Source organism: Parasteatoda tepidariorum, chromosome 8, assembly GCF_982258835.1.
Source record: "Parasteatoda tepidariorum strain Cologne lab strain chromosome 8, Ptep-v5.0, whole genome shotgun sequence".
NCBI lineage: Eukaryota > Metazoa > Arthropoda > Arachnida > Araneae > Theridiidae > Parasteatoda > Parasteatoda tepidariorum.
Genome location: NC_141762.1, coordinates 90,462,799 through 90,606,977, shown reverse-complemented (window position 1 = coordinate 90,606,977; position 144,179 = coordinate 90,462,799). Strand labels below are relative to the sequence as shown.

General features: G+C 29.4%; 3 protein-coding genes across 3 annotated transcripts; 1 reads left to right on the top strand and 2 right to left on the bottom strand.

Annotated features, from left to right (window-relative positions):
- Positions 1-29,027: 29,027 nt before the first annotated feature.
- On the bottom strand, positions 29,028-30,548 carry LOC147806530 (SCAN domain-containing protein 3-like). Its single transcript, XM_087149663.1, has one exon. The coding sequence runs from the start codon at positions 30,546-30,548 to the stop codon at positions 29,028-29,030; it is 1,521 nt and encodes a 506-aa protein (XP_087005789.1).
- A 3,889-nt stretch (positions 30,549-34,437) lies between these two features.
- Positions 34,438-73,822, bottom strand: l(2)34Fd (nucleolar protein 10 lethal (2) 34Fd). The gene is made up of 17 exons (XM_043047635.3): positions 73,156-73,822; positions 65,552-65,688; positions 65,386-65,451; positions 63,371-63,431; positions 62,008-62,093; positions 60,225-60,303; positions 51,806-51,955; positions 48,424-48,490; positions 48,283-48,335; positions 47,419-47,497; positions 46,483-46,610; positions 46,301-46,399; positions 44,012-44,077; positions 43,742-43,915; positions 38,788-38,978; positions 35,918-36,014; positions 34,438-34,585 (listed from the first exon to the last, which is right to left on the bottom strand). The coding sequence occupies exons 1-17, from the start codon at positions 73,480-73,482 to the stop codon at positions 34,490-34,492; spliced, it is 1,956 nt and encodes a 651-aa protein (XP_042903569.1). The 5' UTR covers positions 73,483-73,822; the 3' UTR covers positions 34,438-34,489.
- On the top strand, positions 73,762-100,862 carry LOC107436685 (AFG1-like ATPase). The gene is made up of 13 exons (XM_087169334.1): positions 73,762-74,268; positions 77,792-77,937; positions 80,132-80,192; positions 86,737-86,838; positions 88,858-88,991; positions 93,258-93,357; positions 93,527-93,585; positions 93,681-93,760; positions 95,578-95,648; positions 95,737-95,837; positions 97,864-98,004; positions 98,366-98,491; positions 100,481-100,862. The coding sequence occupies exons 1-13, from the start codon at positions 74,187-74,189 to the stop codon at positions 100,598-100,600; spliced, it is 1,323 nt and encodes a 440-aa protein (XP_087025460.1). The 5' UTR covers positions 73,762-74,186; the 3' UTR covers positions 100,601-100,862.
- The last annotated feature ends 43,317 nt before the right edge of the window (positions 100,863-144,179 follow it).

The following is a 144,179-nucleotide window of genomic DNA, read 5'->3' as shown; positions in this document are numbered from 1 at the left end:
GCTAATATTTGTTTAATATCATAATGCATATTAACATTTTTGTCAAAAATAAAGCCAAATGTTTAAGATCGAAAAAAAGCAAAACGTCATCGAAATTTATCAAATGTACACTGCAGAATGTGAGACTAAAAACATAAAAAACTCGTGTATTCGTAAGAAAGAACGCAGTAAATAATTTTAAGGATAGAAACACATCCAAGTTTCATCAGGAAATCCAATAGTTTTTCATTCCGCCTTCTTGACTAGTGATTTGATTCATTTCAATAACGTTTTGTTTTAAATACAATTATACGGGAGACTTCTTATCCTATCTTCTTTTTAATGTTGCTCTAGAGAAAGTTATAACAGATGCTGAAATCAATATCAGAGGCAACATATTTTCAAAATCTATTCAAATATTGGCGTATGCGGATGATTTAGACATCATTGCAAGAACTGGTCCTGCATTAAAAGAAGCTTTCCTTTCTTTGGAGTTTGCTGCTAGGGATATGGGACTAATCATCAATACCGATAAGACCAAATACATGCCTGTACCTGCTAAATTAAATTCTAGTGAATCCTATCTGGAGATTGGTTCCCACAGGTTTCAGACTGTTCAAAATTTTACTTACCTTGGTTCAATAGTTACTGCCGACAATAACATAGACAATAGATAGATTCGGAGTCGTCTAATTTGTTCAAATAAAGCTTTTTATGGTTTAAAACGTTTTTTCAAATCCTCTCTTTTATCAAAAAATACAAAACTTTTACTCTATAAAACATTAGTTAGGCCAATACTTACCTATGGCTCTGAGATCTGGAACCTAACTCAAGCTGGTAAAAATAAAATTGCCATTTTTGAGAGAAACGTTTTAAGGGCCATCCCTGGTGGGATGAAAATAAATAATTCCTGGAGAAGACGATATAATACTGAACTGTATAAAATCTACAGAGAGCCAGATATTGTGAAATTCATTAAAATAAATCGAATGAACTGGGCAGCTCACATTTTCAGAAGGAATGATGACTCAAATTTAAAGAAAATCCTATTACACAAACCCCTAACGAACAGGAAAAGAGGTAGACCCGGGCTGAGATGGCTGGATTTAGTTGAGACTGATTTCCTTACTCTAAAGGAGAAAAACTGGCGAACAAGTGTCAAAAGTAGAGAGAAGTGGATTCGAATTCAAAGGAAGGCACTGGCCCACCCTGGGCTGTCTAGCCAGATATGATGATGATGACAATTATACGACCCCTTCTGGACGCACACTTTTCTCACTTAAGTTTTGCTGATGATTTCAAGTTATTCATTAATGAGAATATTAATACTAAATATATGCACTCAGTATATATGTAGATTTCATTCTTACTTTCGAAATTAGGCAAGCATAAAAAAATGCTAATTTCTGGAAGTCAATGGCAATTAGAGAAGCAGTAAGTCGTGTCACATTAGAAAAAAGAATACAAATAAGTTAGATAATCACCAAGCACGTTTTTGAATCGAGATGGATATATAAGCAGGTACAGTAGTATAAGAAACTGACGTTATTAGTTTACAGGAGATGCATTTAAGTGCAGCAGAAAGGTTTTTGGAACATTCTTGCAATTTATTCTCAGCCTAGACGTGCTTCTTATGGCTTCCAAAAGATCACCTTCTGAAAAATTGCGAGTGTGTCTTGTAGTCAGGCGTATTGAAGCAGGACAGTCTATGTTGCTCGTTTCTTCGACGCCCATATCATTCTATCATTTTCCGATTATCGAAACATTTCAAAACGAGACAAACGGTTGTCCGAAGACAAATGGCTAAGGAATCTTCCACATATATATTAATATAGCTTCCCATTGATAAGACGATACTTGAAAGCATTGTACAACGAAGGCTACACATGAAAGAATTGTAAGCCTAGTATGCCCAGACGGATTACTGCGTGACCACTTTTTTAGCTGGTCACCCTAGGGTACCCAGCATACGGAGAACTCTTACTTCATTTCTGCAACATCATGTAGACTCATCTGCTCCAGTCAGTACCATCTATCTGCTGTACCATCTTTCCAGTACGGAGGTGGCCTTATAGGCCAGGTACTCCTTTGAAAATATTCCCTAGTTTCCGCAGATTGAAGTTATACCACCAGCAAAGTTTGGTGGGTACTTTATTTACGTCACCCTAGAGTTGCACTTTTTTTTCTTCTTTTCTCCAAGGGTTGAATATGTTCCTAGGTCGTCATGGACCCTTTACCATATAGCCTAAAGCTTGGCTACTGGTCCGGCTCCAACCCAGCCTAGGGACGAGTCCGGTCGGCATGTTTTTATTGAAAATTTTGATATATACATAAAAAAAAGTGGTTCATAAAATATAAAGTACAATATAAAATAAGTAGTTTACAGTAAATTGTACAAAAAGGTGAAAAACATAATACAATAACATGACAGCAATTGCAATAAGCAAAAATAGAAAGAGCTCTCTCTAAGAGGAAATGTACAAAAATTTTGTTAAACATAAATTGAGCTCTAAAGGAGAAAAAAGCAAATAGAAAAGGAGTTTTTTTTTTTAAAACTGAGAAGTCATAAACTTTCAATAGTTTTTGAAACGTTGATTAATAGAAAGTCGAGTCGCTAGTTGTCGTATGAGTGCATTCTAAACGAATGTAACATTTGATGGTAAGTAGGATAGATGGTAGGTAGGCAAAAAAAGCTGAATGGTCAGGATTATGGTCGGTTCCCGTGTACGTGTTTGAATGCCAGCAGTTGATACAGTATCTCTCATCACTATTGCATTCGTGACTCTGATGATATCCGCCACAGTGTGCGCAAGCTGCAAAATCAGCTTTACACTGATATGTCTGATGGTCTAAGCCTTGGCACCATTGGCAGCGTCTGAGAACAATGCGTTTCCTTATGATGCATTTGTTGAGGCCTATGTAAATGTTTTTCATTTTGAGCAGGTATGTAGCCAGTCTATGTGATACATTAACAACGATATGTTTTTTATTTATGCATTTCTTATGTGGTATTGATTTGAGGTACTTGATTATGCCATTGTTGGATGGATAACTGCTGCTTTGTATGATGGGAATCAAATCATCCTCTTCGATTTGAGCTGGAGCATTTAGAATGATAAGCGATGTTAATCTTTGCTCTTTGTCCTAAAAGACAACTTTGTTTTTCATAGAGGATGTTAATTTTTCTTTGTCTGTTTGGCTATGAAATTTAATGTCAATCAGATTTTTATTGGTAAACACTTTTTTGACAATTGGTTTGACTGTGGCCTTGTTGATTAACTCAAAGATATTGGCTGGATTATTGTCGTCATCTGTTCTGATTATTATAGGGCATGGTGGACTAAGAGAACTGACAGCCTCGGTATAAGTTCGTTGTTTTTCAGAATGTTTCATATCGTGAATCTGAGTTGTAAGCTCGATGATCTGATCCTCAATTCTTTGTAGCTGATTGGAGTGAACTTCAATTTTAGGGTCTGTATGGCAGGATAATGTTTTTATATTTTCGATTGCCTCCTTGCATTCTCTAAGATCTTCTGTGTTGCTCTGACCCCTGCCATTCGGGTGTCTATCAAGGTACCTCACCAGAGTAAGTAGGCGTTTCTCTAACTCCGTTGAAGGATCAAGGGATGGCCAGTCGGGGAAAGTGCAGTACGTCATTTGCCTATTAGATGGTGCAGAAGTGTGATGGATATCGGCATGATAAACTTCTATGCATTCACTTTCATGGCAGGATGTTGAACCGATCAACTCGGTGTGCGAGTTGGGACATGGATTGAACGGTCCAGTGGAAGAATTGCTTGTAGCATGATTGATCTGTGCTGAGTGATCAGCAGGGAAATTCATTCCGTGAAATGTAGTTGAATTGAAAAATTCAGTGTTAGAAAGTGTACTACAACTTGGCGTTCTGTCCAGTGTGGGATATTGCAATAGATGTGAAGACTCTCTTGAGGCTGCATTAATCCGTGCAGAGCGTCTGATAAGTGTTTCGGAGGCATTTTGAGATAGTGAAGAGTGTTGATTCACCATTGATTTTTGACGCTTGCGTGTACAAGCAAGATTAAGCAAGATGTCGCCAGATAGGTGTGGTGAAGAATTTCTGCAACCTGAAATTTTTCCAATACTGGAGTTCACTGTGTGCGACTGGATTCGTTAAAATGTCAAAAGAAAGGGTATAATGGGAATACTAAACAGGTACAATATTAAGACTGGCAATGGCGAATCAATCCCGAACCCCCTGATGCCTCCCTACTAACCGAAAAAAAAAGAAGTTAGAGAGAGGTAGAAATCCGATGCAATCCATATTACAATCCCTAGAGTTGCACTATGGGCCATTGGCGACGGTCTGGGAAACATTCCTGAGAATGAACCGACATGCCATCGCAATTTTTGATCCTCTGCAGAGGGGATGGCTCCCCTGTTTTGGCAGCCCGACAAACAGCGTGCGAAGTCAAGCACTTTACGGTAGAACAGTTTAAAGAGGACCAATACCTCGCATCCCTACGTAGGCTGATCAAAGTGGTCACCCACCCTCTTACTGACAGCGGCCAGTAATGCTTGACTTCGGTGTTCTACTGGGAACCGTGTTTTAATGATCAGTACACTGTGGGACGTAACGAAGTTTGAAAATTATAGTTTAATAATGCTTATATCCGAAATATTATTATGTAGAAAATGTTTCTGTCTGAAAACTTCTGAGTTTCAAATTTTTTAAATCGCTTCCTAAAATATGTACATTCTTTAAACAATTAAAGTTTAGTCACAATTTCATTTTAAAAAAAAGGAAAGGGGAAAAAAAGAACGAAAGAAAAACGCTGTGTCAAGAACAACATATTCATAGAAAATAACAGCTCTCACCCCAAAGTATATAGCTCTGTTTTATAGAATTTATCTCGTAGTAAAAATATAGGTCTAAAAATTTGATGTTTAACGGTACGAATTTCAGAAAGTATTAGCCAAAAATTCCTTATATAGTTAAATATGAAATAAAAAATATGAAGATTTGATTGCCTGGTTAAAATCAAAGATACAATCAACTGCGTGCAAGTATGATAATCGCAGAAATTATTAATGTACATAAAATATAAGTTTTGTGTAGCATATTTACAAAAATTCTGTTTTAAATGCTTCTCGTAACTATTTTAGTCACTTTATTTTTGAAAAAATAAGTAATGTATACTGCAGGCTTTTCTAGATAATAAAAAAAGGGATGGGATGATACGGAGCCTCTGACCTGTTTCATTTTCAATATAAATATTTGCCTATTCTTCCGGCGATCTCCTATACCTAGAGAGAGGTTAAACCGGTACCTTGGCAAACAAAGTATCCTTTGACCAAGGCCTTCCTCTGGTATCCTTTGGCCAAGACCGGTACTATTACAAAACTAGCTCTGCTTTATGTAAAAGTTTGAGGAAGGGAAAAACCAAGTTTTTTGTGTTTATTCTCTGCATATACATGAAGGCCTCTATTTAGCTTCTTTATTGACCTATAATTTTCAAACTTATCTTCAATTTTTATCTCAGTATTATTCATTGCGAGGAAAAGCCGCCAATTTACAAGTGAATTAGTTGAGGGATCTAAAGATAACGCAAATATTCCTTTTCTAGTGGAAAAATATAGTTCATCTTCTGAGTATGAATTATGGTCTATATCTATGGCCTATACCTTTAATTTTGAAAGTTTGTCAGATATTTTGTTATAACGTATTAAACTACTACACCAAGCTGCAAAATTATAAACCAGTGAGGGGCCGTGCAATGATACATGATAAGGTACCATTTTGCGTCCAATGCAAAACCGTGAAAATGGTTTATAAGCTTGACTCTCGTTAAGCAGCCAAATGCTCCGTGGTATTTTAATAAGCGCCTAACTGACAATCATTGAAGTACCGAACCGGGTACCGCCAGTCGCATCATTTGTAAATAAAAAGGCTGATTATAAGCTGATTTTTTTTTTCTCAATTTTTTGAAAAGAATTTTAATAAAATTTTTCTTTTTACTTTTTTTACGGTATAGTAATTTTGTTAAAACGTTTTAAATCATTGCTTTTAATATTCCCCTTTATAAAGAATGCGTCGGGACACTGAGTAAGATCTTAGTGTTCTCCGCTTTTACGTAAAGGCCTATACTTTACTTTTATATTAACCTATGATTTTCAAACTTTGCCCTAATTACAATTTCAATGTAATTGAACATAAGGCCAAGTCACGAAATTATTAACAAGGCTCGATTGTATCGTCAGTATTGCCTTTATAATATATAGCACAAACCACATATTGCACATCACGAGGAAAAGCCACAAATTTACAGGCGAATTAGTTCAGGCACAAGGGGCTCTAATTATAATGTCAATATTCCTTTTCTAATGGAAAAATAATTCATGTTCTAATATACATCTTCTCTTAATGTTAACCTATAATTTTGAAACTATGTCAGATATATTGCTATAACTTATTACACTACCACACCAAGCTGAAAAATTATAAAAGAATTGAGGGTCGCACAATGAGGCATAATTTTGTCCTATTGTGCGAATGTGGGGAAATGACTTAGCTTGAATTCTGCCTATTCGTGGGATGCCCATGGCATGGTATGGAGCGTCCTACTGCTAATTTGAAGAGTTCAGGTTAGAAACAATAAGTAGCCTATGTGAATAGCAAGATTCATTAGCAGCAAAATTATTTTGTCTTTTTTTTTATAGAATTATCTAATCCCATTAAAAATCTTTCCTTTTTTTTGCAGTATAATAATTTTAATAAAACATTTTAAATTATCGTTCTTTCTTCTTTCTATCGTTTTTTTTTTTAATTACAGAATTATTTTTTTCTAGTGAAAAACTTTATTTGTGGTTCCTCCGCATATACATGAAGGCCTACATCTTCCCTATATGTTAACCTATAATTTCCTAATTTCGACCCAATTATTATTACATTATACCTCTACACATGGGGTCAACCCCCAAATTGATAGAAGATTTAATTGGGAGCAAGGGGACCTAATTTTATTTTATAACCGTCGTTGAACAGCCGACCCAATTTTTGGGTTTACGACTACTAATGCTCAACTCCGGAGCCTTGTCATTTTGAACCCAATACAGAAGACAAGGGAACTCCTGGATCGAGAATTGGGAGAAATTTGCCTTCGTGGAGAACTTTTTGATGGAACTAATCCGCATTTGCGTTACACGGAGAGGAAGACCACGTGAACCTCCCACGGTTAACCTGACGGCAAGGGGACTCTAACCCACGATCCGTCTACCACTGAGAATATTTCACGTCAGCACTGTGGTCGGTGCAAGCCGGATGCGGAATTCGTATCGACCAGCCATCGTCGGGATCGAACCCTGGTTCACCTCATTGGAAGGCGAATGCTCATGGCTCAGGGGACCTAATTGTAATGTTAATTATTTTGTTCATTCTCTGCTTATACTTTTAAGGCCCTATGTTTTCCCTATATTAACCTATAATTTTGAAGCATGGCTCTATTTATTATTACAATATACCTAAACACGAGGCCAAGCCGCATTATTATAAACAAGGTCCATTAGGTCCTAAGGCAACCAAGGCACATTAGGTCCTAACTGTAATGTCAATCTTTATTTTATGTGTGTGTTCTCTGCCTGTACATAAAACCTATTTTTCCAATAAATTGACCTATAATTTGGTCCCATTTATTATTACAATATACCTAAATGCAATAGCTTAGTCAAAGTAAGTTTATTTGGTTTGAACTAGTTACTTAAAATCTGGAAATGATTTTATTTCTCTTTGGATATCAGAATAATATGAGTCTGCGACGGTTTTTAATGTGAACTAAACTTTTGAGAGAACAAAAAACTGTTAAATTTATAGGAAGTTTTTATATTTTTTCCTCATAACATCTAAAAAGTCCTTCATATGAAAAATTTTGTTCAAATCAAAATTAAGACCAGTAAATTCCATATCTAATGATCTACTGAAGCATTAATTTTAGCTTACGCAGTTTGATCAGAATCAGTAATCAAAACCGATTCACATTTAGAAAAATTCACATTTAGAAAATAGAGAGTTCACATTTAGAAATTAGAGAATTCACATTTAGAAAAATCCCCATGAACTGTAAATGCCATCTACCAATAAAAATGTCAGAAATGAAATGTTTAGAGCATCAAAGTCTGCTTTCCGAGAACACCACATTTTATACATTTGCTAAAAACAAGCAAAAATTAGTTATCGTTCTATATTTCGTATATTGAAGGAGAAATCTATCGGGTTTCTAAAAAGGGGAGGATGTCCTCTGTAAATCGTGGATGGCGTAAGTGTAGGACCTCCCTGTTTAGTGCGCTGCTATTTTCCCATTGAGCTCCCATGGTTCTAGTTTTTACATGGATTAGATGAAGTGTATCATTTCATAGCCAATTTATGTTTTACATATTACTGTTTTATTTTCCGATTTCACTCACAAAGCAGAGGGAGGTTATGAAAAAGAACTAGCTTTTCAGGCAGTTTAAAATATATATTCCTAATTAGAAATAGTAAGTGTTAAAAAGAAAGTCACAATAATGCTCAATGAATTAAGGATGAAAACAAATTTTTAATAGCAATCTGAGTACCAAAATAAAATAAGAATAAAATGTAACTAATAATATATAAATAAGACTAATAATATATAAATACAACTAGTAATTTATAAATAACCCCATACATAAAAGGTTGTAGCAAAATTGTTTCAGTTTTCAGTAAAATGTTTTCTTCGTGGCGTAATACAATCCAGAAATATTCTTTCGTCTGTTTCCAGAATGTCCTATCCAGATCTCCACGCTCGAAGGAATTTTGAAGTGAGACATCTTCTTTGTCATACGAATATGTTTCCAGCAATAAAGTATGATCCTCATGTAGACAATCATTAAAAGTATGATCCTTACAGTTCGCTCATATCAATGAACATTGCAACAAGAGCAAACGACATGACGTCCTTCTTTACGGGAACATGAAATAACGTTCAGCAGTTCTGGAGGCTATTTGATATGAGAATTTACTTATGGTCCGTCCTCCTGTCCTAGTCCTGGGGAACAAGGAAGATTTCACAGTTGCTATTGAAGGTATGCCCCCAAGACAGCTTCGTCGTGATTGTAGGTTACGAAAAGCTCTGCTGTCTCTATCTAGATGGATTATAAATTTGGCAACTGCATAAGAAACCTGATCAGTTGCATCTTTAGGATAATGAACAACAGAAACATGCCTTTTAAAACTGTAAATCTGCTGGAAATCGTTACAGCATTTTGTTTTTCCATGCATGAAAAAAGTCGAAGTACCATCACAGCCCCTGAAGGCGTGTGGGAATAATAATAATCTTATCCACGTTCTTTTTTATTCTCTTTTCAAACATTCTTTCCTTAAACAAGCGAAAGTACTATCGCGGCCAATGAAATATTGTAAGAATATCAAAAACTGTTCTCTTTATCCTTTCCGCGTTCATTACATATGAAGCAAATAATGTACTCCGTAACAAAGAAATAACCTCTCTGAAACAGCTGGTGCTCAAATCTTTAAGGGTCCTCAAAATGGAAGCTCAAAAATTCATGAAAAAATAATTGCTTTTTACAATTTTTTTAAAAAAAGTATTAGATATTTCCAAGAGTAAAATTTGATTATTTTCATTTAGATTCATTCAAAAAGTTTGAATCAAATTTTGTATCATTTAAAAATTGGAGAAATTGAAAGAAAATTATATTTGATCTTGTTATTTCCTTCTGCCCCTCAGTCAAATTCCTAATTCTATCTAAAATCTTCCTCTCCTAAACTCCCAAACGCTTGCTTTCTCTAATTAGTTTGCTGCCACAAAAATAGGCATAGGTTAAGGTTTATTTTTGCAACGTATTAGATTAGGGCAGTAATATAAAGATTAACCTGAAACGACAGTGTGTTATGTGTTATCAAATTAGTGCATATGTTATTGCCATGAAAAAATATTTTTTCAAAATAGTCTGCATGTAGTTAATCCTTACCTCTAGTTAATCCTTAGTCCAAAATAGTCTGCAATAGTTTGCATAGATGCAAAATAGTCTGCATCTTGCTACCATTTATTTACTGTAACTGAATAAAAAGTACTTTAAAAAATCCTTAAAAAAAAGTTCCTTTTGAACATTTTTTCCCCTGGATCGAGGAGAAAATAAATTGTTCTTTTCGCTTGAAAACAGTATTCGCCAATAGTTTCCTAAAAATAAAAAATTTTTGCCAAATTTACAGTTTGATCGTATTTGGTTAGATGACAAATGCTTAGCACAGGCTATGTAAAAATAAAAAATCATATAAATAAGTATATCATTTGTGTGTAACATAGTTTAAAGTCTACGGTATACTTTAAGATTGTTCTGTCATTTTTTTTTCTTAAGTATTGAAACTTCTTATTACCAGAATTCTATACTAAACACAATGGGGTCTTGAAACGACAATAAGTTTTGGAGTGATTAAGTTGGTTGCTAAGGCGTCAAATAAACAGTTCTTATCGATAATATATAACTATGCTTCCGTTCAGACACTCGGTGGCATAAATAACACCCCTGAGGGGCTCACGAGGTGTGAGGGCACCAGAATAATAATATAAGAATGCACCAAAGTAATATAAGATTTAAAGAGATACTTTTTCGAACTTTGCAAGTTGTTTAATGAAGGATAATAAGTAAGTTTATCAAAAATGCATGAATAACCTTCAATTTACTTTGTTGATTGATGTATCTATTGCTTACAGTAAGTAATACCTGATTATTTTTTTATATTTTTAGATGGCTTTTGTATTTATTTATTTTTTAATCAGAAAATTTTTTTATTTAACTAGCTTTCTTAACATGATGTCTTAAAATGCAAATAATTCCTCTTATTATAATTAGATATTAAATTAATTAGCAGGTAAGATTATACTGACCAACGAAGATAAATAATTGTTTTGAAAATATTTTATGGGAAGAACGAAAGATTTGTCGTTTAATAAACAATAGTCTTAAAATTGGGTTCAGGCAATAGAAGCTTAAAACTTGTGGTTTTTGAGTTTCTGTTTTAAATACATGCAATAAACATGCGTATTCTGCCATTTGTATTTTGACAAAACAGTTTTCATAATTGTAATATTTATTCTTAGAAGTATATTTTATCCCGATAGTAAAATTTAAATTTTCTAATAACTGATCATCCATGCAATATCCAAACTGCAATATGAAAGATTCTAAATTACAATGAAGAGCACATGAGTATGAAGAAAAGACTGTTAATTTGAATACTAACACTTATTTAAATGAATCAGTTAAAGTATTTTATTCATTGTTAATGTATGTTTATCTGGAATAATATAAAAACCTATTGTTGACTTAAAAATTATTTCGGGCAATAGATCTTAAATAAATGAATGTTCATTAAATAAAAGGAGCTTTTAAAGAATATAATAAATTTGACTATTATTCATAAATTCATCTGACTTATAAGTTAAAGCTCAGAAAAATGTCCGTAAAAACTTTTTATAATTTCTTAAGCAATTTTGCTCACATTTTGAAAAAAACTTTTTTTAAAACAATTTAATATTTAAAATATGATTACGATTTATTCTCTAGAAAATCTAAAAATAAAATGAAAAATATGTTGAATATCTTAAGTTATTTAGTCCACATGAGCCTGTATTTTAAAGATATCTTCAGATTATACTTTGAAGATTTTCTCCAAATTCTATTTTGAAGATTTTTTTCAGATTCTATTCTGAAGATTTTATTCCGATTCTATTCTTAAGAATATCTTAAGTTATAGAATATCTTAAGAATATCTTAAGTTAAGTTAAGTAGCCCACATAAGCCTAAATCTTAAGTTTATATTTGATTATTTTCTTAAAATTTTCTTCAAACAACATTCTTAAGAAATTCTTAGGAATAAGTGGGGTAAATAACTTAAGATATTCTTAAGAATTTTTTTAAAGAAATTCTTAAGATTCTTTTTAGTGTGGTTGAACTTTAACAAGCCATCTTGATTTTAAGCTATCGGCTGGCAGTGACGTCATAGGTCACGATTCTGTGTATTAGTGATCGTATTCTTCTCGAGTTGCAAGTACTAATTATTGTACTCATTTAAATCTAATTGATAGAGAAAATGTTGTTCTAAAGCATTCAACTTTAGATAAAATATAAAAAACAAAGTTTTTTAATAGTAGCATAGAGAAGTTTTAGCACGAAAGCTTTAAAAAACAAAATGCTTCATTTCGGAGGGAAATGCACAATGAAAACTAGTGCTTTAAACAAAAAGATATTTCTTTTACATGGCATTGTTTTAAGACAGATATAAATTTCTTTTATGAGCAGCGAATATTCCTCAAACTTAACGAACTGACACGAATGAAGTTGTTCACTTAATCTTATTAAAAATACTTTTTAATGAAATTCGACATTGATTTTGTTCTTAAAGATAGCATCGATAATTTTCTTTATCAATCATCTAAATATTAATTTTGTTATTGTGTATTAGAAAGAAAACGTTGAAATCCATAACAACACAAAATCGATTAACTTCTTATGAGAATAATCTCAACTAAGCTATTGTACCCGGCTCAGATAGTGAGAAAATAACAAATTAAAGTTATTTTCTGGAGTTTTTTGAAGTATTGTTCGAGTTTCTTTGACATAACAATGATGACAAATATAATGTAAAGTCCAATAAAAATTTTATGCAAAAAATCCTTTTATCCTTTATAAAGAATCAATTTTCTATGCTTTTTCTACATGTTCTTATTTGTTACTTTTTCAAGTACAATGCGACACAATATCAATAACTTCTAATATGTATTGGTATTAAATTTAATATTAAAATAATTATTTTTAATATTTGTTTTTAATAGATGTATATTCAATAGATAGAATGAATAGATTGAATGAGTTTAACTATTATTTGAACAGCCGTATTTTGATTTCTCTTAATATTTCGTGAACTCTTTTGCTTGTTTTTTTTTTAAACAAGGCGGTAGTGTAACGTTAATTTAAAAACAAATGTACTCATAAAGTTATAAATTTTACAAGTTCTAATTATTAAACTGACAGTAAAAGAATTGATAAATCGAGTTGAGTAATAACGATTCGGATAAATAATAGTAATTTTAATAAAACAATAAAAGCAAATAAGAAAAACTTGGAAAATAATGTAATTTTCTTTCTTCATATGAAAAATCTACTTAAAATTTTTATTTTCAAAACCAAAACAGACAATCAGATTTACATCTACAAGACCAGAATTTGAATTTCTTTCTAGTTTTGTTTTGGTGTATTTTCTTGATACAGAATTTTTTTAAACAATTTGAAATTACTTTTTTGAACTAACATTAAAAAAAACTGATAAATAGAGCTGAGTAATATAATAATTCGGATAAATTGTAGTAATTTTAATAAAACAATAAAAGCAAATAAAAAAAACTTGGAAAAGAGTTTAATTTTTTTTATAGAAAAAAAAATCTACTTGAAAACGTTTATTTTCAAAATCAACATAGACAATCAGGTTTACATCTATAAGACCAGAATTTGAATTTCTTTTTAGTTTTGTTTTGGTTCTGCTTTCTTGATACATAATTTTTTTCAAACTACTTAAAATTACTTTTTTAAGCTGACATTAAATAAAATAAAGCTGAGTAATAATAATTCTGATAAATAATGGTATTTTTATATAAAATAATATACTCAAATAATGAAAACTTGGAGAGAAAAAATACAATTATGGGTAGATGAATAGTAATAAGAACAGGTCATTAGAGGAGATGGTGAGACAAATTAAAGAGGATTGTTGGTGTTTAAGAGTGAAAATAAAGAATAAGTCAAATGGGTAGATTACATACAATTATGGGTAGATGAATAGTAATAAGAACAGGTCATTAAAGGAGATGGTGAGACAAATCAAAGAGGATTGTTGGTGTTTAAGAGTGAAAATAAAGAATAAGTCAAATGGGTAGATTACATACAATTATGGGTAGATGAATAGTAATAAGAACAGGTCATTAAAGGAGATGGTGAGACAAATTAAAAAGGATTGTTGGTGTTTAATATTGAAAATAAAGAATCAGTCAAATGGGTAGATTACATACAATTATGGGTAGATGAATAGTATTAAGAACAGGTCAATAAAGGAGATGGTGAGACGAATTAAAGAGAATGTTTAATAGTGAAAATAAAGAATAAGTCATGCTATGACTTATTTTTTATTATACATTTGATGCTATTTAAAATATGATTTTGTCAAGTTTTCTTATCCTTCTTATTTTCCTTACATTGCGTTTTTTAATACAGCTGATCGAAAAATAAAAAATTGACGCTTTATATCTTTTTTTAAAACAGATCAATGATAGCAAACTTCCATCCATCATCTGGGGGTTGAATTGGGGGCAAATTTTGAATATGAACCCCTATTTTTTGTAACAGATTCGAATTCTCCAGAAAAAAAAAGTAACCCTATTTAATTGTAGTTAGATGCATTTTGCTTCACCGATGATGTTAGAACCGAAAATAAATTAAAATAGCGTAAATTAAAATAGTGTAAAACTGTTCAAAATCGTGATACTTAGGGACCTAACAAATGATGAAAAAAATAAAATGATAAAAATTAAAATGTTTAAGTGTGTTTTTTTATTTTATTTTTTTAAGTTCTTCTTTTAAAAAATCGATAAAAAAAATAGAAACATTCTATTTTGTTGTGAATCAGATAGGTCTTGAAACTTACCATATTAAACAGTTTATGTTTTATTTTAGTTCTCTTTTTGACAGCGCCATTTGTGCATTAACCTACAAGTTAAGCAGGGTTACTTTTTTTGGAGAATCTAAATCTGCAATAAAAAATAGGGATTCATATTTAGGATTTGAAAGCTGTCCCCAAGGTGTGGAGGTGAAAGATTGAGTTAGGTATTGTTGGATAGTTTTTTTTCTTCTCTAAAAACAATATTGAATGCGCCTATGTACAAGTTTTCGATCGATGTATATGTCTTGAGATATTTAATCTCTTCTAAACTTTTTTACGCCCTGAATAAATGTTTTAAAAACGAATACAGGCACTTGTGTGCATTTAAGGACTATTTCTAAAACTTTGGACTATTTAAACTTTGGAAATAAATAAGTTTGACTGAAAAATAGTAAAGTTATTGGAGTGCATATTGAAACGATGACTTCACTTGAAGGACAATGACTTCACTTCAATTTTGACTAGTAATAATTAAAATAAAGAGAGAGTAATAATAACAGATAATAATATTAAGAATGGATTAGAAATAAATATTTCTGCTAAGTACGATTATATAACGATGTTATTACTGATAAGATGTTTTATATTTATTTTATGTTTTATACTATTCGAAAGTCGAGTTGAAAACATTATTCAGTTAAGTGAAAACTATGAAACACAATTTTATTATGACATTAAAAATTCAAGTGAAATATAAGTACATATTTGAAATTTAAAAAGGCTGATTTGATTTGTTGGTTGACCGGTTTCGATCCATACAGTGGGATAATTCCTAAAAGAAATACAACGGAGATGTGTTTTTCTCTGTTTCTAGATTAATCATTAACTTTTCAATTCTTGATTCCATGTTTTAATTCTGCAATAAAATTTCTCTCCGTAATTTTTCAATTTTTAGTACTAAATTTTTCATTTGTTAATGAAATCAATATTTTTAAGTCATTTTTTGTATCATAAAATTTTGTAGTTACTATAGTAATTAGTATGTGAGAACTAAAACTGTATGTCTTTTGAACTGTTCATCCATTTTTCATGAATTTTTGCTCCTACTTTTTAATGAAAATTAGTTAAAATAAGTTATCAGCAATGAAAAATAACACAAATGTTTAATTTTTACATTTTTACAACACTTAAAAAATTTGAAAAGCATGCATTATTCACTGAGAAAAAAGGTATGCTCTCAACTACCTGTGATTTTTAACCGAAAGGTATGCTGTGCTTTTTTACCGGAGGCCTTTGGTAATGACTTTTTGGTAAATATTAACAATAAAATGTGATTTTTGCTACCATATTGTAGTAAAAATCACATTTTATTGTTAATTCAGCAAAATGTGATTTCACATCACTGTTAGTGAATGTGATTAAATTTGGTAATTTTAACCTGAAGTCAGTAGTTTTCACAGTGTCAGTATATTTTGAAAAGAAGCAAAAATGCTCAGTTTGATTATCTTGTTTTATATTTGGTAAATTCTTTGCTTCTCAGAATTAATTTTGCTTCTCAGTTAATTGTTTTTCCTATGTAAGCAATTAGTTAAGATTTGGCAATACTTAAAATTATTAAAAATGCACATTTGTAAATGCATAATACTTGATGTTGCTGTTGTTTTTGTAGTTCATTTACGTCGCACTAGAGCTGCACAATAGGCTATCGGCGACTGTCTGGGAAACATCCCTCAGGATGATCCGAAGACATACCATCACAATTTTGATCCTCTGAAGAGGGAATCGCATCCCCGCTTCGGTAGCCCACCGACCTGCACGCGAAGTCGAGCACTTTACGGTAGAACAATTTAACGAGGACCGACCCCGAGACCACACACCATCTGTCCCTACGCAGACTGATCCAAGTGGTCACCCACCTGCACACTGACCGCAGCCAGTGATGCTTGACTTCGGTGATCTGCTGGGAACAGCGTCTAAACCAGAGGTCGCTAAAGTGGTCTATATAGACCCCCAGTGATCTATTTAACAAATGGGGGGGTCGATCTGAGACAGGGGGACGAATGGGGGTCGATGCGAATCGGATGGGTCGATGGTGGGTCGAAAAAACAAAACAGTTCTCAATACGCAAATCACACATACCTAATTAAGTATGTAAAATTTGTGATTTTTTTTTTATAATTGACTCAATATCAGTTTCTTTATAAAACATAAATTAATAGCGTATATTTATTGGGGTGAAACAAGTATTTACGTACCACCACGCAGTGGCACGAACTCAGCGCAGTTTATAAGTCATATGCATATGTGCGCTTGTCCAAATGTCACGTGTGACGAGCATTGACGTTACAAATGCAAATATCATACGCAGTTTCAGCTATCTTTGCAAACTGTGTTGGATATTTGCAGTGTCATTATTAAAACTTTTATAGTTTTGGATAATTAGTTATTGTTTCGATAAAACCATTCGTTTGGTTTAGATATCAATTTTAATTATCAATGCACAAAACAGAAGGCAAGCATTAATAATATGGATTAGTACAGCCCACGACAAAACTATAGCACACTTTGTATTTTTGTAAGAAAATTACAAAATTGACCAATTTCGACGAAAATTAAAATTGTCCAATTTTGAACCCAATATAGCGAACTTTGCAAAAAAACACCAGGCACACCCATCTCATTGATCAAGAAGCAGTAAATCTTTAGTTACTTTACTTATTATATCTTCTTATGCATTACTTATTATTTAAAAATAAGGTATTTAAATTTCAACATTAATATACTTTTCATAAAACTATTGTTACACAATGTACTATTACTTTAATAAATGTTTAAAATCATAAAATAAATCTCCAAACACAGTATCTAATAGAGTTTTATTTTAATTAACAGAAAATTACTTTTGTGGGGGTCGATGGAGATTTCGAAAAATTATATAGGGGTCGATGATCAAAAAAGTTTGGCGACCCCTGGTCTAAACGATCAGCCCACTGCGGGACCCATAATACCTGACAACGTTAAACTAAATCAGTTGCTTAACTGTTACGCATCAGAGTTGTCAGAACATCATAAAATGGAAACGCAGAGTAGTGATTCTGATCCCAACCGTAACCCTGAATGCATCGATTTATGTATTTGTATTTATTGTTACGCACACATACTCAGGCTTGTGTGCTTATTACGAAGCTTGCCCTAGTCAAGTACAAGATGGAGAAAGACAGCACATGGTCTGGGACAAGGTGGGATTCGAACCCACTTCTTCCGCGTTACAATAAATACTGCTTTGTTATAGACCTTGTTCTAATTTGAGCAATTTAGTCTTTAAATTACAAAACTTTATAATAAACTGTATTTTGAAATGAGCACACAAGCCTGCATGTCTATGTGCATTAATGAATAAATTTTTCTTTTTTTATGCAATTTTTTGCAGCAGTCTTTTCTTTCAGCCAAACGCTATTTAAAATGAAAGTAGCGGGTTCGAATCAAAGCGTAACAATGGCAGTGTAACAGTAAATAAATAAATTTGGTTTAGATACAGGCTCGTGTATATACAGGCTCGTGTGCTTACCGCTGCAAATGTGGTTTAGATACACTATATTTAGGCTCGCGTGCTTAATGCAAAAAAATGCTTGTCTCTTGTCAAACTACAGCTACAGTTTGGTTTAAATACACTATATTTAGGCTCGTGTGCTGACAGCTGCAAATGTAGTTTAGATACACTATATTTAGGCTCGTGCGCTTAATGCAAGAAATAGGTAGTCTCTTATCAAATTACATCTGCACAAAAATAAGAAAAACAGGACAAATGTAAACCCGCCACCTTAACGCTTCAGAGCGTTTTGCAAAAGTACAACACCCCGCGGCAATGGAGGCCACCAATAATATATGGTTATTTTAATTGCTCCTGGTCATGCAGCATTGCTGGTCCATTATACTGCAGGGCAAAGTATCCACTACACTACATGCAACCATTCTGAAGCTTAGATGCAGTGGGTTCAACTCCTTTTGTAACACTAAACGCATATTCTTGCTCTCTTTCGTAAAATTGTGCAATCAGTCTTTCTAACAGAAAAGGCCGAAGTCAAGCATCACTGGCTACGGTCAGTGTGCGGGTGGGTGACCACTTCGAATAGCCTGCGTAGGGACCGATGGTTTGCGGTATGGGTCCTCGTTAAATTGTTGTACCGTAAAGTACTCGACTTCGCATGCAGGTCGTCGGGCTGCCGAAGCGGGGTGCCATTCCCTCTGCAGAGGATCAAAATTGTGATGGCATGTCTTCGGGTCATCCTCAGGGATGTTTCCCAGACCGTCGCCAATAGCCCATTGCGCAGCTGTAGTGCGACGTAAATTAACTACAACAACAAACGGAAAAGGATTTTCAAGCCGTTCTTTGTATTTAAAAAGAAATCTGCAAATGTAAGTAAATACATATATAAATATTTCCCACTATCCATATAAAAGATGTATAAAACAGTCAATATAGTTTGATACATCTTAGTTTATCGTTAAATCACTTTGATTAAATATCTGAATTCATCCCCTTGTTTTAACTGAGATATTTACGAAATTATTACCTCTAACTTAAACTAATCACCATTTTAATTAAACAACAGACTAGCAAGTAAATTATTATTTGGTAAGAGGTATGGACATCAAAAGGTTAAAATTACTAAGCAAATGGTGAAATGAGTGAAAGTTCTGAAGAACATTTCGGTATTTTTATAGTGATACTTTCTTCAGAGCTTGGTTAACAAAAAACTAATTGTTTACGTGCGTGTATCAATTGGATAAATTAGACGATACATAATATAAACTTGATGATTGGATAAATTAGATGATATATTACATAAATATAGAATATTTATTTTATTTGGTATTATATTAGTATATTATAATAGTTAGATCAAATTATTAGACACGTTGTAGCGTTTTAATAGTTGCATGTTTCGCGCGAGTTTACATGCAATACTTTTATAATTAAACATACATATAATGGGTTTTTATTCAGGAGATTTTTTATAGACTTCCTATTTGTATTTATTCTTATTCTATTGCATTACAATGTTAACTAACTGATACTCGAACGTAACCAAGTGTAAACTGGTTTCAGCCGCCTAAAAACAATAAAGCTGTATAGTATCACCTGATAATTAAGATTTTGCATAAAATCTTATAGTGCGTCTAATAATTTGGCCAGGGACTGTACTTTAAAGTTGTGCTAAAATAATTAATAATTACATCAGAAATGGATTGAATTTTTCTCAATTAATAAAATTTATGACTAGTTTTTTTCCAATTAATGACAGAAAAGAGATCTTGATGAAATTAAAAGCTCACCCGAATATTTCAAAATATTCCGCCATTTTAAGTGGAAAAATCTTGTCAGAAATTTTCTTTAATTGAATGCCTCGAGTACAAAGTGAATTGTACTTAAGCATAAAAAGGTCTATATGAAAATATCATTATAATCTTACTATTTATACAATAAAGTAAAATGTTAAACAGAAATGTGGAATTGAAATGAATGGGAAATGAATTGGTGAAAATTCAATTAAATTGCAGGATAAGTAGATTATACGAGACAATGATTCCAACTGATGTAAGAAGGAAGCTTTTGTTAAATTTGAAAGCTCCCCAAGCACTTAAAATAATTTTTGTTTTTGAAAGTAAAAATCTTGAAAGGATATTTCCTTGATGGAATGTTTCAGCTTTTGATATCAAATAGAAAGCAAAGTCGTTTGCTTTTTGTCTTATCTCCTTGTCATGTTCTTCCACGCTTGCGGCAAAGTAGACGATTGCAAGAAAGAGGACAGATTGCAAGGCAGTTACTGAAACACTCTCTACGGCGTAAATTAAGTCTTCATACAAAGCATAACCAAACATCTCAGCGAAAAAGTGAAAAAGTATTAAAAAATACGATCCAACGATCCAGAATATAGGAAACGCCATAGCCGATTCCATATCAAAAAATATTTGATGTGCGTGACAATATTGATGAATAAATAAAACTACACGTCTTGAATTGCAGTTAAAAGGGAGATTAACTGTTTTTCCACAATCCTTAATAACTTGACATAATACAAAAGACCATGAAGCATAAAATATACTTAGCAGCATTGGTAAAAGGGTGCAAGCTATTCTTGATGACAAAAAATACCATGTAGAATATATTGCCTTGGTTGTGCTATCGAAGGTCGTATTAAAGCGAAACGTTACGCCTAAAAACCACGAATCTCTTAAATTTTGATCAATAAAAAATAAGCTGGAATTAATGGTGCATAAAATCAAGAAAATTATCAGAATCGTTATTGTTGCACAATTACTCATCAGAACACATTTTTTCACAAGATCTTCGTGTGATCGTTTTAATGATGCAATTCTTTGCAAGAGTCGAGTAATATTTGTTCTTTTCGAGTAAAGAATAATCCAGTTTACAGCAGAAAACATTCTATGCAATATGAAGGACACTACTGCTTTTCGTGATTGAAAATTTGTATGGTAATATTGTAATTCAGTGATATTTAATATAATTGAATAAATCAGCACATAAGGTATCAAGAAAAAGAATGTCCAATGCAGAGAAGTTTCTAATTTCGATTTGAAGTTTATATCAGCACATTTAATTCCCAAAAGAAATAACACATTTAGAAGAATATTATGTTCGTAAAAGTAAGAAACAAAGTTTGCTTTTGCTTTCGAGATTCTAAACTTCATTTTGGTTTCAACATACACAACACAAAAAAAAAATCATTTGATATGAGAATTTTTCAATAATTAAATATTCAGATGTAAGTGGATATCTGTAAGCGCGTGCGTGTCGAACTGATTGGCTTCTGAATCGATAATTGCCTTCGATGAACTATATCACTTCGATGATGTCACTTTTTTTTGTACTAAATGCAATTTCCAAATGTTAAAAAGAATAGGAAGAAGTGAAACAACGTTGCGACAGATTTAGCGTTACCCAGGGTGCACCACGAGGAGGCCTGTCGCATTACACCCCATTTTCTTTTTTTTTTTTTTTTTTTTTTTACCAAATATAACACGATTTTTTTTCCTTTCATACGTATAATTTATGAAGAGAATTGCCAAAAAATTTTCTTTAGTAGTTTTTTTTTTTTTTTTTTTGCAAAATATAACAATAATCTTTTTCTATTTTGTTCATAATTTATTATACGTATTAACAACAAATTTTCCTTAAGTAGTCTTTTTTTTTTTTTTTTTTGTTTGCAAAATATATCAGGAATTTTTTTCTATTTTTTTTCATAACTCATTACAAATCTACAAATTTTTCTTAAATAGTCTCTTTTTTATTTATTTATTTTTTTTTTGCAAAATATAACAAGAATTTTTTTTTCATTTCTATGTATTGCCGACAAATTTTCTTGGAAGTCTTTTTCTTTTAAAGATATTTTTCATTTATTGGATTGCTTATGAAAATGTTCAAATATGGTATGGTCAAAGCATTTTTCAATATTTCCCAGCAACATAAATTTCCTGAGAACTTTCGGAATTCCTTGTACCTTTTTTTGCTTTTCTTTATATTGTGCATTCAGCCAATCTTTCCTAAACACATCAACAAAGGCTTTTCTGTAAAAATAATTAACTCACATAAATTTTAATTACCTCGCAATAAGTTGCTTTGTCATCAAAAATTCAATCACATTACAAAATAAACTATTGTTATAAATAATATAATATTGTTATAAATAATATAATAATGCGAGCTGTCAACCTGGAACAAAAATTTAAAAGAGGAGATGAAGTCGCGGAATCAGGACAATTAGGTACTGTTTCTTATTATAATAAGTCTTAATGATTTGCAATTTACAGGAGAAAGTGTAAAGCCATGTATGTAATATCTCTTATAATTTTGCCGCTATTATTATGTGTCTCAACGAATTTGACAATCAAGAAAACAATCACTTAAAATAACTTAATAAAATGAGTTCCCTCATAGTTAAATTAATTGTGTATTCATAATTTAATTAAATTATGTATTGCATTAATATTGTATTTATGATTCAGCGCAACAAAAAACAAACGTTTCTCAACAAAAACGTGACCTATTTTCTAAAAAGCAAGTTTTCTAAAATGTGTTTATGGATTGTATAAACAATGATCAATAGTGTATTACTTCTCTTTATATGAAAACTGCAGTGTAGGCCAGTTCCTAAGTTATTGAATAATAAATAATTAGAAAAATTTAAATTGTTTTCAAAGTTGAGGTTTTGGGCCTAATATGAATGTCTGAAGTTTGTCCCTCCTCCCAGAGGAAATTTTGCCTTCATCTTGAATTTATTTGTGACAAGGAGTCAAAAGGGATAAAACTTTATCATTATAAACAGAAAACGCTTTTTTTTTTTTTTTTTTTAAATTTTTCTTCCATAATCAAATGAATTCCAAACTAACTCAATAGGATTAATATATCTGAAGTTTTTAGAAATTTAGTAAGTATTAAGATAAGTGAGTACAATTTTCGATCTTACCTGTATGTGCACAATTTTAGAAGAAGAACTTTTTAAACCAACCATACAAATTACTGATGGATTCAAAGAATCCTTTTTTCTCTCTGATTCTTTCTCTCGCCGTGATTTCAACCACGGTCTCCACAATCACCTCAACACGAGATTCTCTGTAAAAATCATTAATATCTCATAAATTAGGATTTCTTCTTATTAAGTAGTTTTTATATAAAATTAAATCACATTAGATAAAATAAAATTTTGTTCATAATCCACTCTAATACTATTAACTAACTTGAAATAAAAGCAATGAGGAAATTAAACAGATTAACTGCTAATGTGTAAAGTTTCTTATTATTAAAAGTCTTATTGATCTTTAATTTACAGGAAAAGAAGTAAAATTATGATTGTTATATGCTTTAAAAAATTTGTCCCAATTATTATTTATCTCAGCATTTATCAATCAGATAAACAATTATTTAAATTGACTTGACAAAATACGTTCCTTCATAATATAATAAAATTAAAATAGCGTTCAAAATTTAATTGCGCTTCAAAAATGGAAGAAAATAAACGTAGTAAAAATACGTTCTTTAAAAAAAAAACGAGACAAAAAAATTCATAGAAGTTATACTTCAATAGTTAGTTACTGATAGATCAATATTGTATAACTTCTCTCTGTATGAAAACTACTGAATAATTTAATTAAAAGTTTAAAAGCTTGTATGTTATTAGTGTAAATCAAATTATTAGCAAATATTATTTAATGAAATTTTTTCAGCATTCTGAAAAATACCCAATTAGTCAAGGTTCAATATTTATTTAATCAAAAAAAAAGTTAAAGAATTCCGAAAGTAAAAGCATTTTTTAAGTAAAAACATTATTAATTTGATATCTAACATTAAAGTACGCTGTCATGTAACTGCACGTGTAACAGAAACATAATTTTCGCAATCTGACAAAATTTATAGAAATATTTTAAATGATCAATCACAGAAATAATTCATTTGTCTATACTACCACTATCACCTATGCAATAATAAATTAATGAAAAGAAAAGTTTAAGCCCTAGTAATAAAATAAACATGAAACTTGTTAAAATTTGAATTATGACTAAAATTGAAACCTACTTGTATTTTTTGAAAGAAGAATTGCATGCAATCTCTTTTCATGGATTTATTTATTATATATAACTATTAATAGTTTATTGTTTCCCAATTGTATCGTTTTTTTCAAGGCATTCATGCCTTGAAAAAAATTAAATTTCCTTTCTTAAAAAAAACTTCAGGTGTGAAGACAAATAAGGATTGATTTCAATTTGATAATAAATTGCACCGAAATATTTTTAAATCATTAGCACAATATTGATCATTGAATTGCATAAAGAGTTAATTACCTATCCAATACACCATAACTGGTTCGCTCATACAGTCCTTTTTCAAGAAGATCAAAATCTTCATCGACCCAATTCATAGAACTGAAATTATAAATAAAATAATGAAATATACATTTATTCATTTAAAAAAGGAATGTAAGCAATCTCAATTCTAGGATAAATTAAATATCCATAAATATTTAGAGTTTGCTATTTCAATTGCCATGGAAAGAGAATAGTTTATTACATTAATTATGTCAGGAAGAAAATAATAATGCTTGATTACAATTTGATATGAAATTCTTCTTAAATCATTTCTTTTTCCAATTCATTAGTACAATACTGATATAAATCAGCAGTCATTTATTTAAAGAGTAAATTACCTATTATTAACTAAAACATTTATATTGATACAATCCTATTTTAAAAAGAGTAAAATCTCCATTATTTCACTGCACGATATGAGAACTCAAATTATAAATAAATAAAAAAAATTAAATATCTGAGTATTTAATGAAAGAAAAATTATTGACAATCCCCTTTTTCAGATAAATTAAATATATATTAACTAGAACGGGTGTATTACTTTAAATGCCTCAAAGTAAAATATATTTTGACGAACTATATTAGACATGTCAAGTTTAAAAAAAGGTGGATTGATTTCAATTTGGTGATAAATTAGGCAAAAATATTTTTTATATCATTAGCACAATGCTGGTAGAAATCTTTATTAGTTTATATATAGAGTAAATTACGTATCATTAACCAAAACTCCATACCTGGTCTGTTCATACAATCCTTTTTCAAGAAGATCAAAATCTTCATCGTCCCTCTGGACTGACAATTCATCTCCAGACATATCAGTCTGTTCATCTCCACTGCCATCGCAGCGTTCATCAACATTTACTACAACCTCAGCTACAGGTAAAAATAAGAAGAAAAAAAACATTGCAATACTTACTAGTATAACACAATTTAAAGAAATATAATGCCAAGAGAATTAAAACGCAGAAAAAAAATTTATGATTTTTTTTTATATTTTCAATTCAGTAAAATTTAATGAGACAATGTAAGGTTCTGCAAAGAATAAACACAATTTGTAACTATCATATTATTTATTTTAGAAAGTTTGTATGAAACATAATGTCTTTAACTTGCCATATTTATTAACTTACTATGTATTAGGAAAGACTGACGTTTTTCTCTGTAAAAAAATACTTGCCAAGCCTTATAGTTCTTCAACAGATGTTTTATTTCATTTCTTGTTAATTGACAAAATGAATAAATAAATGAATAAATTCAAGATAAATGATGTCTATACTTTTCTTACTTTTAGAGAAAATTAAATTGTGAGATTAGTGCACATGAAATTTTGTCAATGATGATGAAATATAATTTTTTATCTTGAATGAACTACACATTATAGAACTGGTTTTATAAATTCAGCTGCAATATATTTTTAAATCTTTTTACTTATAACTTTTTTCAAGAATATTATATAGTTCTCATGTAATTCGTTCTTCCATATGAAGCCTTTATATAGTTTTTTTTTTACTTACATCGCGTTTATTATTTGATTAACCTCAACGTTTTTTTGAAGAAAGTGATATAATGGCATTAGTGCCAGGAATATTCCTATTTGTTATGCAGTTAATATCCATATTAACGGCAAATATTTATTGCCTTGTTATTTATATTGATATTTTTTTATGAAAAAGTGCAAATTTCTACAGGAAGTTGCCGACCAAAAATTTATTTTCAAATTGCCAAATCTAAGAGGTGCCCCGAATTAAAAGCCATTACCTACTGTACAACAAATTTGAATTTCCTTTCTTCTGTAATTTCGAAATTAAACTATTAACTCTTTATAAAAAATAAAAAAAACGTGTTTGATTTATAAAAATTTAAACGAGCCATCACGCTCTTTTTTTGTGAAGGAAAACTTACCAATCTTCAAGTGGATTGTCGGATATTTCACTTCCTAATGCATCAAGAGCATTGAAACTTCAAGGAGGTAGATAAAGTCTTTTATTGCAAAAAACTTAGCCAAGATTGCAATAGCCAAATTAAAAAAAATTTTCCTTCTTGAAAATGGTGAGTTGTGAACAAAAATAATTACGAATTCATTATTGTCAGCCAAACATATACAAGAAATACTTATTGTCTTCTAAAGGGTTTTTTTTTTCATATTTTATCATGCTATTGACAGCATACATTTTAATTAGCTCACTCGAATTTCAGCTATGTGAATCAAGATATAGAAAAATGTATGTTTTGTACTTACATAGAGGTCGAGGATGTTCTTTCAACTGGTTTAACCAGTGATTAATAATGGCTCTTTTATAGAGAGGAAACCTCATCCTCTTCTGAAGCCAGTAAGAAATCATTCTTTGGTGATACAAATCACTCATAATTAAACACTTTTTTAAAGCTTTTGAAAATCGCAGTCAAAATTGACAACCTTTTCTGAATATAGCTCAAAAAAGAATGAACATCAAATTGTTTTCCATCATTGTTACAGTTCTCAACAATTAGTATATTTTCGGTAACAATGTGTAACAATATAATTTTATGCACAGTTCTCTGATATTTCATTAAATTTAAGTATTGTTGCAGTTCTGAAGCAACTTTTTTTCAATTGTTTTAAATTAAATACGAAAGCAAACATAGTCATTGTTGAAAAAATTCCGAATCTAAGTTTAAAAAACGATTTCTCAATGTGAGAAACTAATATTCATTAAAGATATATAAATTTTGCTCAAAACACGTATAAAAGAGTTTAAAACACATATAGAACCTATAAAAGTTATGCTGACATTAGGTTTTTTTAATATTTTTCTTATTAGATTGTTCTGTACAAAAATTAGCGATATCTGGTAGGGATGCATAGGCTTTCTGGCTAACACTCTGTTTATCACACAACTATGTAGGTTAATAATCTCTTGAATCAATTCGATTCTACAGCCAAATACACTAGTGTAAGGAATTAAGAGAATTTGCAGACTTGGCCGATTATCCCTAGAACTACAGGACCGATTTTAATGAAATTTGATATGTACATGCATTGATACAATACAAAATAAATAATCATTCAATAATTGTAATACACACGTATGATCGTGTGTATTACAATTGTACACGTGTACGTAGTGTTACGTGCACCTTCCGACTCGTTGGAGTCGGAAGGTATGATACAGTGGTTGCAGAATAAACAAAAAAATGGGTTAATAGGGGGTTTGGTCCCTTCCTATAGGAATAATATGAATCGTAAATAATGCATGGAATGACATAAAACTATTGTTCTATGTTTTATTGCTTCACAACAATACAAAAAATTAAGTAAAATTATATCACCGAATTATTCTACTACTATCCATATCTTCCTCTTGCTTACTCCAAAAAAAATAAAAAGCAAAGCAAAATAATATCAGAAAATACAAAATCCAATATTCTATAGCATCAAAACTAATGCAAAATAATATTATGGCGAACGCTAGATAATATTAGTTTGCATAGAATCTAATATTATATAAGGCTGAGCAAACAGCGACCTCTTGTATCTTTCTAATATTAGAAGTTGTGCAAGATAACGTTAGATTTTGCCGATTTTCTGATATTATCTAATATTAGGTGGTACTTGGGTACAGATATGCAGGCCTTGCAGCGTGATTTCATACTTGAAATAAGGCAGTTTATCAATTCCTGTGGCTATTGTTCTGTGGTAATTCATGCCTTCCGACTCCAACGAGTGTCACGCACGATCACGCGTGTGCATTACAATTGTTGAATGATTATTTGTATCAATGCATGTACATATCAAATTTCATTAAAATAGGTCCAGTAGTTCTAAAAATAATCAACCAAGTCAGCAAATTCTCCTAATTTCTTACACCAGTGTATGTTGGCATTAAGTCCCGTTCCACGAAGCCCTTTTTCCTTATTTAAAACATTTTAAAACATGTCATATACAGTTATAAATTATAAAGCACTTTTTATTATTTAAATTGAAGCCTTTAAATACTAATAAAAACTCTACAGAAAGTATGAAGTACAAACAAATTTAAATTTTGATTTCTTCACTGCTTTGCTAATACTTATTTGTTTAATATCATGATGCATATTAATATTTTTGTCAAAAATAAAGCTGTGTGTTTGAGACAGAAAAAACCGAAACGCCATTGAAATTTATCAAATCTACACTGCGGAATGTAGGACTAAAAGCATTAAAAAAAACTAGCGTATTCGTAAGAAAAAAGGCAGAAAATAAAACGCTAGTGCAGTGCTTTCCAAACTTTTTGTACCTGCGCTCCCCTCATTGGAAAAAAAAAATTTGTGCCCCCCTTAATTTTTCTAACAATCCAATTTCATAAACACTCATCTGATATTGTAATTTATTTAATGGGCTACAAAATAATATACAATATTATGTATAAAAATACATAAAAAATAATTATCTATTTTAAGAAATAATAATATAATGTAATAAAAACAAATCTTACAAAAGTACAAAAAATAGAATTCAACATTAATACAACATTATAAAAATTTAATGCGAAGGGTGAGCTTGTTTTTCAGCACAAATTTTGTCACACCGTGGTATCATTAAAGATATCGCGGTTCTCAGTTCCTTTTCAATCTTTAAGCAAGATCGATACTTTGTCTTTAAGACAGCTACTGCAGAAAACCCAGTTTCACATAAGTAAGATGTTACAAAGAGCAATAAAATTTCTAAAGCTTTATTTGTTAAATTAGGAAACTCGTCCTTTACTCGTAACCAAAACGTGACAATATTATTTTCGTGTTGAAACATCTGCTTTAATGTGCTGTCACTAGATAAGTCAATTATCATTTCCTGCTCTGCTGTCGTAAGGCCAAAATTATCATATTTTTCAATCACAAACGGGTTTCTAATCCATTCATATTTGGACATGTCAAGATCTTTAAAGTAAAACGAGAATTGCTCCCTTAAACTGGTCAAGTGTTTATTAATAAGAACTTTACTTTCTTCTATTTCATCTGCAAGACAGGTAATTTTAAAAGTAGGAAACATGTCAAAGTTATTATTTTTCAAACTTATTATCCACAGTTCCAATTTTCTCATAAATGCAGTAACCTTGTCTTTCTGGACAAAAGCATGAATTTGAGGCCCTTGCATTGATTTATTTAAAGTACTGAGTCTTTGAAAAATATTCACTAAATACGCAAGTTTTACAAGGAATTTCGTGTCATAAAACAAGTTTGCTTCATCTCTATTATTATCAGTAAGGAATATGGCGATCTCTTCTTTTAGCTCAAACACCCTTGGAAGTACTTTGGAACGAGAAAGCCAACGTGCCTTACAATAATATAGAAGTGATGTATATTCTGAACCCATGTCATTACACAATTTTGCGAAAAGCCTTCCCCTTAATGGGCTATTTTTGATAAAATTTACAACTCTTATAATAACTTGAAATACTGTTAGTAAATCTTCACCCATATCTCTTGAAACAAGTGATTGTCTATGAATCATGCAATGCGTCCAACTTGCCCGAGGAGCCACCTTTCGAACTAGTGCCTGTAGACCAGCGTTTTTTCCTGCCATTGATGGAGCTCCATCTGTGCATAGTCCAACACAGTTCTCCAACAGAATGTTATATTCATTGAAAAATTTATCAATCATGTTAAAAACTTCACTTGCTGTAGTATTGCCTTCAATAGGTTTACAGAATAACATGTCTTCTCTAACATCAGTTTCCACAACATATCTTACATATGTAATCAAGTGTGCATCCTTAAGAACATCTGCAGCCTCATCTACTTGCAACGCGAAAGAAGATAGCTTTACTTTTTCTATTAATTGATCGCAAAGATCTTCAGATATATCGGATATTCGTCTTCCCACCGTATTATCTGCAAGTGGAATGATTTTAAGTTGATCAGCATATGATTCACCTAGCATCGTAGCTACCATGTCAATAGCTGCAGGTAGCACTAAAGTTTCTCCAATTACATGGGGTTTTTTGCATTTAGCAATTCTATAAGAAACCTTATAAGACGCAAGCAATGCTTTTTGTGTAACAGACATGGTCTTTGAAAACATTTCTTTTTGTTTATTTAAATTCTCCAATTTTCTTTGGAAAAATTCTATTGTCTTGCCCACGTGATCTGCATGTACGTTTTCGAGATGCCGTTTTAATTTATTTGGTTTCATGCTGTCTGAGGTCAAAGTATTCAGACACAGCAAACACATTGGTCGTTCTTGGCCATTAATGACTTTACATGTAAATCCAATTGATAAGTACATTGGATCATATTTTCTACATTTAGGTTTACTATTTTGCGAAGATGTTCCGCTATTTTCGTTACCTCTTCTTTTGCCGTCTGCATCTGCTTCATTCAATTTTCTTTTCAACCCAGTTAAGTATTTATCCATCTAAAAGGGTTATTATTTTAAATCAAATAAAAATACTTTATAACAGTTTTGAAATTTACCTCAATATTAATTTAGAAGTGTACCAAAGCGAGTTTGTAGACAATCTGCGTGGAAACGGTCGAGTTTAACCAACGTTTCTTAACGAAATGCCGCGTGTCTGCTCTCGTCTGGGCGCACTCATCCAGGTGTAGTCGCGTCGTCCGAGTTTGAAAAACCCCGCAGTCGCGCGCAATTGATGATAGTTCCACACCAGATGTAATGAGCTCTAACGTCGTCGAATTAACGACGGCCTTGGCTCATAAGCCTTGTCGGGGCCTGCTGCCTGCTTCTGTTTACTGAAGTTTGGCGGGAGTAACCCCGAGAATACCCGGGATGATCCGAGTGCTTGTCTAGTGTTTCCTCGTGCTCGGCTCCAAACGGGAAAGCAAGATGTTTTCGTTCCAACAAGAGTATGGATGGATTTTTTAGCATTTATACCCGAGAAATTCGCGGCGACGATTGTGGATTACGTATAACCGTTTTTCTGATTAATTTTTTTGACACCTATTCGACTTTTTTGGTTTGTATTCGAAAATGATATTTTGGAATCAGCTGCGTGCCCCCCCTGCAACAGTCTCGCGCCCCCCTAGGGGGGCGCGCCCCACAGTTTGGAACACACTGCGCTAGTGTTAGAAAATCTCCAAGTTTCATCAGGTAATCCAATTGGTTCTTTTGTTTTTCATTCCGCCTTCTTGGCTTTTGATTTAATTTCTTTTTGATAGAGTTTTTGCTTTTTCCGAACATAAATTTAATTGTACGATCCTTACTGCGCACACTTTTCTGACTTAATTTTTGCTGATGATACTTTCTAAGTTAAGCACTAAAGAAAAATACTAATTTCTGTAATACTAATTTTAACACGTTTTTGTGCACATAAAAGAAACTGACTTCCTGTAAGTTTACAGGAGGTGCATTTAAGATTCAAGTGCAGATAAAAGGTGTTTAGAACATTCTTACAATTTGTTCTCATTCTTAGTCTAGACCTGTTTCTATGGTTTTCAAAATATCGCCTTCTGAAAAATCGTGAGTGTGGCTTGTTGTCAAACTTATTGAAGCAAGACAGTCTATCATATATGTTGCTCTCTTTTCTTCAACGCCCATCATTCCGTCATTTTACGATTATAGAAACATTTCCAAGCGAGACTGTAGTGTGTCGATCACAACAAAAATACAATTCCAATTCACTAGTATATAAGGCATGTTAACTCGTTTCTATGTAGGGGTATATTTTCCTAGATGAATGTTGATATTGTCGATAGCTACTATCCCCACATTGGTGACGTGATGTGGACACATCTACTTAGACAGAAACTCCCACTTTGATTCGAACACGCCTACTTCAATGGATAGTCCACATTGAAAAGTTAACTTGCTAATTGTCACAGTGACATTATCCACCTCCTCGTGCATTTGCTACTCAGTGTCGAGCACACACAATTTTGGCCTGTATACACTCGTCTGCTGATGGCAACACAGGAGCGACCGTGAATTTTATACAACTCTCACGATAAGCATTTAAAAAGTACGGTGATCTTAATACAGCTCTCCCGGCTTCTCACAAAAAAGCAATGAATCAATTAGTGGCATCCGTTTATCGAATTCTATCACAGATATAATTCTGGTTCGGGGAGTACTGTAAAAATACAATTCCAATTCACTAGTGTATAAGACATGTTAACTCGATTCTATGTTGAGGTACCTTTTTATAGATGAAGGTTAACATTGTCTATATCTACTATCCCTACAAACGGTTGTCCAAAGACATAAGGATTCAAATCTATAGTTTAGGCGGTCATTGGTAGGACGATATTAGCCATCATTGTACAATGAAGACCACACATGAAAGAATTGGAAGCCTAGATACCACGATTTTGTTTTATTTCTTCTATTCTCTAAATTTACTTTTATCTCTAATCACATTTATTAATCTACCAGAAAAAATACTTATAAATGAAAGAGAAGTATAAATTCTAGTTCTAATATCTTTAAATAAAATATACAAAAATTTTTATATATAAATGTGATCGATGATTTCTTGAAACTTCTGGACTTAGGATTTCCGGAAACTTTCGGATCGCGGTTAGCGAAAAATCCGAATTTTTTCCGGAGCACAATCACTCTGCCTACTACTTTCATATTTGCATTCGTTAAACACAACAATATTTTAACAAGGAAAAAAAAAATTTTAAAATAATTTTTTTGTTAAAATTTCCAAAAAAAAGTGTCTATTTTTGACCCAAATTCCCAATAATAATAAAAAATAATCTAACATCTGCCTTTCACTTAAGTAGATAAAGGATTCCAAATTTATTCTATGTGATTATATTGCTCTATATACATTTATTTTTTATTTATATTTGGCTATTTGTTTTTCGATTCAGACTACTGCATGCCTTTTCCCATAACGACGTTTACTAACACAAACGAAATTTAGAGTCAAACACATGCAGAATTTTTTTTTTCATTCCATAAATTTCTTTACAAGACGGGGACAGTTTTGATATGCACATAAAATTTTTGATGTTTCTGAAAATCAGAAATTGCAAAAGTAAAATGAAATTTTTATTTATTCTACTTACACATTTGTAAAACAAAAAATTTTAATAAGGTAAAAAAAAAATTTCATGTCATTTGTTATGAAAATTTCCAAAAATATTAGCTTCTGCTTTTTTCCCCTTCATCCCAGATAATAAAAAGTAAAAATTAAGAAAATTCAGTAAGTAGTAAAAACCAAACACAAAAGTTTTTCTAGGTAAGGAATAAAATATTTCTTTTTCATCTTGAACTACGTAATGTCAAATGGCGAGATGTAAACATTAAACACAATCGATTACATATTTTAAAAGTAATGAAATTTCAAAGAAGTCTTAAATTTAAATTTTTATTCCATCGATTTTGTTTAAATTTTTAATTTGCTCAGATTTTTTTAAGTTTCTTAATAATTTCTAAACAGTTATATACCTTACAGTTCTAGAATTTTAGACAATTATTAATTTGAAAAATAAAAAATTTATAAATAATTAAGGAAAATTTTTTTTTTTTTTGTATGGAATTTTCTTTGAATAATGAGTTTTACAATTGAGAAGATTTTTTTTTTTAAATTCGCTTAGATATTTTTAAAAAACATGCAAAAATTAAAATTAACGTAAAAGCGATCAAACTTTTGATCGATCACCTTTTTAAATTACTTTTATTATTCCAGAAAATTAGATTTTTCCAGATTGCATATTTTAAAGATTATGCATATAAATTTGGTTTTGACTTCATGTATTCAAACTTTGCCTTGCACAAATTAGCCTGTTTAAACTTTAGACCTTCGATCAATTAAATTTGCATACCTGTACATGATAATTTGTACTTTAGATCAAAAGTTACAGATTATGGTTGCTAATGACTATGGTTGTGGAAAATAAATATACTAAAAAAGCCAATGATTATGGTTGCGGAAACTCTTTATTAGTTATAATCTATGCCTAGCCTATAAATTAAAGAGTAAACAGACTCATAAATAAAAACTTTTATTTACAATTACATTAAAATGATTTTTAAGCGGATTATTTCCGTCTGTATTTCGCTGGCCTGCGAAATTGTGCACGCTCTTTCAGATGAGTTTTTCTTTCTTCTTCCCTTTTACTCTGTTTCTCAGAATGCTGCAAAAAAATTATAAATAATTAATAAATATAGATAGGGAGAATTTTAATTGAAATCTACAAATTAAAATTCTATCAAGAAAAAATTTTTAACATTAGGAGCAAAACTCAATCAATATTTCGTCTCTAAAAATACCCAAAAACTTATTTTATGAGAGTTTAAAAAAAAACGTTTTGTGAAATTAAGGAAAATATTTCAATAAGCCGGGAAGAGTTTTGTAGCTTGGACTGCAGGGAACTCAATATGGTCCATATATTTAAGCCACCTACTGGTAGGATTCATTCATTTAAAACAGATTGATTTAAATTAACCAATATTTTTTGAGAACCAAAAAGTCATTGATTTAAATTATGTAAGTGTTTTTATTTTATTTTTTTAATAAATGGTACATCAGCTCATTCTATATTGAAATATTTGTCAAACTGTAGTAAAGGTAAGGTATAAGGGAACGCAATTTATTTTGCCCCTTCAAATCTTTCAAAAAAAGCAAAAACAAAAATTGAAACACTAATTCTGTAATTTGGTTCATTTTAGAATGTTTTCAGTAATTGATGATACATTTCTATAACATTCTCAACAACTTTGAATCATACATTAACAGGCTTTATGTATTGCTGTAAGCTTTTAATACAGTAATATTTCAGTTATAATCATATATATTTATAATTAATTAAATTATAAAATGAAGTTCTTAAAGTATCCTCAATAAAATTAATAAAATCCAATTTATAATTTTAAAAAAGCTGATTTAAATCGAATTAATCAGACTTTTCTTTTTAAAAAAATTCATTAACTCTGCTTGGTAGAAAAGTAGTACTTTTCCTTTTTTTGTTAATATATATATATATATATATATATATATATTTATATATATATATATATATATATATATATATATATATATATATATATATATATATATATATATATATATATATATATATATATATATATATATATATATATATATATATATATATATATATATGAATACAAATCTTTGTAGCGAAAGTCACTGAATATTTTCACATTTTGAGTTTCATTTTTTCAGAAATTCACTTTCTACAGAAATATTAGGCAGATTGTTCTGCAATTTCAGAGATGCTATGAGCAATCACATATGGCTCTAATGGATGGTTTTGCTCACACATAATACAACAAAGAAAATTTTAAAAGAAATAAATTACATTACGGAATATAAATTTTAAATATTATTTAAAACATTCATACAAAAAAACTTTAGCAAGCCATAACAATTTTTTTATAAATACAATAACAAAAACATTTATATTAAAATAAGTTACATTAATATAGAGTCATTTATAACAAACCTTTTTTAGCGTAAAGGTTAACTCTTTGTTGCCACCTTTAGATTCGGTTGCTTTTGCTGATGAAGTAAAATTTCTCAACCTTTCTTCAATAGGTACCCTATATTAAAACATTCAATAATTATAAACTTTTAATTTTACTTAAACGAATAAATTAAAATAGAGTGAAACATTGATGTGGAACAATATGAGACTAAATTTATAATAAACAACCTTAAATACATGATCCACTTCAGTTTTGTCAAGAAATAAATTATTAATGTTGCTGAATAAATTATTTTATGCATTGATGTAAAGAGGACGAAAGGTCTTCTAATAAAAATATGAATATATTTTGTTAACAAAAAAATTCTAAATCTTATTTGACAAACATGTAATTATATACGCAGTCTGCGATCTTCATTAGGACCATTGTAGTGACATTTACATTATAACGACTGATACATTTAAGTATTATTTGTTTTTTTTATAGACACAATGCTATTCTTTCGACCATTACTGAGTCCACATTGAAATGATCATTTCAACATAGCAACCAAAATTTAGTAATTTAATTCAGGAAAAGACTTATGGAAATTTTTTAAACCATTATAAAATCCTTTTCTTCTGATATCTTTTGATTAAAATTAAAGTCAAACATATAATATCATTTTTTTTAAAGAGTAATACAACTCTCTAGTTTAAAGAGGTCAAAATATGTGCGTCATTGGCGAAGGGAATGGTGGTCATATGTCCCCCCTCAATTAAAAAGAATCTCAAAAAGTTCCCCTTAATATTTTAGTCAAATAAGGAAAATTTTCATGAATTATCATCAATTTAAATTATTCAAAGTTACAAACAAACAAAATATTAATCAATCTTTTTCGCCATTATTTAACAGATATAAGACATTGTTTTTTTGTTTTTTTCTGTGTAAAATTTAGAAAAATATTACGACTGTGTATTTTAATTTTATTCCGCAGAAAAATTTAAACCCTGAGACACTCATGCGACAAACATTTTTAATTAGCGTGCCAGTTAAATTATAGCTTATTATTTTCTGGTGTTTAAAGTGCCACTTGTAATTTTTTACTATTAAACTACTAGTAATTTTTACCACTAAATTGACACTTGTAATTTCAAACTACAGTATGCAGTTTAAAAATTAACTTGCTTCAAATGAAAATGGAATAAAGAGTATTTTAAAATATTTGCATCAAGGCAAAATATACTAAGGCAAAAAATCCCTTTTCAGTAATTGATAGAAGAAAATACAAGACAAATTATTTTAGATGTTTTCTTTCCTTTTTTTGTCTAAAGATGTTAAATATGCATTAACTAAACAATATTTTTACATTTTAAAATACATCCATTGAGTACTGTAAACATATACATTAAAAACCTTCCTGCATTTAATTGCATTTAGTACAACAAAAGTTATCAGACATACAAGTTATCACACATTTATATTTGGGTCATAACTAGTTTTCTTTAATAATTCTAACAAGAATCATCTAAATCTGAAACAAAGCGAGTTTTTATGGTTGACTACAGAGAATTCATAGCTAAAACATCTGTTCCTAACCTTATGCAAAGTTACAATTGTAATTCAGCTTGGGTTATTTCTTTACCTTTTATAAAATTCATGCAAGTACTTTTTACAAGAACTTTTTTTCATATACTTTATACCTTATTGCACTTCTTACAATGAACGTTCATAGTAGAGGAGTATTACAGATAAGTTTACATCCAGGAAAGTGTCAGAAAATTGTATTTATTTTTATCTATAATGCAGATATGTATTATAGCATGTTTTTTTTTCTTCAATGTTGGCGAATATAAGTTATTTAATGTACACTTCCTTAATATAACTGAAATACTTGCCACAAGTCACCTAGTGGATCATATGACCCACAGGGTGTGTAACCAAATCTTTCAACAAAAAATAAGCACCTTTTAAATACTTTCTAAGCACTAAAAAATATTTTTAGACTCTACATACATTAACAAAATGCAAAATAATTTTCAAAAAATTTGCATGATCATGATAAAATACCTAGTTTCTGACAAAGACCTCCTTTCTTTATTATATTAGCCACCATAAAAGATTGAGAGATTTTTCTGTTTGATTTTAGAAAAAGGAAAATGAAGCCTGAAATTAAGAATATGGTGCAAAATGCAGCAGATTTGCACATAAGAGTGCAAGAACCTTACTGAACCCAGCTCAGTATACGCACATGCGAACCCGCAAGTATTTCGTCAAACATGTAAATAAAATGATTGACACTTTCGCCAAAACTCATCGTATTGAATAGAAAACGTTGAATTGAACAATGTGAAAACCACATTTTTGAATAATATGTGGCGAAAATCGCCATGCTATAGAAAAAATCACAATTTCAAAAAGAGAAAATTTATTACTTTTTAAAAACACGCAATAAAAAAGCACCTTTAAGGGCTTTTTTAAAAACGTTACGCACCATGGTCACAGATTTGCCGTCTCTGAACTAAATTTTTATATTAGGTGGTCAAGATTTATAGCCAAAAAAAGGTAGTGAAATTTAAAATACTTCACATAGACAATCAAAAGAGCACACATTGTATCACCATGTGAAAATTCATTCACATTTTAACCTAACAGAAACATATATGTAACATGAGTGATAAATATTTTAACCTGATAGCTATACATGAAGCTTATAAATACAACACAAATAAATAAAACTGGATATATCCATATTTAATTACAGCAATGTGAATAATATGTCCATTTTATGGATTTCCAAATTTGTTTATCTTTGTATATGATGTGGGTTTTCCAATTTAACTAATTTAGATTTCAATAATACAGTATATGAAATAAATTCATAAAATTTATAGTCAAATGAACTTACATTTTATCTTCTTCTTCATTATCCTTGTTTAGTAAGCTAAACCTATCTGAATCAACAGCCTTGAAAGACGGTTTCTGTTTAGCTTCAGATTCTTCTTCAGATTCATCCTCCAAATCTTCTTCAGGCTCATCCTCTTCTTCAGATTCTTCTTCTTCTGAAGAGGTATAATCTTCCTTCTTTTTATCTTCATCCTAATAGAATTATATTTCATTAACAGGGGTCTGTTTAGAAGAAATTTGGGTCCGTTAACGGACCCTTTACAAAATATCTTTTCATAAAAACGGACCCTTTACAAAATATTTTAACTTAAAAACGGACCCTTCACAAAATGACTTTTCTTTTAATCGTACCCTTCACAAATCTGTTTATCTTCATTATTGTTTTGTTAATCGAATAAATCCCTCCCAGGGCAGAAAACAAAAAAGATGGATAAAAACGAATTAAGTTTTGTCTTCGGTAGACGATTCTTCTATTATTCATCCGAAATTAATATTCTGCATTCAGCAGTACCAAATATTTGTATGTTGCATCTCTAATTTAGAAACAGCAATTGCTGTTTATTTTTGAAAATTTAATTTTTTTTATTATAATTTCACAGTGCTAAGCATAATCTATTTACAATTTAAAAACTCCTTGAAAGATTTTTTTGCAATAACCGGACCCTATTTACACAAATTCATAAAAGCAGGACCCTGGTTGAAAGAATGTGAGTAATTTTTTCACAATTTCACAAAAACCGGACCTTTCACAAAATGTCTGGAAAGACCCCTGATTAAATAATTTTACATTAATTAATTAAATATAACCTCCTAAAAATTAAGTTATGACTTAACCAAAAGTCATGACTTGTGCCTATTTGAAAAGGACTAGGACTGCAATTAAAACTTTTATAAAATTGTGTAGATGAAGTAATTATACAGAATCATACAAGATACATTATTTACTTAGCTCCAATATACATTGCTATTAAAAAACTTATATATAAAATAATAAACATAGCTGCTAATATACATAGGGAAAAACCCAATGGATTTTACGAAACAATCTAAATTTCTTAATAACTGTTGCATAATATACTAAATATTTTACATATAGGAAATTTTAGGAATCTTTGTTGTCATCAAAATTCAAAACTTTATTATCCTAATAACTATAAATGGTCTGCAATGTTTTCCATTTAGGATGGACATTAAATGAACTTGAAATGTTTTTTATTAAAAGATTTTTTAATTAATTTAAAAACTGAGTTCTAAATAAAAATAAACTGAAAATTTTAGGACAAAAAAAAGAAAAACTTTAAAATGATTATCATAAATGAGGCTTGGTCAGTATGCAATCGTAATACTTATTTAAATATCCAAGCAAGCAATAAATTGTGCAAAAATTCTATTTAAATAGGGATTTTAAATAGGGTACAAAACCAGGTACATATACGAAAACCAGGAGAATTTTTAATAAACCAAGAGAAACTGGCAAAATTCAGTATAGTTAGCAGCTTAAGGCTTTTAAATACAGTAGAGCGCCGATTATTTGAACCGCTCAGAACGGTACGTGGTTCGGATAATTGGAAAGTTGTTTAAAATCTAGTTAAAATGATTATTATTTATGCACTAACTTCCTTTAACACTTTTTTTCAGACTTAGGACTGGTAGTACTATCTAAAATAGCTTAATAGCTAAAATAGCTTATTGTTAGAGTTTAAATGGTTTTTTTTTTCAATTTTAAAATATTTTTATTTATTTATTTCATTTTGAATTTTTTTTAAATCACATTTCAGCTTTTTATAATTTTTTGTCAATTACTTATTTTACCACATTTTTCTTTATTTTCCATTGCAAAAGAAATTCAGCAAATACTTTTGTTTCAAAGAAGATTCTCTTTTTTGACATCCATATCCTTTATTCTTTTTAAAATAAATCAACTGAATTGGATCAACATCATTTTGACGTTCTAGCCAATTCATTGCAATATCTAATGAATTGCACGCTTCTATATGAGAAGGTCCACTATCTTGAACTTGATCACCTACTTCTTCCTCTTCGTCTGTGGAGTACAGATTTTCTTTCAAAATTTCAGCAACAATTTCATCATCATTTAAAATTTGAAATCCTGGGTCGTTTTCAGTGTCTCGACACCAGTCTTCTATTTCTTCTGCTGTATCAGAAACTTCCAATTTCTTTTGTTTTTCTGTTAAGAATTTTATTTCAAGATTTTCTAAGCGTCGATGTTTTTACAACATTCCAGGCATCCTTTATCATCATGCATCATCAAAAACGGTTGTAAAATAAAAATGGTCTTCAGATGTAATGGATATTATTTATTCTTCTAAATTTAGAAAAATTGTCGATGAGTTAAAAAATATTCTTAACTTTTAAAAATAAAAATAAAGAATTCGGACATAGTTCGGATAATCGGCGCTTTACTGTATATAATCTAAACATTATCATAAGAGAAGAAATGCTAGTTTAAAAAAAAGGAATATAAAAATAGAACTCTAACAATACAATATTGTCCTTTATCATTTAATGCAATAAAATATTTTAAAGTGTTAAATTAGAATGCAAAGAAGATTACATATCTCCTTTTACCTTCTTCCCAAACTCTAACAATTAGCAATAGAATATTTTTTTACTTGCAACATAGGCCCAATAGATTTAAAGAACAAAGTTTTTTATTCCATAAAAATTATTTAGAAAAACATTTATAAATATAAGAACAAATATATTACTCATGTGATATTTGAGTCAATTGCAACTTAGGGGATGAACAAATATTACGTATGCAAATTTTTGGCCTCCCCTTTTGTCAGCAAAAATAAGCAAACTCCTCTCCTGGTTTTTGCTTTAACTTAGACTTTTACTGTAGTAATCTAATTTTAGGATAAAATTCAAATAAACAATGTACCTCTGCAGTGAAATAAAATTTATTTTTTAATTAACTTTATAAATGTCTTTATTAGAATAAAATATAAAATCATAAAATTTTTATTAGAATTTTAAAAAAATGAATTTTTGTATTTTTTTTTAGTGTTCAAATCTCTGTAACAAAAAAAACTTTTTGAAGAATTTTTTCCCCAATTTTTTATAATTCCCCGAATTTAACTTTTATTCCATATTTGAAATTTTTCCCATGTGTAATATTTATTTTCTTTTTTCTTTGCATTTTAAGAAAATTTAAGAAAATAAGGAGAAGATTTTAATGCCTCACGTAAGCATCGCTTATATACCCCCCTTGTCAAGCAAATCACAAACTCCTTCCCCTTTTAGGTCCTTGTGTAGTATTTGAATGATCTTTCATCATAAAGTTACTTTTGAAAAATTTAACCCTATGATGGAACGATTAAATTTGAGCACAGAAAGTTATTCAAAGTGATGAAAAATTTAGTTTTTGAAATATTGCAAAGGGCAAAGTGTATTGATAAAATAATATCCCAATGGAAATTTCTGTTCATGTCATTGAATTAAAAAGTAAAAATAAACTGAAAATATAATGCTGAAAAAAAAAATTTTAGAGGAACCATCAGCAACCATGTGGCAGAATTTTTTCAGGCTTTCTGCGACATGCTTCTCTAATACTAAAATATCTTTCTGCAAGATATTTAAAAATAGAAAATATAGATTAACCTAAGATACAGTTAAATCTTGATTTAACGAATTGATTGAGACCGACAAATCAGTTTGTTAAATCGAATATCAATTTTTGTACATAGTATGGTATAAAAACATCAATGCAATGTTTTTTTACCAATGCCCTTAGATATACAGATACGAAAAAAATTTCTTGTTGTTTACTATGAGCTTAAAAATCTTAAGTTTTACATTAAGAAATCAACTTTAAAATGATCTTAGTTCTTTAAAGCTACTTGCTTTTAAAATTTAATACATAATACATACATATAATTACACACTTGGATTAGGGTGTGAAATATTCAAAACTCTAAGAGGGAAAAATTAAAAGTTTTGCTTTTATATGTGAATTTTTTTGCAGCGATTGTTGTTTGTTAAATCAAAGCTAAAAATTCCTTAAGTTAGAGCATTCTAGCACCCTTTTTGTCACAAGAAAGGCATCTTTTGAATATATTTCTGAAGAAAAGATAAAATCTTTCGAACATTTCTTCAGAAAAGAAAACCAATTTTTTTACTTCATTTATTCTTTATTTCTCATTTTTCTCAAATGAGAATAGAAAAATCACAAGCATTTATTTTTTCACTCTGCTGCACGAGAAAGGCATCTTTTGAAAAGATAAAATCTTTAGAAAATTTCTTCAGAAAAGAAAAGCAACATTTTTTACTTAATTGATTAAATCTTTCTGCAAGAACTCAGATGATTAAATCTTCCTGAATTGTTAAATCTTTCTGCAAGAACTCAGATGATTAAATCTTCTTGAATTGTTAAATCTTTCTGCAAGAACTCAGATGATTAAATCTTCTTGAATTGTTAAATCTTTCTGCAAGAACTCAGATGATTAAATCTTCTTGAATTGTTAAATCTTTCTGCAAGAACTCAGATGATTAAATCTTCTTGAATTGTTAAATCTTTCTGCAAGAACTCAGATGAATAAATCTTCTTGAATTGTTAAATCTTTCTGCAAGAACTCAGAGGATTAAATCTTCTTGAATTGTTAAATCTTTCTGCAAGAACTCAGATGATTAAATCTTCTTGAATTGTTAAATCTTTCTGCAAGAACTCAGATGATTAAATCTTCTTGAATTGTTAAATCTTTCTGCAAGAAATCGGTAACATTCCACGACAATGTCACCGCGTCGCCACAATTCTGCCACGGGTATCAACAACAACATTTATTTTAAGTCAAAGATGATCTAATTCATAGAATAAAAATGAAGTTATCCATACTCAATAAATTTTTTTTCATCTCTTTGATGAAGAAGTTGCAATATAAGTAAATGCGAAAAAAAAGTTTAAAATTTAAACTTGGTTCATAAAGTTAACATACCTTTAGAGCTTCCATTTGATCCATATTGGCAAACACAGTAAAACCTTTCTTCTTCTTGGCTGCTCTCTCTATGACTGCTTTCATGCGATTATATTCCTCATCGGTTTCTTTGATTTCATAATCAGGATTTTCAAACATGGCTTTAAAACGATCATCATCCAATGGTGTCACACCCTGAGAGTACATTTATTAGTTATTAAAAGTTTCAGTTTTTTTTTTAAATCAGTAAATAAAGTCATAAATTAATTATAAATAATTAAAATATTCTACCTTCTTATCACTGGCTTTCATTTCTAGAAGTCTTTGGGCATATTCTCTATTGACATTAGGAAGTTGCTGGAAAAAAAATTATTTCTTAAATAAATACTAAATTAATTAAAATTGCTTTCTTTTTAATAAATTGTAATATTTGTATCGAATATTTAGAACAGATAAATGATATGATTAGTATTATTCTAATCTATTATCAGAATATTAAAATTAGAATATTAAAAAAAAATATTAATATTCTGATAATAGATTCTGATTTATGAATGATTTCTCAGACTTTAATTATTTTGTTAACAATTCATTAAGAAAAATAAATTCTGATAAATAGGGAATTAGTTAGTAATGATGATAAGTTAAAAAACAATTTTATATAAGTAAAAAAATGGTAAGTGAGGTAGAAAATGATAATTTTTTTGTCTTGACTGGCAATTATAAAATAGTAAAAATTTTCTGAACTCAAATTATAATTAGCTCATAAAATATTTCTAATAATGCATAAAATTTAAACGAAAAATATTTCTTATAAGAAAACTATGATACAAGGGGAAAAAATTTACTTTGGATCGTTTTTTTACCATAATTAATTTTGAAAGATTTTTTTAAGAGGCAATCTCAAGAAAATCATTAAATTAGGATTCAAGCAAAATTGGTGAAAGTTAAAAAAAAAAAAATTACATATTAATAATTTTTTAACAAATTTCTAAAAACTACACAGACAAGAAAAAGCAACTTTTAACAGACAAAAGAAGTGCTAAAAAAACAAACTTTTTATAATTACTAAAATTTCTTACAGTTTTCTTGATAACAATTATAAAATACAAGACCTACTGGTTTGTAATGGTAAGCTCACTAGATAATGCAATCAATCCATTATTGAACTAAAATCTCTAAGAACAGAATCATTTATATGTGATACCCTTGAAATTTATTCGACTATTAGGCACAAAAAATTGCTTCAAACACTTGTTCAGAAATTGAACAGAAATTTAGGAAAAACGGGATAAATTTGAGAGTTGAACGCCCTCAATGGCAATGTTTTGTATCAGCTTTCCAAGAAACCGTATTCCAATAGAGCCGTATTCCACTTTACACCTCATTTAAAGAACAAATAATTTCTTTTAGGCTTAGGATTACTTAGGTATTTCTTAGAAAACTGATGGTTTAAATTCATGAAAGGTTGATGGATCAATAAAATGTGGAATTTTTACTACAAATAATTATAATAGATTTAAATCAAATATGTAATCAAATGTCAAAAACTAATTACTGCTATTGACAATTCTAAGACTGGTTATTTTCCAGGTATGATTCAGAATTTTTTCATGGTTTTGTAAAAAAATGCATCTTTCCCTGACTATTCCTACTTTTTAGAGTCAAAATAAAATTCCATGACAATTTAAGGTTTTTCCCATTTTCTCTGACCCGTGGGAGCCCTGCAACAAAATCGCTTATTGTATAATCAAACCCTTCAGGTATCAAAGTGAATACATTAAATGGTAGGCACCCTAGTGATCATTGTTAAAAAAAAATTGATAAGATTTCTAGGGAAAAAATAGCATTAAATAACCATACAAAAAAAAAATTAAGTACAGTGAAAATTTAGCAATTTAATATACATGAATCCTATTTTTAAAAAAATACAAAATTGAAGCAAATCAATTTATAAAGATATTTAGTTTTAAATTGGCTGTAAAAGTTATAAAAGCAAACAAATATGCCAACAAATGTTGAAATATTTAGGAGTGAATAATGGTAATATTAAATTAATTAAAAGCCCTTCCCAATAAGTAAGACAGTTAAAAAAAATCACTTAACTATGCAAAATAATAAAAAATAATTATAAATCTTAAACATCATTTGAAGCAATTTTTTAATATTAAACATGATTTCCCCTCAATAAACACTTAAAACAGATATTTAAAGGTTTTTCATAAATTCAATTCATCTAAGGCAACTTAACAAAAAGTACCGTATTTCTAAGAAAATATCAAACAATTGAACAAGTTTTACATCTAAAATCACTCAATATGGATAACGAAATAAAAGTGTAATAGTTCTAACTAAAATACAGTGTTAGCCATTGAAGAGAATTTTGAGTACAATATAACTATCATTCGATAACATCAGAAAAAGTGTAGCAGTTTTAAGTTAAGTACAATATTACTCATTTAAAAAAGAATTGAAAACAGCTAATGATGGATCATATAAAAGAGTGCATAATAATTATAAATAAAATATTAGACAATTAAAAAAGTTTGCATTAAAAAATATCCAAAATTTAAGAAATACCTTGACAATGACTTGATTCCTTCGTTCACTTTCAATTTTATTTCTAACCATCTTCTTCTTTACATCTTTATAAGCTTCTGGTTGGACAATAGATCTTGCCTAAAAAATAGAAAGATTAAAACAGTTAAAAATATGCTCATCTATTTTTTAAAAATAAAAATTTATGTGAAATTAATAATTACTTTATTATACAATCTGATGTCCATAAAATACCCATGCATATATGCACGAAGCAAATTTGTTCCTTGCAAATGATCTAAATGAAGTTCTTCCAACTCTTTTTTAGTGACAAATTTATAATCATCATAAACTGCAATAGAAAAACATACAATAACATCCTGAATAACATACATCCCGAATAACAAATTTGATAAAAATCAAATATGGTCCCAATTATTAAGCTTAGGTCCAAATTTAATAAGTGAAAACACAAAATATTTTAAAAAATGCACACTTTCGTGGTTACACAATAAATATCTGACAGTTTTTTAAATTTTATTTTTAGTAAAAGTTATTAAAAACTTCACATAGTCATATAAATTTTAAAATACATAAATCCTAAGAAATCTAAATTACTGAGAATTGTTGTTGAATATATTGACCTAAATAATTATTCACCTTCTTTGATTCAACTTAAAACACAGAATGGAGATGTGTTAACATTATTTATTGCCATCATGAATTTAGTAAATTAGCTTAATTTACTTTTCTTCAAATCACATCAATCTCATACAAAAAGTTATGCAATTCGAAAACAAAAGTTAATACATACAAATTACTTCTGAATAAAATTAACTTTAATATTATAATAAAAATAATAATTGTAGTAATTTTCATAATTTTTTCTCAGAAAAAATATTTAACCTTCACATTGTTTTAGGGATTTATACAAAACATTTGGAAATATAACAAAAATTAACAATTGGTTAAGTAGTTTTGAAAAAGTCCTATGAACCTCAATAGAGAATACATATTTTTGTGACAGTTGAACAAACTTTATATATTACTGCAACCATTTTATTTCAAATCAGTTCATAAAAAATTAATTCAATCCCTCCCACCTGGTAAATTAATCCCTTAAAAGTTTTAATTAAGGATTGAATAAAAAAAAACAGTACCAGTATCTTGCTTGGATTCTTCCAATTCTTCAGTTATGTTATCCAAGAAACAACACCACTTAGGAGCTGGGCCAATATTCTAAAAGATGTGTAAAAAGGATTTAGAAAATATTTCATCTACACCTCCAATCTTGTTATAAAATAAGTAAATATGAAACTTTAAAAATGTAAAACTAACTGAAATTAAAAAGTAATTAAGAAATATAGTTCATAATACTACATAAATTTAATTTTTTTTTTAAATTTAAAACTAAGAGAGAACTTTTGATGTTGATATTACAAAGCACAATGAAACCAATGATTGAAACTGAAGAAACAGATGCAAAACACAAAGAACATGTGAACCAATTAGAATAGGAAACATTAAAATAGCATAGTTATATCAATTTGGTAGCACATAGAGAGATTAGCACACAAAAATATACTGAAAACACTAAAAAAGTTCAGTAAAAATACTGAAAAATTTCATTCATTTGAACTTAAACTAAATGCTATGCCAAAATTTTATTCATTAATATTAAAATAAATTATTGTTGAATATTCAATACATTTAAAATATTATTTTCCATTTACTTTTAAATATTCCTAATAAAGAAATGTTTAAGGCGCAGGCACATAAAAAAGATTTTTTTTAAAAAATCGATGATATGGCATAGTTTTTGTGTAAAATAGCCACTCAAGTAAGTTTTATGTTCTAATTGGCATTATCAGAACAATAACTTCTAATTAAAATATGTAATTTAATGCTTACAATATTTTTCACTGTTAAGGAAAACATTGTATGTTCAGTTACAAAAACAAAGAAAATGAATAACATATTCTATTAATAACCAAACAAAATTAAAATTGACTTTCAGAGCTTACTGGTATAAAATAACTTAGAATTTTCTTCTCTTCATTAGCAAGAAACAATAGACCTAAAAATATACACAGAAATATCAAAAATAATACTACATAATTTTGGAAGCAGAATATATATATACATATACATCTATAAAAAGTTACCTGAATTTGGAACAATACACAAGTCATTCAGATGCACAGGTGTTTGAATAGTTGTGTAATTTTTACCCTGAGGAAAAAAATATAGAGTTTTAAGTTTGTTTAAATAACAAAATTATTACGACAGATACTGAACATAGAACTGCATAAATTTTTTTATAATAGAAAACTTTTATAAAGCAAACCTTGAAAAATGAGGCTTTGTACTACTTAGAATTTTTAGTAGTATAGATCATTTCACTTATCATATAACTTATTTACTAAACATAGAAATTGCGGTTTCTATAATTATGTTATATAGAACTTATACTGTATAACCTTAAAAGCAGTTAGAATTTTTTAAGCACTTAACATATGTAGTAGTCTTCTATTCTCACTCGTTACTTTAAAGTTTTCTTAGCCCTTCAACTATTAAATTTGACCCTAATTTTTAACGTCTCCATGTTCAATGTTTTTCAAAAACACTAAACAGTTTTTGTATACATCAGTTTTTCTTTATTTTTTACATTTAATTTTTCCTGTTTCTTAAGCCTTTATCAACATTATTTATTTTTGATAGTTTTTGTTTGTTTCACTTACTTTATGAAAGACTTTATGAAACAAACACTTTTCATAAAATTTTGTAGCTAAAAAAAAGTTTTGAATGAATTGTACTGTTTCAATAAAGGGGGCCACAAAAAAAGTAGCCAAATCGCGGGAGCCAAACATTTCCCAAGAAAAAATAATAAATTTTTTGTTTGACACTTATCCCAAAATTACATTTTTTTTTTTAAATTGCTACAACTTTTACAAAATATTTTTAAAAGTCTGAATATTGTAAAAATGTTTTGTTCATAAACCTCTAATGAAAGGTTGAATGAGTCAAATAATTTTCTTTTTTTCTTCAACAAAGAAAAAAAATCCATTTGATTTCAAACAATTCTTGAATAAACAGGAAAACTGCAAAGTTACTAATCTGTGTACACATTAAAAAATTTTGAAGCAATTTTAAATTGATCCAAAATTTTTTTAGAGCCCCAAAAATTTCCCCCAATCTTTGTTCACGTGATCAGACATATTCTGCACTCCTGCAAATGTCACTCAGTGTAGAATAAACTGGGTAATGGTCACTTACGTTCCATGATTAATTAGATCCTAAAAAATAATAAGCAGTGATTATTATTGATTGATTATTGTTTAATCAGGGTGCGTAGCCATATTTTTCAACAAAAATTAAGCACCTTTTAAGAACTTTTTAAGCACTCAAAAAATATTTTTAATCACTTTCCAAAAAAATATCATAATTAGGATCTGTGTAGGAATAGAAATTTTTTTTTATCGTATAGAGTTCTTAATTTATAAACATAAAATCGATAAAATTCTAAAACATTTTCAAAAACTTTACATAATCATGATATAATAACTAGTTTCTGAAAAATATTGCAGATAAAATCATGCATTTTTTGGAATTTAGAATGACAATTGACACTGCAAAGAAAATAAATCTCTTTTTTCAAAAAAAAAAATTTGGGAGGGGGGGGGGGATTTCTGTATTCAGCAAACTTGATAGGGGGAAAAATTAACACAGGAAAATCTTTGATAGGCAATTCGTAAAAGGTATGTACAATGCAGGGAAAACAACAGTGTATTAGACAAATATTTCATTGAATGCTGGCCAGGTGGCCGAGCAGTTAGCGCGCCTGACCCTGAAGCCAATGGCCGCGGGTTCGAATCCAGCTCTAGGCATGAATGTTTCTCTCTCGTGTTGTCCTCTGGTGTGTGTGATGAGTGAATGTGGCCCACCCTATGAACGGGTTTGTGGCAGTGTGGTGTGGGCAATGTTACTCGCCTCCGTGACTTTGGTTTACAGGTGCCCACTGGGTAATGCGAAATGAGTAACACCACTGGCATCTTATAAGGCAAAACAAATAAAGTTCAGTGCCTGCCATTCGGCAAATATATATATATATTTCATTCAATCAAATAAAACTTTTCTCTTCGGAAACGAAATAATTTGCAAAGTAAATTTTAATAGAAAATGATAGGGTACACTTAGACTATAGTGAAAAACAATTTGAATAAAGTACAAATCAAATACAGAGATGGACATACTATAGTTTCGTTTCACTAGACCAGAACATTCCTCAGTGTCTAAAAAAGAAATCTCAAGTTTAGCAGTGGTATATGTAGTATTAAGTATTTCGACACTGAGGAAAGTTCTTGTTCAGAAAAGCTAAAGTATAGTATGTCCTTTCTCGGTACTTGATTTGTACTTTATTCTCTGTTGTTTTTCACTTTAGAACACTTTAATCCTTTTTAACTGAACAAAATCTGAAGTTCCTAAAACAATTAGGGCTTTTACAAAAAGGTGCCAATAAAAGAACATTCTTAATCAAATTGAAATTGCAATCTTGTTAAAAAGAACAACAACTTTAAGAAGGTATAGATGGTAACAAATTTGAATTACATAATAATATTATTTGTATGTTTAGAAATATGGGCAAAATCTATTGTATAACTTTCACTCCTCCATATACCAGATTCAAGTGCTCTGAGCTACCCCAACACCATCTAGTGAGAGCTCTTGCATCTAGATTGTAAAAGAAAAACTTTAATATACTTCCATCGAGAAACTTGAACTTGTAGCTGTGTGATTTGGACAAAGATGTGAGAGCTCTGTTTTCCTCCATGCATGGAGAAAAATAAATAGTCTGTTAAGAAAAATAATAGCAGTGTAATAAGAGTGTTGTGCTTATGGGGCTATTGAAATAATTATGAGAAGTCAACTAAGTGCAAGAAAAAATAGTGATAAGACACTTCAAATAGGGATCTGAGATTAACCATTTCACATTTCTTTGGAAAGATTAATGTTATTTCATCAATTGTTTACCATTAGTAATTGTTTTACTCATGGCTGAGATAGCCTGGCTGGCAGGACGCTGGACTTACGTTCGTGAGAATGGGAGGTCAAACACAGCCGGTCGAAGACTCCCGTGAAGTAAATGGTGACTAGTGCATGTTAAATTTGTTGAGTCACAAAGTCCTCCATGTTCCCATAATTATACCTCTGAGAGTACTGACTTGAAGATTGATTGTTCTCTGCCTCAAGTCAAAATTACAATCTGTGGTTCAATTAATGGATGTGTGAATGGATCCGCCCTAAACGGGTGTGACATATGAGTGTGGCAGAAGTCGGATTCTCAGCCATAGATGGCGCCACTGGGAAACAAGAGCAATCACGCCCATTTTGTCTTACTGGCTAACGACAACAACAACAATTGTTTACTCTTGTATCCAGAGCAACAGTCCTGAAATTTTAAAACGGAAGGGTTCTCTCGAAAGCTAGAAAAAAATAATCGACTACTTAAAAATTTACGACACAAGAATAAGTAAAATTTAAACATACCGTATTTTGTTTCCAAAACTTGACACATTTTGAGTCTAGAGATGCAACAAGATCTTCATTCTTGATAAATTCAATGTTTTTGATAGGAAGTCCATATAAATTATCTTTCACAATGAATGGTTTATTTGTCCTAATATCATAAAGTAAAGTCTAAAAAAAAAGAAAAGACAAATTTAATATTTATGTTATAGTGTACCTGCCTCTTATATTAGTTCATTATAAAATAAAAGCTGCAAGTAAAATGCAATGGAATTTTATTATCACTAACAAGGAACAGTTAGAACGAAATATCACAAAACAGAGAGAGATTGAACTGATATCCGGATTAATACGATTGAAAAGTGATTTCCCTGAGAAATGCCCTCTAGGGCATGTAGCTGTTCTGATTACATTACAGTAGCTGTAAGACAATCTATTTGTGTTATTATTTAAAATTTAAAAAAATAACAATATATTGGTTTAAATGCTGGTGGTAATTTATTGTTTTTTTTTTTATAAATCTAATGCATTATTTGTTTGATGCAATATATTAAAAAGTATTCGGAAACCAAAAAAAAAAGATAGAAAGAAAACGCAAAGAAATGTTCTAAAAAAAGAAAAAGTTATTTCACAAACCTCTTTAAAAACATGAAATATAAATCTATTTTAATAATGAAAAGTCAAGTCTTTATAGCTATCACAATTTTTAAATTTAAAAAAATAAATAAAATAAAGATTTAAAAGAAAAATTGAAATGTGTGATAAATAAGTGTTTTAGTCAAATATAAATAATGATATACATGTACAATTAAATACTATTTTCACTTATACTTTATTAAAAATTATATTTGTTATAACTTTGATATAATTATTAAAACTATGATTACATCTATTTAAATAATAATTAATTAAAGCCCTTATTGTGAAAGTTAAATAATTTCTGATTTGAAAATTCAGTTTTTACTATAGATACTATATTATTCCCAGGCACTCTTTTAGAAATATCCCATATTTTTTCTGCTCTACACACCATTCATCTACCTATTACAATAAACCATACACCTGCAAATATCAGCTTGATTGCATTCATTTTCAATTTTTCTGATTATGCTCATTTTATCATCAATGGAGAACGTTTTACGTTTACTGCTCGCCATAGTTAAATTTCAGACACTTGTTTTCAGGCTTTTTTTAACTGAACTGAGAGCAAAAAGGTGTTGAAATGAGGGCCTTATCTACACACAGGGTTCATTCTAGACTAAAAAAAGGGCAGGGTGCTAAAAATTGAAAAGGGCACTATACTTTTAAAAAAAAGGGCAGCAAGTTTAAAAAAGGACATTGTATTTTATAAAAAGGGCAGATATCTTAACCTTCTTTGCATAGTTAAAATGAATAATTATATTTAAGTTTACTTTTATCACTAATCACAATTATAATTATCAAATGTATAACTACAATTTTCCAAGGAAAAAAGGCTACAGTTTGAATTGAAAAATTTTTAAAAAAATTCAAACGAGGTTTTTTTTCCTTTATCTCAATATTTCTTAGTTCACTAAAAATATATTTAAAATTTTACACATACCTTTGAAAGACCTGGGGAAACAACTAAAATTTTTCAGATATGTTTTTCTTTCTCAAGTTGATGATTAGAATAACTATTTTCAGATAAAATATGAATATTAATCTTGAAAATAAACTTATTATGTATCTGGCTCTCCCTTATAAAAAAATAAAATAAACTGCGTTTTTAAGCTTAACTGTTGAAAACGAAGTTCTGAAGTATATACATAAAAAACAATATTTACAAAAAAATGTGCAAAATAAAATTCATACTTCCAGTCATTTTAAATAAAACATACTGGAAGTTTTATACTTGAATTCAGTCGCAGCAATAATATCAAACTTTAACTTCACATTCATCTTTAACTTATACAGTATATATAAGATCTGATAATTTAGGGGTGCACAACCTTTTTGAGTAAAGGACCACTTGCACAGCAGGTTGACTAACGAAGGGCCGCACATGTATTTAGACACGTTAATGGCAAATGTAGTAATATTTCTTTTAACATTAGTGTTCTAGTTTTTTTTTTTATCAATAAACCTAATAATATATTTGTTGAAAATTAAAGTTGTTCAATTATTAGAATTCATTTGAAAATAAAAAAAAACTAATACTTATAAAAAAAGAAAAAATGCCATTTTTATCAAATCATGCAATAAAAAAAAAACTTCAATGCTCGCAGAATGAAAGTAAGAAAAAAATTTATGTAGAATTAAGTAATATAAATTCAAATTAAATATTTTAATTGAAGAAAACTTATAAGTTTTCAACAAAAACCTAAAATAAAAACAAAACTTATAGTTCAAAATAAAATTCAATACTTATTTGGTAATGTACTTTATTATTTCATTTTATTAATTCTTAGATTTTTTTATATAGTAAACGTTATCTTTTTTTTATATCGAAAATGATTACTTAAGCAACAAACAGTGAGCAGTTTAAAAATTCACGTTTTCCACCACTTATGAATTTCTCAGGTTGCTATCATATTGCATTTAAATTAAAGATTTAATGAGCATTTGGCACTTTAGTCAAAAATGCAGTTGGTTAAATGAGCAGTCAAATATTCCTCCGAATATTTTTTTAAAAATGTATTTTTCTAAGTTTTTTTTTCTTCTTTTGAATTTGTATAGATATGATAAAAAATATAAAATTGTATTTTGACTATATTATAGTATTGCTTATTATAAGAAATAGTTTTAACATAAATTTCTAAAATTTTAAAATCCATGTTTCTGAACATGGCTTGCAAATTTATCTTCTAGAAGACAAAGGGAAAAAAGAAAGTTGGAAAACTGGATTACTTTATTCTGAACCACAAGTTTTTGAATTACTGCTTTTTTTTTTAAGAAATTTTTTTTTTTTTAATCAGACAAATCTATTTCGTAATTTTTTCGATACTTCTAATTCTGAGAATTGAGAACGATTTTTTTTTCTTTTCATTTTTGCTTTTTTCTATTCTGCTTCAGAGCATTTATGTGGACTTAATTCTTTTTTCTTGACTTTTTCAGCTGCTTTTATTATAATGCAGCATTTTAACAGAACGTCTCATACTATTAATTTATTATCACTCTTTCCCTGCACTATAATATAAATAACTGGAAATATAGAAAACTGATTTTCAGTGTTAAAGGTTTGTTTTAGGAACCAAGAACAATTTGTTATTTTTGTTTTTCTTTTTCATTAACTTTTCTTTTTGTAGGCATTTTTATTATGACGCAGCATTTTTTTCAATGAACGTTATTAATAAACTTTTCTTTAAAAAAAAATGAAGAAAAAAATTCCTTTTTGCGTGTTGTAATAACATCGTAGTTACAAAATCACGTGGAAAAGTATGGCAATTCAAAAAAAAAAAGTAATAATAATTACTTAAATTTATGCTGAACTCAGCAAGAATAAAGTTTGTCGAATGTGAGATATAAAATTCGCATGTCGTAATGAAATTATAGGAATTTTTTATAGTACGTGGGAATGCATAGCAATAACTACAAAAAAAAAATAGCTTAAAAGAAGAAAGAAAAGCAAAAAAAAGAAGGAAAAAAATTACTTAGATTTAAGATTAAATTTTCACAAATAAATTGAACCAAAAAGTGTTTATTGAAATTAATAAAAAATTCAGGATTTTTGAAATCACGTTACAAAGTGGAAATAAGTGTTTAACAAAATAATTTATATTTACGATGAATTCGAATTTAAAGAAAGCGCGTTAAACATACGTTTACTATAGAATCTATTAAAATTGAACGTGTCAAAACGCGATGACTCAAAAGTGCGATTAAAATTTTTTTATTGTGATCAGTAGCTCTCGCGGGCCGCACTTCAGTAGTAGGCGGGCCGCAGGTTGTGCACCCCTATGATAATTGCAAGGAAAGGGTAAATAAGACTAAAGGAATTTACAGAGCAACAATAAAAAAAATAATAGAAAATAAACTTTTTTATAGTTACGAAGTTGTTTAAAAAAATAATACAAATAAATAATCTGTGTGAAATCAAAATTAAGTCCAAATTAATGTAAGAACATTTTTGAACACAAAAGCGCTACCGTTGTTTTTTAACACAAAAACGCAATAAACAGTTAAAATATCCAATACATGAGCATCAATTAAAATATTAATTATAGGAAAATAAGATTGTAATAAAGTGTTACAATAAAAATAAATTATGTAAAAAAAAAAAAACATTAAAAAAGGCATATTTTTTAATATCAAATCACCCTAAAAAGAAACTAACAAATCAAAGTACAAGCAAAAAAATAAAGGATAAAATCGCATATTTTAGTCTGCTAAAAAATAAAATAAATTATCCTAAAATATGAAACCAGCAAGACAACGAAAAATAAACGGAGAAATTATTAATAAAAAATAAACAAACTAATAAATAAAAAAACTTCTCAAAAACTAAGTCATTCTAAAAAAATTTAATTTAATAAAAATACTACCCAATAATCTGCATTGAAGCGAAGTAAAATCGTACTTCATCAATTCATGAACTTTTGCAAGAAGAGAAGGGAAAAAAAACCCGAAAAAAAATAATAAAAATGCATTTAGTCAAGATTCTTTGTTACAAAAAAAAAAATTATTATAAATAAGATGGATAAAAAGATAAAAAAAAAGAAGTATAAATTAAGATGTTAAAGAAACGAAATTAATAATAAATAACTAAAAAAGAAAAAAAAAAATTGCTTTCATGATAAATACTAAATCAGCACAAAAAGTAATACTATATAAAAAGACAAAAGGAATATATATAACTTATCTGAAGTGGAAGAAACTAACGCTCGCACTATTCAACTTTCTTATAGTACCATTGAATAACCATGGAACAGCCTAAGTGATTCTCTATTATAAATCACTGTCACTGCACTAATTATGCCCTGCCTAAAGGCGACGCCCCCTGAGTGCGAGACTTAACACTGATTTTGCCAATTCAGATTTTTTTTATCTGGGTATGGATGCACCTAATAAAGATCGGTGTGGAAAAAAACTTTTTTTTCCTTCTTAATTTTCAATTTCGAAAGGGGAAATGTCGCAAATTACGTTATCAAAAACGTACAAGTACGTTACAAGTAAAATTACGTTTTTCTATGACAATTCCATGACTTATCAAGTCTGGCGCGTACGGACCCTGTGATTAAGAGAAATAAAATAAAACAATTAAAGCAATTACAAATGATTATAAAGTAAATAAATAAGTTATTAAAAAAGATTCATTTGCGACCGCAGCACTTTTTATTGTATTTAAATGAAAATTTTAAGTTTTAAGAAGAATCGAAATAAAAATTTGCTCATTATATTCAAATAAATTCAATTTACAATATTTACGACGCACGATCTTACAAACGCAGAGTTAGCAAAGCGATAACATTGATATTAAGAATAAATTAATAAACAAATAAAAAGCTGAAAAATATTAAATGAAAAAAGTTTGGTATTTAAATTAATCTATCTAATATTACAATGCGTTGTCAAATCATCATGGTATGTGATATAGATTATAGCCGAAATTGCAATAAGCGCAAAAATAATGACCAAATTTCTATAATAACGAGAAAAAAAATAATTTAAGTAACAATATAGAAGTGTCATATTTAAATATATGGAAAATACAACATAGAGTTATCAATCGGCTTGGTAATTGTGATAGTGTCGAATCAAACACCTGATTTGAAAAATATCGTCAAATAAACGAGTTACTATTAAAGAAAGAAAACAATTTCTTAATTTATCAATTTATTTAGTTCTATTTAAAATGGGCGGCCAAATTAAAGCTGCATTGTGATCATTCAGAAAAAGAAGAAAAAAAATTTGCGAATAACACATGTTGTATCTTCAAATAAATTTCCTTTTTTAATATTTTTGAGGTACAAGCATACAGCTATAAATAAATTTAATACTATTAAATAAAGGAAAGTTACGTATTTAAATTTACCGATATAATTACATCACTCTGTCAGTTCAGTTATGAGTAAAAAATTTAGAAAAAATTCTAAATGTATGAAAACGTTTCCTATTCAAAATATCTTATTTAGTATCAATTAGGATGAACAGTCGAACAAAATAATAAGTAAGGAAAGAAAGGGGGAAAAAACGATTAATTGAATTAAGTATGCTTCATCTACAAATAAATTGTGTGCTTGATTCAACTTTTATGAGGAGCAGTCATACCTTTGCACACACTAGTAATAACATAAATAAACAAATTAATAAAAAGATCGACTGCTGGGACAAATTCTAATGAAAACGAGAACGCTAAACAATATTTTAAAAGAGTAAAAAAAGAAAAAGAAAAAAAACGGAAATGTTTATACTTCTGGCAGCGTGCCAACAAAGAATGAGAAAAATATTAAGAAAGAAAAAAAAACGGAATAAAAATTATCGTTTGCTAATATCTTAAAATAACTTGTAATGTAACATAACTTGAAACTTATTATTGTAAGAATTGTATTGCGTCATTGTAAAAAAAAGTTTATTATAAAATTAGAATTTTTTTTTTTTTTTTTTTTTTTTTTTGGATAAAAAAGCTTTTTTATTGCGTAGTTAATTGTCTAAGTCCCTTCACTTTTGAAATCAAAAGTAAAAATTTCTTTCTTCCTTCAAAAGAATAAAGCTGGGCAGAGGGGTTCAGAAGATACATGAGAATGTATCTTTTATCTATATGACCTAGTCTGACCCCTAAAATTGTCTACAGGCTTTGTGAACAAGATTTCTTCCTTTAAAAAATTCTTTCCAGGAAAACTCTTGCCAGGCCTACTGACCGTCATCATAGCAGTATGGTTTCTTAAAATAAGCAATACGTCCATTTCTAAGAAAAAGAAATTTTTCTAAAAAGAGAAAATAGGAACCCACACAGCTGCAGGTGGGGTTGCATTCCCTGAGGAACTTCTTGGAAGATCTCTTATTTAAACTACTAACTTCAAGAGGAAATAGTAAAGAGGGGGGGGGAGCTCATTTACCCGTAGCTTTTGAGCTAGAGGGAAGACAAGTTGATTTCAAGAAAAGTATTACTAAGCGGAGGGGGGGGGGAGACAGGACAAAAAAATCCTTTCTTACAGGAGAGTGGTATCTTTTTGGAGGGGACACAAGAGGGCGCATTCAATTATATCAGGGCGGGATAAAAGGAGTAAAGGGCAATAGGGCGGATATTTTATATCAAAAGGGCATACGGGGCGGGCCGCCCCGTAAACCCCGCTTAGAATGAACCCTGTCTACACATATTAGTGTCTCACCATTTGACCAATAATGAAAAATTTACTCATTCCCTCTGACAGTAAATGCATATTGATCCCACTGACGCCTTACAGGTGCATTATCTGCCTGAGTCGAAAATATCTGCTTGGTTTGTCCAGGGATGGGAAAGTGAGATAAAAGAAGCTTATCGCTAAATCCCCCTCTATAGATGGTTTTAAAAATCGGCATATGTATTTATTTTAAAGTAAAAATTTCAAAATTATTACCAAAAAAAATGAAGAAAAAAAATTAGTTGAAGATAGAAAAAAGTTCATTATATCCAACTTACACACTTTTTTGGTTCACTATATCCACAAAAAATAACATTATACGCGTATAGCAAGGCATGGGACCGAACTTTTTGTTCACTATAAACCGTGTTCACTATAGCGGGGTTTGACTATATAAATTAAATGGAGGACTGAATTCAATCAACTGGATCATTTCTCAAGACTGATTTCAGTCGTCAGGACTGAAGAGTGGCACCCATGAGTAAACAGATTTGTTTTGTTGGAAAACACAAAAGTCAAGATACCCACCATATTTTAAGTGTTAGAGTTAGACTTACACAGGATTAACGAGAAATACAAAGAAGTTGCATTATACCAAACATATAACAAAGTGTTTACAGATGGAGGTTTGAATTTTTTATTACTTTTTAAAGCAAAAAAATTTTTTTTTGATCATATAGCAAACATTGAGAAATTGAAAAGTTAGATGGAGTAAACGAAATAGTTATATTTATTCCTTTATTCTGTTGCATATCAAAATTAATAAGAAAGATAACCCAAATTTTCCAGATATTTTTTTACTAAAAACATATTTAACTAAACTAAACTCAATGGCGTGACAACCGATAATGAGCCAAGCCCTACTGTGCCTATCTCAGTTTTCTTGATCTTTGGGCTCTGGGGTGCAAGAGCAGATGTTCCGGTTGAGTGGTCAGCCGAACATGGAGCCCCCAGTATTTAGTTCCCAAGCATACTTGGTACTCATTTTATTGACCCACTGAAGAGAGGAAAGGCTGAGTCAACCCTGCCCTGCCCAAGGATTGAACCAAGGACCTGTGGCACGACAGCGCGAAGCCCTACCACTCAGCCACCAGGAGTCAAAAAATATATATTTATTGCAATTGAGGTTGTATACTCACTTGACCAGTATATGTCCCTACCGCAAGAGTCAATCCATGTTTGAATGATAATGAAGTCACAGACGGAAAACCATCAACTCTATATATTAAAAATAAAAAATAAAAACAGTCAAATAAGGCGTGTCAAATACAGTTAAAATGAGTAAGAGGTGTCAAATTTTTTTTAATGAAGCATCTTATATGCCATGTTAATACACTGGTGTAAAAAATTAAGAGAATTTGCAGACTTGGCCGATTATCTCCAGAATTATTAAGCCCATTTTAATGAAATTTGATAAGTACATACATTGATACAATACAAAACAAATAACCATTTAAAAATTGTAATACACATGCATGATCGTGCGTAACACTTGTTGGAGTCGGAAGGTATGAAACAGCGGTTGAAGAATAAACAAAAAATGGGTTAATAGAGGGTGTGGTACCCTCTTACAGATATATAGGCCTTGCAGCGTGATTTCATACTTGAAATAAGGCAGTTCATCATTTCCTGTGGCAATTGGCCTGAATTGTCTTGTGGCAATTACATACCCTCCAACTCCAACGAGTATTAAGCACGATCATGTGTTTGGATTAAAATTGTTAAATGGTTATTTGTTTTGTATTATATCAATGTATGTACACATCAAATTTCATTAAAATTGGTCCAGTAGTTCTAGAGATAATCAACCACATCTGAAAATTTTCTTCATTCCTTACACCAGTGTACTTCATCGAAAAAAATGCATACTAGCAAAATTTAACCAAACTTCAAAAAGAAAAACAAATAAATAAAATAAAACAATTTATCTCCAATGAAAAAAAAAATTTAAAAAGAGAGATAAACACAGATGCAAGAAACATAATACACAAGAACAAATTTAAAACATTTTAAGAATTTCAGCTCAGACTGCTATCACTGAAGAACAAAAATGGTAGATTTATATAAGTGTAAATAGGGATCTGATTCTGGTGTAAAATTTGTTTTGTAAATTTGAAGGTCCTGGATCCTGATAACCCTTAGATTCCAAATTTTAACAAAATCACTGGATAATTCGAAACTGTATACATACAAGCTCTTTGTTTTTATAATTAATATGACATATTTTTATAATAAGAACTCAATATATGATGCATACAGATATGATGATGAGAAATCGAACCAATTAAAATTCATGAATTACGAGAGAAAGTTACTAAATCTTAATAGAGAAAGTTACTAAACTTAAATCTACAGTGTATAACATTATTTATAGTATTTTCATTGAAGCAAGTAAACAATTCTAAGCTAGAGAAAAACTTTCAAAACTAAAATATAATTTTAAATTATTTAATTAATTAGCATGTCTAAAGTAGGTCCTACAAGCAATTGAAACATCAAAATACGATCATTAGCGCAAAGGTTATTAAGAATATTTTTTGTTTTCTGTACCTACATTGAATGGGCATTTAATCTCCAAAATTAAACTAATATTATAAAGTTAAACTTTTAAAAACCTCAGAGTTGCATCTATATTAGTAGCATATTTTGTGAAATCACTATTTAATATTTTATTGCATTACAATTTTAACGAATACAATTGGCAAACAAAAACATACTTAAGGCAGTTGTGAAGTTTTCGTAAATTTTTAGACCTGAGAATTTATATACAGTATATAAAACAAAATTTGAAAGCAAAATAATTACACTATAAATCTAAAAAGGCATTTTCATTAAGACTTATAAAATAATAAATGGTAATTCATCTCACAATAAATAATACAAGAATGTAAATAAAAAATATAAAAGTAAATAACAACTCACATGGTGTTTTCAGCCATGCAAGACATAGCACAATCCAATATTGAGATTCTTTGACGCATACGAGGATCCCAAGCTTCAATTTTCCCCTATAATTTATGTTTAATTCATTAATTAAAAAAATATACATAAAACAAAATATACATATAAATATATCCTCTCTGTGTCCGTCCTTTAATGATATGTTGTAATTTAAATAATGGCCATAATATTCATTTAAGAAATATTTTATTAACGTAATTAAAAATGTTTGTCTAAATATTTTCCAAAAGATAAAAAGTAATTATATTTTAACAAACTGAGTCAAACTATAACCATAGTTGAGTAAATTTTTTCCACTTTAACTACTTCTACAAAATTTTCTTTGACTGTAGAGTCCTGATAGAATATTGTCATGGCAAAAACACACTGAAATTTGTATTGTGTTTTATCTATCAATTTATGGATAAAAATACAGTATGCTATTAATAAAAAAACTTAACAAATTTATTAGAAGAAGAAAAAAAAAGAGACGTATAGATTTTTAAAAAATTGTTTTTGCAGAGGTGCCTACTTTTATGATCAATCTATATTTATTATGATTTCATAGTCAAGATTATGGTTGAGCTATAAATATTATGATTTTTGAGAGTTTCCATTATAATCTATTTTAAAAAAATGTCTTCAACCTAATTTCTAAAAGGTATGAAATTTTGTTGTTTTCAATTAATCTAACATAATTTTTTTTGAACTTCTCAAACAATTTTGTTAACAATAAAAAAAATATAAACAATTTGATAGAAACAAGAAATAAAAGAAAAAGAACTTTTTCCTCCTGCCAACAAACTATTCTGAAACTGAATCTTCTATCCTTAAAGAAAAGCAAAAGAACATAAACTTAATTTCGGAATACTGTGAGCAAAATGTTTTAGTGATTCAAATGCAGAATAATAGAAAGGCATTAAAGGAAAGTTCTAATTTAACCAACTACTAGAACATTGATTCAAAGTTTGATTTATTTTGTCAAGTCGATTTAGTTATGTAAAGTATAACATTTTATTGCCATATAATTAAGAAAGAGCCTTAATCTAAAAGCTCCTTTTTCATTTAATAGTAAATTCATGCATAATTTTATTAATATTGTACAACTATAAAGAATTAAGAAGTACATACACATCATAATTGCACTAATTTTAATTTCAGAAGCACTAACTGCATACATTTCTATGTTATTGTATTACTGACTATTGATAGAAAGTTAAAAAAGTTGACACCTCTGGTTTTGCCTTAATGCAAAATTTTCAACATAATTCTAAAATACCCATTGTATACTTGAAGAAACGAAATTAAAACTTTAAAAGCAGAAAGAAAGAAAAATGGCACAAACCTCTACTGTACCACAGACTATCATATCCAAACCTGAGTGAACTGCAATCTTGTTTATGGAACTAAAAAATATGAAAAAAATTTAAGTAAATTACAAATAATTTATGCATTAAAAGATCCACTCAAATAAGAAGGTTTAGTTTTGATTTCCTACATTTTCTTGCTAATTGCAATTAATTTTCTAAATTTATTTTATTGACTGAAACACATTTAATTAGCCTACCAGATTTCTCAGTTTGAACTATCCTTCAAAAATTTAAATAAACAACTCAGAAATTCTATGAATTTTGACCCATAGGATTTTAGCATCTATTTACTAAAATGCCATTGTGATAAGTGATTACAAACATGATAAAAAAAATGAAATTTTCTTAATTTTACCAGCATTTTTTGATTTCTTCAAGGACCATGTAAACAAAAAAAGGAGTAACACTGAATGATCAAAAGATATCTCTGCAATTTACCTTAAGATGTTTTAAAAAAAACTATTGAAAGTTCAGACAAATGCAAAAATATAAAAGGCTGGTAAAAGAAGGCAAAGGAAAAGAGAAATAATAGGTATGAGGAGGATTTGTAGAACAGAGTGAAACAAGTAGACAAAAGATGAGCATTAGCCTGTAAAAAGAAAGATGTGTTTCAACGCACGTGGAAATGAAGTACAGTACAGAACCCGTTATCCGGAAATCATAAAACCAAAAAACCGGAACGAATTTCGATAAATTTTCTCGCCATTTTTAAACAAATTTTTTTTTCCTCATAATATTTTACGATTTTTCTTTCTTTTTTTAAAGATTACCTTACCATCATTTTGGAAATAATTATTAGTGTATTACTTCATCGTTTTTTCTTATTTTTAAAATTATTTCCAATTTTTTTTTTTTTCTAGTTGGGTTTAACAATAAAAAAAACGGCTTTTTGTAGCGATTCAGAAAACTGGAAAAATCAGCTATCCGGAATAGCGATTATCCCGACCGTTCCGGATAATCGGTTCCCTACTGTACTAATTTTTTAAAAGAAGTCACAGTTTGAATGCTTAGTTTATAATAATTTAAAAATTAATGCATCATCATCAAAATTAATTTTTTTTAATCATTGGAATGAAATCAATCACATAGCACTCATATTAATGGCAGCTAGCTTACATAGTGCATTTCCAACTATGCATCAACCAAAGACAACAAAGCAGTATATTACAAGATGTAAAACAGAGAAATAAGGTCCTTAATATTAAGAAAGTGCAGAAATTAAGGACATTTTGTCACTAGTAAGTGGATCCTTGACTAAAGTTACAATACAAAGAATCTGTGTTCACAACTATGATGAAATATGATATTTTGTTACAATAAAACACAAAACTGAAAGTCAAAAAAATAAAACAGAATACCATCCCTTTACATTGTTTGTCCGATGGACCACTATCAATTATTTTTCAGTGATCCTAGTCAAATTTTAGTAGTCTGAGACAAACGGACTACCATAAATTTTGAGTCCTGTTATGTGTCAAGTCAAGTCCTACTCTGATATGGTTGAATGAATGTGTAAACTAACTAATAATAAATTTTTTTTACTAATAGCTAACAAAAATTTACAACTATGGGGAGGAAAAAACTTAATAAAATGTAATCATTTTTTTCATAGATTATAAAAATAGTAAGCAGTTTTAATATTTATAATATATTTTTGTAATATCATTTATTGTTTAAAATTAATAATAGTAATAAAAAAAGAATTTTCAAAATTACCATTATTGAAAAAAAAGATAAAGTTGTTTTCTGACTTAGATAACTGTACAGTAATCTTTGGATTTTAGCAAACATTATTTTTTTTAAATAAAAGGTAATCAAGAAAGATAATAAAAATAATAATAAATAAAATAAAATAACAAGAAATAAAAAAAAAGAATTTACACCACAGGCACATGTATATAAAAAACCTTAACATCCAATTCATCCACTATAATAAATTTAATTTATAATCCACAATACAAAGTTAATTACAGGAAAAATAATACTATACCTGGCATCAGTTTGATAAGAATTTAAGTACCTTCCTTGCTCTAGATTAAGACGATATATTTCAGAGCTGAAAAGTGGAAAAATATAAGTAAAGAGTTAAAAATCTAAAATTTTCCAACATTCATAATATTTTTTAAAAATACCTTCTAAAATGCTTTAAATATTACCTTGCTCCAACAACAAGTAAGTCACATGATTCATCATGGTATGCCATATCACGACCAAACTTTGGAATCCTGGTTTTATAATAGCCCCCATATTGAGCATGAAACTCAATAGTTCGGTCACAAAGTAGTAAGGCTATCTGCAAATATAAGAAATTAGGTAAATTAAATTATGAAAGCCAGCAACCGAAAAAGAGATCAAAGACCAATAGCTGATTCAGAGAGATTTCTGGATGCTGATATCATTTTTTCATAAATTGAAAACTTTGATCTTCGTAGCAACTAATCCATTATATTGTGATCTACTAGAGAAAGAAATATGCATTTGGTACGACAAGCAAAAACTGGAGTCTATTCTAACATTTAAAATAAAAAATAACATTTAAAATAAAAAATTTCTTCAATGTGACTCTCATTCAAAGGAAGAAACTCAAATATTCTAATCCAGACAAATGAGGTTGTTTCTACTATGTATTTCATTATGCTGAATTTAGAAAGAAAAAAAAATCTCTAGTCAATAGTCCAGTTCCAAAACCCCCGGTTTGGAAACTTTGACCGAGAGTTCAAAAGCGATTCCACCATTCTTTTTTGACCGTTGGTTTCTTAACTGCGGGTTACTTGACCGGCAGTTACAGGCGGTAGGGTAGATTGCATCGCGGCGGTAGATTTATAGCCGTATTAACAGCGTTTGTTTTCAATTTTCGTTGCTATTTTTTAAAAAAAATTTCTAATAAAAGAAGAAGAAAAAATTATTGCATCGAGTAATTAAATTTGAATCTCTCTGTTACTGGTCAAATAAAAAATATGTTTAGTTTTGTTTTCCTAACTGACTTGTATTGATGAGCAAAAGGATCCGAGCTTTATTATTATGAATTTAGATATTTTATTATTATGGATATCATAAAGCCGCAAGCAACCATAGAAATGTAACTGCAATTCAATTAAAAATACTTTTATTTCACACAATTATTTAATACTTTTATTTTACACTATGATCAAGGGGATTATGCTAACATCATTATCATCAGGGACTGATTTACAGGAGGGCATTCGGGGCACGTGCCCGGGGCCCCCAACATTTGAGGGGCCCCCTTTCCCAATAAATGATCTTTTACATTACATGGCCAATACAAAACCTTGTGTAGAAGATCCCTTTGAAAGAAATTTTCGAATGTTGATGATTACTTTTATCAGACTTCAATTACTTTTATCAGATTTCGGTACAAATATCTTGTTTCCTTCATAATTTTTAACATTCTAGCCAAAACCTCTAGATATATTTATTAAATTTTTGTATTTTTTTTAGCAATTTCACTAAATTAAATTCTGAATATCTGGGGGACGTACTTCTAAATAAGGTTTCATGTTACTTGCAATTTTTTTGGTCTGAAAAATACTTTTTCAATATTAAGTTTAAGACCTTGAATGTTAACTAAAATTTATCGGCTCTTTAACTGGGGCCCCCAAATTCATCTGTGCCCGGGGCCCCCAAATCTGTAAGTCGGTCCCTGATTATCATCCTTATTCTCGTATTTTTAATCTTTTTTTTTCTTCCCCTTCATAACATATTATCAATAATTTAAACCATTGAGAAGAATTTTTTTTAAAAATTTTTAAATGAAATTGTATATAATAAACTTCTTAGTACAGATTAGCATAAATCAACACATTCATATTATTCAGAAGTTATAAGTGACTACTATTGTGCTGCCATCTGCTGATGATAAGAGAGAATCGACGTCGGTGATATGGTGAATAAGACAATAATTTTTTTAAAAGAAAATGTAATAATCGGAACAAATATTCCAAAACTTTAAAATTTAAAAAAAATTATGCCTTTAAAAATTTAATTATTTGGATAATTGTACATGGAAATATATCAGTTGTATAAACGCCCCACATGTCATAAAGTAGTCAGGCTATATATTAAAAATTATAACTAAAGACAGGCATTTTAATTTCACATGGTTTTAAGCAATAAATCTCTTCCAAATGATCCTATTTTTTCGAAATATTCAGCAGATTATTTTATGCTTATAAAATTCTAAATTTCCTGATTTGCAAAGTTATTTGATGCAAATTATTGTGTAGTTAAAATGTTTCCTCTGATCAAAATTTGCATTGATTAAGTAATATTTATTTCAGCATAATTTCTAATATATATTTAAAATAATGTATATGCTTTTAAATTTAATTAATAGCTTTATTTTATGGATTAAAAAAATTTTAAATTCTTTTCGTTATCTTCATATCTAAATATTGCGCATTATTTTGGAAGTTCAACTCTAAACTATTTTAATTTTTGGGCAAGATCTATCATCTCGATAAATATTATCGAAATCTAAAAACATTTAATGCATTATATTCTTTTTTAAATTTTATATTTCTTTCAAGTATCGATTGTTTTCTTTCTCTTAAAAAAATAAATAAAAGTTAGTTAAATTATTTACAATCTTCTTACTTACACTATTCATTTGAATTATTGTAGCAGCAATTTTTATTATCCACGACTTTTTTTTCAAGTGAAAAATTATTTAAGTGCTGTAACGACTGCTAATAATGATTTGAGAAATATATATAGTATCTTCTAGTGAAGATATTAACTCAAGAGAATTTAATTTTCATTTTATTAATAAGCATTTATTTGATATAAATTAATTATAGTTACATCTAGTTAAAAAAATGATCTTATTAAACATAAAAAAAGCAACCGAACATCAAAATAAAGTGTTATTTAATTTTCATTTTATTAATATATTTTCATTTTATTAATATTATGGTATGCTAATTTTTTTGAAGGCAAAGCAAAGATATAAATTAATTATCGTTGCATCAAGTGAAAAAATTGACCTCATTGAACATAAGCAAACGAACATCAAAAGTGTTATTTTTGAAAACATAAATTAATAAAAAATCTCCTTCTTCATATCCGCGTTTGCTCAAACCGGGGAAATCTGCAGGTTAAAAATACAAAAAAAGAATCGAAATTCAAAACAATTAAAATTATCAAAGGAAAAAGAGCAGAAATATAAAAATACCGACGAAGAAAACGAAGTAAAAAGCAAACACTCGTTTACTGCGCATGCGCGGTTACTCTAACCGGGAATATCTTCAGGTTAAAGTTACTTAACTCTGGGCAGGGTTGGGTTTTTGACGTCAAAAAGTGGTTTTTGACATGACAAGGGTATAATACTGGTTTAAACCGTCAAAAACCCGTCAAAAATGTCAAAAACTGAAGTATGCCAAGAAAATATATAAACTTCAAAACTACCAACAGTTGCCATGCATTATATTGAAATTTAATTATACTATAGGTAATCAGCAGGTTTTAAAATATTTTTTAATTAAAATTAAGGTAAAATAACAGATTTAAAATCTCAGAAATTTATATTCAAATGCATGTGCAGAAAAATTTTGCACAAAAATTGTTTAAATATTTATATTTAAAAAATTTTTTTTTCTTTTTGATACTTAAGAAAATTAAAAGTTTATTACTATGCATTTTTGACATATAAGGAGCATATAACTAATATTTATAAGGAACTTACAAGTTATGTTGTATAAATACAAACTTGATACAAGATACAAGTGTATAAATTTTTTTTTTAATGTTATACCGAATATCTTTATTATCCAATATGTTAATTTGAATTTAAAAGTAGTTATATTTATGAATAATGATAAATATAATTCATATTGTTTGTTATATTTATTTATAATTATTACACTTATCATTTTAAAACAATTTTTATCTCTTAATTTTTTTTTCGCCACTTGTATTAAGAATACAAATAATGCATATCTTGAAAGCAAGAAGTAATTGTTCAACAGCTGAATATTTAGATATTCAACAAAACTATATCGTATTCAGCAAAATAAAATTCACAAGTATTTGGATAAACTAAATTTTCAGCATAGTAAATGAATAGGCTGAATATACTGTAAATCGACACTAACTACTCTGTGTATTTAACAGAAAGCACTTAAATTTGTATTGTCTTATGTTAAAAAGATTATTAAGAAGATTTAAAAGAATATTAAAAAGATTTTTCTTTAAAAGAAGATGTCTAATGTACAAAACTGCTAATGTTTATCTTTAAAAATGTCTAATTTTTAGTATAATCTATATACACTAAATTTGGTTATAAATAAATTTCTTAATAATATCACTGCAGATTTTCAATAACACATGAAAATGAATACATAATATTACAAAAGATGTGAGTTTTCAAAATTACAAGATTTTCGTTACTATTCAAAATATAAGTGTTTCTTCAAAATTTTAAATTTATTTTTTCTAGAACATATTTAGAAACACTATCCTTTAAAAAATATATAAATTTTATGTACAGTACAGAACCCGTTATCCGGAAATCAGAAAACCGGAAAACCAAAAAACCGGAACGAAGTTCGATACATTTTCCCGCCATTTTTTAAAAATTTTTTTTTTTTTTCTTCATAAGATTTTAGGATTTTTCTTTCTTTTTGGAAAGATGTTTACCTTACTATCATTTTGGAAATAATCATTAGTGTATTACTTCGTTTTTTCTTTTTTTTAAAATTATTTCCAAATATAATTTTTTTAAGTTGGGTTTAACAATAAAAAAAACGGCTTTTTGTAGCGATTCAGAAAACCGGAAAAATCAGTTATCCGGAATAGTGATGGTCCCGATCGTTCCGGATAATCGGTTCTCTACTGCATTAATTAAATTTCACATATGAATATAGGTTTTTGACATTTTCGACATTTTTGACAGTGAGGTTTTTGACGTGACGGTTTAAACCCTGGTTTAAACTGTCAAAAACTGTCACATGTCAAAAACCTGCCAACCCTGACTCTGGGTTAGAGTAACTCGCAGTTACGTACACAGTGAAATGAAATTCTGGACTCTAACCTAGAGTTGCTCTCATAAAACCTGTTTTGAACTCTGACTGAGGGTTAGGGTCAATGGTGAATATGGGTGTTACGTGTCTCGCAGTAATATCTAGATAAATAAGGTTATGCTTCTTATGTACTCTTCTTATATTAAGCTACTTTTTTACATTAATACTTAAGATTAAAACTAATAATTTAGAAGATAAAGGGGTTTTATGTATGAAATTTACAATTTTTGATTTATATCCCCTCTACACATAGGACCCTTATACAAGGCGCGTAGCAAACTTATTCAACAAAAAATTAGCACCTTTCAAGCACTCAAGAAATATTTTAAAGCACTTTAAAAAAATATCATAACTAGGCAGGGTTGGAAAGTTTTTGACAATTAACGGTTTTATCTTGTATTAACCGTCATGTCAAAAAAAAATATTTTGGCATTGTTTTTGAGAATTGTTGAAAATCATGAAATTTTGAATCATGTAAAACGAATGGCGTTTTCATACGCTAAGGGCTAACAATACGCCGAAATAGATTGGGATTGAATTAATTGTGAAAATTTTGAATAGAGCAATGTCAACTGTATCTTTTTGCGTAATTCCTAGCGAAAATCAACATAGTAAAGGAAAAATCTTTCTTAAAAAGAGAAAATTCAGCACTTTTTAAAAACATCCAATAAAAAATGCACCTTTAAGGACTTTTAAAACACGAAAATCAGCACCTGCAAGCCCTTTTTAAAAACGCTATGCACCCTGTTATATATTCAAAACTATTAGTTTGATTGATTCGAATTTTATTTTATTTTATTAGTCTTAAGATTAATACAAAACAATACATGCTATAGCAATGGCAGATAAGTAAATAGATAAGAACAAAATAGCACTTTTGATACACAAAGACTTCTATAATTTTTTAAACTATAAATAACATCGACTTTTAGTTAAATTTGACTCAGCGTAAAAAAATCATAGAAAACAGTACCTCCAATTACCTATATAGTAACATCAGTTGTTTAAATAGATATAAACATAAAACTGCATACATAAAATCTTAAAAACTTACAAATAACGACAGTAATCCATTGTGATAAAATTAAATATGGCTGCCGCATTGATAAACTTCATTTAACTTTCATCAGTAGGTATACCAAAGATATTTAAGATTAAAAGGTCTTTTTCTAGACCATCTATCCATCTCAAATTCAGCCTACCTCTTTTTCGTGTGCCAATTCAGTGTTCTCAAAACTGAAAAAATAAATGAGTGGTAGCTAAGATTTTCCAAGACTATCTACTTAAAAATGCATAAATTTAGCTTCCATTTGAGAGTTATGAAAATATTTCAGAGGTATTTTTTTGTACCCACATAAACTAAAAACTAAACTAAGTGGCGCGACAGCCCATAGAGGGCCAAGGCATACAGTGCGCATCTCAGTTTTCTTGACCTTGGGCTCTGGGCTGCAGGAGTAGACGTTCCGGTTAGGTGGTCAGCTAAACGCGAAACTCCCAGTGTTTAGTTCCCAAGCATGCTTGATACTCATTTATCGACCAACAGAGGGGATGTAAGGCTGAATCAACCTTGGCCGGCCCGAGGGTTGAACACAGGACCTGTGGCACAGGAGCGTGAAGGTATTGGTAGCTTAAAATATCTTTATATCTTTCAAGACTGTGGAGACCCTGAATTAAGAAAATAATCCTTTTCTAAGCTAAATAGCTACATGTAGGAACAGAAATGTAAATTTAAAAGCCCATTATCACAAACAATTTATGATTACAAAATGTTAAATAAAAACATAGGTACTTTACTGTTAAAACATGTTTTTTATTTAATGACTTAAACTTACAAAAAACAAGTAACTACATAAAACAAGTATAACTATAGCATATGTTTTAAACAAAGGAATCTAAAATTTGTATCAGAGATTCATACAACTATACGTTTTATCAGGGTTGGCAAGATTTTGCCGCAGGTGGAAAAAACCATGGTAAATACCGGTAAAAACCGTCCTGGCAAAAACAGGTTTTTGCCAAGCAAAGTGGCAAAAAGCGGCAAAAACCTATATTTTCCTAGATGAGAGGACAAAAACACATTTTTGATACAAAATTATTCCTAAAATTGAAATATATACTATGAATATAAATAATTATAAAAAAATTATCAAAACTATTATTCTTTAATTAAATGATAATGTATCATTTTAGTAGTTTAAAACATTATTGATTGGAAAATTTGTGATTATTCTCTTTTTTCCAGTGAAATGAACCTATTTTAAATTAATACAAATATAATTTAAAGCATAAAATATCTATCAACATGTGTAGTTAATTATTGTACAAATAATAATTTTTTATAATGAATAATAGTATTATGCAAATAATAATATTTATTTGTAAAAAAACATTTATTTTAGGATTCTAAAATGAAAAGAGATCAAAATCTTTCAATCTTTTAAAAATTATTACCCTTAGGTATATTAATTATTAATATGTTAAAAATAATTTTTTCATGTAATGTATCAAAATTATTATTCCTTATCATTGATTTAAATTTGTTTCAAGTATTTTGTAATAATATTTAATCAGCAATTTAGATAATTTGGTTTTTGCCGGTTTTTACCAGTTTTTGCCGGTTTTTACCAGGTTTTTGCCACTGTCCTGGCAAAAACCCCTTTTTGCCGGCAAAAACTCCAACCCTGCGTTTTATATATTATGTTTATTTAGTCAAATTAACTTACCTTGGAATAATCATCAGACAGTAATTCAAACTGCACAGCTTCAGCGTCAAAACAACGCTCAAACTTCATAGACAAATTGTTTACATCATAGCATCGTATTCTAGGTTTGTATAAACCTGCAGCAATTATAAACTTGCCATCACGAGAGATTTTTATGCCAGTACTAACTCCCGGCATTTCGAAATCTTGAATTAGTTCTATACGACGCCTAATATCAACGTCTTTCTTTTGTAGAAGACGTCTTTTTCTTTCTGATATCCAGTCTGGAAGGGATTTCCCAGAACTTAAATTATAGATTTTAATATTATTAGAACTTGTAACCTGCATCGTGTAGCAACAGGAATATTCACCTCGATGATTTTTTTCACTTCAAAATGTAAATAAACAAGTTAATTCAAGAGTGGAGTGCTAACTTAGCTGATCAACAAATAATAATGAATTGAAAACTTCCTTAATTAGCTTATAAAAATATTAAATGATTGATATTTTGTAAATATTTGAGCGAAATAATTTTTTATAAATACTTATGAGCAGAAGAATCTTTCTTGAAAATTTCTAATATATTTGATAAATTAACCTTAACCATGCTACTAATATTTAACTCTTGCAAGCAAAGTTATTCTTGTTTCATCATTGGTGAATTCGAAGGCGTGATAACTGAATACTCATCGATTATTGGACATTCAATTTCATATGTAGAAAAATATTGTCGTGACGAAACCAAAACAAAGTTATTCAATGACATTCATCTAATATTGGGAAATAAAGATAGCAAGTACTATCTTCCTTAATAAGCGTAAAAAGTCATCAGTCGATAGATAATTTTCGAAATATTCTCCCAGAAAGATATGAAAAAATGACTAATGCACAATTATTAATAAGTTTCCTTACTTTCGAAAGCAAACCTCAAACTGACATTTACTCCTCCCATTTTCATAAAAACTCTCTCTATAACGTAAAAATAATAATTTGTGATGCATATTGCAAGCTTTTACCATATGCACTTTTGACATGAAGGTCGTTAGGAAAGCATGGTAATAAATAAGATGATTTTTAGGCTTTCTAATTTTAAAAATCAGTTTTGCGCTATTCGCTATGTAAGTTACAAATCAGGTGTGTATTATTTTTATTTATTTTCTTCTAGTCATTATTAATAATCATTCCATGTGCAGGGTCTGTACAGGACAAATTTACTATCGTTTAGCGGTACCTTCACAAATTCAACTTTAGGAAAAACGGTAGTTTCACAAAATACTTTTTCTTAAAATTTTATTTTTGTATCCCTTAAAAAACGATAAATCCATATTTTTGTGTTGATTTTTTAATATAATTTTTAATTTTCACAAATTATGTCTAAATTTTCGCAAAATATGTACCTCTCAGAAAAACCTAGACAGACCTCTGATGTGTGTAAATTGTGTATAAAATTTTTAGCAGTGATTTTAATTGAGTAAACTTCATCATAAATCCTTTTTCATTATTTATCATTTAATTATTTATTACTTAATTTTTTTTTAAACTTGACTAATTTGGGTTATGCTTTTAATAAACATATTTCTACTGTTTGTACTTTTCAAGCAAGCTAGTTGGTTAACTAAATATATTCAGAATAATTTTAAATGGCTTGTATTGATTTTATTAAAATATATATACTTTTGAAAATTTCCATAAGTTTCAAAGTCATAAAAAAAAAAATTTGTAAAACCTAAGGATTTAAAATTTTTTGTAAATGAATTATGAAGTAATAAGAGTATTGGCCTATGCATGCAATACTATGTTATTACATAGTATAACTGGTTATATAAAATCTATTTGAAATAGATTGGTTCATCATATTGAAGAAAAATATTGAGTATACTTTGACTTTGCTTAAACGTATCTGATAAAAATTGATATAAAAATAAGGAGATGTTTTGTTATCAAATCTGTTAGATAATCACATTATCTGATTTCATAAGCTGCACGTGTAAAAAGTGTTATCATAATTGTAGTTAAAGAAGTAGTGATTAGATTAGGCACGTGTAGCAGTATGTTTGCACTCATTGATGTTCAAAAGAACGAAAAAAAGTTTCTTAAAATATATTAAAAATTTAGTGGTAAAAGCTAGTCTTTGAAGATATATAAATTTGCGAGGATGTCTTATGAATTAAAAAATAAATAAAAGCTATTATAAAAATAAAGTTTGTAGGATCAAAGTGTCTCATTTATTTATAGAGCAAGTTTTTTGTATCCACTTTCGCAACTTATGATATTCACTGTTTCATTTAATTATGCTATAAGGAATTTTTATTATTTAATTTGAAATTCTCACAGAGTTTAAAAATTGTTGAAGCCTTAATATTTTGTTTTGTTGAGCACTATTGAGTTTTATTTTTGTTTTGTTGAACACTATTGAGTTTTATTTTCATACTGTAGAGCACTAAAAGCATATTGCTATTTAAATATAACTTTTTATGTCAAATCATTTTCTGACTGCTTAAATATCCATCTTTATTATGTTTTTAAAAGAAAATTTGCAATTAGTTATAACAAGCATGCATAATTAGTAATGTAGTAAAATCCTGATTATGTGTATCTCTGTTATGTAAAAATTGCTTTTCAAATAATGTTTCTATTTAAAAAATAAAAAACAGTTTATTTTATGTTTAGTCACTGGGTATTAAATAGATCATTATATAGCAATGATAGCATTATATATACATCGATAGCATAATAATGCATAACATTATATAGCAATTTTACCTTACCACCAAATTAAAAAAGAGTAGCATCAGTAGAAATTAAATGATGAAAACTTCATATTGTTAAAATTATTGCTGATTCTTGTTGAAATAGCATTCATTTAGATAGGTGGTGTGTAATTTTAAAGAGCTACATAAACTTGGGCAATTTATTGGATACATACTATTATTGGGATAAGTGTTGTCTTATAACAAGTGATGCAAGCAAATTTTGAGTATAGAAATCTATGTTACAAATCGGCACTGAAAATTCTTATACTCGATGCATCAAATATTTAAAATATTCAGTGTTTCAAAAATAACTCTGTTTATTTTATGTAAAATTCCAAAAGTTTCATTTTGTCGAAATTGGCCTTAAAAATGTAATCTTGTTTCCTTTTAAACTTATTTGTTAGTTTTTTGTGTGAAAAATTGCAAACTACCATTGTTAAGAAGTAAGCAAATTCTCACCAACTCTGAATATGTCATTGAATACGCCTAAAGCTCTGAAAAATTGACTAAACTTCAAAAAGATTATAGATTTTGTGGATCGGATTGTGCTAATGCTCAAAAGTTTGCATTACAAAGTTTTAAAATTCTAACTTAATATCTTTCATATGGTAAAGTTGAATTAACTGGATAGATTTTTTCTGCTTTTCTTTTTTTTTTTTTTTTTTTTTTTTTTTTTTTTTTGTTAATAGACCTATCGAAACTCTGTGTCCTTTTAGACAGCCAAAAATATTGAGTTATAATACTGAAATTTTGTACAGATATTCCCTGTGGCAGAATCGTGGCGGCATTGTCGCAGAACGTTACACGATTCTTGCAGAAAGATTTTTCTTTTGAAAAGTGAAAAAAAAATTTTACTTTTCTTTTTTACAGAAATTTACACATATTTGAATCATGCATTCAGATAATCAGTTTTTACACGCTCAATTTACGTCGATAGTATCTTAAATCGATCTAATGTTTTGATTGTATTTTCACCAGTTATTAATATTGATTTTCACATGGATTTTAAATATCCCAATATATTTCAAACTATATGGGAAATTCGAATCGTGCATTTGTGAATTTTTCTGTGTTATTGCTATTGATTTCTCCATAGTTTTTAAATCAAAGATTTTTAATTATTTTTTTTTATTGTGATGATTTATTTACATAATGTGAGGGAAATAACAAGATGCGAGAATATCACCCATAATATTAGAATAAAAAGTTATTACATGTTCAAATAAAAGGAATTATATAGTTTTTTTTTTTTTTTTTGTAAACGTAGCGCTTTTGTTTTAATTTAGTGACATATATGCTTATTATTATTAAAAGTATCTTGCGGAAAGATATTAGTGCTAGAGAGTTTTGTCGCTGATAGCTTGAAAATATTCTGCCACATTGCAGATATTCATTGAGACAGTTGAAAATATCAATTCAGGAAATTTTACCCATAGGACTCCTAAATGGACAAATCTAAATTTCGTTGGCAAATTCTCACTCTGGCAAAGCAGAAGATTCACTTTTTATTATAATATTTGCAATTTTGTTTTAATGAAACTTGAAGAAAATAGTTTAATAACTCAAGAGATTTAAATTTGTCTTAACCTCATTTTTTTTTTTTTTTTTAATTTTAAAGATCAAGTGAGAGTGTGTCATTTATCAAAATTAAAAGTTTATAGTTGATCATTGCAATTAGATAACCATAAACCTCAATCATATGAAAAATTTAAAAAAGTTCTTTTTTTTTTTCAGTAGTAAACTGAATACACATTATTTTAAAAGCATATTTGAACTGTAAAAGCTTTTTTTTAAGTATTTATGTATTTATTTTTAATGTGTATCCAAAACTTTAATAATGCTAAATATGTGTTTTTATTTAGCTGAAACATTTTTAAAAATTTCTGATTTCTATACATTCATAGGTGGTGTTTTGGAAGCATACTGGAACAAAGTACGTGAAAAAGAAATTACAATCGACAAAACTCAACTGAAAGTTGGGGAAATTTTGGAAGAATTAAGTGAAACCCTGAGTACTTATGAAGTATCAAAACCAAATTTTTTATCAAAGGTTTGTTTATCTCAAATTAATAATATTAATTATTAATGTTTATTTGCTCTTGACATATTGACATTTTTATTATGGCTGTAATAAAATTATCTAGTAAAAATCTTCTAACTCACAAGCACTATTTATGAGTTATTCAATCGTTCATGTTAATATTTATCAACCCCTATGCTAACAGCATGGGGGTTGAAGAGGCTTCTCCCTTAATATCTCTGGGGGGAGCTGACATCAATTATTTTTTGCTAAATGTGTAAAATGTTGATTTGTTATCAAGTTCTAATACAGTTTTATTTATTCACTATTTTCATACTGGAAGTAAGACTGGTGTTTTTTTTTATAAGAAACAGACTCTGTTTGTGAGATAATCTAGTATAACGTGTTACCTCCAACCTTTGAAAATTGGTAGTGCAAACTATTTTTTCAAGTAGTAATGAACTGAAGTAGTAATGACATTTTTAAAACCAATAGAATTTTTATAAAATCTTTAGCTAAACTTAGGATCATGATGTTTTCATTTCCTCCAACAACTAAAAGAATATTTTATTTGTAGTCTGAGAAAATATATTTTAGTGAAGAAAATATATTTTAAAGGTAAATGTATTTTAATAACTTAGACAGGGTTGCTACTCCACAGGGAAAATAGGGAAAACCTGGAAAATACAGGGAATTTAGAAATCGCCTATAATAACAGGAAAAATGCTGGAATTTTTTTTTTTCTTTACAAACTGGGAAAATACAGGGAATTTTGTTTCTTATTTTCGTTTCTTAAAATTGTGACCACTCAAAGCGTAATCTATGGGGTATTTAAAGATGATATTTTAGCTATGCTTGACTATTTCATTTTTTATAGCATTATTTAAGTATATTCAGCTGTTCCTTTTTTAAAGCAACAAGGTGTGTAGCGTTTTTAAAAAGTGCTTAAAGGTGCTTATTTTCGTTTTCTAAAATCCCCTGAAGTTGCCTTTTTCATTGGGTTAAAAAGTGCTTAATTTTCCCTTTTCGAAAATGAGATTTTTTTTCTTTACCATGTCGATTTTCGCCACATATTATACAAAACCATATTATTCAACGTTTTCACAATTCATTCAACCACAATCTATTTTGGCATATCGTCAGTTCATAGCATATGAAAGCGCCAATCATTTTACATGTTTGATGAAATACTTGCGGGTCCACGTGTGCATCTACTGAACTGGGTTCCATGAGATAATTGCATGCTCATTTGCAACTTTGCTGCATTTTGCAAGATATTCTCGATTTCAGACTTCATTTTCCACCCTCTGAAATCAAACCAAAAAATATCTTGATCATTTTAAAATGGCTAATATAATCAAGAAAAGTATTCTTTGTCAGAAACTAGTTATTTTATCATGATCAGTGTAAAGTCTTTGAAAATTATTTTGCATTTTGTTAATGTATATAGTGCTTAAAAATATTTTTTCTTTGAAAATTATTTTGCATTTTGTTAATGTATATAGTGCTTAAAAATATTTTTTGAGTGCTTAAAAAGTATTTAAATGGTGCATATTTTTTGTTCAGAGATTTGGCTATGCACCCTGAGCAATTAAAACTACTATAGTTAGTCCAATGTAGCCTCATATAATAGCACTGTAATTGTGTTTCCTCTTAATATATTGTTCATAATATGTACAGGAAAAACACAGGGAAATTTTTTCCAGGTTTAAGTGACAACCCTGTTAGAATTAAAAAAAGTTTGTCCTCCTGAAGTTTGAATTAATTTAAGCATGTTATAAAATGTTAGGAAACTTGATGGCCAAAAGTTCTATAAGAAATTTTGAAGAATTCTGATTTATTTTGAAAGTTTCTTCTTAATTTACTGCCACTTGAAAACACAGTTTTTCAGAACTCAAATGTTAGAAGGTATGTGCTTTGGTCTATCTCGCCTTTTTTTTATCTATGTTTAAATATTTTTGTTTAGTGGTAGATAAAAATTCCTTCAATTCTATATATTGAGACATTTGTTGCTGTTATGGAAAAATATTTTCTGAAACTTTGAAATTTCCTAGTTGTATGAGAGTATGATAATGTTTATTAAGAATTAAATTTGTATGAAAAAAATTTTTTCAAATTTCATTATAGCATATTTAGTTTGAATCTTAACATAACTTATTATTTTCCTGTTACATTTTTAAAATTTTGTTTAAAAAAATATGTAATATGACATTTATTTATCTAGATATTCAAAACGGAAGCAAAGAAAAAACCACCTAAAGGCATTTATCTCTATGGATCAGTTGGTACTTTTATATTTATTATTTTGCTTCCTTTAACTTTAAAAACAAGTATATGTGGTCTGCAAATTGATGTCTCAAAATGTATTCATGTACTTGATGAAGTATGTCAAGCATTATTACGGAACAATACCTTTTCTAAATTAACCTATTTCAGGGTGCGTAATTTTTTTAAAAAGTGCTTAAAGGTGCTTATTTTCATTTTTCGAAAGCCCTTAAAGTTGCTTTTTTTCATTGGATTTTTTAAAAAATGCTTATTTTTCCTTTTTTCAAAATGAGATTTTTCCTTTACCATGTTGATTTTTGCTACGAATTATGCAAAAAGACACAGTTCACGTTGTTCTATTCAACGTGTTCACAATTAATTCAAACCCAATCAATCTACTTTGGCGTATTGTCAGTCCGTAGCGTATGAAAACACCATTTGTTTTACATGATTCAAAATTTCATCATTTTTGACAATTGTCCAAAACAATGGCAAAAGGTTTTTTTTTCTCTCGACATGACGGTTAAAACAAGATAAAACGATCGATTTTCAAAAACTTAACAACCTTGCCTAGTTATGATATTTTTTGAGTGCTTGAAAAGTGCTTAAAAGGTACTACTTATTTTTTGTTGAACAATTTGGCTACTCACCCTGTATTTAATTCTGTATTGTTTAACAATTTTATACCAGAATACAAAGTCTTAACTGCTAATAAAGGAGGGGGGAGACAAAGTTGATCTGGGTAAAGTCGATGGGGAAATTTCGTACAACAAAGCTGTAGTATCAGACTGTGTATTTTAATTATACAAAAATGTAAATTCACAAAGTTTTACATAAATTTCTATATTTTCATTTTATAATTAAATAATTTAGTAAAAGAAAACATTATGTGACATACTGAAAACTCTAAAATTTTCTGAGTTTAAGATCATTCTAAGGACCATTATAAATTCAAGGTCTATTACTTCATTCTGCCAAATCTTTAAGTAAGATAGTTTTCTTTAGAAATAAAGTTATTAAATATATTCCTGTTATTTCCTTGATGCTTTGAGATTATTAAAATGTTGCTTTACATGTTCTTGCTTGAGGCTTTTCAATTATTAATTGTTGTAGTTGAACACAGCACCTGATTTATCATAAGGCCTGAGAGGCCTAGGGATCCCATATTTCTAAGGGCCCCTTTTAGAAATATGGGATCCCTAGGCCTCAATAAGGCCCTTATTATTACAAATAGTTTTGTTTTTACTTTTCCCTTAAGAATTGTCCATTAGAATTATGAGTTAGCAGAAATTTTAATAAATATAAGCTCAAATTTACTAATATATCATTTACTCATGTTATAAATAATTTAAAGACACTTCATACATAAACAAGACTTACATTTTTTAAAAGGTATGACCCCCGTGGGCAGAATTGCAGCGACATTGTCGCAGAACGTTACACAGTTTTTGCTGAAATTTTTGGAAAAATTTTGGTTTTCCTTTCTGCATAATTTCTCAAAAAAAAGAAGAAGAAATTTCCGCAGAATTTTTTTCAAAGATGTCTTTTTTGCGCATCAGAAAGGGAAAAAAATTCACCATTTTTCTATTCTCATTTAAAAAAATAATGATCTGTAAGGACTGGCTCCAGCTAGAATTTCAAAATACTAATCTAAAAAATTCAGAAATCGTGATAATTCACTCTAGAAATGATGTTCTTTCTTTCATTTTTTTTCTTTAAAGAACTCCATGTTTTACATATACTTATTTGAGTATCTCTTTTTTAAAAGCGTCGTATTCGCACAATTCATAATCTTTATTTTGGAAGTTACTGCCTGGATTTTACAATTTTTAATTTATGTACGAATCTTAATTAGCTATGGTTTAATTTATTTATGAATTTTCATTTGTGTAATGGTTTACAAAATGTGAAAGCGGAAAAAAATTGTGTATTTTTCCCCCTACAAAATGCGAGAATATCGCATAAAATGTTACGATTTTAAAAAATAGTAATTTTACAATTAAAAAATTTTATTCTATACTTTCTTCTATAAAAACAAAGTTTCTGTTACTTTAAATTAGTAATTGTTATAGTTAAAAGTATCTTAAAGCAAAATATTAGTGCTAGGGAAGTTTGTCGCACAGGGTTCCCACGGTCCTTGAGAGTCCTTGAATTTTTTTTTGCTAAATTTAGGTCCTTGAAAGTACTTGAAAAACGTCTTAGGTCCTTGAAAAACTTGATAGGTCCTTGAATTTGTCCAATACTGCCGGCGGCCCTTTTTATAAAACACCCGCGGATCTTTCTCGTTCTTTCTGTTTTGTTCCCGAGCTCACTCACGTGGTTTTTAACGCCACCGTTTCTAACCGGGCCGCATGTAAACTATCTTTACACACATAGTATCCCCAAGAGATTTTGAGCGCACTGATTGGCTTTCTAGGCATTGCCTTCTGTTACGCCTTTTTGTAGCTCCTCCCTAATAACATTTCTCCGTAGTATGTTCCCAAAATGTAAATCAATCATAAATCAGTTTCAGTATATTTCTCATACTAATTTTATGACAAACGTTAAAGTTTTGTTCAAAAAATTAAACAGAGTTATTAATTGTATTTTAATAATAACACATTTATTTAAATCTAATTTGCTTTAAATTTTAGTCTAATATTTTTTAATATTAATGCTATGAATTTTAGGTGAATGCAAGGTAAACAATCATGTTTTGGTAAAACATCAAATTAGTATAATAATAATTATTAAACATGAATTAAAGTTTTATTAGCTAGCTTTTATGTAATATATATATATATATATATATATATATATATATATATATATATATATATATATATATATATATATATATATATATATATATATATATATATATATATATATATATATATATATAAAGAATTGATTAATATTCAAATTGAATAGCATTGTGAATATCCTTATGCATTGAGAAATTAAAATCTCTTACTTAAATTTATTAAGTATGATTGCAGAACCACTCAGTTAAGTTTGAAATTATTATATGAGATTTTAAAATGCATATGAATAAATTTTTAAAATTATGTTTGAAAAAGATCTCATCATATTTTAGAGGATGATATTCTAAAATGTTAAAAAAATTTAAAAATTGTAGAATTTTTTGAAAAACTTCTTTTACATTTCTCCTGCGCCACTTTCATAAACGCACTGTGGGGACAAACAAATAATTTCCTGCACTTAAATAATAAAAAAATATCTATACAATCCAATAGAAATGTACTAGAATTAAAAGAGGGAATATTTTGTAAATTTATTCTTTAATTACTCATGGTATTAATTTAATGGACAATTCATAATCATTTACTTTTATTTTGATGGGAATTATGCAATCAAAAATTTATAAAATAAACATCTTAAAAGACAATTGCTTGATTTCTTAAATGTCAATTAATAGTTTTTCGGTATTATAAAACATTTAACAAAAAAAACAACAACAAAAACATTAAAAATAAGTTATAAATAGGTAGGCATAATGCAGATCTCTTAGTTTTAATTTATAATAATAGATGGCGCCACTAATAAATCTTAAATTAAAAGTTTTGTAATTTAATTTTAGTAATCCACAAGAAATAAATAAAATATTAACTTCATTCGATGAACATTAATTTAATTAAATAATTATCAAGTGAAAACTATTCAGTTTTCATTTTATAGTGAGTATAAGAATTAAGTAAGGCAATTGAATTCGATTTCAAAGTTATTCAGTAAATTAGAGGGATATTAGCTTCATAAGAATTCATGTATGTAATAATCATAAATGTAACGAAAAAAGCATTTTCCATAAAAATTAAATACAATTTTTTTCTTAAAATAACTAAACTAGTTATTTACCTACAAACAAATCTTTGTCCATGAGGTTTGGAAGTTCTAGAATTCCATTTCGCATTGGTAAGTTCCCCAAATTCCATTATCCATGGTATTTGAGGAAATATTTTTTACTTCATTTTTAAATGAAGAAGGCCGTTTCTCTGTTGAAAAGACTGACATTTCAAGTTTGTACACGAAAGCTGGAGTATAGAAATCAATCTATGATGAAAATAACAAGCATGGCAGAATGAAATAGTCATACGTCACAGATGGCGTTGCCGAGAAAGCCAATCAGCGAGCTCAAAATCTCTTGGGGATACTATGTGTGTAAAGAGAGTTTACATGCAACCGGGCCTAGCGTCTTGGTGTCTGCCAAGCGCGTGGAGCACAGCAGACAATCAATGCGTTCGGGGCGAGACTCCACTTCATCTTCTGTCGCATATGCTTAGATCTTCTTTTTTCTTATCGAAACTGGAATACTCTCAAATTTCGTAACAATATGTACCTTGTAGTTTTCAATAAATTTGCCGTTTTACCATCCGCACTTGTCCTTATGTTTGCGTCATTTCAAAACTTTATTGTAAAGCGTATTCGCAAAGGCACGGCTTCGTATTTGTGTTATGTAGTTTAGACTAGTTATGCCTGGGAAGTGCTATTTTAATCCCCAATGGATGGATAATCAAGCTTATAAAAAATGGATTTTATCGATGCCCGAAAAGAAGTTCAGAGCCAAGTGCCGATTATGCATGAAGGAGATCGATATCGCGAAAATGAAAGAATCTGCTCTGAAATCACACATGAAAGAAAGGTATAACAAAAAAGCAGTCTCATGCCTTGAGTTCTCTTTTTCCAAAGACATCAACGTCTAATTCATCTGGTGTAAATACTCCTTCAACATCGTGTGTCCCATGTGAAACAGAAACTTTAGTGGCCGAAGTAACATTGTCTTCTTATCTGGTCAAAAGGAATGTGCTTGATGCTGAAATTCTCTGGAGTCTGAAGCGCATCACTAGTAATTATTCATGTAACTCCTGTGAAGGGATTAGTAAATTGTTCTCCAAAATGTTTGCTGATAGCTGTATAGCGAAACAATTTTTTTGTAGTGCCACAAAGTGAGCCTATTTGGGCTCCTTTGGATTGGCACTATACTTCAAAGGGATTCTTATAAATGAGCTGAAGAATGTTGATTGCTACACTGTACTATTTGATGAGACGTTAAATCAGTCTCTACAATCTAAGCAGATGGACATTATGGTAAGGAATTGATAATAAAATTTGCACTAAGTATCTTACCTCCCAATTTATGGGTCATGGAACTGCAGAAAATATTTTGTCCTCTTTTTACAAATGCATGGATGATGGTTAAAAGCTCTCTAAAATACTTCAATTATCCATGGATGGACCCTATGCCAATTGGAAATTCTATTAGAAGCTTCAGTGTGAATTAAAAGAGAAATATTCCCACCAGGTCATATTCATTGGCAGTTGTGGATTACACATAACGAATAATACTTTTAAACATGGTGAAAATGGGATATGTTCCTTCTAATTTTTATTTTCAGAAAGAATTGTTGCTGCATAACATTTAGAGAAGGTTGTGTAAATTATGGATGAATAATTTCAGAAACGATGTTTAATAGAGGAGAGGAGGGGGTTATGGAATAGTCATGGAATATGGAATACCTAAGATTTAGCTCTGTCTTTCATGCAGCCTTCACATGGAAATACACAGGATTAAAGGATTTCACCGTTAACACCTCATTACCATTAGTTATAGATTGTGCTGAAAATGATTTTGTGAATTAATATGTAAAACCAGTAGGGTTGTTTTTAAAAAAATATAAATTTTAGTCCATAATACATATACTCTCTTCTCTCTATATAGGCAAAGCATTTAGGTATTATATTTGAAATTAATTATTGCCACAACAAGCATTGTTGCTTCTAGTAAAACAGAAGAGAATAATTTTTAAAATTGGTCTTAGATTAAGGTCCTTGAAAATTTTGTTGAGGTCCTTGAAAAGTCCTGGAATGTCCTTGAATTTCAATCTCATCATAGAGTGGGAACCCTGTCGCAGAAAGCCCGAAAAAATTCTACCACATGAGGTTATGACCAGGGAGTTCCCTGATAGTTTTGTGCCTAAAGCCCCCACATTTATAAATCAGGCCCTGGCTAAACGAAATGCTGACACTATTGCTCATTGTGTTTTTTTAATCGATTTCATACATCTGATACAAAAATCGCAGTTTCAAATGGAAAAATGAGCTGGAGATTTTTATTTTACTCAGATTTACAATTTTAAAATAATTATTCAATTTAATGTTCCTGCATGGTTACCAAAAAAGTACCAAACATGGTACCCAACTGCTACTGATTTATAATTAAAACAATAGTACAGTATTATGAAAACAACAGATGAATTCCTAATAATGACCTTTTGCTTACAGCGAGTGGACTAGAAAAAGAGGATTTAACATGCTTGCTAAGTATCACATTTAAAAGGTTAAAAATTATTAAATCTTAAAATATTTTAATAGTGTTCTAATTAAAATTCTTGGATAAATGGATCGTTTTGTTTTTGAAAAGGAAAAAAAAATGTGATTTAAAACAGTACTCATGTCACTCAAAATAAAATTTTGCGAGATGTGTTAATGAAAATGACCTAGTTTTGAATATGATTATTTGTAATGAATAACTCTGAATTAATGTGTAAATTTTAATCTATTTAGGCTGTGGCAAGACTATGCTAATGGATCTATTTTATGAAAAATGTCCCCTGGAAAAGAAAAAGAGAACACATTTCAACTCTTTCATGTTAGATGTTCATAATCGTTAGTAATATTTTCTACATCTTTGTACTTTTCTCTAAACATTTTTAGTATCTTTTATTTATGTTTACAAATATTTATAGCTTAATGGAAAATGTTTCTCTAATAATGTGAAAAATTATATACAAATACAATAACTTTTATAAATCCTAACATTTTTAAAAATTTTATCCATATTTATAATCTGATATTAAATTATTTTGAAAGTTTAAACTTATTTTGGCTCCTTGCCGATTGTAGCTGGTGCAACAGATCGCGATACGAAAAAATTCTCTCACAAAAAATTACTAGTTTGGATAAACTTGTTTGAAAAATTTTAGTTTTCAATTCTTTTTTTATTTGCCATAAAAATACAAATTAGTGTATTAGAACAGTGTTCATAGATTGAGGTTTCACTGTATTTCAGATGACTTAGCTAAGTGACAAAACTCCTGATGAATGGTAGTTATCATTTAATTTCATCATTTGAGTGCTAATTTGTCATTTAAGTGCTAATTGTCATTTAAGTGTTAATTCAGAACATGAAAAACTTTTAATGTAAAATACGTAAATAATAATTAGAATTATAAACTTTAGTTGCTTCAGCTTGTATAGTAATATGAAAAGAAGGGCTACTAAAATTTCTTTTAAAAAATTAAAGGAAAGCAACAAAGACAACATTTCTTACTCAACTTTAATAAAATAAAATAAAAATTGAATAAATTATTTCGTGTTGTCTCTAAGACGCATGAACCGTTCGATCATCAAATAAAAATTTGGAGATCTTATTTACTATTAATTCAAAGAGAGAGCAATTAATTCAAATTTTTTTAATTTTAAATCTATTTATTGGTATTCTTAGGATGTGTTAGGATTTATATATTATTAGTATTAACTATATTTACATATTAAGAATTAAATATTTCAGGAATAGGTATTATTTTAAGCAACAATAGTAAGTATAGCATAATGATAATTTAAATTTTTAATATATCAGATATTTTAATTTATTTTTAATTCCATTTATAACATCATGCCATGGTTTTGGAATATGTCTCTTGCATTTTATTTTGGTATGGTTAGCAAGTCTGAGTCTATAGCAACGCTGAAAACTTTGAAAATAACTTTATTATCATTGACTTATGAAAATGACTTTATTAGGACAAAAACAATTATATAGGAAATAAATACAGTGAAACCTCCTAGAAAGACCACCTCTTTGTATGACTTCTTTTGGGTGGCACAAATTTTTTTCCATAGACTTTGTCTTGAAGAAATCCTTTAGGAGAGACCCTTAAAACCTGTCCCAGGTACCAGGAAAACATTTGCACCAAATGTGTAAAAGGTCAAATAACGAAGCACAAAAAAAAAATGAGAAACCAAAAATTTAACATAGCAAATAAGAAGATTAGAATGTATTCAAAATATTTGTATGAGGCTCTTATTTAGCGAGCTCTTTTTGACAATAAAACCTCATGTTGCAGGCAGATTGCACTAAAGACGATGCTATCAATGATTTACTTTTAGAGTTGAAAGTTTAATTAGAAATAAAAAAGTCGTTTTGAAAAAAAAAACATCTCAAACCTACTAATCTCTTCTCATCTTTTAAAGCTAACTAATTTTTATTATATAAAATTAAATGCAAACTTAAACGAAAAACACAATTGTTTATTTATTTAAAATAGCTTTATCTTTCATAATTAATGAGTTTGTTTTTACACAGAATTATATCATTTGGGATCATTTTTATAGATGCTATATTTTATTAATAGATCAGTCTTTTAATGCGCCTACAGAAGTCGCATTTCCACATCAAGACACTGACTAAAATTAAAATCGTTTGCAAAAAATCACGTATGTTCCATAAAAAATTTTATGTCAATAGAGTTAACGTCTAAAAACGACCAACCTCCGTCAACGACAGTTTTTTACTTTAGAACTGAGAGTGGTCACTCCTGAGAGGTTCAACTGTAACTGAAAATTGTTTTTAATATTAATTTATTTTTTTTAAACTTTTAATATAAAATTCATTATTATTTGAAGGCATTCATGAATACAAAAAGCAAACCTTAAAACAAGGCATACCTGGAAAAAAGTCCCTAAACTATGACCCTATTGGACCTGTAGCAAAATCTATAAGTGATGATGTCTGGCTTCTGTGCCTAGATGAGTTTCAGGTATTTTAATTTCTTAAATTTATGTTTTGTATGCTTAGTCAAATGAAGTACAGTTCTTGGCCAAATTATTAGACGCACTATAAGATTCTTTCGCATCTTTTATTTCGTTTTGGGCTCAATTCATCCCATGATTCAATTTTCTTTATTTGTCATATGCTAGCTTCGGAAACCTTCAATCTTCATGCTATTTCGCGGGTGGAAAATATTTTTGCATTCACGAGGGCCTTCAGGTTTTTTAGATGGTGAAAGATCGCCTTTTTTACCTATGATGAAAATGTTATTTATTTATACACTTTACACAAAATAAACAAATAACTGCTTAGTATAAAACTGCAAAACAAATAAACACAGCACATAAAGCCACAGAAACACGTCTGCAATTGACGCGTGAGAGAACGCGACTGAAACCGGTTTATGCTTGTGTATGTACGTGTATAAATTTATTAACAATGCAATACGTTAAAAATAGATACAAAAAGGAAGTATATAAAAAAAATTATGATTAAATACCGACTACATGTATGTTTAAATATAAAAGTATTGCATATAAACTCGTGCAAAACATGTCATTATTAAAAAACTATAGTGAGTCCAATATGCCAAGGACTGTATGTCATTAATTCTAAAGCATATAATTTTCATTTCATTAGTTTGTGCATGTTTATCTTTAGATAATCAAATATTTGTATAGTGCAATAGATTACCAATTTTGGCTAGTTTTGAAAAGTTAAGGCACTGATTATGAACTTCATTTTCTATCATTCTTTTACATTTAAATAATAATTTAATTATGTTTGATATGAATAAAGTAAATATAAAGATATACTATTTTAATTTGTATCTAGTTTACGTATTGAATAGCTAATTATATAATAACTTATTTAAATTTCGTTATTAAAGGTTAAAATTATTAAAGCAAATGCAGTTTTGTAATCTAATTTAATCTTTGTGTTGCATTAATAATGTATATCTCATGACTATAGCTACATAATATACTTAAAGCAACTCTGTACAATTTAACTTTTACCACATGCCTATTGTAAACAGACTAGCTAATTTATAAAATTGTCGGAAGTCTTTCAAAAATATTTTTAGCATTTTAAACAGAAATCTATACTGAGCATTGTACAGTACACAAAATAAGAAATTTTTTAAAAAAAAGGAAATTTTAATTTCTCATGAAGTATAGCATTCAATATAACATTCGAATTTTACATTTTTTAAACTTAAAATTACATAATTAGAAATGATGTAAAAACTTCGGTACCGTTGTAACTCATTTTTTAAATTAAGGTAAAAAAAAACTTTTTTTTAAGGAGTTTTATAATTTTATGCAAAAATTATTTGATTGTTTTAATTAATTCCAAAGATATGGTAAAAAGCCTTAAAAAGGAAAAGCCAGAAAAACCGATTAATTCGATTACTCTCCCGCTTGAAAAAAGCAGGACAATATTTTCCTGATTTTTTAGTCCCTCTCCCCCCTTTATGTCAAAGATCAGAAATCTTCCATCGTACAAAAATATCTTTGTTCTGAGTTTTTGTATCTGATTTCATAACTTAAAAACCATCTGCACAAATTCACATTCAAGTTTTAACCCCTCAAACTATTGTAATTGCATCTAAGTGGAAATCTGATTACTATTACAAATGCATAAAGTTTTCCTGAATTTACTTAAAATTTGTATATGAGGATACTAACTTCAAAAATGAAATCGTAGATTTGAATATATTTGTAATTTTCCCAGATAAATCTTTAGAAATATTTTCTAATTTTAATATTGAATAAAATATTTTTTTTTATGTATGAAATTATTTATTTCACCAATATTTATTATAAATTTAGACAAGTGTGTAAAATTTTGAACCTATGCCTTAATTGATTTAATAGTTATACGAAATTGAAGGACAATTTAACTTGTAGTCAGTTCTAAATCTATGTACTGATCTTCTGTTCATTGTTGTAAGCATTTTCTCTGTTGTTGTGAAGGATTTTGAACACCATCCTAGTGTTCAAAATGAAACTATTGTGACAATGAATGGTGTTCTGAATGAAAATAAAAGTAACCTATGCTCAGTGCAGTTAATTTTTATTTATTTATTTCAATTTAAAATTTCTTATTCTTTTGGATAATGAGCCATCAAATAAAAAGATTATGTGTAAGAGGCACAATGAAGTAATCAAATGAAATGATTTTTCAAGTATTAGATTATTATTTGCGAACCACATTAATAGAAGCATCATGTCAGACAGTTAGTTTATTGGATTAATGAAACAGTTATAAAACCAGTGGGTTTAAAATTAAATTATTGCGTGCATACAAATGAAATATAAATAAATTATGTTTACGGACATTACTTCAAGAAGTTACTTTCACTTTTACGTTTCTTGTTGCTCTTACCAGTTTATGTTGTAGTATGCTAAGTTTAAAATTTCATTTATCAAAATGTTGAGTAAAAAAATAATAAATATAATAAACAACTTTTACTTCTAAGTAATGATTTAAAAATGTTATATGGAATATAAAATCATTCTATTCATTATAATTTTATATATATCCCAAATAACTAATGTTTAATATAAAATGTATATGCAAAGTGGAAAGTTTGAGCAGACCTCAATCTAAATATCTTATAGAATTTGACTCAATGCAGACAATATAATGTACTCTGTATGTGACTAAACTATTAAATTCAATGCTTTTTAAACATGAGTGCTAATAAACAAAAGAACTAATTAATAAATTTTTACACATCTTTTGGTTAGAAAACTATAGTGTTGCTTTTTGTCTTTGGTCTGAGATATGAGAAATGTTATTCTGTTCTTAAACTACCATTTTTTATTTAATAATTAATTGCTTAATATTAAATTTTGTATTATATGGCTCAATTTTAAATTATCATCTTGTTATGGTTAACAAAAAAATAATGCTCAATCTTCTTAGATTTTAATTATCTAAAATTAGCTTTTCATCTTTATTATGAAAGCATTATCAGGGGTGAAAGACCTTCACAAAAAAGCCGAAATCCCCCTTTTCTCCCAAATTTTAAAACTTCCGACAATGTTACAAAAATAACCCCCAAAAGACCCCCCCCCCCATAACTGCCTTAACCCTAGCCACCTGATCGTTAGCCGTACTTGGAACAGACTTTTTTTCCTGCAGTAGCCTTCTAAAAAAAATAATTTTCAGGAGAAAGCGAGTAGAGTTTCCGCATGTGCGCCACTGCCGTTAAATTTTTTGGTTATTGATTCCGAAACAGTTTAGTTTCAGCTGGCCAAATTTGATCCGGGTTCTCCTCCTTTGTGCGACTCACATTGAATTGAGCATCCATATATTCTAGTTCTCTCGACTCTGATAGTTAAAATTTTTTAAGTTACTGTGTTTGTCCGTGTACATATTTGTTTTTTTGTTTACTTATGTCCTTTTCACGTGGTGCATTGTAAGATTAATGTATTTTGCGATGGAAGTCAATTTGATAGACAAACACAAATTACGTACAATGGATGCTGCTGAAAAAAATTCAATCCAAGTTTGATTCGTTAAATGAAACAGTCAAAGTGACTAAAACTGTTAGCAATAACCAATCAGAAGATATTGAGATGAAAGTTAGTGACTGTTTTAATTTAAAATCATTGACTGGCAAATAATTTAAAATGATGATTAATAAGCCTTATGTACTGCTTAATTTTCTTTAATATAGTAGTGGTCAAAGACGTTAAAAATTAAATTTAAGAAAAGCTTAAGTTTTACTGTCAAAATGTTTTTGCCACCTTAAATATAAAATAAAAATCTCTTTTGGCAAAGTTAGAAGTAATGTTTTTATTTTTATTATTGATATCACAGTATTGCATAGAACCCTCCCTCCCCCACCTCCCAGTGTCTGCTTTGTAAAAGTTCAGCTTTTTTTTTGTCCACTTTTATGCCTGCATTATTTAAATTAAGCAAAAGTTTCTTTTAATCTTTTAGATTTTTATGGGCACCACTACAGCTAAAAGATCATAATCGAAACAAATATAGAAGAATAAACTAATGAGAAGAAATTCTGATTCTACTATTCTAAGTTTCTTTTAATCTTTCAAACTTTTATGGGCATCCCTACAGTTTGTTATATCGATAAACTAATTTGATATTAGCTAAAAGACTATAATAGAAACAAATATAGAAGAATAAACTAATGAGAAGAAATTCAGATTCTACTATTCGCTAGAAATTCAGATTTCTACAAGATTCTAGATTAAGTTCACGAGTTATCATTTTTGTTTTGCAGGTAACTGATATTGGTGATGCTATGATTTTAAAAAGATTGTTTACTGCAATTTTTAACAATGGGACGATTCTTTTTGCTACATCTAATCGAGCACCAGATGGTAAGGCAAAGCTCTAAAGACATGCATTTTTATTTAATATGTTGGCTGCCAATCTCTTGCCAGCGTATCATAGTCACTAGAAATGCCTCTTGCTCTAGCGTGAGATTGACAGTGAACCTGTTATTTTATTGTTAGAATCAAATAAAATTAAGTTGCATTTTATTTACAGATTTGTACAAAAATGGTTTACAAAGGAGTAATTTTGTGCCTTTCATTGGTGTTTTGAAAGTAAGATTCATTATTTTAAATGTATTTTGATGATACTGATTTATGTAGCTTGAAAAAGTTTTACTGAAACCAAAATATTTTATTCATTACTTTAGAATTACTGCCAGCCTATGTGGCTTGACTCTGGCATGGATTACCGTCAAAGATTTGCTGGATCAAACGTTAATTTTTTTGTGTGAGTTTTTTCAGACTTTCTAACATGTAAATTTTTTTTTATTTTTATTTTTTATTTTTAACTTATTAGTTGTGTCCAAGCTACAAGCTCTGCATGGAATATAAAAGAGATCTATTTATTTGTTTATAAAATATCCATTTACGTTGACTATTTAAAATATTTCTGACCTTGGAGACTTTTTGTATTCAGTGAAGAAAGTTTTGTACCTTTTGCTGGTTTTGAATTTTTATTTTATTTTTTTATGAAGAAACAAAGGACTCAAAAAATTTTGTCAAAAATAAATAATAAGTTTGTCTATTAGTACAAATTTTTCGGTGAGCAAATACTGCCTGTCTTTAAAGGGGGAAAAAAAATTCAAATCAAAAAAACTCGTCCACGATACAATATTATCTTGTATCTTGCACCACAAGATACCTTGGACTATTGGATGATACTACCTTGAGGCTCTCTCATTTATAATTTTTTTTCTTTTAACTTATTTATTGATTAAATTAAGATATTTTTAAAATTTTGATTTATTTTTCATGTGGCTTACCGTATATTCCGGCGTATAACGCGCACTTTTAATACAAAAAATAACATAACATAATCGAATATAAAAAATTATAGATTAAAAAAATTTAAATATTGAAAAATACTTTTATTTTGAAGAAATAACATACCTTTACCTATATACTTTATTGATTTTCGTTATTACATAAATAGCTCATTATATTCGTATTGCATAAATAGTTCATTATATTCGTCTTCCGTTATTTCTTCAGACACGTCATCACAATCTTCATCATCTGTGTTACCCTCATCCATAAGTAAACAGTCATCTTCTGATTCGTTCAGATTATTTGAAATGCTGCATTTTTTGAATGATTTTCTAATCATCTCAGGCTTAATTTCATCCCATACTTTTAATGTCCATTCGCAACTGTTTCCAAACTTGCATGACGCATATGTCCTCCTTTCGTAAAGGTTTTCTCGCCCTCCAACATCCAAGTGTTCCACAGTTTTTATTTAATTGGCTTTAAATGGTTTGTTTCAGCAGCCAATGGCTGAACTAATGGTGTCAATCCGCCCGGAATAACTGCCATATCGGTGTTACATTCTTTCAGCAATTTTTTTTGTATTATCTGTAAGGTGGGACCTAAACATGTCCCACACTAAAAGGCACTCTGGTTTTCTATTGATACTAGACGAGATATTGTACATATACAATCCAAATTTTCTTGTGCGTTATACGAAGAGTATATCTTAAAATTTAAAAAAAGTTATTAGAAATTACGGATGTGCGTTATTCGCCGGAATATACGGTATGTAAACTGAGATAAAGTTAATCAGAAACAGAATACCAATTAATAAAATATTTCAAAAGTTTATCTTTACTAAATCAGTAAGTCTACTTCACTAAATCTAAAGTATATCTTTACTAAAAACATAAAAATGTTTATATATTGATGGTGGCATCATTCACAGAGAAATATATTCGTGCTAACTGGATCTGTTGTACATACCTTGAACCGGTTCAAGGTACAATACAGAGAAAATTAAAAGTTACTCTAAAATACTGCACCGCTTTATATCTAAAATTCTGATTAGATGACGGCTTTGTATTTCACGTTCATCAAAAGATATTGTTGAATAGAGTAAATGTCTAAATCTCTCCTATAAGGAAAATTAACTGAATCTCCTATAAGGAAAATTATGTTTTCATAAACATCTGCGTAAGTTGTTTCAAGTATAAATGTGATTAAATTTCTCTTAACAATTAGCATTTTTAAAATTTTTTACATATTTATTTTTAATAATATCACAATGGAATTCAGTATTTCAGAATGTGATGCTAAAGCTGAACTTGATAATGCATTTAAAATTCTTGCAAGCCATGAAACTGACAGTAAGTAAATGTTTGAATTTTTTTTTATCTTTTAAACGTTGCAAGTGTTAAATTCATAAGTGTTTATAAGATGATTTTTTTTTTACAGCTGTCCGTCCAAAAACACTGACGATAAAAAATCGGAATGTGAGATTCACTAAAACTTGTGGCAGAATTCTAGACAGTTCTTTTGAAGAGCTTTGTGATAGGGTAAGTTTAACTTAATTTTTTTATTTTTGATGGGAAAGTACTCATAATAAATATTTGATTTTACTCTTTCAAGGTGTTAATTTTTTTACTTTACTGCTATTTAGGGATCATAAATGTCATATAATTTTGAAATCAGGAATATTGGATATTTTTATGTCTATTTATTCTGTCTTATATCTGACATTATTCATTAAATAGTTAACCCTACTATTAATAAATATTTTCTGGTGTAATATAAACGTTTAGAACATCAAAAAGCTTATTTTATGTGCGCTCTTATTATAATTTAAGTTCATTTTTGTGTTCAACAGAATTCTTATCAATTAAAATTTTGGCAAATAGATTGATGGTTCTTAAATATTTAATGCTTTTTGTACTCAACTTTGTACTTTGCATGCAAATTGAATGTTTAATCTGGGCGACAAAAATTATTTTTAAGTAAAATTTCAAAATAGCAATAATTCTCAACTTTTCTTTTAATTAAAATATTCATTATTCAAACTTTTTTTAAAAAAAAGTTTATATATTGCACAGTTTGTATTGAATTATTCTTAATAAAACTAGAAAATATTCTTCTTAGTACAGATTTTAGCAGTATATAATTGTTAGTACTTTTGGTACTTTAATATTTATGTCGCACTAGAGCTGCACAATGGGCTATTGACGACGGTCTGGAAAACATCCCTAAGAAAGATCCGTAAACGACATGCGTACATCACATCCCGTTTCACAAGGCGGACACATTCACGCACCATCCATCAAATCGTAATCAATCTCCTATCCAATACCCGCAGGGGTATTGATTTGTTATTGGATCTTGAGAGACTTTGTGAGCCCGACAGATTTAGTGTACACTAGTCACTATTTTGTACACGGGGAGTCTTCGTCCGCCAGGGATCGAACTCACAACCTCTCGGACGAGTGCCCAATGCCCATACCAGCCAGGCTATCCTGCTAGTAGGGTGTATATAAATATTAGAAAGATAAGAAATTTCTTCTAATGTTCTAATTTATGAGTTCCACATTATATTTAACATTCAAACTTTAACTTAGCTTTAGCAAACTTTAACTTAATGCAAAGATTTTTTTTTCTGTAGCAAATAGAATAAAGTGACTTACAGAGGTGCAACCCATGATAGAAATATTAAGATAAAATGGGGATATTTTGGACTAATCCTTCAAACCACTAAATCTATTGACAAACGTTTTTTAACTTAAGAACTTATTTATTGAAAAATGTATGTCATTACCTATATTCATTGATATTTATCAATGAGCCACTAATAATTCCCCATTACTATTTTAATTCATTAATTTTTCCTACATATATCATTATTTTTTTTAAAATTTTTTACAATTTACTGAAAGTTAACATTAAGAAAATAGCCAAAAATGTTTTTAAAAAAATTTGTAGCAAAATCCCTTTAGTACCTCTTGATAATAATATATATTTATTACATTTAATTAAATTTGTTTTGGTTGTTCAAGATTGACATTTATAAGAAAATTAGATTATTTTACACCCATTATTTCTACTGCTTTTTTAAAAAAATATTCCATGCTTACAATATTCATTTACTTTAACATGAAATTTCACACGTTTACTTGTTAATAAATATTACAATATCATTGTTGGAAGTAAAGTTTTTCAGGGTTTGTTTATTTAGTATTTGCTTTATTTATCATTATTAGTAACATTATAATATTACTAACATTAAAATATTACTAACAATAAAATATATACAATTAGTAATATTTTTTTGTTTGTAATATATATACAATTAAAATATTACTAACAATAAAATTTTACTAACATTAAATGTTAGTAATATTTTATTATTAGTAGTATTTTTTATTTATTTATCTCTCTCTTTTTTTTTTTGGAATATTGTTGGAAAAGTTTTTCAGAATTTGTTTAAAATGCACTGTAGTAATTGCATTTTAAAAAAATTCACTTTTAATTATTTATTTATTTTTGTGAAAAGAAACCCATTAAAAACTTTTAATAATATTAGTAATATTTTAGCCTTTAGGTGCCATTGACTACTTATATATTAGTCAAGTGTTTGATGTGGTTATCATCAGAAACATACCTCAAATGACAAGAAAACAGAAATCACAAGCCAGGAGGTTCATAACTATGATTGACACCTTTTATGATAACAAAGTAAGAATGCAGTTACATGTATATTATTATGTACATATGTATTAGTAACATGTATATTTGTTATTTTTAAAAGTATCTTGCAGAAAGATATTAGTATTAGAGAGGTGTGTCGCTGAAAGCCCAAAAACATTCTGCCGCAGGGGTCACAGAGTGTTCAAAAATATTTGTTTTCGTTAGTATCATGTTCCTGAAACCTCTAAAATTAATGAGTATGAGAGATCATTTAATCTAAACTCCTCTGTAGTAAATTTTAGAAGCATTAGTAAATACTTCTTAAATTTGAAAGGTATTGAAGTAAATGATTAGTGAACATGTTTATGATTTGAATAAAGAGTTGTAATAAATTGATTTGTTTTTTCAGGTTCGTATCCTTTGCTCCGCTCAAGCCCCTTTGAAAAAACTGTTCCTCTCTGCCGTGACAACTCCTATTTTATTTGAAGATGAAAATAGAGCTCTGATGGATGATCTCAACATCACTAAAGGAAGTGTGAGTTCTCTTTTCATACCTGCCCATAAACTACTGAAATACAATTTTATTTATTTATTTTTACACTGTGGTATCATTTTAAGTGTAGTTTAACTTCATTTACCGAAATTACTAAAAGTGTTTTAGCATTTTAATCACGTTCATATGTCATCATTAGCACCTAAGGGCTGTAAAAGTTATCAAATACTTGTTTAAATTAGAAGCTGGATGATATTGCATTAATTATCTGTCTGTTAATGATTAATTTTTTTTTTAGATTTTGAATATGATAAAAAAATTTATTTTCTTAAGCATTTACTTTGCATGTTTACATATGTAGATATATGCATATATATGTACAATTTTACCTTGGCCCCAGTTGGGCTCAAAATTGACTTTATATGGGTTCCTTAAGAACATGCACTGAGGGACCAATATTAGGATGGCTAGATTTTTTAATATTGGTCCTAGAATGACCTATATAGGGCCTACATTAGCCAATATAGAACCTATATTGGCTAAATAATGGATATAAAATATCAGGAGAATTTGACAATTCTATATTGGTTGTAAAGTGGCTGTAAAATATCGGGTGTATCAGAAAATTTTATATAGGGCCAATATCATAAAAATAATGGCCCTTTGAATCCTTACTGAGCCAAGATTCATGCATATTGGCCCTATGAGGGCCCAAGTTATTTTGCTGCTAGGGTATATATGTTGATTCTTTAGCTAGATGGTCATTATACAGTATTATGTTTCTAAATTTTCGTTTTTTTTTAGAATTACTATTTGCTAACCCTTGCTTTCTATTTTATCATACAGATGAAATAGAAAAGTAAACATAATAGCCTTCACATTTCTAAAGGCTCTGTGCTGAAGAAAATTTTAAAAAACATCTAAATTAGAATTATGTTTTTTAAATTAGAATTATGTTTTTCAAACTCTGTCCTTAAGATTCTTCACTTCTGAGGGGCACGATTATTATGTAGGTGAGATATAAAAATGAAAGAAAAATATAAAATTTGAAGGAAGTTATTCATTTTCCTGGGGGCACAGCACATATAGTATATTTAATGCAAAGTTGGTGACAGTATATTTAAATGCGAAATTTAGTGACTGTTTTGATTCTTGATGTTATCAAAAGGAAATAGTTTCTGAATAAAATATTTTCAATATATTTTTCAATTTCTGTGTAGAAAGAAATTCCATGCATTTCTGTTATTTTGCTTTGTGTTAATGTTGCAAACAAAGTGTTATTTCTTTTTTCTTTTTTTTCCTTGTCCACAAATGCTGATAATAGCTTTTTTGGGGACCACTTGACCCTTAGCAAATAATTTGGATGTATTTTGTCCGGTAGACAGAATATAATTCAAATTGCAGTTTAAATCACTTGATTTTTACCTTTAAAGAAATAGATTTCATTCAAAAATAATTTTTATTTGGAATAATTTATAAAAAGAATTTTACGTTCGCATTTCTTTTTTAAAAAAAATTCGATTTCCTGATACTGAAGGTTTATCCAAAAAATATTGCAAATTAATGTACATAAATTATTAGATAATTTTCAAAATGGACTAAAATAAGTCCAAATGTGTTTTAAAGTTATGTGAAAGTTGTGTGAAACATATAAAATAAGTCTTTTTTTTTATTTAGTTTTAATTTATTTAAATACTAGTATTTTTAATTTATATTCATTTAATACTTGAAAACAAATTGTGTCTTTACAAGTTTGTGAAAATGCTGAACTTAAAAGAAAAAAATACAAATAAAAAGCAAAAATTTATGATCAGTTTTTAATAATTGTATAATTATTTTTTAACCCTCTTAATTTGAAATAATTAGCACTTATATTATTTTTAAATAGTATTGAGCTTTATTAATCTTAAAATATAATTTTAAAAATAACATTTTTGTCCTTTCTTTTTAAATTTTTTTTTTTTTTACCAATTCTGATAGAGTATATAGTGTAATGTTTGAAAGTTAATTTGATATATTATTTTTCTCAAGGAAAATGCTGATGCCAGCCTGTTCAGCGGTGAAGAGGAGGTATTTGCATTTGATAGAACTGCATCTCGACTTACAGAAATGCAAACCGAAGAATACTGGAAACTTAGATCAAGTTCATGATAGTAGCCAATCTCTAGAAAGACAAATAGTTCTTTTACTATTCAAGCTCAGATATTCCCAGTTAGCAATAGTTTTTTATATAATCTCGTTTCAAAGAATAAGTAGATCTTAGGGTTCTTTTTTTATGTACTGTGATATAAATTTGGAAGAAGAAAAAGATATTATAGTTTTAAATCATTTCCTTAGTTCAAAGATGTTTTAGTTCTTTACAAAAGTTTTCATTGTGTCTACACTTGTTAATAAATTTTTCAATTGAAATATCTGTGGTGGTTTCATTGTTCATAGTTGCTACTCTATAGGGAAAACCTGGAAAATGCAGATTTTTAATTTTTTTTCCTTACAAACTTGGATAAAATAGGGAATTGTATTTCTTATTTTTGTCTTTTTAAAAATACAGACCTCTCAAAGTACAATTTATGGAATATTTAAGCATGGTGCGTAGCGTTTTTAAAAAGTGCTTAAAGCTGATTTTATTTTCGATTTTGGTTTTTTAAAAGCCCTTAAAGGTGCTTTTTTCATGAGGTGTTTTTAAAAAGTGCTTAATTTTCCCTTTTCAATAATGAGATTTTTTTTCTTTACCATTTCGATTTTCGACACGTATTGTGCTTTTCACATTGTTCTATTCAACGTTTTCACAATTAATTCATCCACAATCTATTTCGGCTTAAAGTCGGTCCGTAGCGTATGAAAGCGCCAATCATTTTACATGTTTGATGAAATACTTGCGAGTCCGCATGTGCGTCTACTGAACTGAGTTTGGTAAGATTATTGCACTCTTGTGTGCAACTCTGATGCATTTTTCAAAATATTCTCAATTTCAGGCTTCATTTTACACTCTCTGATATCGAACCAAAAAATCTCATTTTATAATGGCAAATATAATGAAGAAAAGAGTTCTTTGTCAGAATCTAGTTATTTCATTATGTTCTTGTAAAGTTTTAAATTAATTTGCATTTTGTTAATGTATATAGTGATCAAAAATATTTTTTGAGTGCTTAAAAAGTGTTTATTTTTTGTTGAAAGATTTGACTATGCACCCTGTTAAAGATGATAGTTCAGCTATACTATTTCATTTATTATAGCATTATTTGTTTAGCTGTTTCTTATTTCTCCAAGTTTTTCCAGCAACTAAAACTAACGTCTCTATCCTAATATAGTTTTCAAAACTATTTTAAATTATTTATGCAAAAAATTTTAAGTATCTATACTTTGCATTGACGACTGGTGACTGAGTGGTAACGCTGTTGTGCCACAAGTCCTTGGTTCGACCCTCGGGGCCAGACCAGGTTAACTCAGACTTTCATCCCTTCAATGGGTCGATAAAATTAATACCAAGCATGCTTGAAAACTAAACACTGGGGGTTCCGCTTTGGGCTGACCACCCAACCGGAACATCTACTTTTGCACCCCAGAGCTTAAAGGTCAGGATAACTGAGATTAGCACAGTAGGCTTTGGCCCTGTATGGGCTGTCGCCCCATTGAGTTTAGTTCTTTGCATTGAATCGTAAAATGCACAGAACTTTAATGGTGTTTTTTAAAACAGTAACTCAATCACTTCGTAAAATTTTAATTCAAGTTAGTAGAAATTTCAACAATATGTATGTTGCATACATAGTTTCCATACATTAGATGTTTTTTCAATGCATTAATAGTTTTTTATTAATTAATGATACAGTTTTGAATGCTAAGCGTTAATTCTAAATCCACTTTTCTTTCGATTTTTTTCCGATGCCCACCTGATTGACACTTGTCTTTCAAGTATCAGTAGGGCTGACCTTGCTCCCGCAGTAAGGACAGATAGCACAGAGAATGAAAGAACATCCTTGCCTTGTCCAGGATTCAAACCCAGTACTTTTTTGGTGTGTGGTCAGCTCCTTGACCACTACACATCCGGTTGGCTTTTTCTTTCAATACATTGCCAATTTGCTAAAAATAAATACTTTTCTTGTGTGTAATAAATTTTTTGTCTTATAAAATAAACTTAATTATTAAATTGATAGCTAAAAACTATTTATCTAGAAATGTGCAAAAAATTCAATTTCTGAAAAAAAATTTTAATAATGCTTGTATCTACATCGATTGGATGTTAAAGTGCCTCGGGCTGTAACTGTATTTCACCTTCAGAGACATGGAAGCAAAATTAAGATAATGTCTTATTATTCTGTGATATACAGAATACTGTGATGTACTGATTACCAATTAATAATTGGTAATCAACACCAATTAATAATTTAATACAATACCAATTAATTGTATTCATTACTGACTTCGTATAAAACTTTTTAGGACAAATTAAAATGAAAGTCTTTATTTTAAAGACCAAGAATTATTCTGCAAAGCCAGATCTAAATATGAAAAATATGTTTTTCTAAAGTATGATTTTTGTTCTAATATTTTTTTTCTTTTATTTACAAAACCATGCTTCTTTTAACATAAGTCTAGGTCTTAGAACAGTGATTCTCAACCACTGTGCCGCGGCACTTTTGTGTGCCGCTAAATTTTTAAAATGTGCCGCCAAATATTAAAAATGATACAATAAAAATTATAATGCCTTTTTTTTATTATGAGTAAAGTTTAAATTAAAGAAAAGTGCATATATATGTATACTTTTTATTATTTTTCCACGCTTTAATCGCGTGAACATCTTTGTCGGCGATTGTCTTGTCTCTGATAATAAGAGGGTTGTCTTAAAATAAGATGGTTGTTTAAATTGTGTATGACGCACAAATTAAAAAAATGTTGTAAGAGCTAATCATTAAAGTAAGCTATGCAATTAATAAACAAATTAACAAAGGATAACTAAAAAAAACAAAGATATAAAAAGCAAATTAACATAGAATAACTAACAAAAATTAAGCTAACAATTAACAATTAGCAAAAAAAAACTAGTTAACAGGAAATCACAAAAAAATAACAGTTAATGTAAAAAAAAAACTAACAGTTAATAACAATAGAAAACAAGCTAACAATTAATAACTAGCAAAAAAAAACTGTTACTAACTAATAAAAAATTGGTTGAAAGAAATAATTAATCCCTTAATAAATGTGCTTTTGTAGTACACATTATTTTATTTCACATTCGAAATTATCGCAAACTATTTAACACAGTGTAAAATAGGTAATTAAACAACTTTTAATCTAATTTTTTCATTGTGTGCCGTCAAATTTCGAAGTCGTTAAAAGTGTGCCGCAACAAAAAAAAGGCTGAGAATCACTGTCTTAGAATATTATTTCCGAAGAGATTAAAATCATTATTTGAAGTGAACAACGTTAAAAATGATTGCCTAGTTAATAAAATGCATGCCTTGTTTTTTTCGAATTATCCTTAAGTGTTTTTTACTGTGTACTTTACTAAAGAAACTTAATAAGATGGATCGCATCTCATATTTCATGTACTTACAGGCTAGCATAATAGACAAATATATTTTGATATGACCATTAGGGAAAAAAAGGGAAGATGGACTTATGATTGATGAAATTCTAAGAACGGTTTTAGTTTCTCAAAAAACGCGATGTATATCTTGTTCATCAAAATGAATGCATCTCCAAGCGATTTCTTAAATGAAAGCTATTGTTTATTCTTGGCAACTTCCGCAATGCTAAAAATCATCGCTTTAGTGTCAGAGATATTCTCTCCATAATTCTATATAAGGTTTTTGCCTTCTAAGTCCTTGAATTAAAGAAATTTTAGAAGGCGCGTGGCAATGTCGTTTGCTTTTTTTTTTCCTTCATATTTACAAGAGGCCAAATAACGAAAACAAACATAAGCTCATTTTTATCTGTTTTTCCGCTTTACTCTTTGAGATTTTAAAGATAGTACCGCGATAAAATTATATATCCCTTTAGATATACTTTTTATTTATTAAATCAAATGCGTATTTTGCGGAATCGCTTGAAGATCGTTTATCGAATGTGGTTCGATTTTTTTTTGCTGCCACAAAGAGTTTGTTTTTTTAACTCGATTGGTTGAAAGCGATATTGATAAATTGGAATTACAGAAAGATTATCTTTCTTTCCTTATCAAAGACGAGCCTCCTAAACAATTTACATAATCTGAAATAACCTTCCCTGAAAACCGTTTTAAACAGAAATTCTTTTTTGCATCTACGAGTCACTTTCTGTGTAATCAACATATATAACCTACTTTCTCTATAATCCGCGAAGACAAGGGCGAACAAAAAGAGGAAGCAACAGCCTTAGGGATCCAATAAATAACAATAGACACTAAAATTTAAAATCTATTACTGAATTTTACTATGCAATTAAATTTTTTAACAGACGAAGATTGTATTCTATAGAGAGAGAAAAGCGTGAAGAATTACGCAATTTTCTAATAAACTTCATTTTAAAAGTTTAGGATATTAAAATACGACAAAGAAAAATCGGTTATAAAATTTAATTGTTTTGAAAGTAAAAATAAAATGAAAATAATTTATTGGAAGCTATTTACTATAAAGTATTTTCCCGTACGGCATACAATTACACACATAGTTTTGAAATTTAGATTTTCTTTCAATATGCATATCCTAGCAATATTTTTTTTACAGAAAAATCTTTTTTTTTTCAGGTGGTCTAGTCAAGAAGTGCCGTAAATTCGAGTATATAAGTCAACTTTTCAAACTTACAAAATTTTGCGAAAATCCGGTCTACATATATACTCTGATAATAATGTCGGACATTAGTTGATCGTGAAATATTCATGCATTTTAAATAATGAGAAAAGATTAATTCCTTTATAATTTCCTCTTATGTTTTCTTTGCATATGAAGTTATTTTTTTGTTAAGGAACAACACTTTAAATAACATGAAAGAAGTTAATTTAAGAATATTTGATAAAAGAATATTTTTATTAAATTAAAGAATATTTGAAAAAATGTATCGAAATGAAAACGGACTTTCTTATTCCTTTCTTTTAAACTTGTACACGAAATTCTTGCAACACATTTTAATATAAACTTCGTATTAAATTAATGTAATACCTGAAAAACTGGATCAACTCGTTTTTTTCGTAAGTCACGTGCAATATTTTATATCTTTCTTTTTCGTGCAAAATCATAGAAAATTTTGTTTTTTTTTAACTTTTCGAAATTATTTTATTTAATATTTTTTCGTCTATCGTGAAGTCTTGAAAAAAAATCTGCGCTTTATTTTTTTCCCAATACTTTTTCATCTTTGTAAATTCAGTACTGGTAGTAAACCTTTGATTTAAGGCCAGGTACGTACAACTAGAAAAATAAGCTTATATAAATCTAATTATTTACTCTATTCTTAGTAAAGTAAATAGAGCCGATAACTAAAAATAGATTTTTTTTAGCATTAGCAATTAAGATAAAATATTAAGTAGCATTACTTAAAAGATGATATTGCAGCATTTAATAATTTTCTGGAATTTTTGAGTTAGTCTAGTTCTCGGGAATGCCCGGAATCAGAGATAAATTCGGCTTGGTGGTTTTACGGTATTTTATTTTATAACGATCGTTGATCAGCCGACCCAATTTTTGGTTTTACGACTTCTAATGTTCAACTCCGTAGCCTTGCAATTTTCAACCCAATCCAGAAGACAAGCGAACTTCTGGATCAAGTATTGAGAGAAATTTTTCGTGGAGGACTTTTTGATGGAACTAACCCGCATTTGCGTTACATAGAGAGGAAGACCACAAGAACCTCCCACGGTTACCCTGCGGCAAGGGGACTCTAAGCCATGATCTGTCTACCACTGAGGATATTTCACGTCAGCACTGTGGTTTGTGCAAGCCGGATGCGGAATTCGTATCGACCAGCGATTGCCGGGATTCGAACCCAGTTAACCTCATGGAGGGCGAACGCTCTATCCTATAACCTATCGCGGCTCGGCTTTATGGTATTAGATTAAGCAAAACGCTGAAGTTTATCTCATCAAAATAAAGATTTAGTGTGATCAGAATTAATTGGCGTGATACTGTTGCTGGAGGCCAATTCATTGAAGCCAAAATGTTTCAAAATCGAGCATTTTTTTACGGTTGCTTATTCCTTTCGGTGCACAGTAAAGAAAAGAAAAAACTATTGCCACAGTGCTTACCGTAGTACCTATATTAATAATTTTGTTCGGTCCAATCCTAAATAGGATTAAACCGCAAATTTTAAATATCTGACTTTTTTATAATTCGATTTCCAGGAACTATAAAGTGAGTTGTGTCTGATTTCATGACTTAAAAATATCGTCTGCATTAATTAATTAACATATTTGCGGTTCAACCATTTTAAGACTGAGTCCTAGAACGTGAAGATCCGATCATTAGATCAAAAGTCATTCAGAGTGTTCCGTTTTTTTTTTCTTTTTTTTTGCACTGTGCTTCGTTTGTTGGAGGATATAAAAAGCATTGATAACTTAAATCACAAATATTTGATAATTTCTTAAATCACTGTCAAGAAAAAAGAGAAGATATAGAGTTTGAAATTTTAAAAAAAAAAAGTCGTAAAAAGTGCCTTAGAATAAAAAACTATTTCTTATAAACATGAATTTACTCATATTTAACCAAGCCAACTTTTTATTCAAGATCATTTTGAATATTGGTGGCAATTAAGTTTGACTTCCAAAAGTAGCGAAGTAGTGTGACTATACATTTAGAAAGTAGTTCGTAGTCGCTACATTTTTTTAAAAAAAAGTTGTAGTTAACTACAATTGTAATAAAGTAGTTTTGTATTTAACTACAAAAAAAATTTAGTTTTTGTAGTCTGATCATTACCATTTTTCGCCAGTAAATCTAGACTAAAATCTGTGGAACGTTAAAAATAACTTTATAATTATAATTTTCATAAATTAACTAGTATGACTAATTAATATGGTAATTTATAGTGTGCGAAATACTTTTCTACATTTATTATTTCTGTGGATATTCGTTTTCTCCTAATTGTGCGGTAGTTATTTATAAACAAAATGCATAATGCTTTAATCAAATGTGAAAAGCATCATCAGCAACCAAATTAATCATAATTCGATGAAATCAGTTGATGTCACCAGAAATTTTAGTGTACTGAGAATGAAGTAAAAAAACAGGATGTAGCATGATTTGTGAAGGGAAAAAGGAAGTGGACGAGAATATTGGAATGTACGTTGGTTCCGTTAAGTCGTATTTATAAAATGTTTTCACTAAAAGGAAAGTTTGTTAAAATCTTCTTGTTAGTTACTTGATTGAAAGTTACTGTTATAAAAGATGTTTATATAAGAGAAACAAAACCATCACGCAAAGCTGAAGGGCGGATTTTCTTTTTCAAAGTATTGTTGTTATATGAGGCTTGAGGCATTTTAATTTTAAGAATAAATTTTTATATTTCAGGGGATGAGTTCACCCTGTTCACCTTCCAATAAGGTGAACCGGATTCGAATATCAGCGACAGCTGGTCGATACAAATTTCCGCACCCGGCTCGCACCGACCACAGGGCAGACGTAAAATATCCTCAGTGGTAGACAGATCATGGGTTACAGTTCCCTTGTCATCAGGCTAACCGTGTGAGGTTTTCGTGGTTTTCCTCTCCATGTAACGCAAATTCGGGTTACTTCCACCAAAAAGTCCTCCACGAAGGTGAATTTCTCCCAATACTTGATGCAGGAGTTCCCTTGTCTTCTGGATTGGGTTCAAAATTACAAGACTACGGAGTTGAACTGTAGTAGTCGTAAACCCAAAATTGGGTTGACGGTTATAAAAATTAAAGTTTTATTTTATAGTGTTTTAGTAATGAATTGTAATGTATACAATGTTTCACATGATTTTAAAGAATATTATTCTAAATTACGGCAAAATACAAAATTTGAGCTTGATCGATCGACCGGTTTCTGAATTATCAAATTCTAAAAAAGTCATGTATTTAAAATTTGATTTCTCGAGAACTGTGTTCAACCAATTTCATTCAAATTTCGTATTTTGCCACATAAAATTTTGTTACTTGAAATTATGTAAAAAAACTATATACATTGCAATTCAAATATTATTTATTGTTGTTAAATAAAATAATAATAAATAAGTATTGAAAATTAATTTTTGCATGGAATTATCTTTGGATAAGCTAGTTTTATAGTTGCATGCCAAAAATTTTCGATTCTCTTAAAAAAATTTTGAGGTGTGACGAAATGCACAAAATAAATAAATAAATAAAATTAACATACGTGGGTCCTCCAAACATTCGACTGCTCTCTTAACCAAACTATTTGTACCCTATTTTACAAATTGCGACTACGCTCCGTAATTTGAATCCGTCATAAAAAAAAGGTATATGTTTATTCAGTGACAGTATGGTTTTATATTTGATTTCGTAACTTAAAATATCATCTGGACTATAATTAATTAGCATGTCCCCTCAAACCATTGAGCTTAAGTTCGAAAACGTGAAGATCAGATCATTAGATTAAAAATAATTCAGCTTGTTCTGTTTTTTATTTTGCACACTGTACAACCAATCGATTATTTGATTCGATTAATCGACTGTACAACCAATTGTAGTTTTAAACCATTTGTTCTTATCCCTTTTAGACAATGTTTGCCATGAACAGCTAATAATAGTTGACGATAACTGTCAGCATTATTCTCATCTTTTGCCATTTAAAATTGTACATATGATCATTGTTCTGTTCTGGATGCATTTATCTTGGCACAACTTTACTCTCACAGTAAATGCTCTCACGCTCATGTGAGCTAGTTAATCATTTCTTCGGAATCTGTTGTGCATTTATTTTACCTTAATTTAAAACCTTGAAGCTATCAGGACTGTATTCTGAAGTTATCAGAGGTGTTACTTTGCATTTGGGCAACCATTGTATTTTTAAATAATTATTTCCCGGAAATCACTCAATTCTTTCTTTTAAAAGTTTGGGTATTAGCGTTTAAAATAGCGTGATTTAACATGAAATTAATCATTATTAAATGAAATAATAAACTGTTAACATTAACAAGTAGTTTTTCTTTTCCTTGAAATAACAAACGAGTTTAATTTTTTGTAGAAAAGTTCCTTCAATTTCAGAGACATAAGGGGTCACCTGGATTTCTTAGGCAAAAAGAACATTTTTGAGTCAAACGTTGAACGTTTTATTGCTTGTTCTAACTCATTAGCTTACTTTTGATATGACATCGTAAATTATTAAGATTTCAACTTCGTGCACTAAAATATAATAATTCGAAGTAAAAAATTTTAAAATTTTAATTATCTTTATTACTCTTATTTTATGATTCTTAAAAATCACATATACGATTCTGCATATTTTGCACTTGATAACAAAAGTACTACATGTTACAATTCAATCTAATTCTGCATTCACATTTTATACTATCAGTACATATATTGAAATTAGATTATAAATGTTACATTTCTCAAGAATCTATTTTACAGTGTTGCATATTTTAGAAATCTGTACTATAATGTTACACATCTAACGAATCTTATAAATCTGTACAACAATGTTGTGTATCTTGCAAATCTATGCAACAATGTTACTTATCTTACAAATCTATATAACAATGTAATATACGTAAAAAATCTCTTCAATAATTTATAAAATGGAATGTTCTTTCATCATTATAATTTACACTAATATAAAAATATAAAGCAAATAAAAAATGATTCAAAAAAGGCGCCATTTTTAAAATCGTTTCTTCAAAACAAATTTTATGCTTCCTTTTTTCAAACAGACGAATTCAATTTTTCAATGAATCGCGATGCATTATTAGTACAAATATTTAAAAAGCGTTTAACATTAAAATCGCAAATCTTTTTATACGTTTTTTAAGCAGATCATTAAATGTAGTTTCTTGATCAAGTAAATATTATTTCAGGAATTCAGAAAACGATAAAATCATAATGATGGAAATTTCATAACTGACTATTACAGCACTTTATTTCTGACAGGTGGGACAATATTCTTTCATCATTATAATTTACACCAATATAAAAATATAAAGCAAAAAGAAAACGATTCTAAAAATGCGCCATTTTTAAAATCGTTTCTTCAAAACAAATTTTATGCGTTCTTTTTTCACTCAAAAAATTCAATGAATCGCGACGCATTATTAGTAACAAATATTTAAAAAGCATTTAAAATTAAAATCGCAAATATTTTTATACGTTTTTTAAGCAGATCATTAAATGTAGTTTCTTGATCAAGTAAATATTCTTTCAGGAATTCAGAAAACGATAAAATCATAATGATGGAAATTTCATATCTGACTATGGCAGCACTTTATTTCTGACAGGTGGGAGGGGGGTACTGGGTCAACAAAGATGTTTTCCAGCTGTCGCGTTTATAAATCTGGGAGATAGATAGGGTAGATTATCTCGAAACACCCTCTTACAACGAAATGCTTCATGAAGTTCGATGACAGAAGGAGATAACTTACAGAGAGGACACACACTGTTGCTTCCATATCTGTGAAAGAATAAAAAGAGCCTTGTTTCTATGGGGAACATTTCTCATTTGTAAGATTCATTCTGAAACAAACGAGCTGAGAGCGAAATTTAACAGGAGCTGTAAAAATGAACTGTAAAAAAAAGGCTCTTTATGACTACAAAACATAACTGATATGCAAAGGTTCGGTTTAAAAATTATATGAATTTAATGTCTGATTACATTGCATTACATGCAGAGAAAAAAAATTTACATCATTTCGCTGATTATTGGATAAAATTATCTCTTGAATTCGAATATTGCCCCCCAATTTCCACCGATCATCGTTTTCAAGGAACTGGAAGGGAATGAAGAAGGGCCAACATTGCGGAAAATCCGCATCGGTTAAAAAATCTGATTTTTTTTTCCCACTAGAACTAAATATATTCAATATTAAAACACATACAGGGTGTCAAAAAGTATAAAAAAGATCCAATATCTCAGCAAATGCGTATTGAATCAAAATTTCGAATCTTTTCCACTGGAACTAAATTTATTTAATACTAAATGCATACAGAGTTTCCAAATAGTATGGAGAACTTCAAATTTATCGGTATATATATGCATCGAATTAGAAGTCTGATTATTTTCCACAAAAACTTAACTTATTCAATACTAAAATGCAGGATGTCCAAAGAGTATGAAGAAGATTCAATATCTCAATAAATACGCATCTTATCAAAAAAATCTGAATTTTTCTGAAAAATATAATTTTCGGATTATGAAATGTATCTAGGGTGTCTGAAAAGATCGGAGATGATCCAATATCTCAGAAAATAAGCATGAAAACCTGAATGTTCACGTGTGAAATATTTTTAAAATATGCATTCAGTCATACTAAATTCGAATTTTTGACTTCAACTCACGGGGGTGTGGGGTTAGGGCAACTCTCCCATGCATTTCGAACGCCAGACGAATCAAAATTCCTCTCTGGAAAAAATAGTGTCATTTAAATTAATAACTTTGTACTGTAAAACAGATATTTACTCTAACATAAGAGCCTGCTTTTCACTTTACTCGAGCGAAAAACCAACGTTAAAGGAGGATTTTGTTTCTCATCAACACGGGTTCAAAAATTAAATATCATAGCGCAAAATGTTCGAATTTTAGTTCCAGACTTCCTGAAAACTAAATCGCCAGCCTAATGTACAAAACTATTTTTCTAAAAATATAAGTTCTAATTCGCACCGTAAAACGGGAGGAATTTCGACTAAGCTTTTAAGATTTCTTTTTTTTTTTTTTTTTCTAATTACGAAGCAGAACTCTGAATATTTTATAAAATGCATTTGAAAAATTTATTTTTAATGTGTTAGCTAAAACTTCATTTTAAATAATAAGGAGGAACTATTTTTCTTAATGTCTTAAATGAGGTGGCTTTTAGCCCCCTAATTTGGCTATTGAAGATCGACTAAAACTTTATTCTAGAAATTTCTTTTTGTCAATATACAGGGTTTTTAAAATATCTTTAATAATGTTATTTTTCTTCAAATTTATTTGTGAGGTAAAGTCTGAAATCAAATGTTACAATTATATTATTATGGCCGGGACAATCTGGTTAGGAGGGCGTTGGACTCCCGTTCGTGATAAGAGTTCGAATCCAGCTGGCCGAAATCTCCCCGTGTAGTAAATGATGACTGGTGCACGTAAAATTTGTTGGGTCACAAAGTCCTCCATGTTCCCATAGCAAATTATACCTCTGGGGATACTGAATTAGAGATTGATCCTTCTCCGGTTCAGGTCAAAATTACGATGTGTGGATGAATGAATGGAAGTGGGAATGGGTCCGTCTTATGGGTGTGAAGTATGGATGTGGCAGAAGTTGAATTCTTGGCCATAGATGGCGCCACTGGAAAACAAGAACAATCGCAACCCCCCTGCCTTAATGGCCGGCGACAACAGATACAACTTATTACTATGAGTAATTCCATTATTAATAATAATTCGATCAGAGATTACTTATTATCTAACAGCTGAATACGAGGTCTCCGAATGGGACAAAAAAATTAAGCAATCAATAATACGATAATCATGCAAAATGAAAGGCATATGCCAACGCAATTTATAAAGCTAAAATAAATTCAATTTTTTATTTATTAATATTTTTTGTCTTTGCCGTTGACTTTACGTTATTAAATTAAACAAAACACGTTTTTAGTAGTTCAGCTAATCAAAACAAAGATTAACTACATTCGGTATCTTTTGCCATTATGCTGTAATTTCCTAACATAAAAGTTTTTAATCTATTTGAAAAACAAAACAGACTAACATACTTCCTTCTCCCATGATTCTCCACACGCTAATGGTGGTAAGAGAATACGAAGTGTTGCGTTGAACTTACTGCTTTCATAAACATACTTTATTTGAAATAATTCCATAAAATGCATTTTTACTATCATTGCAAATATTTGTCGAGGCAAGTTGTTAAATTTTCTTCTCATAAAAGAGGTTGTTTTCGCATAAGGCGAAAAACGTGTTGAATAATAAAAAAGTTCTTCTCAAACGCTGAGTCGATTAAGTCACGTTTATACTTTGCTTGCCATATCGTCAAGAAAAAAAAAATTTTAAATTTCTTTCTTTACTGATAAAACAGAAAAAAAATATGCATTCATATATTTTATCAAAATAAATATGCCAAAATTCTCATTCATCTTATATACACACTTTGTTAAACAAGACGGCAAAACTTAAATGGCTGATAAAATGCACCTACGCGTGCAATATTGGTCATGGAATGTATGATCGGAACACAAGCAGTGAGGTAGTTTTAAAATAAAAGGTAGTTTTTATAAGGTAAAGGTAGTTTTATACTGTCACATTTAAGGTATTAACCCAAAAAAGGGAAAAGACGTTCCAGAAAACTTTTTATGTTATAATGACTTAATCTGATTGGTTTAATTAAATGATTGATTGATGATAATAATGATTGATTGATGATAATAATGATGGATTTAATTTTTTTTTAAATTTTATGAAGAAAAGGCTGTAATTGATTTACAAAGAAGTGATTTACAAAGAGTTGCACTAGAGCTGCACAATGGGCTTAGGGACGGTCTGGTCCCTGTGTTGAGGGGGGGGAGAAAAGGATAACATTATGGAAAATAAATGACTACCTAAATAGACTTAGAAAATTGGCAAGACTTTCTAGAACAAAAGAAAGAAGTGTACGAAAGGGCAGAAAAGTTGATTTGTGAGTTCAATGAATAAATACTGGGTTGTGAATAATGTTTCCAGCGTCTCATATGTCAGCGTTGAGATATAACTACTTTCTTTTTACCAGACATTAAGAGCTAAATTAGTTTTCTTTTCTTAAAATACTTTTTTTTTTAAAAAAAAACAAAAAAAAACATGATAATTATATTATTTTCTTCGTAATGGAAGGAAATGATAACAACCGTAGCCCTACTTGTATCTTTAAGCCGTCGTTCTCTTATTTATGCTTCCTGTTTTTTTTCCATTTGGCAAGAATTTATAAATCATTCTTTGTATTAACACAAGCCCGTATATGTCTTTTGCTGCTTATACATGGGTAGTATTTTATATACGTCACACTCGAGCTACGCAATGGGCTATTGGCGACGGTCTTGGAAACATCCCTAAGGATGATTGATCCGATTACATGCCATCACATTTGATCCTCTGCAGAGAGGATGGCTTCCACGCTTTGGAAGCCCGACTACTTGCACGCGAAGTCGAGCACTTTACGGTAGAACAGTTTAACGAGGACTAATACCGCGCACCCTCGATCGCTACGCAGGTTGATAAAAGCGAACACTCACCCTCTTTGGGATTGCAGTTAGTGATGCGAATTCGATGCTCTGCTGGGAACCGTGTCTTTACGATAAGAATTCCTCAAAGAAATTTATCAAAACATCTGAAGAAATGCAAGTAAACAGCAAGAAATTTCTTTGAGTACTTCTTCTTGCAATTCTTCATACTTCAATTACATTCTTTTCTTTTGATCAATTTTTTTGTACAGTAAGCAACAAAAAAAATGGACAGCTCTGAATAACTTTTGATCTAATGATCGGATCTTCACATTCTGGGACTCAATCTGAATGGCTCGAGGGAGTGACCTCAAATATACAAATTAATAAGTGCGGACGATATTTTAAGTGACGAAATCAGACACAAAAATGTACTTTCTCTGAATAAACATACCCTTTTTTTTGACGGATTCGGATTTCTGATCCCCAAAATATAGCGGGTAGCCGCAATCTGGGAAATATGGTCCCAATAGTTTGGTCAGGAGTGAGCTCCAAAATTTGGATCCCTTAATGTTAATTTTACTTTTACGTATTTCGCTATATCTCAAGAGCTTTGAAAATCGAATTGAAAAAAATTTGCACACTATTATAAAATTCGCTTATCCAAAAATATTTCCTCGGAAAAAAAACGTAATTTTACAAGGCAAAATACAAAAATTGAGCAAAATCGGTTGAACAGTTCCTGAGAAATCTAATTTTAATTATCTGACTTTTTTGAAATTCAATTTCTCAGAAACTATTCAACCGATTTTGCTCAAATTTTGTATTATATGCATTTAACGATCGATTAGATTCAGACCCGTGAGACCGAAACTTAAGTATGTGAATATCATTAATTGGCACATTATATATGATGAAGTACCATTCGTAAACTTAAAATTAAAACTGATAAATTTTCAAAAAAATGTCTAATTGTATTTGAATAAATATTCAATTACAAATTCAGCTACAAGGGCTCGTATCGAATCGATCCCCGAATTCACGTAGTTTTCAAACAAACATCGTTTCGCCACTTAGTGAGTTTTAAACAAAAAGAGAGAAATTGAATTTTCGTAACTATACCGAATGGCCAAGCGAAATTTGCCAAATAGTGACAATCTTTGGGAGGTCACAGTAACCTCCCGTGACCTCCCATCCCGGCGCTCACGTCGGCAACTATCAGTATCGACAGAGATAAACTAATTCTTTAGTATAACGAGCATGACCGATGATCATAATTATTGAATAAGACATTATCGTCTACAAAGTCTATATAAGACATTATCATAAGGACTGCGACCATTCTAGAATGGTCAAAAATTAGTTCTAACGGAAAATGTCATTTTAATATATACTGAAGTGAAATAAGTTTAACAGAAAGAAAAAAAAATCCATATTGAGTGAAATATCGCTATTGTTTGTGATATGAAAATTCCGATATTATCCATCTCTATTTCCTAAAACTTTTAAACAAAATTTAGAAAAGAAAATGGCATGCTTAGAATGCTAATCTTTTGAAAAAACAATGTTTACGTTTTAACTCTCTACAATGTACTCTATTTTACTAAAAGTCCCATTCGTTACTTATATAACGGTAGAGGCCCTCTATCTAACGTAGCTAGGAACTGAAGCATTGTAATTAGCTAAGAGTCAAAATTTATGGAAAAGGAACCAAACATAAGTTTCTTAGTAGACTTTAAACATGAGGTAATCAACAAGGTAATGTCATTCAGTCTTTAGTACCTATTATCCGCAAATAACCGTATATTTTATGAAATAAAATGTATAATTATTAAAAAAAAATGTAAACTTTCAATTATAAATTAATATTATAAAATGACAGTGTTGTTTTATAAATGTTTAGAAAAAATATTTTCCATCTTATAGTTAATACAGTAGTGAAAAGGTTGCGCACAAGAGACTAGTAAGGTACTCTTCGATTAGACAGCGGCAAGAAATTCAACCATATTTTTAAAATTTATATTTTATTTTATTACCCATTGTCAAAATGGGTCTTGGTTTGGATTTGATGGCTTGAACACACTTTTCAACTGTGTTCAAGAATAATAGTAAACAGCGCGCATGCGTTCCTATGGCGACCGCTGCTGCTTTATTTTATTTTATTTTTTTCACCAGCAGACTTTTTTTTTATGCATTTACATAGTAATAATTTGAAGTATTTTTACATTCTTCTTATTATTAACGTAAAATTAGTGGCTAGACGGTGATTTCAATATAAATATGAATGCCGAAGAAGGAAAAGTATTTTGTGACGTCTTGAAACACGTATAATGACTGGCTTGACGGTGATTTCAATATAACTATGAATGCCGAAGAAGGAAAAGTATTTTGTGACGTCTTGAAACACGTATAATGACTGGCTTGACGGTGATTTCAATATAACTATGAATGCCGAAGAAGGAAAAGTATTTTGTGACGTCTTTAAACACGTATAATGACTGGCTTGACGGTGATTTCAATATAACTATGAATGCCGAAGAAGGAAAGGTATTTTGTGACGTCTTGAAACACGTATAATGACTGGCTTGACGGTGATTTCAATATAAATATGAATGCCGAAGAGGGGAAAGTATTTTGTGACGTCTTGAAACACGTATAATTACTGGCTTGGCGGTGATTTCAATATAAATATGAATGCCGAAGAAGGGAAAGTATTTTGTGACGTCTTGAAACACGTATAATTACTGACTTGGCGGTGATTTCAATATAAATATGAATGCCGAAGAAGGAAAAGTATTTTGTGACGTCTTGAAACACATAGGCAGGATTTTAAAACCAAGCCGATGACAAACATCAATTGAGACAGTTTTTGCAATATTTGAAATGTTGTGGCGTTTAACAGAGTTAATCCAGTAAAAAAAAGCGTTTGACCAATGGGCAACCAGTGATAGTAATAAGGCGATGACAACTTTTATATGTTTTTTTTTTAATCTCCATGTGCTTAAAAAATAAATAAAATGTTGACGAAGGGTCTATATATTTTAACGATTTTTCGCTTGCGTCCGTCTAACCGAAAAGAATCGAGTAATGTAAATACTTATTATTTTTTTGCTTATTATTATTCCTTTTAACATTTAGAGACGCTTGTTAAACTTTTCCTAAACTGTGAAAATTTATCTATTTGCTGAAGATTTTTTTAAATTATTTTCACCGCAATTTTAAAAAAGAAACAATGCATTGCTTGGGTTTTCGTCACGTTTGTAAATATGTAATAATTGAGTGAATGGTCAATAACAAAGGAAACATTTTCGGTATTGTATTAAAAAGGAAGAGAAAGTTTCGGACCATGATTCCGGGTCGAGCCTCGTGAAATGGGTCAAGCAGAACAGTGCATCCTGACTGATAAAAAAAAAATCATGGAAGTATGTCTGCGGTTTCTTAAGAAATGAAATGTAAAAAAATTCAGAATATTAAGACTAAACTTTTAAAGAACTTTATGAAAAGGTTTGTAATTTATAAAAATAAATACGAAATTTTTGTTACTTAGGACGTTTCTTAATTTATTAGATATCAAGTCGAAATTTTTACAGTAAAATTTTGTGCATTAATATTAGATGTTATGATATTATTCTATCATACAAACCTTTTCTAATTTCCACTTTTTTACTAAACTTTAATCGTCTTTGTCTTAAAATCAGTGTTCAAAAAGTGGGACAGGCCAAACTTTAATATGGTTCAACAGAAATAAAAATAAATATAGCTTTTTAAAAAATCTTATTAAATTGAATAGCCTGGTCGGTAGGGCGCTGGGCCCATGTCCGAGAGTTCGTGGGTTCGAACCCCACCCGTCAAAGACTCCCCGTGTAGTAAATGGTAACTGATGCGCGTTAAATCTATCGAGTCGCAAAGTATTCCATGTTCCCATAACAAATCAATACCTCTGGGGATCGTTCTCTGATTCAGGTCAAAAATTACTATATGTGGATGAATGAATGGGTCAGCCCTATAAACGGGTTTGACGTATGTGTGTGGCAGAAGTCGAATTCTTGACCATAGATGGCGCCACTGGAAAACGTGGACAATCGCACCCCTCAGCCCAAAATAGGCATACGCCAGCAACAAATTGAAATGGTTTAATCTACCCTTTATTTTTAAATTGAAATGGTTTAATCTACCCTTTATTTTTAAATTGAAATGGTATAATCTAACTTTAATCTTATACAGTTATAAATGAGTCAGTATAAACGGAAAAAAAATTTTGCTTACTTATTTAGTGAATGGCCGAGTTGCGGTACAAAAATGCGAAATTCAAATTTTATATTTTACTGAGTTTGTTCGAAAGATTTAAAGAAAAGCGCGTCCAGTGTATAACAATAGCATTTACATATTCACTATGCAGTAAAATTATAATTATGTTAAAAAAAATTCAAGTTTTTTTCTTAATCTTTTAGAATGGCAAGAAATTACTTGCACAAATTTTAAAATTAAATATTTTCGCATCGCAAAATCATTTCGACCCGAAAACAAGTTCGTTCTTTGGAAGTTGGTACCTTCTAACAGGAATCTGTTTCGGCGCACAGAGCTAAATATACTTAAAAAATGTTGGAAGGCTTATTTTCCAGATCTTACAACACAATAATGGCCCCGTTAAACACCAGACTTGAATCAAAGGATTTTTCAGATTGGTCGATCTGGAAATTCAAATCTAGTAATTTCTTGTATTTTGTAAGAGTTAATGCTAGACCTCGCATGCCCTAAAACTTTCATGAGCAAGGAATGGGACAAAATATCATTAAGCTAGTTGCGCTACATAGTAAAAAAATTTTGTGACACATTTACATCTCTGTATTATTTTCAAAGATTCCAAAACGCTGAGCAGTTTAAGAATAAGTTATTTTTAAAATAAGTTTAACCTATTTAAATCAACTCAAAGTTTTTGAAATAGGTAAAAATTATTCCCTAATCCAGAAAGGGCGAAACTATGACACGCGCGCCACTTGTGGCACGTGACATGTATATTGGTAGCATGCAAGAATTACTTTATTCAATCACACTCACAGAAGACAATTAAAAAAGCATCTCAATTGATGCAGAAAATAATAACGATTTTTAACGCCATTATGAAATTTTCCAAGAAAGGACTCGTGTCCCTTCTAGGAAATTCATGTCGTAAGACTGGCCTTTTCCTGGGAAGTACATACATTAGTAGATCACCTTAATGGTAGACGGATCACGGGTTAGAATGTCCTTGCTGTCTGGCTAATCATAGGAGGTTTTTGTGGTTTCCCTCTCCGTATAACACAAATGCAGGTTAGTACCATCGAAAAGTCTTCCACTGAGATTAATTTGCCCCAGTGTTTGATCTATGAGTTCCCTTGTCTTCTGGATTGAGTTAAATATTACAAGGCTACGGAGTTGAATATTGATAGTCGTAAATTCAAAAGTGGGTCAGCTGTTCAATACAGGTTATAAAACAAAATACAATAAATTATACAATAAATTTGCTCAGCGTTGTGAGCAGGTGTTTTATTAATGAACTAGGAGGCTCCGCCCCCTGCTCGCTAACGCTCGTCAACCCCCCGAGAATTGCTACGCAATCCTATGTGGTTCACGCCGTGAACCATGGCTCGCTGCGCTCGCTTGCCAATGAACACAATGTTCTAGCACAAAGACATAATATATTATCATCAAAGACATAGTATTTTATCATCAAAGACATAGTATTGTACTTATGTAGATGAATTCTACCAATGTTCTTATTGGCTTTTAAAAAAGTATATTAGCTATTTAGATTGTACATGGTGAACAAATCAAAACATTAGCTAAATAAGAAACATATTAGCAAAATAAATTATCAAATATTGCTTCACTAATATTCTGCATTTTAAAGAGTGAAAATTCAATGCATAAATAAACGCGAAATATAAAAAAAATTCAATGCATTCAATACAAACACTTAAACGTTTTTTAGACGTTTAGATAGCTCCTAGTAGAAAAATATCAATTCAACAGCGGCCTTTTAAAGCATTCTCACTTCAATTAATTCCTAATTGAGTTTAAATTAAATATTGTCATGTTTTTAGTGCATGAATCTGAATTGAACAACCTGATAATGCTCACTCTGGTTATTGTTATCTGGTTGCTCACTTCGTGCTCTTGCGCGCCGAATCCAATCAATTAAAAATGAAAACTGTTGCCAGCGCGAGAAAAGAAATATCATCGGTTTTATTGATACATACATACATACGTACGTATTAGCGTTTTATATAGTATAGATTCTATATAATCGATCTCAAAAAAGCTCCTTGTTTCATATTTAAATCAAATTATTTACTAAACAACAACTACGGTAACATGATTTAGTTCGATAGTTTAAAATCAAAACAGTGGCACAAACATTTTTTGTTCTTTAAAAAAAAATGACGAGATACACTGTACACCTGAAAATGGCAAACCGTCATTTTACGGGGATAAGATTCGTCATCTCTGCTCTAACCCAGTGCCAAGATTCATTTAATAATACGTAAAGCGGAAGAAGACGAACAGTTTTATTGAATCAATAACTAGGTAGAGAATAGCACCATTATTTATCATCTCGGTTTTTCTGAAAATTCTCCACTGCAACGCGGAATTGGTTTCGCGGAATTATAGATTTTTCTCTAGTATAAAAGGCATTCAAAGTCAGAAGATCTTTTTTTTTTCAACTCTGTAAAAATTCTACATTTTTGTAATTTTGTTGAATAGTTTTTAAAAACAAAAAGCCATTTACGAACGCGAGAGATGAATATGTCGAGTCAAAACATGTAAGATTATTTATTTTCACTGTTTTATTACAGTTGATATTGTATATAAAGGCTTATTGTGAAACGATGACTAGGCTTAGAACGTTTCTTCCGGCCTTAATTTTTTATTTTTTTCTTGGTGGGGGGGGGGGGTTCAAAAATTATAATGGTCTTACTCATAAAAAGTACTCATGGCTAAGGCTTGGCTTTAAATATTTACGAATAGATAGTATCAATAAATGAATGAATCAGTGAATCAAAGAATCAGTTTATGAAAAAAATAACTAAATCTGAGAATCAGTAAATCAAAAAAGGAGCTCGTTGACATATCGAAAAAACTAATAAGAAGCTAATGCGGATCTATTAATGACGAGTAAACAAATAAAAGAATCAGTAAATCAATAGTTCAACGAATCAATTAATGAATGAGTAGATGAATTAGTGAGCTCACGAATTAGCGAATCTATGAATGATCGAATTAACGGATCTGTTAAACATTGTAACAGTTACCAAATGATTCTGCGAATAAAGGAAATTAAGAATCAGTGATTAAATAAATGAGACGAGCAACACACCACTGAATGAGAGGACCACTAAAAAGCGAATCAGTGGTTCTTCAATTTGCTGATATGCTTGGTCATTAATTCACCTTTTATAAAATTGTTGACCGGATGATTTGCTCATTCATTCATTCTCTTACAAACAGATTTATTCATTCGTTGGCCAGTTAATTCGTAACTTATTCATTTATTATCAATTCACTTAATCATTTATTCAAGAATTTATTGATTCTTAAATCATTGATTTAGTGATTTATTCTTTTCGTATTCTATTTATTCGAGAAATCAGCAAATCAAATGATTTATTTATTGACCCACAGATGCACTGAATAGTTGATTTTCTGATTCGTTAATTTATTCCTAATTCATCGGTTAGTGAACTCATTAATTAACTCATTCATTGCGGCTAATTATTCATTTTATTCAGCGAATTATTCATTTTATTCAGCGAATTATTCATTTTATTCAGTTCCTAGAAACCAATTAAATCCGTAACTTGCTGTTATACATACAGTTCTAACTAAAACGTTGCAGTAAAAGAAAGCGGAATTACGATTGTTCGTAGGTAGTATGCATTTTTACTAGCAATTACCAGTAAACAGGAATTTATGATAATAGCTATAATAGTTTTGCTTTTAAGATTAGTAAACAATATACAGTCCCTGGCCAAATTATTAGACACACTATAAGATTCTATTTAAAATCTTAATTATTAGGTGATACTATACAGCTTTATTGTTTTTACGCGACTGAAACCGGTTTGCACTTGTTTACGTTCGTGTATCAATTGGTTAAATTAGACGATTTTTGTAATGCAAATTAGACGATTGGATAAATTACACAACATATTATATAAATATACAATATTTATTATATCAGGTATTATATTAGCATATTACAGTACAGAACCCATTATCCGGAAATCAGAAAACCGGAAAACCAAAAAACCGGAACGAAATTCGATTAGTTTTCCCGCCATTTTTAAAAAAAAAAATTTTTTTTCCTCATAAGATTTTAGGATTTTTCGTTCTTTTTTGAAAGATGTTTACCTTACCAACATTTTGGAAATAATCATTAATGTATTACTTCATCGTTTTTTCTTCTTTTTAAGATTATTTTTAATTAATTTTTTTTTCGTTGGGTTTAACTATAAAAAAACGGCTTTTTGTTGCGATTCAGAAAACCGGAAAAATCAGTTATCCGGAATATCGATGGTCTTGATCGTTCCGGATAATCGGTTCCCTACTGTATAATAATTGGACCAAATTATTAGAAGCACTGTAGTATTTCAAGAATTACATGTTTTGCACGAGTTTATAGGCAATACTTTTATATTTAAACACACATGTAATGGGTTTTTATTTAGGATATTTTTACATACTTCCTATTTGCATCAATATATTATTTTTTTTAACGTATTGCATTGCAATGTTAACTAATTGATGCACGGACATAAACAAGTACAAACCGGTTTCAGCCGCGTCAAAGCAATAATGCTGTATAGTATCACCTGATAATTAAGATTTTACTATAGAATCTTATAGTACGTCTAATAATATGGCCAAGGACTGCACTTTTTTATTATATCTCACATTAGAGCCGCTATGGCTCAGGGGATAGAGCGTTCGCCTTCCAATGAGGCGAACCGGATTCGAATCCCAGTCGATACGAATTCCACATCCGGCTAGCACCGATCACAGTGCTGACGTGAAATATCCTCAGTGGTAGACGGACCATGAGTTAGAGTCCCCTTGCCGTCAGGCTAACCGGGGGAGGTTCCCGTGGTCTTCCTCTCCATGTAACGCAAATGCGGGTTAACTCCATAAAAAGTCCTCCACGAAGGCAAATTTCTCCCAATACTCGATCCAGGAGTTCACTTGTCTTCTGGATTGGGTTCAAAATTACAGGCCTACGGAGTTGAAAATTAGTAGACGTAAACGCATAAAATTGGGTCGGCTGTTCAACGACGGTTATAAAATATAAAATACATCTCACATTATTACTGTACATATAAGGTCACCCCCTGTTATATTTTTTACAATTGATGCCCTGGATCTTATGATGATAGTCATGATAATAGATAGAGATAGTCATGATACTAGATAGAGATAGCCATGATAATAGATAGAGATAGCAGTGAATATAGATAGAGATAGTCGTGATACTAGATAGAGATAGCCATGATAATAGATATAGATAGCCATGATACTAGATAGAGATAGCCATGAAAATAGATAGAGATGGCCATGATACTAGATAGAGATAGTCATGATACTAGATAGAAATAGTCATGATAATAGATATAGATAGCCATGATACTAGATAGAGATAGCCATGAAAATAATAAGATACAGTAACTTTAGAACATCGAAATGTCCCTCAAGGAACAATCATTACCTAAAACGATTTTCGTGTCACTAAATCATTTTTACAGAATGAGAACAAACCATTTTCAGTGAAAATGATGATGTAGAAAATTTTCCCCTGCATACACTTTCTTTTTCTGGACGAATTATTTGAATGAGTTCCTGTGCTGAAGGGGGCGGGGGGGGTGCAAAGGATAACATCATGAAAATAAATGACTACTTAAATAGAGTTAGAAAACTGGAAAGACATTTTAGAACAAAAAAGGAAGTGTTCGAAAGGGCAAAAAAAAAGTTGATTTGTGAGTTTAATGAATGAACGCTGGGTTATGAATAATGTTTCTACTGTCTCATATGTCGGCGTTGACATATAACTACTTTCTTTTTTTCTACAAATTAAGAGCTAAATTGGTTTTCTTTTCTTAAAATACATTTCTTTTTATTATAAAAAAAAACATGATAATTATATTGTTTCCTTCCTGGTGGAAGAAAATGATAAAACTGTTCCAACCTAACTGTTCCTATAACCCAGTGGTTACCAACTGGCGGCCCACGGGCCGGATCCGGCCCGCGAACTAAAATACATTAGTTGTCATTTTTTTGCGGACAATTGTCGTAAAAAATCCGAATGGGTTTTAAATACTTTTAAGTATCTTAACAATTTGATATCGTTTGCATATTAACTGTTTAATACATAGGTGCACATTAAAGTTATTGTAACTAGTATTTTTTAATATGCAATTAAATATTTCTAAAAATCTACTTCTTATTTTAATTTGTAATCCAAATCTTTTGTTTTGTACAACTTGATAAAAATTTGGCAGAAATATTTAATGTTCCTTCAAGCATAAAAGAGTCCTATATAAAATTTTGATAGAGTTGCGGCCCGCGATGTTGCTGTGTTTTTAATTGCGCCCCCCCCCTGCCTCATGTAAGTTGGAAACCCCCTGCTATAACCAAAAACTGCTACCGTCATCTTCAGTCTGAGATTATAAATCAGCTACAAATGTTTTTACATTTTTACCAGCAACTTGCAAAAGTAAATACTATTCATACATATATTCTTCTAAAACTTTTATATTAATTCTGGCTTATATGGACCATAATAAACAAAATTCAACTTCTTTAAGAGAAAAGGTTGCTTTGCCTGAATTCTTATTGCTGTAAATCACAATTGTCGCAGTATACTCTCGAGTTGAATGGACGCTAAGAAAATTTCGATATAGTGAGTTTTCGAAATAACAAGTTCAAAAGTAAATATATTCTAAAAAGTAGAAAAACATATTCTGAGATATTACTCTAAAAAGTAGAATCACGAAACATAAAAATAATTACTAATAAATAGATATAAATAGATATAGATTGATAGTTGATTGCATGTCTAAATACAGTAATGAGAAAATTATTTTTGAAAGTAGGACAAAAATAATTATGCATTAAATAGAAAACAATTGGTTTACAATAAACTTACGTTGTGATTTTTCTGAAAAAAATTCATTTTCTAATTCAAAAAATATTCGATAAAACACAGTTTAGAAACTCTTCGACAAAGGAATTCAAATTAATATTAGGTGGATATGTAATTCCAAGGGAATAAACTTTTTCGTGACATAACAAGGTTTTCGATATATAGAAGTTCGAGATATCGAGAGTATACTGTCACTATGATTGATAGTTTACAATAATGCGTTCGCCACTAAAACACAAACATCTCAAACATAAATAATTTAATTTAAACATTCCGAAATTAAATTTTGCAACGAAGAAAAAAATCTTGATAATCAAATATTTTAATGTATTATTTTGCAATCCATAATTTGTTTATGACACAAACTAACCTCGTCTTTAATTTTCATGGCGAAAATAATTGTGAAGAACCGAAACACAACTTGTTTTGGAAGGAAAGCTGCTTAGTTTGAATTATTACTTTTATTGGCAGAATTACCAAAGTTGGATTGCATACTCGGATTCGGATTGTATACTAAACATATGCAAAATTGGATTGTATACCAAACATAGAATTGTATACTCGGACATTAAAAGTCAAACACCACAGACATAAATCATTTTATTTTATCGTTGCTAAGGTAAGTACTGTTTCCATTTTAAATTATTCATAATTGGGTAGCTGCAAGTGACGTCACGCTGGGGTGTTGAACTTGATTGGCTACTAAATCGTGGCATTTGTTTAGGCCACGATTCACCAACCAATCAGATTCGACACTCACGCGTGACGTCACTCGCAGTTACCCAATGAAATACGGCCCGATTGGTTCAATATGATAATAAACCAAGCCTAATAACTGTAATATTAATACATGGTTTTGTTTCAAAATGACTAGCTGATTTCAGCTGTCTTCTTCTTCTCGAGTGGCAGGTACTGAATTGAATGATTGAATATTATTATATGTTATTTCGTTATTACTCAACTTATCTTTATTTTATTCATTTAAGGCGAAAATTATTGCTTGTGTTCTATATGAAAATCATAGAGGGAATTGGAAAAAAAGCTTTACATAGCTTTAAAGGTTATAACGCAAAAGCTTTAAAATCATATTAAGTAGATGGAAAAAGTGGTGCATGTAATAAAGTCTCATTTTCATATTTCTGGAATTTTTTATGATCCTTTATGTCGTTTTTTTTAAATAAATATATAGGAATTACTGCCAGTTTTCTTATAAACTAATTATAAAACACAAATTGGCCGGGGTAGCCTGGTCGGTAGGGCGCTGGGCCATGTTCGTGGGTTCGAACCCCACCGGCCGAAGACTCCTCATGTAGTATATCGTGACTGATGCACGTTGAATCTATTGAATCGCAAAGTCCTCCATGTTCCCATAAAAAATCAATACTTCTGGGGGTACTGGATTGAAGATCGATCGTTCTCTGATTCAGGTCAAAATTACGACCTGAGGATGAATGAATGTAGATGTTGAATGGGTCCACCCTATAAACGGGTGTGACGTATGGGTGACAGAAGTCGAATTCTTGACCAAAGATCGCGCCCCTCTTCCTAAACAGGCATACGTCAACAATAACATGAAACACAAATTTTTTGTCTAGAAATTTGACTTCCCCCACTTGAGTATGGCTTTGAAATCAGATTTTTTTAAATTACAAAGAGACAGATTTTATGTAAGGCTGCCGGTCGTACGTAATCATAAGCAATCTAGTAAGAAGTTTTTTTTATTGGAGGCCGGATACGGAGAAATATATGTATATCCTTTCTAAGGGGCCCCAGCAAGAATCTCTGAATTCTCGAAAGGTTCCCAGAGCTATTTGAGGAGGCATTTCCTCTCCTCTACAGAATGCCGATCACCGTCTTTTTTTCATTTATGATTTCCTAGAAGTGGGGGAGGCAAATACTTTCAAAAGAAAGCGACTATGAAAACAAGAGAACTCTGTTTCGTATTGAAAGTATTTGTAAACAAAAGAATATAATAAAGGGAAGAAGTGTACCTTGTGCGGTACCTCTTCCTGCTTTTATTTTAAACAAACTTGCTTTCAGGCGAGCTAGAGTCATTTTTTGCACATGCTTCGATCTCCAACTATAATATCGAGCTTATTTCAAGTTTTTCTGGCCGGGGAGTCGGAGTCAAGGAAAACTTTGCAGGAATCAGTCTCGAAAAGATTAATTTAACTCCGACTCAGATTGATTAAAAGTTGTTTATTTCAAGCTTTTCTGGCTGGGGAGTCGGAGTCAAAGAACATTTTGCAGGAATCAGTGTCGAAAAGATTAATTTAACTCCGACTCAGATTGATTAAAAGTTGTTTATTTCAAGCTTTTCTGGCGGGGAGTCGGAGTCAAAGAACATTTTGCAGGAATCAGTGTCGAAAAGATTAATTTAACTCCGACTCAGATTGATTAAAAGTTGTTTATTTCAAGCTTTTCTGGCTGGGGAGTCGGAGTCAAAGAACATTTTGCAGGAATCAGTGTCGAAAAGATTAATTTAACTCCGACTCAGATTGATTAAAAGTTGTTTATTTCAAGCTTTTCTGGCTGGGGAGTCGGAGTCAAAGAACATTTTGCAGGAATCAGTGTCGAAAAGATTAATTTAACTCCGACTCAGATTGATTAAAAGTTGTTTATTTCAAGCTTTTCTGGCTGGGGAGTCGGAATAAAAGAACATTTTGCAGGAATCAGTGTCGAAAAGATTAATTTAACTCCGACTCAGGTTGATTAAAAGTTGTTAGGTCGTAAGGTCAGACGTAAATAAGTTTTCAATGCCATGAAAAAAAATATTATTCGAATGTATAGTGTGACAAATATTTAAATTATTATTTATCGCAAATTGAATTTATCGCAGTCGCAATTTTTTGTGTCTATGTCTGATTGAACTATTGAAATAGTACATAAATTCCAAAACTAAATTTATTTAGCTCATTTGAAAAGTTTGTTCAAAAGATATGCAAATGAATTCCATTTATTTTTTAAAATTATTTCCCAGTTCCAGAATGCTTCCCTAAAGAATATTTTTGTCATAAAATATTTATTAATCTCCGAGTATGGATGTCAGGTACCTAATTTTTTACTTGTAATGTTTTTGTACAATTACACTATTTTGCGAAAAATATCTTTTGTAAAATTCATTTCTTCAACTGTTTTGCCACAATATGAAGTGTAATTTCAAGTAAAGAACCTTCAACATTAAACGCACATTACATAAATTGAAATTAATATTTACTTTGTAAAAATATTTCACGAGGATTCGGTGAAAATTTCAATAGAGTCTAAATCGGATTCAAGCTCACAAAAAAGTCTGAAGTAGGACTCGGTGTCGAACATTTCAACTATCGACTCCACGGCACTTTTTGTGAAGTCATCCAGTTGTTAATAATTTGCCCTAATAAAGTTAGCGGCGTTAATTAGACGCATTGTCTGCCCTAATCCTTAGTTAATCAGACGGTTTCATAGTTTATTTTAACCGATTCAGCGTTATGGACGGTGTACGTCCGCTTCTCTAGTGCAAACGCACTGTTGCCAGAAATTCCTCGAGGTTGTATCTTTTTCTCCGTGTACTATTTGAATTGATCGAAACACCTCCAACTATTATCAGGAAATCAAACTGATTTTGACCGTTTCCGTACGTTAAATCTGTGGAGTCACAAAGTCCTCCGTGTTTCCAATTACAAATTATACCTCTGGGTACTGAATTGGAGATTGGTGGTTCCCTGGTTTAGGTTAACGATTTGTGGATAAATGAACTGATATATGAAGGGGTCCGCCCTATAAACGGGTGTGACGTATGGGTGTGGCGGAAGTCGAATTCACGGCCATAAATAGCGCCACGGGAAAACAAAAACAATCGTATTTCCTGCCTTAATGGCCAGCGACAACAACAACAACTAAAATAGAAATTTATCAAAAACAACATTTAAAAATTCAGAAATAGTAAACTTTTATTAAAAATCTGAACGTGTTTTGGTGTCATATAGGCATACATATCTCCAGCTACGGGGAAAACGGCAAAGATTGTAAAACAATGGTCTCAACTAGTGATACGTAACCTCTGATAAATTATATTATGCATCTCTGTTTTGCTGTTCCTGACATTTATCCTGTTGCTGAAGATGTGCCTATGTGACGCCGAAGCGCGTTTAAGTGTGTAAAAAAAATATTTACCATTTGTGATTTTTTTAAGCGTTGTTCTTAAAAAATTTCAATTATATCATAAATGATTATTTTCATTATTTTATAATAAGACTAATTGTATAAAAGTGCTATTGTGCTTTTCCCTTCTTAAAAAAATGTTTTTTTTTTCCTTCATAGCCCAGCATATTAAGGTCGTCCAACAAATACTATTTCTGTCCATCATGGCAACTAGATGTAAATTTGATACAATCTCGAAGGGTTAGTCAACTGAACGTATTTTTTAGATTTGCATTTATGCATAGCAATTTAAAAATACCCTTTTATAGGAAGTCCAACAGAAAGATGAGTAATTTTCGTCTAAAACCGAATGCATTGTTTGATCAAACTTTTCAAAGTGTGTACTTCTGTGGTATTTTTGAAACCTGAAAAAAAGGTGCTTAGCCAGAGGTCAAAGGTGGTAGAGGGGCAAGACTAAAGGGATTTCAATACCTCACGTGAATAATGCAAAAAGCGACGGTGTGCTGTTAGATCCACCTTTACACCTTTTGTCAGAAAGAGATTTACTTTTAAAGTCACTTCTTTATTTAAACCTTGAATCTTGAGTCCTTTATTCCAAGGAAAAATTGCATTTTAACTATCCCAATATTGAAATCGCCACACACTCGGCCTTCTGTATTCATTCTTTCTAGGGAATTCTTGTGGGAGAATCATAGTCACCGATGATTCATAGTCACGTCCTACGAGCTAAAAAAGAATAATAAAAATATTTCTCTCTCTCTTTGTATATATATATATATATATATATATTATCGGCAAAGTATGGAACGCCGGCATTGTATATAATACCTAGGCATTCTATAGAATGAAAAATGCTATTTAGGCAAAGTACGAAAAAAACGTCCTGATGAGTTTATTATGTAAATGATGTGCATTTCTAAAAAATAAAAATGCTATTCAGAAAAAATAATGAGAGTGCTATTAAAAAAAAAGATTATTCAAAATGCGTAAAGAAAAATGAAAGTTGTACAAAACATAATTTATGCCTTTCTTATTAAGGGAAACAAAATTTTCGCATAAAAAATTCACATTTATGTCACAATTATTTTCATTTTATAAACTATTGCACAAAATATCCATTTTATCACCTTTATTAGCATGGCCACAGAAGATTTTATACTTTGCCGGTTTCTCATTTGGCATTCTACAGAATGCCAAATGAGAAATGCCTGGTTATTAATAGTCATATATTGTATTTTTCTGTAACACTATATGAAATTTCACTATAATCGCGATTTCATTTAACTAAATTTATCTATTTTAAATTTAATTTTTTAGAAAGAAAAATGGTGTTTTTATTTTAATTTTATTTTAATTTAGTTTTCCCTTCATTATTTTTTTTTAAAATTTGAAATATAATTTTCAAACACTATATGAAATTTCACAGCTATCGCGATTTAATTTAATTAAATTTCTTTATTTTAAATTTAACTTTTAAAAGAAAAAATCTTTTCTATTTTAATTTCAGTTTAACCCTTCATTATTTTTTTTAAAAAATTTGACATTAAGGGCATTAAATTAGTAAAAAGAAAAAATAACAAATAATTTATTTCAAGATTAAAAGTTGACTTCAATATTTTTTATCCAAGATTAGGAAGATTTAATTTGTTGAAAAAAAAAAAAGAAAATTACATGACTGTTTACTTAAGAGATTACTAAACACGAGAAAAATTTATAAAATTAAATTCAAACACTCTAATAAGATTTTATTCAGAATAATTTAATAATACATCAATAATTCAATTTTGATGCCGTTTCTTGGATCGATAGTTATTCTATTTCTTGGGGAAAAAATGTTTGAGCTGCTACTGACTTATTGCTAACTCATTTTCACTCTAGCATTTCGTATTTTTGTTTCTAACATGATCGATTTCTTAAAAAAAAAAATTAGATTTAAAATATTTCCTTCCTTACAGTTCATACTACTTTAAAAACTAATTGAAAAAAAGGCTCTTAAAATACATTATTTCATTTAATATGTATTTTTCAATAATCGGAGATGAAGGATCTTTTTAGTTTAAAAATTTAAAAACTAATTAAAAAAAAGGCTTTAAAATACACTATTTCATTGAACATGTATTTTTCAATAATCGGAGTTGAAGGATCTTTTTAGTTTAAAAATTTAAAAACTAATTAAAAAAAAGGCTTCAAAATACACTATTTCATTGAACATGTATTTTTCAATAATCGGAGTTGAAGGATCTTTTTACTTTAAAAATTTAAAAACTAATTTAAAAAAAGGCTTTAAAATACACTATTTCATTGAACATGTATTTTTCAATAATCGGAGTTGAAGGATCTTTTTTACTTTAAAAATTTAAAAACTAATTTAAAAAAAGGCTTTAAAATACACTATTTCATTGAACATGTATTTTTCAATAATCGGAGTTGAAGGATCTTTTTAGTTTAAAAATTTAAAAAATTTTAAAAACTAATTGAAAAAAAGGCTCTTAAAATGCACTGTTTCATTGAATATGTATTTTCCAACAATCGGTTTTGAGGGATCTTTTAAGATTAAAAACTCTAAAAACTTATTTAAAATAGGCTCTTAAATTACATTGTTTCATTGAATATGCATCTTCCAATAATTGGTGCTGAGGGATCGTTTTAGTTTAAAACTTCAAAAAACTTTGAAAACTGATTAAAAGAAAGGTTCTTAAATACACTGTTTAATTGAATATGTATTTTCCGATAATCGGAGTTAAGGGATCTTTTTAATTTAAAAACTTTTGAAAACTGATTAAAAAAAAGGCTCATAAAATACACGGTTTCATTGAATATGTATTTTTCGAAAATCGGAGTTGAGAGATCCTTTTAGTTTAAAAATTTAAAAAAATTGAAATCTATATGCTTTGGAATATACCTTTAAAAATTCAAAACTTGAACATTTATACGCACATTTTTCAAGCTATTTAACCCTCTATAAAAGCATTTTTTCTAGTAATCTTATGTTAAAATAGTTTTGAGATTGAAATTGATTTACAGAAAGAAATTCATTCAGCTTACTACCTATAATTAATTTGATTTTTAAAACTTTTTAGGGTGAGGAAATACTCAGAATTTTAATTACTGTGAAGTATCGGCCATAAACTTTAACTTCTGTGCTTATAAAAATTCATTACTTGTAAATCGAGGGAAAGAACTAAATCATAATTCACTTAACTTTTTCCTCGAGTGGCGCATGAGATCACTAGCAAGGCATGTCACCCCTTTCAATCTTCTGGTGCTTTCCTAGCACTCCCCATCTCGGTCTATCGAAATCATTATTTTTTATAGGATCATTTGGAGCCAGGTAAGTTTTGGTCACCCTCTCTTCCTCTTACCATCCGGGTCCCAAGTATGAGCTGTTCGTGTTGGATCTGATGACGTCATTCAAATAATTGTAATGCAATACGTTAGAAATAAATACAAATAAGAAGTATATAAGAAAATCTCCTGAGTGAAATCCTCAAAAGAATGTCGACTTTCACCTGTGTCAATTATCACATAGTCTCTATAGTGAATGTCTGGAATATTTGTTATATCCGATTTGATATTAATTTATTCGTTGATATTATTATATTTATTCGATATTTTAATATCTGCTGAGGATAGATTAAGAGAAATATCAGTGTTCAGAGTACTGGTTAAATGCATACTGGCAGTGGCCCTTGACCATAAAAAACATTTGATGTAGGGACAAATGTATACCTGGCAGTGGCGCTTAACTAGAACTAGTATATATTTCGGACATTTACTAGAAATCACAGTCACAGTTTTTTTTAAAATTTAACTTACTTATTTTTTATTTTTACTTTTGTAAAAAAGTGCCTTTTTTTTTTTTTTTTTTTTTTTTTGTAAATACTATCCCTATCATCTTCCATTTTAATTACCTGTTGAGGTTAGAAACTTTTCAAATGTGATTTTATTCGAATAGCCTTATATTCCACCTAATATATATTTTAATAAGGAATAAAATGAAATGAATATTTCATATAAATAATTTATTTTTCAAAGTTATACTCAAACCTACTGTTTAATTAGGTTTATCAATATTTCGATGCAATATTTTTTTAAACCGCACATATACTCACAAAATGCATTATTTATATAATTTTGTACTTGCTTGCAAATACTAAACTAGATGTAAAACATTTCTCTGAGATTACACAGAAGCGTATTGAATTATTTTTCCTATTGTGGGGGTGTCGGTATTTTTGGGATGATAGATTAGAAACTTACATGATTTGCATTTTAATAAGGGCACATAAAGTAGTTGGGCGAAAGTTCGATTCAATGAATAATTGATGAAGTGCACGCAGCGGTACATAGTAGGTAAAAAGAGGAATATATTCCTCTAAAAGGAAGATGTATTGAGAAAAAGGAAAGCAGGGTTTCCAAATTTAGATGTAGAATATATTAGTTGTTTTATCTCGAAATATCAGAGGTTACTTGAATTGACAATCTAATTTAAATGAAAGATTTCAATGTTAGATTCATTTAATAAAAATATTCGATTTTGATAATATTTAACTACATTGATTATTAATTAAATTAGCTTTTGATTAGTGATTTAGTTTGATTAATTATTAATAAGTTTGGATAATATTTGAATTCATAATTTATTAAGTTAATTAATTAACAACAAAAAATGAATTTAGTTATTTTAGAACATTAAACCGTTTTGTTTCATGAGTTATTGATTGATTTTTTTAATATTTAAGTTTATTTATTAATAAAATTAATTATTAGTGAAACTTAATTATTGATAAAATTGATTATTAATAAAACTAATTTTTAATGAAATTAATTATTGATCAAATTAATTATTTACCAATTTAATCGCTAATCAATTAATTAATTAATATTCGAACGTATTTGTGTATTAAGGGATATGAAACTCGATTTCTAGTTAATTTATTGCTTTTCTTAAAATTATTATCGGTATTTATTTCCTAAATTAAATGTTACCTAACATTTTAATGCTATTAATTAATTTGTTAATACTTAAATGTATATACTATTAAGTAAATTAATTATTATTTAACGAATTTAATAATTTTAGAGCATATTTGAATATTGAAAGTTATGAAAACTACATTTCTACTTAATTTATTGATTTTTTAACTATCGGTACTTATTACTTAAATGAAGTGTATTTTTAATTCTGATACATGAAAACTTACAAAACTCTCAAATATCCGAAAACATTTTTGTATATGCGTATACTTTATATACTTTATTGTATTTTGCATATGAATTTAGGGTAAGCTCTAAAATGAACTCGTGTAGTACATAATGAAGACAGATGTATTTTGTTCACATGAGATTCTGCTCCTACGTTATTTTGTCTCCTTTAGAATCTGATCAGCGATATTTTTATCTGCATGAATATTTCTCATGATATTTTGTCAGAGGAGAGATTCGACTACTTTAATTGCATAGGAGTGAAATTCTGTCTCACGATGTCTTGTATGTACAAAAGATTCTGTCTTGAGGTATACCTGGAGCCAGAGATGGGCATTTGTTATTCAGATTAATGAATAAAGAATGAAGAATAATTATTCAAAATCTGAATAATGAATAAAGATTTATTCATTAGTCAGAAATATTTTGAATAAAGAATAAATCATTCATTATTCTTTATTCAGTATCCTTTATTCATTAGTCAAGAATAACTGAATAATTTCACTGATCAACAAAAATGGGCAGGAATACTCTAATTGAGTACGATTATGACAACTACGTATAAAACGTTAATCTTTTTCAAGTATATTTATAGAGGAAATTATTGAGGATATATTTATTGAGGAAATTAACTTTTGTCTAACACAGTGGTCGGCAAAGTGCGGCTCCAGAGCCGCATGTGGCTCTTTGGCTCCTTAAGTGCGGCTCTGGCACAAATATCCACGGAAGGTGCAATAATATTTTCATTAAGAAAAAAAAACTTGGTAAGAACAAAATTACATCTTATTTTGATAAATTAAAATTCTTCTATAAATCGAGAACATGTATAATTTTTTGTTTAAGTTAAAAGATAGATATGTAATTAAAATTTCATATTGTTGTGAAAATACGTAACTAACATCGAGTTTAACTTTATTAGTTTTTGTAAACGTAAACAGATGGGGCCAAAAGTATGACCGGCGTAAGAAAAGGGTCTGTTGCTATTTTGAAAGAAAAAATTAATCACGCGATACTTGTTTACCATTCACCAAGAAGCGCTTTGTGGGCAAACATTTCCGGATGAAATTTGTTAAGTTATAGAATGAGTGATTACCATTATCATCTCCAATTTAGCTAAAGCTCTTAATCATCGCCAATTCAAAGAATTTTTATTTGAAATGGAGAGTGAGTATGCTGATCTTCATAACAAGGTACGTTGGTTACCTTTTTCCGGAAGCATTTTTCCTTGAGAAGGGCGTTCACTATCCAGAACTAACAGACGATCAGTGGATCCATCAGAACCTTATTTCATGGTAGACGTTACGTCTCATCTAAATCAGCTTAATCGTAAACTACAAGGGAATGGAAACTTAATTTTTTCAATGTTAGACGAAGTAATAACATTCGAAAACAAATTATCCATTTTTGCTCAGGACTTGGAAAGGGAAACATTGTTTCACTTTCCGAGCCTGCTGAAGCATCGCCAAGAAAATAATTCCTCTATTGATAAACACCATTTTAAAACAATAATTTTAAATATGAGGGAAGCATTTCTCAGCAGGTTTCAGGAATTTAAAAACAGCAGAGCAACTTTAGCATTTGTCAAAAATCCTCTTAAGGCTACGATAACCGAGTTGAAATTTTCTCCTTTTGAAATTGACATTGGTAGCTTTGAAATACAATTGCTGGATTTAATAAACAAGGAGATATGGCGCTCTAAATTCGAACGTCTTTGGGATGAATTGAAAATATTGGAGAAGAAAAAATTTGATCTTAGTTCACAACACAAGTGGTCTGCTTTGAATGACCTGGAGACGGACGACATGATCATTTGGAATAGTATTCCTGAAGATCAGCTGAAAAGACTCGCATTTGCTGTTCTTTCCCTTTTCGGTTCTACATATCTATGCGAACAATCTTTTTCAAACATGAACGTTATCAAGAGTAAACTGAGAAGTCGTCTTATTGATGAGAACTTGGAATCATGCCTGAAATTAAAAACAACAACATACAAACCTGACTTACTCAAACTTTCCAAGGAGATGCAAGCACATTGTTCGCATTAATAAATATTTATTAAGCATGAAATTTAGTTTTTTTTAGTGTACTACTTATTTAGTGTAATAAAATTTGACTAAACAAACAGATTTGGCTCCCAATTTTTTTTAAAAATTGTTGTTATGTTCATATTTGGCTCTTTGGCTAATAAGTTTGCCGACCAGTGGTCTAACATAATGCATACTTTTGAGAAATGGTTACATGGCAAAAAAGCGTTTAATTTTTTAAGTTAAAATTTTATTTAAGAATTTAAAATAAAATTATCGTTTGTTTTCAAAAACTGTAAGAAATTGTGTTTTATAGATTTTAGAACAAAATTTTAAAATGAACTTAAGTAACTAAACTGTTATAAACCTACTTTTTAGCACAACTAAGTATGTTACGCTGGAGTAATTTAAAATAAAATAAAAATAAATATTCATACTTGTCTTAGTTTTATAGTTAAATTCCTAAAATAAGACGTTTAAGAGCAAACGATGTTTTGCATCTCGTTATAGACAAAGACATATTGATTGCATTTTTCGCTGGTTATTCAAAATTTTATTCAGAAAAATTAGTCATGACTAATGAGTCAATCATTATTCAAACATTTTTATACATTTGCATAATGAATGATGAATCATGACTTAATTTTCATATGAATAATCATTCAGAATAAATTTATTCTGAATAAATTTAGTCATGAATAAAATTTTCGTGAATGATGCCCATCACTGCCTGGAGCGAGGTATCCCACGATTTTTCAACCATTTCTGAAAACATTATTTCGATTTTTTTTTTCTTTTTTTCTTTTTGCAATGATAAAATCCGTGATTGTAAAAACAAAATATTTTTTGTATTCAACACCTTTATTTACTTAATTACAAACATCAAACACCGTTAATTAGAAACAATTATATTTTATTGCAATAATCTAAGGCAGGGATGGGCAAACTTTTTTGGCCGAGGGCGAAAAATCGAGAAACAAATGTTTGGTGGGCCAAGTAAAGGAACTGCGATTTCATTTTTAAAAGTTCCTTATATTGAGGTTCGAAGTGAGATGTGCTTTTTTTAAGGAGCGAGGCTAAATGCTTGTCTGTTAATCTACTTCTGAAATGATTTTTTCTAAGGTTTATACTTGAAAACACTTGTTTACATGCATAAGATTAAGCAAACATAGCACTGATTTTCTGGGCATGAAATATTAAATTTTGGAAACGAGCTTTTGGTGATGATCTGTAAAACTCAAACTTTGGCATATTTCGAAACAACTGCTTCAGATGATTGTTAGATTGTCCGCTCGTTGGAGCTTAAAATGAGCAGTCTGCCACACGTGAAGTACAATTCCCCTATATTAGATTCCATAAGTCTGCTCCTCAAGAAAGATAAACGCTAGTTGGAGCCAATCTACGGCTATTCTATAAGAAATTTCTGCTTTCAACATTTTATCAATTGAAGTTGTATGCGCTAACTATTTCCTTTAATTTATGTTTTGTAGAAAAAAATAGAGAAAGTAAAAAGGTCATCAGTACTTTGTTAAAAAAGAAAGAACAGAAATAGCTTTTAAAAATGTCGACAAGAAAATGGATGTATATTGTTTATATTTGATACGGATAGGCAAGTTAAAATTCTATCCGCGGGCCGGATAAAACCTTCCGGAGGGCCACAGTTGGCCCGCGGGCCGTAGTTTGCCCATCGCTGATCTAAGGTCTTTAATCGGAGATTTAATTTACACGCATGCTCAAGATTAAAAATAAATAAGTAAATAATATTGAAAGAACAAATTATTTAAAAAAAATGGTTAAGAATAGTAAAAGAGAAATTTTTTTCTTTCAACTTCTTTCTTAAGAGCTAATATTTATTTTAAGAATGCTAGAAAATTATCAAATGCTTGTGATGAAAAAAAAGGCTTAATACATCTAGGCCTGATAACTACTTTTACCAATAGTTTAGTAAAGAAACACGGCCCTAACGCAACAAATATTTCGAATTTGACGGGTACTTCGCTCAGGGGCGGATCCAGAAATTTTTCCTAGGGGGAGGGGTCATAGACTCAGATTTCCCCCCCCCCCGACAATTAATTTTTTTACAAAAAATTTTTTTTATTTATTTATTTATTTATTTTATTTATTTATTTTTTTTTTTTGAAAAAAAAACTGGGGCTTTTAATGCTAGTAGTCTTCTAATTTTTTTTTCATAATGAACAATAGAACACAATACATAAATAATTCAAGTGTTCAAAATCTTTAAATAATAAAGGCAATGCGTTTTTTAGAAACTTTGGTAAATCTGTCAATGATTTTTTCAACATCCAAATCACGATGAATGTGTAATAATGCGAATCCATTAAATCGTTCTTGATTTTGAGTTGCTCTAAGCCAGGGTTTCTTAACCTGTGGTTCATGAACCCCTAAGGGGTCCATGAGTTATATTTTGGGGGTCCGCTGACTACTCCTAATTTTTAAAACGTTTGGAAGCCTACCCATTACTTGTAAAGCGAGCTATGGCAGCTATAATTCCGTTTGCTACAGTGTATCTTTGCAAAGAGAGATTTTCCACACTTGTGACAATAAAAACATAACATCCAAATCGATTGAATGTTGAACATTATATGCACGTTGCTTTGTCGAAAACCATCCCCCACTTCAATTTATTAAGGAAAAGCAGCAGCAACCTTCACATTAAAAATTTTAATTTTAAAAATTTTGTTTACTATTAAAATAATAAAATTAAATGTTTTCTAATAATTGATGTTTTTTACAATAATTTTTTTCACTGGGGGGTGGTCCGTGACTTCTTAAAAATTTTTAAAAAGGGGTCCATTATATCAAAAAGGTTAAGAAACACTGCTCTAAGCCAAGTTTTGAGACGTCGAAGAGTTGAAAAGGAACTTCCTGCTGTTGCTGCACTAACTGGCAGAGTTATTAAAATTCGGATTCGATTTTGCTTTTAAATTTTCCTCTGTTTTCCACAAATTTAGCAGGATTGTAATTTATTTTAAAGTAGTAAATATTTATTTAACAAAAGCAATTTTCATTTAAAAAAAAATTCATTCCCCCCTTGCAAAAAAAAAAAAAAACTTTTTCGATTTGTTATTTTCTCCATTTGTGTGTATATAAAAGCTGTATTATATATTTAAAAAATTAAACTATAGTAATAGTAAAATGAAGAATTGGCAAGAAAATAAAGACGAGAATATTTGGTTGGATCAATGTTAAGTCTATGGAACAGAAGTCGCTTTTAACGAGCAAGACCCGGTTTTAGCGAGCAGTATTTTTCTGTCTTGCAATCTTCCTTCTCATCTTTTTTTCAAAATGATAGTAATGAAAGTAAGCTAACAAACAAATGAAAGTAAGATTCAAATGAAAGTAAGCTGACAAACTATTTTAAATATGTAGATTAATGAAAAAATAAATGTTTTGGTAAGAATCTTTTCCTTTATTTTTCTTTCCGTTTATATTTCCTTTCCTTTAAGACTGTAGGGCAACTGAAAATTTTTTGCTGGATAGGGGGTGGGGTCAGTTGTCACTAAATTAAGATAAGTATTTAATTAAATTAATTAATGTAATTAAAGTAAGTAAGTATTAATTAAATTTTAAGTCAACTCAATAATTTGACCTCCCAAGCCCCCCCATATCTTCTGGTTGCACGTCTGCCTTAAGGACCCGTTTATTACGAGCACTCGGATTTAACGAGTACATGTTACGATCCCTTTGTGCTCGTTATAAACGAGTTCGACTGTATATATTTAGAGTTTTAAAAAAATAAACAAGACACTTGTTTCAGAATTTGTCTTATCTTTATTAAATTTATCTGCCCCTTAAATAATTTTTAAAATATTTTATTTCTATCGTAAACTATCAAAAAAAAGTTTTTTTTTTCAATTTGGGGGGGGGGGGGTCATGACCCCTATGACCCCCCCCCCCAGCTGGATCCGTCACTGACCTGGCTTGTCCGTCAAAGGATGCAATAAAAATGACCCTGTGGCTGAGCGTTAACACGAATTACCACATATAACTAATATTTCAATTAACCATTACGAATAATAGATAATTAAAAACTTTGATCAAACTGTTACATGCCAATGCGCACACATCAAACGTTGAAGTTATTTCAATGGAAAGGAAGGGATTTTCAAGGTACTTAACTTCTTAAAGGAAATAAAAGAGCATTGAAAACAATTAAAAACTTTCAAGTACGTATTTGATGATTTCGTTTCTCTTCAGTTTAATATTCGCTGTCAAGAAAGGCATAAAAAGTTGAATTAACTCGAAAAAATTTTTTTGAAATAACAAACTGGCTCATATAAACATGAATAAATATTTCTTAATTATTCCCTCACATTTAATGTAGATGTTAAAAGTTGTTAAATACTTTCTATGTAAGCTAAAAGCTAACTTTTTGATTTATTTCAAAACTGCCGAGTTGCTATGGCAACGTTACTTCTTCTTTTTGTGGAACAAAAAAGGATCGTCTTAAAATTATTATGTAAATAAAATGCTGTTATTTTTTACTAAAAGTTGGAGTCAGATTTATTGTCTTGAGTAGAATAAGAGAACGACAGAATATTTTACTTTCTGATATAGTCTCGTAACAGTAAGTTCGTCTCCTTAAAGTCTCGAAGTAGTTACTACAATTTCAAAGTAGTTTGTAGTCACTACATTAAAAAAAGAAGTTGTAGTTAACTACATTTGTAACAAAGTAGTTGTTGTAAACTACAAAAATAATGTAGTTTTTCCGACCACTGATCCTACTTCATGATATTGTATATTGAAACGATTTTGATACCTTTTTTTCCCCCTGAGTTTGCCTGTCCGTTTAATCTTTCACACAGAAAGACTTGACTTTATCTGCAGATGGTATTGTGATCATAAAACACCAGGTGCTATTACAAGAGTTAAAAGATAAAACGCCTCCAAATGTTTTGTATCCAAACCTTTAAGTTCGATGCAGAAGTAATAGTAAAAAAATTTTGATTGCATTTGTAACAATTTTGAAAATAATGTAAATAAAAGGAATAAAGATTTCTGTAACTTAAAATGTAACTTAGTTTGATGAAAAACTAAAAATTAAGTTACTGTTTTCACTGATTTCTCATATTTAATTTTAAAGAAGTAGATGTTTATTACACGGGAAGAAATTCTGATACCGCATGTAATGAATTTTTAGTAAAAAAATATAAATAAATAATAAAAAAACATAATTCAAGGTATTAAAAAATATTAAAAAATTCGGTATTTAAATCATTCATTTGGTAATTTTTCCGTTCATATGGTTGGTAACTGCTTGCTAGAAATTCTGCTCTTCAAAATTATAATTCTTAATACTACACATTTAGTAAAAAATATAAAACTGAAAAGTAAATTTAACCGAATAAATCGTTTGGCAGTGTTTCCCAAAGTATGGTACGTGTACCCCCAGGGGTACGGAAACAGTTTAGAGGGGGTACGCGTTCTTAAGCGAAATATCTTGCAACAAACGAAATTTTCATAAATATTATTTAAAAACAAAGCTAGCCATGCAAATTTACTATTGCGTATTTTTCTATTGGCTAATTTTTGCAAAGTTAACAGTTAATAATTAGTGGTGTCAACAGCCAGTTGTGATTTTTAACTTTTGTGTAATTTTTTTATAGTAAAAAATACATTCCTTTTTTTATTAGTGGTACACAGCATTAAGAAAATTTTAGAAAGGGTACACAAAAGTCATAAGTTTCGGAAACACTGCTCTAAGGCATCATGATAAACATACCAAATTTTCCATTTACCAAATTCAATCACATATTATAAAACTATATTTTATTGTTAATTTTACCAGAATTAAAAATAATTAAAATAAATTAAAAAGTGCTTCGGTAAAAATTACAGAGCTTTTTAGTGTTCTCATAGAAAAAAAAACACGGAAAATATTACACTATTCTGGTAGTTTTGACCTTACTTTGTTTCTCATTGTATAAAAACATCAGATAACTATGAAAATGATATCTACGATAAAAAGAGATAAAATCAGGATTTCAAAATTTCTTTAATTTATAGATCAGTGTTGCGATTCATCGCAATTTTCTGTAGCTACTTTTTCCAGAAAAAAAAAATATCAAAGTCTACATTTATCAAAGAATTAAAAAAATAATATACAGAGTTTTTAATCACGGCCCTAAAAAATAAATTTTTAGAATCCTTGTCAAAAATAAAGTATGAAAAGTAAGTAGATCTAAGTAATATTTAAGTTAGTAATTTAATATAATATCTGTGAAATCTTGGTAAAAAAAAATAAGAAAATCGTACACAAGGAAGAGGTAATTGATCTTTAAATGAAGAAAAAACACGAAAACGTCTTCAAAATAAGACAAATCGTTTTTCAAGTATTTGGGTTTTGAAAACTCAAAAAGAAGTTTTATATTCGGCTGAAAGTCGGTGTTTTTAATAAATCTTCCACTTCCTTTCCTCCTCTTCCAGCAATCAAACAGGTTTTAATTTTTCTATAGCTGCAATTTGATAGCGTTTTTATTATTTTTATTTTTTGTTTTTTCCTGTTTAAATATTAATCAGTATTATTAATAATAATAATAATAATAATATATATATATATATATATATCCTTTTTTTTCTTTTTTTTTAAAACTGTTGTTTGTTATTTTCTTACTTATTATTCCCCCCCCCTTTTTTTTTCCTTCATATGTCTATAATTTTTCTTTGTTTTATTCTACATTTTGAACTTATATATATATATATATATATATATATATATATATATATATATATATATATATATATATATATATATATATATATATATATATATATATATATATATATATATATATATATATATATATATATATATAACTTTTATAACTTTTTTGACAGGGATTCGAATGTCCCGTATAACTACTTTTTAATTCTTTCGCAAATGTAGAATGTCTAAGC

Excerpts from the sequence above, each read along its gene's own strand:
- LOC147806530 (XM_087149663.1), bottom strand. The coding sequence starts at position 30,548 with ATGTCTGTTACACAAAAAGCATTGCTTGCGTCTTATAAGGTTTCTTAT.
- LOC107436685 (XM_087169334.1), top strand. The coding sequence starts at position 74,187 with ATGGTAATAAATAAGATGATTTTTAGGCTTTCTAATTTTAAAAATCAG. Across the intron at positions 93,358-93,526 it reads ATCTAATCGAGCACCAGATG|ATTTGTACAAAAATGGTTTA; the intron begins GTAAGGCAAAGC and ends TTTTATTTACAG. Across the intron at positions 95,649-95,736 it reads TGCAAGCCATGAAACTGACA|CTGTCCGTCCAAAAACACTG; the intron begins GTAAGTAAATGT and ends TTTTTTTTACAG.